General features: G+C 48.8%; 2 protein-coding genes and 1 long non-coding RNA gene across 6 annotated transcripts; 2 read left to right on the top strand and 1 right to left on the bottom strand.

Annotated features, from left to right (window-relative positions):
• Nucleotides 1-29,258: 29,258 nt before the first annotated feature.
• CSF2 (colony stimulating factor 2) lies at nt 29,259-31,339 on the bottom strand. Its single transcript, XM_058540791.1, has 4 exons — nt 31,181-31,339; nt 31,039-31,080; nt 30,175-30,300; nt 29,259-29,393 (listed from the first exon to the last, which is right to left on the bottom strand). Exons 1-4 carry the CDS (start codon nt 31,337-31,339, stop codon nt 29,286-29,288), a joined length of 435 nt encoding a protein of 144 aa, XP_058396774.1. The 3' UTR covers nt 29,259-29,285.
• A 19,798-nt stretch (nt 31,340-51,137) lies between these two features.
• LOC131405645 (uncharacterized) lies at nt 51,138-52,801 on the top strand. Its single transcript, XR_009220005.1, has 4 exons — nt 51,138-51,175; nt 51,770-51,880; nt 52,170-52,211; nt 52,320-52,801. It is a non-coding gene; the product is annotated as an uncharacterized LOC131405645 (long non-coding RNA).
• A 29,235-nt stretch (nt 52,802-82,036) lies between these two features.
• Nucleotides 82,037-140,793, top strand: ACSL6 (acyl-CoA synthetase long chain family member 6). 4 transcript variants are annotated; one of them, XM_058540036.1, is made up of 21 exons: nt 82,037-82,140; nt 99,562-99,782; nt 101,737-101,851; nt 102,525-102,589; nt 102,858-102,959; nt 103,446-103,545; nt 104,105-104,283; nt 105,315-105,347; nt 106,749-106,800; nt 115,205-115,278; nt 116,943-117,020; nt 118,345-118,479; nt 118,882-119,016; nt 120,061-120,156; nt 121,147-121,219; nt 123,282-123,370; nt 124,392-124,508; nt 127,526-127,669; nt 128,731-128,832; nt 129,739-129,810; nt 138,777-140,793. In XM_058540036.1, the coding sequence occupies exons 1-21, from the start codon at nt 82,092-82,094 to the stop codon at nt 138,912-138,914; spliced, it is 2,169 nt and encodes a 722-aa protein (XP_058396019.1). In that variant the 5' UTR covers nt 82,037-82,091; the 3' UTR covers nt 138,915-140,793. The 4 variants fall into 4 exon arrangements, with proteins under 4 accessions (XP_058396019.1, XP_058396026.1, XP_058396035.1 ...); XM_058540043.1 differs by lacking the exon at nt 82,037-82,140 and adding an exon at nt 91,370-91,475; XM_058540052.1 differs by lacking the exon at nt 82,037-82,140 and adding an exon at nt 94,196-94,248.
• The last annotated feature ends 1,312 nt before the right edge of the window (nt 140,794-142,105 follow it).

The following is a 142,105-nucleotide window of genomic DNA, read 5'->3' as shown; positions in this document are numbered from 1 at the left end:
TCTATAAAAAAAAAATATATATATATATATTTGATATAGATTTCTGGTATAATCCTTGATCTTTTTAAGGATGCTTCCTGGTAGTCTTAATATACAAAGAGTTGGCTGAAACAATGGCAAAGGCGAAGCTCTAAGCACTGGGCTAACCTTGCTCAGAACCCGTTAGGCATAACATAGCCAGGGCCACAAGAGAAGTGGACATAGAAACAGACAGGGCTGCCGGTGTTCCAAGCAGGCTAGACACCCACCCTCCTCTCTTGATGAGTCCATGCTCAGAACCGGCATGGCAGAGATGTGCTTGGGCTGTGCATGTGGTAGTCTCTCTGCAGCAATGGAGAAGGCTCTGGCTTGTGTGCACAAGCACATATGCAGGGGTGTGTACGGGTGTGCATGAGTGCACATGTGTGCTCATGCTGGTCCTGGTCCCTGCAGCAGCAGCCTTATGGGGCCCTGCTTAGCTATCCTTTCTGCAGTAGTGGGAGAGGGGCTCCTGACTGTTGTGTCTTTTGGATTGTCATAGCTTTCTGTGTGCAGCCCTCCTATATCTCTTGCCCCCACCCTCTAGAGGCAGGCAGGGTGATGACTGAAGCATCAGACCTGTGGTTTCCGTAACAGGAAGTGATTTAGATGCTGAAAGCTAATTTTAGATGAGTTGATATGGGGTTTTCAAAGAATGTTTCAGGGGTGGTTTCAGGCTCAAGTCTCAGCCCCTTGCTCCTCTCAAGTACAAGAGACTGCCAGTTTCCCACTGTCACTGTCACTGTCAAGCTGGGTGAGGTCATGCCCAGCTGGGTAGGGCTCTTCGGTGGAAAGCTAGGGCTAGTTTTCCATGGATTCCAGGCTGCCTGAGTCATTGTTTTTGGCCTCGAGCTCCAGGCAGACTCTTGTGACTCAGTACAGGCTGGCTCTAGGCCAGGCTGACACAGGGCCTCTTATCCCTGGTGAAGACTGCCTAGAGGCTCTGAGGGTCTGTCAGGACAGGGCCATCTATCCCCCGCAGGCTGAGGCCTGGGCCAGAGATAAGATGAGGCTTATGGGCCAAGAAAAGTCTCATCTTGGATGGCAGGCAGTTAGGTGAGCTGTCTTCTCCAGGTCAGCCCCTTTCTGAGCCTCTTAGAAGGGAAGGCACTCAAACCCACGATGGTCACATTGGGGATCCCATCACCACTTCAGTCCTGGAAGTTGGGACTCCTGGTAGTAGCAGACACAAAAGAAGCAGAAGAATAGGCACAGAACTTTCAGCAAGTCCTATCTCCTGGAGCTGAAGCCCCACTAGTTGGCACCCTCAGAGGTGAATGGTTCCTGTCGCTGCTAAAGCCTGAATACAGGAAACAGAAGACTGGGGCTCCCTGCTCCCCTCCATAAGGGTCTACAAAGCCCATTTTCATCTCTGTCCCATCCTGTAGGGCTTCCACAGCAACCCCTGCAACAGAGAATGCCTCCCCCATTCTCATAGAAGAAGCTCGGCCTCACCCTACTAAAGGAGATGGCCCAGGATTACACAGTTAGTGCAGGTGGCATCAGAGCCAGGCTAGGTGCTGGCCCCTGCACAGTACTGCCAGTGGGATGCCCAACGTTCAGGGAAGGAGCCCTGCAAGTGTGATCCAGGCAGCAGCCAGCCATCAGCCCCTGCCACAAGCCCAGGGCCTCTGGAAAGCTGGTAAAAGCATAACTGAAGTCTCCACCAGTACCTAGTCTACCCCTTGCCCTGCTTTTAGGTGAGGTATAGCCTGAGAGATGAGGTCAGGCCTCTAGGTCTTGGTGCAAAAGACGTAGTGCAAAAGACAATTCTGCCCTGGAGAGGCTGTAGACAGATGTTTGCAGAGGCAAATAGCAGGCAGCCTTCTCTTTGGCCTCTGTGGCCAATCAGTCCCCTGAGAAGGACCAAGCAGAGTAGGACTGATGACCAGTCCAGAGCCAAGGCTGGGGGGCTCAGACCCAGAGAGGAGGAGAGCATTCTCACAAAAGCTCCGGTGTTTGCAGCCTAATGACATCGAGTTAGATGGTTTGAGCTAAACCCTGCATTGAGAGTTCCATAGAAGATGTCTTTGACCTATTTTCAAGGGCTGTGGTGACAGGAGGAATTTTTGGCCACATCATAAAGAGTTTTGTGGCCACCTCTGATAGACCCAGCTCAGGAAGTTGTAATTTTCCACGATTAGGTTATTAGTCACGAAAATGATCCCTGCCCCCAGCTCCTGGCTCCTGTACTGCGGCAGGCTGACAGAGGTGGCACTCCTATGCGGCAGCCCTGCCTCCTCAGGTTGGGCCTCAGCGTCAGGCTAGAAGCCCTGGAGGCCTTGAGCACTGAGGTTGGGCCCTCCGTGTACCTGCCTTGTTTTTGGAACCTCACAGCCCCATTCCAAGATTTATCCGACTTCTTGAGCTTTTTGTCCTTCTCAGGAGATTTAGTTTGGGCAAGAAATCCCTTCAGATCTCAAGGAAGGGATGTGAGTAGCTCCCAGAAAATCCACTCAAGGAAAGACCCATGTACTCTGTGGTATCAATAACTGTGAGGGCCCAGTCTATGACCTTTCTGAGGCATTTTCATTTTAAGAAGAGAAAGTCTTAAACCAAAGGAATACATTAATGGAGGTATTTCATATAGTACTTTCAGGAAATCATGCAGGGCTTGGAGCTCCTTGCCCGTTAGAAAGATGGGGCTGTGTGATGTTCACACCTGAATCCCCAGCGTGGGCTTCACTCAGAGAGGGAGAATTGGGTGTGGCCCACTCCCTCTGTGGCGATTTTGCCTAGTTAGCCCCTTCTTCCAATCTCCTAGGTTGTCTCATCCCAGCTCCTGGGATCAACTGGCTGCCTCTGAGGAACATTTCTATTCCTGGAATTGGTGGAGCACTGCCAGGCTGAGGGCTGAGGAGAACTGGCCCCTTAGCCCTGCTCCCAAAGCTGTGGGGACAGTCATGCGTCTCAGTTGCAAGCTTGTGACATTTTCCTAAATGGAAAGAGCCAGAGTGGGGGTCCCCTCTGGCCTCAAAGCAGGCCTCTCCTCCCCAAGCCTGCAGCTGTCTCCAGCTTGGCCTCTGTGATGCTCTATCAGTCAGGGCATGTGTGTGGTAGACTAGAACGTAGGGAAGCAGGAGTTTCACCCCTTGAGATAGGCAGGAAGGGATGGGGCTGCAGGAATTGGGCTTTTCCTGGTCTTATTTCTATCACAGTCTTAATGTGGCCACAAGGGTTTGTTTGTTTGTTTGTTTGGAAATAGCCCCTCTTTTTCTGAAGTCCTGGATGCTGCCTTGTTCCTGGAGCGGCCAAGGACTGGCCCAGTGTCCCAGGTGTTTGGGAGCTTCCAAGGGCCATTTTCATGCCAGTGAGGTGACACGACCCACCACCCACCCTACTCAAGCCCCTGGTGCTAATGCGGGTCAGAGGAAGGGACTGAGAAATAACTTAACCTCCAAGCTTTGGACTGTCTTCTCAGGGTAGAGAATTCAGGAAGAGGATGGCTTGCTACATGTAGGGAAGAGAGAGTAGCAAACGAGCAGGTGCAGTAACCAGGGCAGGTTTAGAGGAGGCTTGTCAGGAGAATGGTGGCTCATGTTCAAAGTACAGACAAGAAATCGAGAGGACAACTGAGTAGGAGTGAGGTGGCCACTCTGCCCTCAGAAAAACAGGAGTCTGACTTCATAGGGAAGTGACTCTTTTAAATAACACAGGTGGGCAAGCCCCGGACATTACCGTAACCTTCTTTCACAGACATCTTTTTCACAGTGTTTCTCACACTTCTCCACCTTAATCAACAATGCTGACCACAATCGATGCCTTTCGAACTGACTCAGGGTCACTACTCAGGCTGGCCTTTGTTCGTTGAATCCAGGTGAGGATGCAGGTGCAGCTGGAGGTAGGACTAGCCCTGAATGGGCACCAACCCCTAAAGAGTACTCAGACTGTCGTTTAGATCAAAGTCTCACAAGTCAGTTTGCTTTTGGATCCTTTGCTTCACTCTTTCTGAGAGGCATTTGGTAGAAATAGCCTGATCTTTGGAGTCTGCGAGACCTGGCTCCACTTCCTGACTCTGCCACCTACTAGTTGCCAGACCTTAGACAGTTTCCTAACTCCTCATTTTACCCCTGTATTCATTCATTCATTCATTCATTCATGTATATTTCTTGAGCATCTTTTGTGTACCAGGTACTAGTTTAGGTATTTGGGAGTCATCAGTAGAGGAAATAGAGAAGTATTACTATCTTCAGAAACATGTATCATAGCGTGGGAGGCACAAAATAAACAAGCCTGATAACATGTTAGAAGGTGATAAGTTCTAAAGAAAATATAGAGCAAGATAAGGAGAATTTGGGGTGCTGGCAGTGGTGGTAGAAGGGGCTGCAATCTTAAATAGGGTGGGAAGGGCAGATATCTTTGAGAAAATAACATCTCAGCAAAGACTTGAAAGTGGTGAAGGAGTTAAGCTGTTGCAGACAGAGGGAAGAGCCAGTGCGAAGGCTCTGAGACTGGTGTATTCAAGGAATAGCAACGGGCCAGCATGGCTGGAGCGGAGTGAGTGAGAGGGGAGGGCCCAAGGGAAGAAGTCAGAGAGGTGATGGAAAGATGAAGAGGCAGATGACGTTGGGCTTTGTAGGCCATTGTGGGAACTTTGGCTTTTGCTCTGGCAAAACACAGAGCCACTGAAGAGTTTTGCACAGAGTTGCATGATCTGACCTAGATTGTAACAGGATCACTCTGGCTGCTGAGTTGAGAATAAACGATAGAGCAGGGCACAGGTAGGAGCAGGGAAATTAGCTAGGCATCCTCTGAGGTATACTCTAAGCAGAAGATAATAGTGGCTCGAACCATCATGGGTGCAGTGGAAGTGATGAGAAATATTGGATTCTGGATATATTTTGAAAGGAGAGCCATCAGGATTTGCTGATGGATTAGATGTGGAATATGAGAGAGAAAGCAGAGTCAATGATGACTCCAAGGGTTTTGCTCTGGGCAGCTGGGAAGAAGGACTTGATGTCACCTGAGATAAGGAGGGCTCCGGATGGGGCAGGTTTGAAGGGGAAGATCAGTTCACTTTTGAATATGTAAAATGGGATAATAATATCCGCTTCGCAGGGCTGTAGGGAGGATTAAGTAAGATAATATGTGAAAGGGCTCAGCACTAGCACATAGCTAGCTCTCAGTAAATGTCACTTTCCCTTTTCCTCCCTCATTCAGGTGGGCGTAGCATGAGCAACTGGGGGTCCTCCAAGCCACTTTGACTAATTGCTTTTCGGTAGAAATAATAAGCCAATCAGATGCCGAAGCAGTCTCCTCCCAGGTGGTTTTCTCACCCTTCAGAAAACTTTCACTGTTGCTAACAGGGTCTTTTGATTTGTCAAAGTTTTCTCAGCGATGTTGACATATCGGTGTGATGATGAACTTCTGCATTGGTGGCACCTCAGGGCCCAGGCAGCCCCTCATCTGTGAGCTCACCTTTTCCATGTTGGTCACTCTGCAAGTGTCCGATGAGCAGGAGGCAAGACCTTCTCATAACAGTGAACAGAGATTAAGGGAAGGAGTTTCTCCAGAAGCTACACTTTTTATGATCAAGAGGTAGTTAGCTGATATAGCATTAGGTCGCAACTTGCTCTTAGATCTTTGAATCATTTGACTCTGAATAAGATTGCTGTCGTGTGGCACATTACAATTGCTTAATGAACAAAACAAAAAAGGTGATACATACATAGTAAGAAACTTTTTCACAAAGGGTATACATGTATACTTGACTCTATGAATGGGAAAGAGAGGTGCCTGAAGGATGCTAACCAAAGGGCCGTCTCTGGATATGGGATGCTTTTTACTTTACTTGTTTGGATTTTTAACAATAAACTTATATCATTCTTAAGACAGTAGAGTAATTTTTAAAAAGTTTCTGAAACATTCAAGTAAGATTTGTGTTGTATCTGTCTGATGGATCGGCTTTCTCATGAGATGTTTTCAGTGGTTACATTGCTTCATCTGAGGGACAGCCTGACCCTGCTGTAACCACAGTGAAATAGGCCAGGCAGGGGCACGTGAGGTGGCAACAGCTTAGGAAAATAGATAACCTTCCTCAGAAGTGCCCAAACTTCCCTTTTCCGCTGAGGTTGGTGACTGCCCAGACCCAGAGCCGTGTTCACTCTCGTTTCCCTGCTCACTCTTGGAGAGAGCCTTTGCTCCAGGCAGAAATGTATGAACAACTCTAGGTTTTTACTATGCATCTATACATTGGTTGATGGTGTTTACTCCCAGGTAAACATGAGACGTCTTTGACAGCTCCAGGATGACAAAATCTTTGTGTCCAGATGTTCTACTTGAGGGCCACCCATAGGACTGTCATCTATGAGAACAGTGATCTCATCCTTATTCTGTTTAAATTCTGGAGATTTGGTTCATGGGCACCTGCCAGTGTGGGCATTAGCAAGTGAATCCTAAAGGTACAGGCTTCACTGGTCTGTAAAATAGTTCAAGAGACAGGCTAAGTTCCCACATGGTCTCTCAACAAAGCTATCAAATTGTTTAGAAGGAGAGTGTTTGAGCCTTTGAACCTTGGAGTCCTCTAGATTAGAAGCCCTAGTATTATCCTGATCCAACAATATTTCCCTGGGCTCATTCTTAGATCTCAGATCAGTCCAATTCTTGAAAAATGACACAATCCTTATACTCTCTGACTCTTGGGATCTCACAGCAGGGTGCCAAACTGGCCAGGGGGAGTATCACTGGATGGGTCACAGACACCCACCCTGCCCCCACAAGCCACTGAGGTCTACTGATGGGAGTGACTTCAAGGGACCACTTTTACCCCAATGGTGAATGCCCCACAGGGCCTCTACCTCATCCCTGATGTTGCCATTTATGCTGCACCTGACCTTGCCTCTGTTTCTGCTCCTTTCCTCTTGACACTCCAGCCCTCCTGCTTTGGTATCTTTGGTGCTTAGATGCCAAGTGGAGAGGAGAGCTCTCCTCAGTGGTAGGCAACAGTGTGAGCAGGTGGTGAGCAGTGAGCCTCTGCTGACCACTGAATGTTCCTCCTCCTGGCAGCTGCCCTCCACCTGCCCTGTGTTGCTTACCTCTGTCTAACACTTCCCTCTTCCCTCCCATGGCAAAGAGCTTAGAAGCTGTTCCAGATGGGGAGGATGCCAGCTTGGGCACCTGATGACCAACATGCTACAGCTTCAGTGAGCATCACCCTCTGGGTGTCAGACTGGATCATGGCCAGGTCAAGGTGCTGAATGGCAGACAGTTGATGGGCAGCAGCTGTGGCATCCACTCCTCCAAATTTGAGGTACAGGAGCATCAGGCAGAAGGGCACTTGCTGCATCTTGAGTCTAATTCCTCATATGACCAGAATCAGGGTGCCCTGAGGGTAAAGACAGAGCCCAGCTGGATCAGGCCCCAGGGCTCCCTCACCATCTGTTCCCACTTCCTTCCGGATACTTCAGGCTCTGTCCAAGGGCATTTGGTAGAGGCCTCCCAAAGCCCAGGCAGGCCAAGGAGCGGAGGCTGGGAAGGTTGAGGCAAGCAGCCTCCACCTGCCAGGGCCTTGAGTCCTGTGCCCTGCCTCCCTCCTGTTCTCCATCCTTTTTCCTCTGTTCCCTGTGACCCCTTTCCTGACCACTTCTCCCCTTCCTTCTCCCCGCTGTGCAGTTCAGGCCATCATCTCCGGCAGGGTAATTATAACAACCTCCTCACTGATCCCTCTACTGATGCTTTTGGCTGGCACAGTAGCCTGAGTGATCCTTTAAAAATGCAAATCCAGCTGCTTCTTGTCAGTCAGGGCTCAGCCAAATGTCACCTCCTCAGAAGGGCTCCCATTGATCACTCCAAAGTCTCCATGCCATCATCTGTTTTATTATCTTCATTGCTCTTGTCTCTGACATGGTCTGGGGAATTATTTGTTTACTGCTTTACTGTTTGTCTCCCCCCGAGAATGTAAGCACCAAGAGAGAAGAGACTCTGTCTTGCTTCCCACTTGTCCCTAGTACCCAGGACAGTGCCTGATACACAGTAAGTAGGCACTCAATAAGTATTTATTGAATGAATCAGTCAATCCATCCATCTATCCATCCTTCAGAAGAGCTCACATTCCAGTCGCTGGGCAGTTTGGCAGTCCTTAGAGTGACCTGCGTGCTGAGTGGAGAAGAGAGAGCCTCTCCTTGGCGGAAGCACAGCATGAGCCTGCTATGACCCCAGGAGATTGGACAAGGGCCTCTTGGCAGGGTGGCAGCCAGCCAGTAGGCCACGTGTCTCTTTAAAAGCAGCAGGAAGCCAGGCTCTGAGATTAGAAGCGTGACTGCCAGAGTGATAAATACAGGGAGAGAGGGCCAGAGGGTGGAGAGGTGGGGATGCCCAGGCCTCTGCAGCTGGCCAGCCGGCACCACATGCTTCCTGTGGGGAACAAGGAGAGGAGATCCCCTCTGAAGGCCCTGGAGCTGGGGTTGCCCCGGATGCCACGCTCTTGTCCTCACTGAGGTAGCCACAACACAGGGCTGCAGTCCTGCACATCTACCATTCATGGACACGTGGGGGCCTGCCCTAGGGCAGGTGTCTGACCCATGTGCTCTCTGCCCTGGCTCCCTGGGATCCTTTGTGTTTTAATCTGTCCATTGGTAAAATGGCTCCAACACACTGGTGGTTGTGAAGAGTCTGGGATGTCTGGGAGGAGGATCTGGGTGGGAACTGGGGGCTGGAGGCTCAAGGAAGAGTGAGACTCCAAAAGGCTGAGATGTGAGGTATGAGAGGCAGCCTGAGGGCAGTGGATGGGCCAGGTAAGGCTCATGCTGAGGGTCCTGAGGCAGGCATGGGGCAGACACTTAGAAGCCTCCAGGTCTAGCTAGTCTCCTGATGCTACATAACAAAGACCTGGCAAAACTCTTAGTATCCTATCCTGGCTGGTTCATGGTGAGTGGCAGGGAGGGTAATGGAAGAGCACCTGACAAGGAGTCTCAGAAACTGGGGTTCAAGTCCTATCTCTGCCACTCTCTGTCTATGTGACTCTGGACAAGTTATTTCTCTGCTCAGAGCTTTGGTTACGCCATCTGTGAAAGAGGGGTTTTTGGGCTCTCTCTCACATGATTGTGGTGAGCATTAAAGAAATTATGTAAGTCGTCCCAGCAACTCTTCAGCACCCCACTCCTACCAAGGTCATCTTCTGGGGTAGGGTGGTAGGGGATCTGTGGACATAAACTAAGGAAGCCAAAAAACCGCTGTCCTGACTCAGTGGCTTGCCCCACCCTGGCCTCTGGCCCAGATTCTGGAGGACTTAGTCAAGGGGTGGGGGTCAGAGTGGGGGTTTCCCTTCAGGTCCCATGAGACAGAAGCATTGTAGCTTGCTGGAAAGCCCTTGAAACAGCTGGATATAGCCCTGCCTGAGAAGAGCTCAGAACTGCCAGAACGGACGGGTGGACCAGTTGGACCTGCCCCCTGGGGAAACCCAGGCATGAGCTGGCCCTTGGACCTGAATACAGTTCCTGTCCATCCTGCTCCAGTGAGGCTCTGGGGAAAGCTCAGGAAGGGAGGCTGGGGTGACCTGCAGGCCGAGGGCTGCTCTCACCTGAATCCTGCTCCACATCCAGCCTATCCACGGGTCCCAGCCCCCACTGGCTGAACTATCCAGGCCTCCTCCACTCACATCATCTCCTCATTCCCTATCGTTCCCTCACCTCACCTGCCCCAAAGCCCCTGCCAGTAGATACCACCTCACCCCACGCAGACCTGCTCTTTCCAGGATCAGCAGTGTTTTCTGACCGCTTGCTGTTCCCTGCCTCCATGGCCACCATTCCTGGCTCCCTCTCTCCTCTGTAACTGATCCTTACCGGCCTCTGCAGCTGCCTCCTCCTCTGCCCACCGTCTAGGTTTGCAAGTGTCTTGAGGCTTGGTCCTTTCTCTTCTTGGCTACACTAGATATCTCAAACCTATGGTCTAAGGGCCAAATCAGGGCCTGCACTCTCCAACCAGGGTCGCTGCCTTTTCTTTTCTTTTTTTTTTTTTTTTGCGAGGAAGATCAGCCCTGAGCTAACATCCATGCCAATCCTCCTCCTTTCTTTTTCCCTTTTTCTCCCAAAGCCCCAGTAGATAGTTGTACGTCATAGTTGCACATCCTGCTAGTTTCTGTATGTGGGACGCGGCCTCAGCATGGCCTGACAAGTGGTACGTCGGTGCGCACCCGGGATCCAAACCCGGGCCGCCAGTAGCGGAGCGCACACACTTAACCACTAAGCCACGAGGCTGGCCCCCCGCCTTTTCTTAATATGTTACCCTACAAACAGCACCTCAGACTCGTGGTATTCCCCAGACAAGCTTCTGCATACCCTTCTTTGGGGAGAAATTTCACCATTATGGAGCCACCCTAACTGAGGCCCAGAATACTGGGCCCAGAATTCTCCCATCTGGCTTCAGCCCCCACCCCAGTATCAGCTCATCCCTACCATGCCTCTCACCAGGCCTCACTGTGAGTGAAGGGCTCTCTCTAAGGCATTCCACCACAGGCATGTTCTTCCCTACCCCTTTGCCACCTGCCAAATGACTCCTCCTCATCCCTTCAAAGACTGCCCTGGGACTACCTGCCCAAGGAACTATACCTAACTCCTCCACACCCCAACCCAGATGGGGCTGAATCTGCTCAATGCCTGACAGGTGTCCCTGGTACCTGGTGGCTGAGGCACAGTAAGTGCTCAATATTAGAGAGGGAGAGGGACCCTGAAGCCGTTTCTCCTGAGGGGTTGGGTACCTGAGAACAGCAGAGTGAGGCCCTTCCCTGGGCTTATATGTCCCCATAGGAAAGAGGCTTAAGCTAAAGCAATGGAATCTTAATGGGGGATTTCTAAGCATCAGGCTTCTGACCCATTTGCCCAGGGGCCGGTTATGTACATGGCATCTTGGAGGTGGTGTGGTGGATGCTGTGATATGCAGCCCAAACTCCCATTTATGAATGAAGGATTTATTCTACCATGTGCTAGGAGGGCTACCAGAAGAAAGCCTCAGCTGTCAGCCCTCTTAGGGGCTTGCGTCTGCTAAAGAAAATTGCCTTGTGTAAGGTCACACCTACTTCCAGGGGGAGCTCACATCTGGTGACTGATAAACCTGAGGTTATAAAGGCATGGCTTTCTTCTCTATCTTCAGAAAACTCTGAAGGATCATTCCAGGAGTGCTCCCTGGGCTCACCTGGAACCTTTGTTGGAACTGCGTAGCAGCTCAACCTCCCTCTGCCTAATCCTGCTTCCAGCCTCTCTTTTCCACAGGTTATTGATTCCAAGAACTCTCCCTAATAAAGGTTCTGCATGGTAATCTCTGACTCAGAGTCTGCTTCCCGAGGCACCTAATCTGTGGTGTTTGGTTCCAGGAGTGATGAAAAAAAAAAAGAAAACTCTAAGATGGGATTTTGGAGCTGGATCACCCACCATCTGGCTGCCAGTGAGGACCCACCCCTTCACAGTTGACAGGTGAAGTACAGACAGCATCTGGCACAAAGTAGCAGTGCAGGTGTTAAAGCTTTCACTCCTGTTGGAAGAGAATGCATTAGCTGGTGCAAATTATCAAGTATTTGAGAAATATGGGGGAATTAGTTACTCTAAGGGCAATGGAATTGGGTAACGATTGCTGAACTGGATTGACTCTCAGAAAAAGATAATGAAAAGCTTAGAGTGATTGATTGGCAATTAAAAGCTAAATGTGAAAGCCCTAGGCCTCCTTGGTGTATATAAAGAGCTCTCATCTCTTGCAGTGGAAGAGAATGAAAAAGCCAAGAATCAGGCCCAGGACTTAGTTGTCAAAATAGTTAACGTTCCAAAGAAAGTTCAACTCCCAACCAAGGCAGGTCTTCTATGCCAAGGTCAGAGCCTTCGGTGGGAAAGAATGAGACCCTCTGAGGTGGGGGCAACTGTTGTATCTGAAAATCTTGAATACTCAGATTCCTCTGTGCCCTCTGAACCTACATAAGTGGCCCATTCATCCCTACTAAGAGTTAGGTCCTCTAACTCTTGCCTAACTGAAGATGATGCAAAGGCCTCTGTCCCGCAAGACATGTTTTCTCATCCTCCCAGGACTTGCTCTCACCCCGACTCTTGGCCATTAGGCCAATAACTAGAATTAAGTCACAACATCACCTGGACGGAGATGTGCTGGACCTGCTAAGGGAGAAAAGGATCTATACCTCAAAGAAAATGAAGGAGCTATCCAGCAAGTACTAGCAGGAGTTGGGAGAGTATATATGGGACTGGATTCTGGATCAAGGGGATGGAATAGAAATTTGGATAAAGAGTTTATGGATATGAGATCACTCTCCAAGGATACAGTACTTAAAACTGTGGCAAGGACCCCAGGAGATGGTGCCAATACACCATTAGAATGATTCCTAAAAGCATGGAAAAATAAGTGAGATAGATATGCCAGATTGCTGTGGCAGATTGTGGAGGGAGCAGGTGTGCAGGAATGGATATACTAAGCAAGGTTGGAAAACCCACCCAGGGGCCCAGAAGATACCAAAATAATGAGTGTGCTGGAAAGAAGGGCCCCAGCATCACTAAGAAGTAAAGTGGTAGCTGTCTTCTGTAGGTCAAGACTGACAGTAGGAGATGTCACAGAACTGAGCTCACTGATGTCAATACTACTCATTCTGTACAATATAAATAAATGAATCAAGGTTGGTGAGTCCAGTCACCGCAATCAAAAATCCCTTGCCAAGTTTCCAGATCTGAACCAATTTTCAGATGCAGAGCACATTGATTGAAGAAGCAGCCGGATCCCCAAAAGGAAGGATCCCACAACATCACAGTAAGTGTGCATGATAATGATTTTCCCCAGCCCTTCCCCAAGGGGACGTGTTTTGGGTATTTATTTGGGTAACTGTAGATACTGGGAAAAAGAGAATTCCCAGATGTTTCAAGGACTATTGAACACAGGATTTGAGTTGAAATTGTTATCTGGAGACCTGAAGTAGCACAAAGACTCTCTTGTTAGAGTTGGGGGCATATGTAGTTCAGATGATAGATAGATTCTTGGCCTGAATCCTGCTCATAGCAGGCCCTCTAGGTCCACAAACCCACCCAGTGATATAATCGGATAAACGTACTTGATGATTAGCACAATCCCCTACATTGGGTCCTTGGCCTATGTGGTAAGAGCTATCACAGTGAGGAAAGCCAAGTGGAAGCCTCCAAACCTTCTCCCTACTCCAGCCAAAATAGTAAATCAAAAACAATATGACATTCAAGAGGTGATGGCAGAAATTACTGCCACCATTCAAGACCTAAAGGGGTCTATCATATCTTCATTTAATTCACCAGTAAAACGTAGATAGATCCTAGAAGATGGCAATGGGCTACTACCAATTCAATAAGTAGTAGCCACAGTTGCAGCCACTGTGCCTACCGGATTTGTCTTCACTACAGTAAATTAACATGGCCTCAGGCACACAGTGTGTGGCCACCAATCTGGTGACTCCATTCTTTTCCACTCCTGTCAGAATAGATTGCATTCACTTGGAACAAACAACAGTATACATTTCCAGGGCTAGATTATCTCTCCTTCCCTCTGTCATAATATAGTTCCAGGAAGTCTAGACTATCTGGACTTCCCACACAAGTTCACACTGGTCTACTTTATCAATAGTGTTATGCCAATCAGCCAAGATAATCAAGAAGTGACTAACACTTTGGTGGCCATGACAAGACACATGCGTTCCAGAAGATAAGCCCTACAGTAAAGCCTATCAGTAAAGTTTCACATCAGCAAAGTTTTTAGGGATCCAGTGGTCTAGAGCATGTCAGGAAATTTCCTGCAAAGTATGGGACAAATTATTACGTCTTGTACTTCTCACCATTAAGAAGGAAGCACAGGCGGCCGACCCGGTGGTGTAGCAGTTACGAGCGCTTGCTCCACTTTGGAGGCCCAGGGTTCACAGGTTCGGATCCCAGGTGCACACCAACCCACTGCTTGTAAAGCCATACTATGGCGGCGTCCCATATAAAGCAGAGGAAGATGGGCAAAGATGTTAGCCCAGGGCCAATCTTCCTCATAAAAAAAAGAGGAGGATTGCGTCGGATGTTAGCTCAAGGACTAATCTTCCTCACAAAAAAAATACAAAACAAAAAAACACACACACACACAGAAAAAGAAGGAAGTACAGTGTTTGGTAGGCCTCTTAAGGTTATGAACTCAACCTATTGCTTACCTGGGAATATTATTCTGACCCACACACCTGGTATTAACACAAAAGCCTGCCATCTTTGAGTGGGGCCCCAGGCAGGAAAGGGCTCTGCAGCAGTTTCAGGCTGTGATACAAGTAGCCTACCCTTTTGGCCACCTGAATCGTCAGACTCTGGGTTTTTTTAATTTTTTAATTTTAATTTTTTTTTTTTGCGAGGAAGATTAGCCCTGAGCTAACATCTGATGCCAATCCTCCTCTGTTTTCTGAGGAAGATTGGCCCTGGGCTAACATCCATGCCCATCTTCCTCTACTTTATATGGGACATCGCCATGGCATGGCTTGACAAGCAGTGCATCGGTGCGCACCCGGGATCTGAACCTGCAAACCCCAGGCCACAACAGCGAAGCATGCCGCTTAACCGCTATGCCACCAGGCCGGCCCCCAAACTCTGATTTTTAAAGGTATCAGTAGTGGGAAAATATGTAATGTGCCTAGGGTTCTGGAGACAGGCCATAGCATCTGCACTGGAGAATTATACACCTTTTGAAAAATAGCTCTTGTTATACTACTGAGCCCTAGTGGAGGTGGAGGGCCTGATCGAGTGACTACGCAGCTAGAACTACTTGTGATGAGTTGGTTTCTGTCAGACCTACTAAGCCATAAGGTCAGGCAGCCTAGCAACCACCCGTCATCAGATGGAAGTTATACATCTGGAAACAAGTATGAGCAGGATTGGAGGGCACAAGTAAGCTGCACAAACAGGTAACCCAGAACTCCATGTCGTCCTCTGTGGCACCAGAGCCTCTCCCCCTATGGCTACATGGGTGATCCCCAGCTAACGGAGGAAGTAAAAGTCCGAACTTGGTTCACAAATAGGTCAGATCAGTATTCGGGTCAAGCCAAAAATGGTTAATAACTACACTACATCCCCATTCAGGGGTTGACCTTGAAAGATAATAGTGAGGAAGAGTCCAATGGGCTAAGCTTCAAGTACACCTGGCCATTGACTTTGTGTAGAGAGGTAGTCTGAAGTTAAAATATATATAGGGACTCATGAGCAGTGGCAAATGGCTTGGCTGGCTGGTCAGGGACCTGAAACGAGAAAGACTAGAAGACCTGGGACAAGGAAGTCTAGGATAGAAGCATGTGATGGACAAATGTTAGTGACATGAAGTATGAAGAGCTTTACATTGCATGTTAATGCCCACATAGGGGCATGGCGGCCAGGATGGAGGCCATGCATAAACCCAATACCATGCACTCTTTTTTTTGGTGAGGAAGATTAGCCCTGAGCTAACATCTGTCACCAATCCTCCTCTTTTTGCTGAGGTAAGACTGGCCCTGGGCTAACATCTGTGCCCATCTTCCTCCATTTTTATGTGGGACACCACCACAGCATGGCTTGACAAGTGGTACGTCAGTGTGCGCCTGGGATTTGAACCCTGGCCTGCCTCAGCGGAGCGCATACACTTAACCGCTACACCACATGGGCCCCTACCATGTACTCTTATTTAACACAGTTGATCTAGCTACTGCCACTTTAAATGTCTAGCCTGCCAGCAACAGAGACCAACACTGAGCTCCAGATACAATACTGTGCCTCAAGGAGATCAACAGGCCACTTGGTTGCTAATTGACTACCTTGGCCCTCTTATACCCTGGAAGGGCCAGTGATTCATTTTGACAAAAAGAAATACACATTCCAAGTATGAGTTTGCCTTTCTTGTCTGCAGGGCCTTAGCCACACTGCTATCCAAGAACTTTCAGAGTTTTTTATCCACCAGCATGGGATCTCATATAATATCATCCCAAACCAAGGAATCCACTTTCAAAAAAAAAACGCAGAGGAATATGTCCGTGACCATAGGGTCCGCTGGTCATATCACATACTGCACCATCCAGGAGCTGCCAACCTGATAGAGTGTTGGGCAAAAGCTTGTTGAAGGCCAGGTAGGAAGTGGTACTTTACACGGATAATGAGCCATTCTCCAGGACACATTTCTCACTATGAGTCAAAGACCCTTATATGGAGCCATTCCCAAGAGGTATAATACAAAGCTCTGAGAACCAAGAGATAGAAACAGTAATGGCCCCTTTTACCATCATCCCCAGTGACCCACTTTGGGAAATTTGTTCTTCCCGTCCCTGCAACTCTGGGCTCTGTGGGTTTAGAGATCCTGGTTTGCCAGGAGGGAACACTTCCATCAGGGACCACAGTAAGAGTCTCATTCAACTATCAGCCAAAGCTGCTGCCAGGGCACCAATTTCCTTGTGTCTAAGGACCAGCAGAAAAGAAGAGTAGTCACCATCTTGGCAGGGGTACCTGTGACTGATCATCAGGAGGAGGTAAGGCTACTGCTACACAGTGCTACACAATGAGATCCACTTGGGTGCCTTTTTGAGATCCCTCCTCTAATTTTGTCAGTAAAGGGACACGTGCAGCAACCCCAGGCTAAAATGGAATCAGACTAGGAATCAGACCCCTCAAGGATGAGAGACTGGGTCATGCCACCAGGGAAGCCACCAGGATGAGCATATGTGCTAACTGAGGGTGAGGGGGTATCTGGAATAGATAGTAGAGGAGGATAACAATTGTGGGCCTGAGATCAGCTACAACAGCAGGGGCTATAGTTCATTTCACTAATTTTCCTCTTCCAAGTTTTCTTCCGGAGAAGTCCAACAGAATCATTAGTGTGCTGGAGCTGACTCAGCATCGCTTGTGAGAGCCCATTCCTAAATTTTTGCCAGCCAGTTTTTAAACAATTAGAAGCTTCAAATCAACCCTCGTGGGAGTATTTACACCATGACAATTTGCAAATGTTACCAAGCAAGGTTTGGCATTTTTTTTGGCGAGCCAGTTGTTAAACATGTAACAGCACAACACTGGAATCCTGGAGAACCTATGGGAAGTGGTTACATGAAGAAGTGGATCCAGACAGCTCAGGGGGTGGAGCGTGGTGGATGGGATGATGTGCTACCAGAACACCCTTCAGGAGTCAAGGGCTTATTCCCTCAGCTTAGAAGTGCTGTTAGAAGACAGCTCTTGGCAGGCATCTTCCCTTATAGGAGATTTCCTTGGCTGAAAACAATTGCCATGCCTAAAGTCATACCTCCTTCTAGGGACAGCCTACATCCAGTTAGTAATCAACATGAAGGAATAAAGACTCGATCTCTTCGCCCCAATTTAGGAGAACTCTGAAGGACCATCCGAGCTCTAGAACTCTCCTCTGGGTCAGCTGAGACTTTTGTTTTAACTGCATTGAATCCTGCTTCTCTCTGTATTCAGGCCTGCTTCCTTCCCTTCCCTTCCCTTCCACAAGCAGTCCTGCATGCTCTGAGACTCTGTCTCAGAGTCTCCAACCCAGGGATCAAACTTGAGGCAGGCAGCCTGGTCATGGTTTCAGCACAAAGGTCCCTTCAAGGTAGGAAAGTCTCATTCCTTTCTGGGGGGTTCTTGGATTCTATAGACTCAGAGCTGAGTATATCCAAGTCAGCCTCAGTCTCCCTACTTATGAAAGGGGCTGATTGCCCCTTCCTTGCCTGGCCTGGAATCTCTCTCCTTGGCCAGGACTTTTAGGCTCTCAGGTTTCTGGACCTTGGAGGGCATGGGGGTGAAGGAAGAAGCTGGCCAATTGGAGCTAAGCATCCTGTGATAACTACAAGAGCACTGGACTGCAGCCTCCACCTGGCACTGTCCACTGTGCCCGCAGAGTCTGGACTTAACGTGGTCCCTAAGAAGACATTTTCCAGGACAAGCAGGTCCACCATACTGTGAATGGGTGGCCCCAGGAGCAATATGGAGAGCCTTTCCCTGTCCCACAAGGCTGGGAAGGGGAGGCAGAGACAGGGGAATGGATTGATTGTTAAGTCTGGCTCCAGGGAACAGGGAGGTCCTGGGAATCACCAGGCAGGGGTAATTGTGGCCCTAGAAAGAATCCCTCAAAGCTTCTGATCACAGTGCCAAGAAGAAACTCCAGGAGGCTCTGGGGTTGAGCTCAGGACAGAACTTCCACCTTTCACCCTGAACACAGCAGCAACTATGTCTTTGTCTGTCCCTGCCAGAGACTCTAAGTCTGTCTATCCATCTGCCTCTATGTCTGTCAAACTGTCATTGCCACCGTCCCCAGCTGGTCTCTTCATCTGTCCCTTCCAAGCTCTGACTGAATTTATCTGTCAGTGCTAGGGACTCTGTCACTGTCTGTCCATTTGTTACTGTCAGGAGCCCCGAGCCATGTCTATCTGTCTGTCTGTCACTGTCACAGGCCTGGTCTTTCTGTCTGTCTGCCTGTGACTCCTGGATCTTCAGACTGCCAAATCTAAGGAAAGATGCTCCTTCCTACCACAGGGGTTCATGGTAACTACGGGATGCAGACCCATGGCCATGCCTGGGGTTTTTGTTTAGTCATGGAGCCCAATGCTGCGTCTCTCTATCCCTGGGCTTCATAGGCACAGGATCCTTTGGTGTGACTGTGGCCCAGGGCATGGCCTGAGGCTCTCACAGCTTCCTCTGATTTCTACCTGGGCTCAAACACTGGTCGGTGTGCATTTCCAGGGATTGGACTGGTGAGAGGGGGTGTTAGGGTCTATCTGAGTCATAGCCCTCTGTGCATCTGTGCTGGGTGCAGCCCTGCCCCCGGCCTGGGGAGGGCTAGAGCTTCTCTTTCAGTTGAGAGCCTGGGAGGGGCCCAAAGCAACTGCCCCAGAGAGATCCTGGTGGCAGAAGGGGCCTGAGGGGGTCAGTCAAGGAGAGCTTCCTGGAGCGTGGGGGCGAGGGGAGACTATGAGTTATTGTGTAGTTTCTGACTTGAAGCTATAGCTCCAGTAGCAGTTGCTGTTTCCCTGGCATCCCCTCCCAGCACTTGAAATGACCCCACCCTTGTCCAGCCCTGCTGGTGGGAGAGGCCTGGGCAGGAGCCAGGGCCTCCAAGGAGCGCTTGGGGCTGCCCCAGGCTCTGGGCAGAAGGAAGTGTGACACATTGCCAGAGAGCCGGGCTTCCCTCCCTTCGGCTTCCTTTGAGATAGTTCCCAAATCCGTTAAGTGGGAAAGGGAGCAGCCAGCTGTGCTAATGTTGGGTTCCCAGGTCCCCTGGCTCCTCAGTGGCCCGAGGTCATCCTCTTGGCTCACCTCTCAGATGCTGTTGTTGATAAGGATAATGATAACAACATTCCTGGCTGTGTATTGAGTACCTTATAGCCTGGTGCTGATCTTTGCCCCACAGAGCATTTTCTAAACTTTGGGAAATTCATGCTGCCTTTCCATCCTGACTTTCATAAAACCCATGTGCATTTCTTTTAATTGGTGAGAGGTGAGAAGAGGCTCACTTTCATTAGACCCTGGAACATAGCCACTGCTGGCACCTATGCAGTGAGGGGTCCTCTCCAGAGCAGGGGGATAGAGCAGTAGTTCAGAGCAAAGACCCCACAGTCTACTGAGGGGAAGATGATAGTATACTCCTGAGACCCAGCAGGTGGGCAGGCAACACTTACTCACCTAGAGTAAGTGTTGAGGAGGAGGATGCCCCAGTAGAGGACCTGCCCGCCATCCACTGGACACTAGCCTACCCCGTTGCAGGGGGAAATGTCAGCCACTTGGCCTGGGTGCATTCCAGTCACAGGGCCCGAGGATGGTAGGAAAGCTGTCGCTGGTTTGCATCCCTGGGACCCAGGGCTGCTGTGAGGGAGACAGACTGTGAGTAGTGAGGCTGGAGGGGTTTGCAGGGGCCATAGGGGCCATGGGGGCCAGAGTGGCAAGGCAGGGTCTTAGGCAAGACCAAAGGGCTTGGAGTTCACACTGAGCCAGCAGGCAGCACATGTGGGACACAGCCAGATTAATCCCCTAAAATGTAGCACCTCGAGGGTGGGGTTCCTCCAGAGCTTGGCACAGTTCCTGATACTTTGTAAGCACTCAGGAAATGTTTGTTGAATGAATTAGCGGGTGCATGAATCCATCCAGCTGCCACGGTGAAAGAAGCAGGAGGAACAAGTGCCCATGGGGCATTAGAGGTGGTCCTCTGTGTGGAGAGGTGGGCTGGGCCAGGGCAAGGCTGTAGGACAGGGAGAAGTGGGCAGATTTGAAAGGGGCCAGGGAAATGAAAGTCCCTGTACGTGGTGGGGGCCTGACTAGGGGCCTGAGACCCCAAGAGGAGCCTAGGACTCTACCCAGGCCTGAGCTCCTTGGCCTGGTCTCTCCACTAGGATGGTGGCACAACAGTTTCCTCAGGGCCTCCCAGAGGCTTTGGGACCAGAGACGTGTGGACAAAGGGCTACACTCCACAATGTGCTGGCAAGACATTAAAACCGTCCACACCCGTGTCAGACCGGGCCCTTCTGGAGCTAACTCCCCCAAAAAGGCAACACTGGAGGTGGAGGCAGCCCCTCTGCAGTCGTGGCAGTGCAGGGAACTGGTGAGAAATAAACTAAGTTCTGCTCTTATCCATGAGCGTGCTTCACTGCAGCCTGCCCAAGCCGAGCCCCCCAGAGCAGGCCCCATGGCCCTGTGAGCAAGGGCTGACCTCGGCCCAGGCTTAGTCAGATCTAGGTTTTATTTCCCCACAACTGGCTTGTCAGAAGGAGTACAGTTGGGCAAGACTGAACAATATAGAGAAGAATTTCCAATAGTCACGAGAACATTTGGGAAGCAGCTTCAGATCATGTGAAGGGAGGAAAAGATCTAGTATCTGATGGACAAGCAGCAACAGCAGTGTTGTTTATAAAAGAGTTTTCCTTGGAAAAATATTTGGCAGTACTTACTAAATCTAAAATACGTATATCCTATGACCCAGTGATTCTACACCATTCCGAGCATTTCCAACAACAATGCCTACATAGGGTCACCAAAATAACAGTATAAGAATGTCCATAGTAGCCTTATTAATATTAGCCAAAAAGCAGAAAGAGCTAAAATATCCATCAGCAGTAGAATGGGGGAATACCTTGTGGGACACAATGGAATACTACACAGGAACAAAAAAGGACAGACGACAACTACATGTAACAAATAGAAAGAATTGCACAGACATAGTGTTGAACAAAAGAAGTCAAACGTAGAAGAGAGCACAGTCTATGATTCCACTTAAATGAAGTTCAAGAATGGCCTAAACGAATTTATGGTGAGAAGTTGGAATGGTGGCTATACTTAGGGGGATGGATACTGACTAAGAGGGAGAAAGCATAGGAAGCCCTTGGGGGTGCCGGAAAATGTTCTATATCCAGCTCTGGGTGCTGGATATAAAAATTCACTGAACTGTACACTTAAGATTTGTGTACTTTATTGTACAATAACTCAACAAATAAAAATAAAATAATTTTTTAAAAGGTTTTTCCCCGCCTCCAGAAGAACCGCAGATCTTAAAGGAAATACCAACCTTCCCCTAGGGTGAGGGCCCAGGAGGTGTGTTTGAGGGTAGAACCTGGGGAGTTTGTGTGATCTTCCTTTGAAGTTGAGAAAAAGAAAAGGGAGAAAGGTTTTTCAATTAATCATCTCTCAGGTTGAAAGAGCTGGTCTGGGCCAGAGATAACATCAGTGGCAGCAACATAAAACTGTTTCGCTGCTCTTATCTCAAACCGCAATGAAAAATAACTTGTGAAGCTGCATCTTTCCTGGCAGCCATAGCTCAGGGTCTCCTCACAGGAGGGAAATTGGTCAGCCATGTCTGAGGGCGAGTCCGTGCCCAGCAGCCTTCTGAGAGCCAAGGAAGGGGCTTCTGCAGGGCCAGCCCTTAGGATTCTGTCGGGCTCACCTCCTGTGTTGTCCTGAGGAAGTCCCAGGCCTCTCTGGGCCTTGGTAGTGGGGAGCCTCCAGCCCTGACAGTAGGTGAGATGCCCCCTCCTCATCCCCAGCTCCCATCCTGGGGGCTGACCCTGCTCTGACCTGCTCTGCAGACCTGGATGCCATGAGCATTCTGGCCTCCTCTCTCCTCAGAGGAACAGGGCTGGCGTCAGGGCACTCTTGGCTCTGCCCCAGGCCTCAGGACAGCAGGGCTCTTCGTCTGTCTGGGCCTCCTTGTGTCAGGGCAGGCTGGTCTGGGACTGGGGTCTTTCTGTCCCTGCCACAACCCCACTTCACAGATAAGAAAAGCGAGGCCCGGGAGAGACCTATGTGCTGGATTTCTTATTTGTAAAGCCTGTGTAACAAGGCGGGAGGGTCCAGAGCGGGAGCTGCTGGATCCAGAATGACCAGCCGTGTTCCTTCAACACAGACAGCAGCTGCTCAGAAATCCAGGTTGACACAGTATGTGCCTGGTCCATGCAGCCCCTGCCCTCCACTTCCGATCATACCTTGAATTCCCAAGCGCATACATGCACAGGCAGCCAGGAAGCAAGAGGAGTAAGGACTCAGGAACACGGCACACCTGTTTTCCAGGGCCAGTTCTGCCCACTCGGGGCTGTGTAGCGCAGGTCAGATGTATAGCCCCCATCTGTGACTCCTTGCACAGGACAGTTGTGAGGTTAGTTGGGGATGCCCAGACAGCACCTTGCAACCTCCAGGCCCACACTGAGAGCTGTCGTGCCTGCCGAGGAAGAGCAGACAGGCCTCTTCTGCTGTCCATGCTATCTCAGAAAGAGGGTACCAGTGCTCTGGTCTTTGAGGGGAGCAGCCCCCACTGTAAGCTAATCACCAGCATTTTGGCTGAACAACTGACTTGGGGAATCAGTCAATGCAATGCAAGCCACCACCAAGGACCCCATTTAGCTGGGGACACTGAGGATGCAAATTTTCTATACGCAAGGGGGCCATCTGATGCCTGCTGACCTTGGCACTCAGCCTCTCTCCTCAGATCCAGCCATGGCCACATTTACAGCCATCACAGGGTAGAAAACCAAGGAGAAAACTCACCTGCCGCCCAAGCACCCAAGTCATCATCCTAATTCCCTTCCAGCCCTTGGCCCACATGGGGTCATCCCAACACTGGTGCCATTCTGGACCTTTCACAGGCGCTTTACCTCATATTTGCTTCATTTTATTTCATGGATTGACAGATTGGCTATTTCTGTGGATGATGCTTCCTTCCTCCTGTGTGATCTCCCTGAGCGTGAATGCTAAGTCAACAGATGTGGCCACACTAGGGCCTGTGACAGAGACTGCCATGTGGCTGCCAGCAGGGCTGTTCCAGTTCTCAAGGCCTAGCATATAAGAGCAGGCTGCACTGCTACTCTAGTGCATGTCTTAGATTCCTGGTTACAACCTCGATACTACTATTTCTGAGGGGGATGGGGCCCCTGGGAGGCAGAATGTGATAGAGAGTTGAGGGGGTCCCTGGAGGCCCCTGGGACCTGATGTATGGATGTATGTATGGATGAGCCTCTCCTCAGACCACCCAGCCCTGCTCACCCTCCTGATCTAGAGATGGGCCTAGCAAAGCCAAGAGTGTGTCCTCAGGGTCAAGACGGGCCTGCCCATGGTTATCTCCTAGGGAGGGATATGATTTGGACCTTTTTTCTAGCCTCCTAGGGAAAGGGGGTGCCCAGTGCCAGCCCTAGCCAATTAGGGGTCAGGGCCATGCCTCTTGTGCCCAGGTGTCTAGCCCAGAGCTCCGGCCTTCCAATGGGGTGCCAGCCTCCCTTTAGATCCCGAGGGAGTAGTGCCGGTTCAGACCCACATGGCCCTCCTACCTGGTTCCAGCCCCCAGCAGCCTCCCCAGGACCGCTGTCTCGATCTGAACCTAATTGGAGGGAAAACTAGGGCATGGGGAAAACCCAAGTGGCCCTCACTGTAGGGTCTTCTCATGGGTGGCTGTTTGGTGACCTTGGCCAGGGCTTAAGTCTGTCAGGGTGATAAGGGCAGCTACTCCCTGTGGTACAGCCACATTTCCACCTATATCCTTCCCAACTTTCCTGTTTCCCAGGAAAGGCACCAGAGTCTCTCTGTCACCTTCTTTCCCTAGAGTGGAGCCAGATGCTCTGAGGCCCTCTAGCTTGACTAAGACGCTGAACATAGGCTGTGGTTCGGCCCCTGGGGCTACAGTCCTTTGTGAACTCTGTGGCTGAGAGACTTAGGCACCTGTTCAAGGTCACACAGCAACTGGCAGGCCAGGCTCGTGCACACCCTGCTGTCCTGAACACGGCAATGAGATGACAAGAATGTACATGTAAGTACATCCGCAACCCTCTACCGTTAGCTGCCTCAGGCTAAGAAGAAGCTGGGGCAGTGAAGTGACAGGTCTTCCTGCCAGCGGTCTCAGCAACCCCATCCTGCCATGCACCCTGCAAACTCTACTGCTAGTCACGGAGGAGTGGCCTTGGAACCCTGAGCACCCGTGTGATGTGCCCAAGGGACAGGAGCTCACAGCCTCTGGGGACTGGACCGTAGGCTCTCAGGGCTGAAACCACCCATGGCCCTTGGCCCCACGCTAGCCTTGACACCCGAACCTGAGTCACAGGGCCACCTTCCATGTTCTGAGATAGTTTGGCAACTTCGCTCTGTCACATTTGCTGACCTCCACCCTAATGTGGCCCCTCAAGGTGGAGATGAGCAGGGAGTGGCCTGGGAATTCTAGGGCAAGGGATGAGGGTGGGCAGGGCTATGCTGGGTCTGTGTACTGGCTGCAGCGCAATCTGAAGCTTTACATCTGGGCAAGGTCTGTCAATGGGTAGAAGCTGCAGACTCCCTACAGGTCTGGCATCAGCCAATTTGAGGTTGCAGTTTGATACCTAATTATATTCCAGAACAATAGATCTTTATTTTTCCTGGTTTGGTGGAGGAGCTCAGGATTTGAGAGGTTTGGATTACAGGAGGCTGTTTAGATTGTGAGGTAATCCCAGTCACCTCCAATAAACTATTCAAATGATTAGAGTTAGGGTTAGAATTGAGGGTAGAGGGGTCAGAGCTTGGTAGCCCAGTCTGGCAGCACTTCAGGACCTGAGCGACTGGCAGATTCACTACAGACAGGGCCCCGTGGTCTGGGGGTGTGAGAGCATTAGTAGTTGGGGAGGGGGCTGTTATGCCAAGGAGACACTGGAGAGTGTTGTGAGGGGCTTTACAGGCCAGGTGAGGGCTTTACTTTGCAATTAGATAGCTCTTTGCTGGTCTAGAGGAAGCTGGAGGTTTGGAGATGTCCCTGGCCTCTGTGGGCCCCCCACCTGGTCCAGGTCCCCCACTGTGCCCAGTCCTCTGTGAGTAGCCTGAAAGCCCCCATTCCCTGAGCCATTTACTAGGGCTGACCCTTCCGTGGCCACACTGAGCCCTCGAGGGGTGAGGATGAATTAGACTTAGAGCTCTCTCGGAGCTGTAGTAGACACCAAGGGAGGGAGGGCCTCAAGTGGTGGCCCTTGATCTGGGGGTGGATGGGTGCTGACTGAGGCTGGGGAGGGGGGTCTGGGAAAGGATCTGATTTGAGTTCTGAAGGGAACAGGGAGAAGGGGGGACAGAAACATGCTGCACAGACATTGATGGAGCCTCTGCTGTGTGTCCAATGGCACTGGAGGTGCAGCAGAGGGTCAGATGAGGTGGGGTTCCCACTTGCCCTCCTGGGCCTCTTCTCCTGAGAGACCCCTGGCCCTCCAGGTCAGGAGCCCTGGTTATGGGGCCATCAACCCCATCCCGCTGCCCCTTCCAGTCTATCAAGTCCCCAGGGAGACTGGACGCTATCATGATTCACACTCACCAGTATTTCCATACCCCGGCTTTATTGAAGCGGCAGGTGCTGATGTATCAGTTACAGACATATTTCCTCAGGCTCACCCCTCCCCATGACCCCCCCACAGCCTCGTCTGCTGGCCCAGGGCCAGCAACTCCCACCCTCCCCACTGTAAATTGTTCCTGAGGCTCCTCCAATCCCATGTCCTGCAGCTCTAACCACGTGCACCAGGCTCCCGTGAGAGGACAGGGTCTCAGAGGCTGCCCTTGATCCTTTTACATGATTTCCATCCTTCTATGGATATGACAACACTCTGTAAGGCTTTCTTGAACTGCGAGAAATTACTTTTCTCAGTAGTACAGTTCTTGGGTGGTTCTGTTGGCTAAATAGGAAATACATGTTTAAATCATCTTCTTCGCAAAAAAAAAAAAAATTAAGGCAAACTCTGTTCTCCCAGCCACAAGGGTGCTGTAAGCCCCCATCCCCAAGGAGGTAACTCGGGCAGGCCCTCCGCATCTGTCTTAGGGAGGGCACTGGGGGCTGTCTGGTGATGGTGGAGCCCAGGGTCTGAGTACCATCCATAGCCTTGGGGAGACAGCCAGCAGGGTGTGGGCGGGTCCCCCGGCTGCCTAGGACAGGGACACGAGGACGAACAGGGAGGGAGCACATAGGCGACTGTGTAAGCAGTGGGCAGGGAGAGGAGCTCCTCCATCATTTCCCCACCACATGCCCCCTAAACCACTGCCCATCCCCACATCGTGGGCTCCCAATGGAGCTCATCAGTCCAGAAGGGGCCCCAAGGGCAGGGCAAACCAGAGCCAGCTTGGCCTGGCCACCCCACTAGGGTTGACACGGAGTGGTCTTCTCTCTCCCCAGGCTGAGTCCCTGACCCAGCCCCACTCTGACCTGTCTCAGACATGCTCCACGCTGACCTCTGTGCATGAGGGCTTGGCAGAGGGCACGACAGAAACCTCCAGAATGACCCCTGAATCCCCACTCCCCTAAGCCCCAACCCCTGTCAGTGAGTAGACTTTTTTTGGATCAGAAAGTAGTACCTCACATGCGGCAAGTGGGCGCCATAAGAAGCCTTTTGCCCCGCTGAGCCCCCGGCTGTGGTGGCAAGAGAAATGATGTTTCAGGTTCCCTTAAGACCAAACAGCAACTTACTTTCAGCTTTGGGCAGATTCTGGTGAGTACTTCCATGTCCTTATAAACCTTTTGAATATGAGGGTCATGCTTTTTATATTTCGTAAGGAGTTCCTTCAGGGTGGAGATGAAATCCTTTGTAAACTCTCCATAGCAAGGCTCCTGAAACAGGGTTGGGGGCACTGGGATGGTGGTGGTGCACAGCAGGGTGCCAGCTGACCCCCAACCTCATCCACCCCTGGTCACCCTGGCCAGATGGAGCCCTGGACTCAAATTCAGGCCCTACCCTGGTTTTCCCACAGGAGACCTGTGGGTCCTACGAGCCGTGCAGTGGGTGTCTGGTCTCTCCTCAGGTCCAAGGCTGCTCTGGAACGGCAATCAAAGAGCCTGGCAGAGCCTAGGACCTGGCCACTGGTTCGTCTGTTGGCTGAGCTGGAGGCTCCATCCTCAAACTCTCAGCTTTCTCCCCAGAATTCTCGCTACAATGTCTTTTGTTCTTATCTCTGCCCTGGGTGCCAACTGGGGTGATCCCTTTCAAACGTGGTCGGAAAGGTCCATGGGGTGACTGCTCCTTACCTCACTGGTGTTCTGGGGTCTTTTGAAGGAACCCTGGAAGCAGGAAAAGTTGGTCAGAAGCACAAAGGGCCACTGAGAGCAAAGTGATGTTTGATGAAGACCCAGACTTACGTTGTATATAATGTCGTCAGCCGAAAGTTCTTTCTGAATCTCAGCACAGACTGCTGTGTGATTGTCGTAGGGAGACACACCGGCTATCTTCATCGGGGTGGAGTGGCTTTCCAAGCCCCAGAGCACACAAGCCAGGAGCACGTACAGGTACATGGTATGACTTGAGGGTGGCTCCAAGCTGATCCGAGCCCTGGGCTTGGCAGCATTTCTGTGGAGGGGGTACCTATATATGTGAGTCTAAGGAAACGCTAAATCTCTTATCAGTCATCACTGGCTTACGTGGAAGAGAGAGAGGACCTTATCGCTGGGCAAGATGTGCTTTTCATGCATTTTCTATGACCACAGCACACTTCATGGATTCTTGTCTTTGCTGAAATTCAGGCTTGTCTAAGAATTTTTATTCATAATCACATCGTGAGTCATGACCCTTCTGCCTGTGTGTGGGCAGGTCTTTGGCCAGGACAGGCGCTGTCTTCAGGTGTTGCCCAGAGCGGAGAGAGCAGCTGGGGTGGAGAGAGAGCCAGGCAGGGGCTAAAGCTGCACCAAGCCAGCTTCCCCAAGCCCACCCGTCAAGGAGAAGTCTGGTCCCACTGCCCACCTGACACCTGGGGACACACCCACTTCCCTCACAGTCCTCAGGAGGGACACAGGGGAACAGGTTCCGGAATAAGGCCTCCAGGCCAGCTGGCTGAGCTAGAGGAGACAGGAGAGCTGCTATTTTCTTGGCCTGAAGTCCATGGATTTTAGGGGAAAGTGTCTGATTGGATGCAAAACTTCATGTAAAAACAAAAATCAGCTCAAGAAAATGCCACACTAGAGCCATGTACTAACAAACTATGAACTTACGTTCTGACTCTCAAAGATTAAGATCACCCATTTGGGGGAAAGTTTGGTAAATATGCTGAGCTCTGACCCCTGTGGTTTGGTTTCTTTTTCCCTGAACAGTTAGTCTATCTGCTGGTTCACTTTAGGAGTCGTTGAAGCCCTGAGTGTGAGGGACAGGGTGTGGCCACAGGATCCGCGCCTCTGAGGGGCACAGGTGTTTCGCCTGATGCTAGGGCGGGCCCCTTCAACAGGACCAGCCAACCCCCAGAAACCCCAGGCCTGCCCAGGAAGGATGATACCCCTCTTCTGGGGCAAGGTTCTTGCTGGCCAGGTCCCTTGGACTTTCAAGTGAACCTGAAAACCTCTCTCTGGAATGGAGCCCTTGAGCATCCAGTGAAGCACGTCCTGGTGTGCAGAATGCTGCACCCAGGGCACCTTTCACTTCCCCTCTGCTCTGACTGCCCCTTGGACAGTGCCCAACCTGCCACAGGCCCTCCCCTACCTCGAGGCTTCCTTCCCTCCCTGCCCTGTGGGGAGGAAAGAACCACCAGCATTTGCCCATGGTTGAAAACAAACTGGAAAACTGCACAAATAAGAACAGATTTTTAATAATTTATTATTATAGTAAAACATCTTGAATAAATATGGAGCATGAGCTTAAATAAATAAATAAATAAATATTAAAATACATAAATACATAAATAAATATGACTGATCCCTGCCAGTGTAAAATATCTCCTACTCCCCTACCACACCCATATCAAGGTCAGCATGGCCCAGAGCAAGTCCATGTCTTCCACAGCCCTGGCCCACCCTGTGGTCCCTCCAAGGTGAAGATCCTGAGTTTCGGCTCTTTGTGGGTGGGAGGGCAGCCATCTGTGAAGTAAGCTCCCAGGGCTAGCTCCTGTCTGGACCGGCCTGCCTCACTCCTGGACTGGCTCCCAGCAGTCAAAGGGGATGTCAAACAGAAATTTCTTCAGGTTCTCTTTGAAACTTTTGAAGGTGATAATCTGGGTTGCACAGGAAGTTTCCTTAAAAAAAAAGAAAAGAAAAAGAAAACTTGAGTCCAGACGTGAGTGGGTAACGTGAGGGAAGCACCAGCGTGTTTCTGCGCTGCCTCTTAGATCTCAGAGGCCAGAAGGCCCCTCTGGGGTCTGCCTGCTGACCTGGCTCAGGTAACATGTTGCCACCCATGTGCCACTCAAAGGGTACACAGCTCTGCCAGGGCCACAGACCTGACAAAGTGCCAATCTGAGGCTGGTCTGCTGGGCAGTTGGGGCAACTGCCTCTTTGGTCCCAGGCCAGGCTGAGGCTGGCTCCAGGATCCCAAAAGGGGCAGGCGTCAAGGCCACAGACCTCATTCCCTTCCCACAGGAAAGGAATGTTTGGGGCCTTTGTCCATTCCAGGTATGTCCCCATCCTTTCTCCCAAGTAGTCCAGCACCCACAAGGGGCAAGAGGAAAGTCCTGTCGGGAGGCAGCACTTGGGCCCAGGACTTCCTCTGGACCTTAGGCGGGCCCTGAGTTTCCTTGGGTTTGCCTCACCTCTGACCTCATTAATGACAACAAATAACAAAAGTGGTAGCAGCTCCCGCTAGGGAGCGCTGTAGGCTCCTGAGCTCCACAGCTTTAACTCCTAGAGATGAAAATGGGCTGGACTGCTCCCTCTCTGGAGGAGCTAATCATTACAAATCTGTTCAGACAGAAACCCTTTGGGATCCTGAACAGCCACAGCCACAGGTCTCTCCCTACCCAGTCCTCTACTCTCCCAGGCTGAGACCTTCCCGCTTGGGGCCCAAATGTGAGCACTCACCGGGGTGGGGGGGCAGTGTTGCTTGTAGTGGCTGGCCATCATGGTCAAGGAGCCCTTGAGCCTGGTGAGGCTGCCCCGCAAGCCCTGTTTGTACAGCTCCAGGCGAGTCTGCAGGCATGTCAGCTCCTGTGGGAAATGTCCGTTTCTCAGTGAGCAGTGGCCAAGTGCCCTTCTGTGGGCACAGGACACCTTCTGCATCATTCTTTTCTGTTCTCATCCCTGTCCTCCAACAGTAGGGCCTGGGAGGGGCACAGGATGATTCCTGACTCGTCTCAGGCCAGGTCCAGTCACACAGACTGCCCTGTCTCCCTATCCATTGCAGACACGAGTCTGACTCCTCCTCACTATTCAGCTCAGGCCACCCTCAGCCAGCACAGCCACATTCCCTTGGTCTGGCACCTCAAGAGGGTCCCAGCCCCCAGGAAATGAGGTCACTAACCCCTACCATTCAGGGAGAGAGGGGCGGAGCAGGACATCAGCTGGACCTGTTGTATGAGCAAGGCTTGTTCCTGAAACCACCCCCGTGCCCCTCTGTAGCCAGCACCCTGTCTCCACAGGGCTTGCTTTCAGCACACAGTGAGTACCCCATGCCCACAGCCCCTGTCTCACGAAGTAACTTCCGCTTACCCAACTGTCCCCTAGTCACCCCAGGCCCCTTGAATGCTAGGTCTGTACATGGCTGCTCAGCTAATAAAGGAGCTCACATGATTGCCACACGGGCAAGGCCGGTGGCCTCTTGAGTACCCCTCCTGGCAGCCAGCTGACTGGAGAGAAAGTGGACAACCCTGTGAGGGTCCATCTAAAATGGAGCCACCCCCTAAGGCAGAGACCTCTGGGAAGATGTGTCAGAGAGAAGCATCTTACCTGGGGGTCAAACATTTCAGAGACGACTTCTACTGTTTCATTCTGTAGAAAAGGAAAATGTCGTGTTATCAAGCTGATAGGCAGGGCCAATTGGGGCCAGCGAGGTGTCCCAGGCACAGCCCGTGCTCCCTCCCTCACTCACCATCATAGCAGCAGTGTCACTACTGTGGTTCAGAAGGCTCAGGGCCTCCTTGATGGCATCCACGTGCTGCCAGGGCCGGGTGACAAGGCTGGGTTGTCGGGTGGGTGCGGAGATGCTGCAGACCACAGTGCCCAGGAAAAGCAGGTTTTGCAGCCACATCCTCCTGAGGACTTTAGCCTTTCTCTCTGAGCACTGGGCTCACTGGCAAAGGAGCTCTTATATACACAGTTAGAGGAAATGATTAATGGTGACCACAAAACGCCAGGGAGGCGGGGGAACTACCTGAACTGTGGAATCTCCTGGCCCTTATCAGCTACACAAGGGAACGGTGAGCCTTTCCCCTAGGTGGTCAGGCTCGGGGGTTTTCATTAATGAGCCCTTCCAAGAATTGGCAGCCCACCGCCTGCCTACTTGAGCGTGCTCCAGCCCTCCTTGGGCAGTCTGACCTGCTGAGGCTGTCCCCTCCCCCTGAGGGGCCTCTGGGCACAGCTTGGACTTCCTGGCCTGGAGTGGCCGGGGCGGGGCCTGGGAGACACTGGATCAAGCTCATATTCCCAGGCTCCCCCGGATCCTGCTTGTTATCCCAAGAGGCCTTTGGGCTGGCTGTGTCCACCCTGCGGTCTGTTCCAACCCCAGACTCCCCTTCTCCTCCTAGAGCCCTCTCCTCTGGCCACAGTGAGAGATTTGAGTGTGAGGAGGACACTCACTCTCAGCCCACTGTCCACCTAGGCAGATTCCAGCCAAATGGCATAGACCTGCAACAGTTCCCACCAAGGATGCAGAGCAGTCGACAAGCTCAGCCCCTCCAGGGACCTCTGCCTTACAGCCCCTGTGAGCAGAGAATGGCAACCGTGCACACATCCAGCCAGCAGGATTGCAGTGCTCCTTCATGGTGAGGTTCCATCTGACAGCAGCAGTTCTGGTTTACACAGCCATATTCAACGCCCAAGCTGCAGAGGTGGGTTGGGGTTCCCAGCTGGGGTGCATTAGGGCCCTGAGTTCAAATCCTGATTCCAGCACCACCTTGCTGAGTGACTTTTCCCTCTGAGCTGTGTGAGCCTTGCCTCGCTCTGCAGGGCATGACAGCCCCCAGCAGGCGCCAGGAGCTTCAGAGGCTGGCTGAGGGCTTATGGCTGCATCCACACCAGGGGGACAACAGCGTCTCAGACAAGGTCTTCCAGGCTTAATTTCCTACATGGCCCCTGCCCCAGCCCACCTCCAGCTCCAGAGGCCTCTCTGTGGAACAGGAACTGCTTCTGGGAAAGCCACAGGCTCTTGAGAGTCTGAGAAGTGTTTGATTTTCACAATGGAGTTAGGAAAGGATAGCACGAGTTTGTGTTTGCTGCGAGTTTCAAGGCCACAGGGGTGTAGGTCCACATGTGTACATTTCTGAGTATCTATGTGCCAGTGTGGTTGGCTGTGTCTTACAGGCGTGTCAGGAAGGGGGAATGTTTTACATGAGGTACATCCATGTGAGCCCCCATGCCTCTGCAGGTACCCCTCTGATATGGGGAGGACAGGATGGGGGAGAGTGTTTGGGGCACAGAGAGGTGATCTGTTTCTGGGCCCCAGAGTCTGATTCAGCCTAGATAATGGGGTCAGACACAAGCGAGGACATTCTGCTGGGCTTAAGTGGACAGCCCTCGAGAGCAGGTAGAACTCATGTGTCCCGGGGTCCAAGCCTGCAGCCCTGGCAAGTTTCACTGCATGGCGGGAGGGTTGCTGCCCTTGCATGGAGAGGCCAGGCCTTAGTCCTTCAGACCCCACTGGGGTGCCTGCCAGGATCTGGGACCCACCATGAGGTCAGCCCTGCCCTTCTGAGCCTGATGGAACATTCTTAGGTGGCCAGGCTGGGGGTAAGAGTATGGCATGTCCAGGCCCTGGCGCTTCCTCCACCTTTTCCATAAGGCCTCTGCTCAACCCCTTCCAAGGAAGGGGTCAAGGAGGCTAAGATGCAGATGACACACAGAGTGAAGGTCTGTGTCAGACAGTGCCCTGGAGGCTGGGTGGTAGAGAGTGGAGGCCACAGGCAGTGGCTAAGTTGGTGGCCAGAGAGGCAGAGAGCTGGTATGGCCCCTCTGAGATGGAAGGTCACTTTCCTCCTGGAAATGAGTCATCACACTAAGACAATTAGTCAACAAACTTTTCCAATCTGCACCAGGCCCTGTGCTGGGGAGGAGGTGGATGGGACCCTCCCACTCACCCTCACATCTGGCCCTGGAGGCTCTCAGTCTGGTCTGTGAGACAGACAGCAGTGGACCCTCCCATTGTGTGGTCCAGGCTGGGATGAGGGAAGTTCAGAGCTGAGGGAACCACTTCTTCCAGTTTGGAGGTTCAAGGGGACCAGAGAGCTTCCTGGGAGATGCTGCCTCCCAGCACAGGCTGAAGGGGCAAGTAGAGTCAGGTAGGCAAGTCAGGTTGTGGGATGGAGAGGGAGGACAGGATAGGGGGAAGTATTTGGGGGCACAGAGAGGCAGAGGGTTTTAGGAGCAGGTGTGGTAAAGAGGAGGCAGTTTCCAAAGAGATCTAGGAGGTAGAATCTGGGTAGGACTTGGTAACATTCATTCAATATTTATTGAGAACCTACTAGGTTCCCTGCGCGGGAAGGGGAATACAAGGATGATGGAAAACAGACAAGGTCCTGCCTCTATGTAGCCTCATGGATGGAGAAGCAAGATTAATCTACTCACCGTCCTCCCCAAAGTATGCTTTTGTGTGTAAGAAGAGTTGGAACCACTGTCCAGGTGTCTAAGGTGGGGACCCAGGGGATGAAGGAGTGGGTCTGCAGGGTCTAAGGGCCCATGGGAAGGTTCTGTGGTTTGGAGGCTGCATGCACAGGAGACAGACATGGGAGTGGTCCATGTCTATGCAATCGCTAAGGCCACAAGGCTGAGGGCCAGAACAGTGGTGCTTAAGGGCCAGGCGCATGATAGCTGGGCAAGAGACTCTCCAGTAGCCAAGGGCACTAGGAGAGCAGGAAAGCAGGAGCCGCAGGGAGAGGGCCATGCCAGCGGTGTGGCTATGGGCACCAAAGGTAGCACACAAGGGACAGCAGTCCACGGGTTTGGCAATGAGTTTCGTGGTCAGCCACACATCTTACTTCTGGAAAGATGACATCAGGGCTGAGGCCATGACATGGGCAGGCATTCCTAGATTGCACCGCATGGAAAGTGGCAGCAACAGCATCCAGCAGCGTGCTGACTCAGGGGCCCCAGTGGGACTGTGGGAGGGCGGGGGTGAGGACCATGATGGGCAGTGTGACTCCTCTTTGGCCCCCTTCCCACATGGCCAGGAGAAAACCCTCTGGAAGAGGTTTCCTTTGAGTGTCCCTCCCACAGGTTCTGGAAGAAACAGGGGCTTGTGGCCACACCAGATCCTTATCACGGAGGAAGTCATCATGGGAGAAGGAAACGGGCCTCCGAGTGCCGCGCAGCCCATGTGACCTCTGCATGGGCGTCTCAGCTCATCTCACCCTTCCCTGGGCCTGCAACCCCTCGGTGGGGGGCGTCCTTGTCTTCCCTGGGGACCTGAGGCCCAGGAGACCAATGGCCCACCCAGTCCACATAATCAGTAATGGCAGAGGCAGGATTTGAACCCATAACCGTTCCTGCTCCCCTGATGTCTTCTACTATCTCAGTTGGAAAGCCAGGAAAAGCTGGTCACCTGGCTAGACCAGTGGGGGGATGTCCCCCTCAGGGCGGCTGTAAAGGGAGATGCCTCCAGGTGCTGGCAGGGAAGCTGGAGTGGCCTGTGACTATCCCAGGGAAGCCCTGGGGGCCGAAGGCAGAATTTCTCCAGCAGAGCCTACCATCCAGACATCTCTGTGTCTCCAGCTCAGGTCTGGGCTCTCCACCACTGATCCCTGGGTAGCCTGAGAAAGTCCCTCCTCCCTGGGCCTCAGCTCCTCCATCTGTTCAATGGGTTTAATTATCGTTGCCTCACAGAGGTAATTGTTGCCCGTCCCAGGAAACTTTGTAGGGGAATCCTCCCAGGGAGGAGGCAATGTTTCAACCTTTCCTCCACTCTCGCCACTACTTTGGGAGGTTTCTGAAGCCCAAACCTGGCAGAGGACTCAGCCTTGCTGGAATTTTCAGGGATAGCTGCCTCTTGCCCAGCCCCAGCCCCACATAGCATCTTTCTGGACAGCTGTTGGAAGGTGGAGCACCCAGCCTTCACCCAGATTCAGGGCTCCTGGGGTCCTGCATCACCCTTGGGAGACCCCGGTACAGGGACAGCACCATGAGTGGCTCATCCTTCCCTGAGAGGGGGTCCTGGTCATTCCAGGCCACACCAGACACATGAAGCAACATCTCTGGCCTTTGTGGTCACCGCTCCAGGCTGACCCCTCCTCCATCTCCTCTGTCTAGGTCCCCAGAGGTGTACCTCAAAAAGGTCAGGCTGTCCAGGCCAAACCCTAGTTCTAGTCCTGCTCACTGCCAGTCCCTGGCACTGGTGAGTCCTGACTGGTCTGGGAAGATCTGAAGGTGGTTGACCCCCAACTACGTGTGGACTCTGCATCCATCCAGCCAAGCTTCCAAGAGGGCCCACCACGTGTGCCGGACCTCACAGCCCCCTTCACTCAGAGCTCACATCTGGTGGTCACGTGGGCTGGGGGACAGGGAGGATGAGGCCCAGGCTCATAGGCACAGTGTTGAGGGTACCAACCAAGATGTGCACAGAGAATTAACAGCCAGGAGGGGGCAGTCATGAAATGAGAGTGAAACAAGTTAAGAGAAGGCCTTGAGGGCCCTCAGATGTGTGGGTTTGGGGCAGGAGGTGAGTGAGGAGTCTCTGACACTCGGAGTTCTGGCTCAGGCAGCTGGGCAGACAGCGGGCCATTTGCTGCGATGGGGGAGATCCAAAGTAGCAGAGAGGTTTGGGGGGTCAGTCCAGGCTGAACTGGATGTGGCAAGTTTGAGAGCCAGGGAACCTCCAGGAAGACAGTCAGTGTGGCCACACAGACCCAGAGGTCAGGGAGAGGTCAGGCCCTAAGACATTTGGAAGTCACTGGTGAAGAGGAAGTTCCCAACCTCAGAGGGCTGCACAGAGCCAACTGAGCCTTGGGGAGTGCTCAGGGATGCCAACTTTTAAGGCTGGTCCAAAGACGGTGAGATGTCCTGTTTTGCTTCATTCCTTGGCTCTTGGGGCTTCCTTGGTGTTTCCCCAGGACCCAGAAACTGCATACTCAGGCCGATGACACCCCATAGGGGGTGTACCAGGCTTGCCCACGATGATGCCCTCCCTCACCTATGCCTCCCACCACCCAGCGTACTCCCTCCAGGGCTGGACATGTATCCCTTATCCGTGAATCTCTGTCCCCTAGCCTTATCCCCAGCTCGAAGTGTCATCAGGCACCCACAGGGGGCCACTACCCTTATCTGCCTCCTTGGGAAAGAGCCATTGGGGGCTGCATTAAAAATTAAAAGGAGGAAAAATCATTAGACCAGAAGGCTTTACAACTTCCCAAAGTCCTCAGGGCAGTCCCCTCACTGCCTTCTGTGTTTGGGGCTGGAGTCCTGTTTTGGCTGACTGGGTATTGCCTCTGGGGCTGACAGGCCAGAATCAAGGTTGCAGACGCAGGCTTTCTGTTCTGGGCAGGACAGGGGCTTCTGGAATGAGCTTCCTTCAGGACTTTTCTGAAGTGCCAGGACTCTCTCAGACTCTTCCTGAGACCCTGTTTGGGCAGGCACATCTCTTGCTTCCGGTTCTTCAGGTCCCAGAGGGCTGTGGCCTTGAGCCTTGAGGCCACCTCTGCTCCCTGTTATGTACCTCTGCTTCTCGGCAGAGTCCCCTACCTCCTTCTAGCACCTCCCCCAGAAGCCCCCCAGCCCCTCACAAGGGTGAAAGTCGCCCCACCAATCAGGCTGAGGGCCCAGCAGGAGTTGTGATAAAGGCCACAATGAACTGGGGGGCTGGGGGAAGGTGGCCCACAAAGTGTCTCTGGGATGGCTGAAGGGGGTCCTTGGGGATCTCTCCTGCCAGCCCTAGGGCCACCAACTCATAACTCTCTCTCCCTAAGCACACACTCATTTCCCACCCCCTCAGGCCATATCCCAGTGAGGATTGTGCCAAATCCCCTGGGTAGCCTCCTGGGGGCGCAGCAGCTCCCTTTGTGTTGAATGCAGAGTTGGAGGCCGACAGGCCTGCCTTCAAGCTTGGCCACCTCTCGCTGTATGATAAGTAGCCAAGTGTATGTTGGGGAGTGCTGGGCTGCAAGGAGGGATGTTTTCTGTTTTGGCTGACTGGGTACCTCCCCTTCCAGCCTCAGTGTCCCTGTCTGCGAGAGAGGGGAGTGACTGCTGAAGTCTGGACCAGTCTCCAGAGCCTTCTTGTACCCTGGAGGTGGGGGTGAATTTAGGCTTCCCTGATGAGGGGTTTCCCTGTGCAGACCCCTCCTCAGTGTCTCAACAAGTCCCCACACCCAGCCCCAGGAGGCAAACCCTGTGGGGCAGCCTGGGTATGCGAGGTCAGCTGACCACGAAATGACTCAGGCACATGGATTTTCCTGGAAAGAGCCAACTGAGAACACCAGGACAGGGAACTGTCCTCCCCAATCCTGCCCCTGTCCTGCTCAGGAGGAGGTGGTCCCAGGCTGCCTTGTAGGAACAAGCAGCCATGAAGTCTGGCCTTCTACCTGAGGAGAGCCAAGAGTCACATTTATTGGATACCCACTGAGGTGGGGTGGGCATGGCCTGAGTGTTTCACTCCCCTCCCTGATTCAAAGCTCACAGCCCTCTGAGGGGTAGCAGTGGCTGTCCATTGTTTGTAGTACCCATGCTCAGGAGAGCTGGAGGTAGAAGTTGAGCCTGGGGTCTTTGAGGAGCCAGGTGGGTGGGAAGGAGGAGGCCTTGACTGCCAGCCAAGGCAGGAGATGGCTGTGACCCAGTGGCCTCTCTCTCAGAAGCTCCATTCGGTGGGGGTTGGGGGGACTCATGGACAGGAGCACAGAGGGCCAAGCTCTGGATCTAAGCCTCAGTGTGTGTATGGGGGTGGTGCTAGGTAGGAGGGGGACAGATGGGCATGCAGAAGATTTTGGTGATGAACGTGTGGTGGTTCAGTGAATGGAGGATGGAGCTGAGGTACTGTTGCTGTGCTGCTCACCCCTGGGGCTGGAACCAGGAGGCTGTGGAGCCAAGAGGTACCTCTGAAGTCTTGGGTCCACTCATCGGGGAGACCTCAGATGGTCCCTGGGCCAGACTCAAAAGGCTCCTGTGCCTCGGTGTGCATTGGCAAAAGCACTGTGGCTTAAGGGTTCAGAGATTCTGGAGTCAAACTCCCTTAATTTCTCTGACTGCGTTTCTTCGTGTGTAAAATGAGGGTAATCATAGACTTTATCCGGTTGTTGAGGGATTTCCTAAGTCCCTCCCCAGTCCAGGAAGGCAGCAGCAACTTTGCCTGATCCAACTCCCCCTCCACAAGCCTGCCCTGAGGTTTTCAAGGGGAAAATTGAGCTCCTTGCCCCAGGCGAGAACTCACAGGCCTGCACTCTGCCCCGCACAACCTCTGCCTCTCCCTCCCTCCCACTAGGGGCCCAGAGATCCTGCTCTGCTTGGCCAGTCCCTCTTTCCTCCAGCATCTTTCTCCCTCTACCCTGGCTCCTTCCTGTTGGTGTTAAACACAATGTCGGATGTGGTCCCATCCTATCCCTCCCCCTCTGTACACCCACCATCCTCAGGCCATGGTTGTCCAGTCTTGCTGTCTCCACAGTGGCCAGGCCAAGCTGGGTGGGCCTGAGATCAGGGAGGGCAGAATGGGGGGTGGGTACCAGACTGAGTCCCAGAGGTGCCTGGGGTCCAGGTTGGCTGGGCTCTAGGGGCAAAGGCACTGACTAAAGGAGCTCTGGGGGGGCCTGCTTCCCCCTGGCCACCTGGCACCCACACTCTGGCCCTATAAACTCCTTGGACGCTCCTGTGCCCCCAGCTTACCCTGCACTCTCAGACCTTCGTGCCCTTGCTCCCCAGCGCCATCTGCCTGACTTCCTTCTCTGCACCTCTCTGCCTGGCAAACTCCTACTCCTTTCTCAAGCTCCCCGTGCATTACCTCCTGTGGGAAGCTCCTCTGACGAGATCCACACCCGTCCATCCATTGCTCTGTCTGTAATAACCCCCACCACCCTGTGCTGGGCCAACTGGGCATGGCCAAGAGGCTCCCAAAGGCCGGACTCAATGTCTCCCCAGCCCCCTGCCCTAGCCTGGGTAAGCCGCGGGGGGTCCTCAGGGTGTTTGCTGAACGGAGTCAAACGCAGATTTGAGGCCAGGGTGGGAGGAGCAGAGCCCCTTCCTGGAGCAGGAGGATTCACATCGTGTAGTGAGGTGGGCGATGCCTGGCTGAGTTCTCTTCTTAGGCACTCGCTTTCCTGGCAATTTCTCTTTGCCTTATTTTTCTGTATTTCCAAGTTTATGAGGAAGGAGTATATATGCTCTCTTATATTTCCCTCCCAGTGAAAAACTATAATTTTTTAACTAAAATAAAAAATAAAATCCCTGGTTGAGATAATCTACTTCCCTGCTGAAGAGGCACCTTGGATTTGGGCAGACAGGAACATTGGCGGTCAGAGGGCCATCCTGGGTTGTACTATGGGACGTTGCTGCCCCCTGGTGGCAACTGGACTTATAGACCAGGCACTAAGGAGAGTCTGGGCAGGCTCAGAGAAAAGACTTGTCTGTAATGTGACAGAACTGCAGGGGAGGTGCAAGCACCTGGCCGGGGGTGGGGGTGGGGGGCAGGGGGGGCCTCCTATTGAGTGAGGGAGTCATCATCCTTCTCCGTGCAGGTGGCTGAGCATGACATAGAAATACCTAACCTGACTGGGAACTGACCACCACTTTGTTCTGGGCCCCAGCCCAGGGCTGTGCTTGGGCCAGATTGTGCCGCCCCAAGCAGGGTCTGAGGTTTGGGGCCAAGGGTGAGCCTGAGTGGGCCGGGCCCACATTCATTTTAGTCTAACCTGGAGCAGACTGGACGGCTCCATAAGAAGGACAATGATATCTGAAAAGACCCACCCCCCTCTCAAGCATGTCACCTCCACGGTCACTGCTCTTCCTGTTGTGGGTCCTGCCTTTGCTGACCTCCCTCCCTGAACCCTCCAGTCTTCCTGCACCAGGTCTGTGTCTGACCTGACCACTAATCCCTGCCTCTTGCAGTCATCAGTCACTAACAGAGGGCTTGGGCCTGAAGAGTGAAGGGAGAGAGATTGAGTGAGAGTTGTGGGCTCCCTACCAGAATTCACTCCTGTCACAGGTCTTCCTTCCTTCCTTCATTTCAGTCTCTAAATCTTTGCACTGGCTATTGTTCCCTCTGTCCAGAGCTCTTTCCTTCCTGATAGCCACATGGCTGGTACTTTCTCGTCATTCAGGTTTCAACCTATACGTCACCTCCTCAGAAAGGCCTACCCAGACCACTCAATCTAACGCAATCTCCCAGACCCGCTCCATCTGTCTAGTTCCCGGCCATATCCCCAGCGTCCAGTACAGGGCCTGACACCTAGGTGCTCAGCCAGTGTTTGCTGAATGTACGAACTCTACAGCACTGAAGGAATGTAGGGCCATCCAGCCTGGAGTGAGAATAGTGTGGCTCCAGGACAAAGGGCCAGGAGCTTCAAGAAGGGGCCCTGGAGGAGGACAGCCAAAAAAGAGCAAAATGGCGGGCTGCTGGCTACCTCCCCACACCTCAAGTGAGGGAAGTTCCAGCAGATAGTATAAATTTAACAACAGACTCATAAGGGAAATAGTCTGCTTTGTAGCATTTGCCGATTTTGATAGTGTAAATACTCTCACCGTGGCCAATTTCAAGCTACAGATGGTTTGATAACGGGCTGGCAACTTTTTAAAAGATGTAACAATTGGCTCTGTGAGCCAGTATGAGCTGGATCCAGCCGCCACCGGCTCTTGCCCCCTGAGGACAAGGTGTGAGAGAAGCATGGCAGGTCAGGCCACAGGACCCATTTCCTCCTCACCAGGGCAGAGGGCAGCAGGACTGGCAGAGGCGGACAGCTGCTGACCCACTCTCCAGGGAGTGAAGAGGAGGTGACAAGCGGTGACTCATCCTGGGAACAAGGGAGTGGGGTACAGATGCTTGCCTTAGCCCAGGATGAAAATAGGACCAGCCACCAAGTGTGGGTGGGAGGGCAAGTGGGGGCAGGGAAGCAGGAGAAATGGGAAACCCAGTCTAGTGTTAGGCCTCTCACTATGTGCTCTCAGGCTCACCTCCCCCCAGGGCCCTGGTGTGCTCTAACTCTGTGGCACGCCTCCCCCTAGTGGCTCCACTAGAAACTGCAGCAGCATCCTCAACTCCTTCCAGGGCCAACTCCAACAATGAATCTTCCCTGAGCAGCACAGAGCTGTCAGTGGGCAGGGGTGGGGAGCAGTGGGGCAGGGCAAGAAGAAAATTATTTTTGTGGGAACACAAAAATTTATTAGGAGGAGGAATGTGGAGGAATATCTTTCTGAGCAAGTAGCAGATGACTCTTTCATCTCCTCCAGTCCCATTCAAGTAGCTGGGCTATTCCCTACTCACAACCTCAGGCGAGGGGTGGATCAAAGTGGAAAACAGAAAAAAGGGGAGCAGGACCCCGGTATCCAGTGTCAGCACTCGGATCTTTTTGGGACTTGTGAGCAGTCAGAGAGGGTGACATTGCTCCTTATCGTCGTGACAGAGGAAGGCTCACTCTGCCCCTCCTCCCCACACCCGCAGACTGGAGGAGGTGCAGCCTGGTGGGATGCAGGGGAGCCAGAGAGGAAGGCACTCAGGGGCTAAAGGGTCAGTGGGGCCCCAAGGGTCAGGCGGCAGACTGAAGCCACACTCAGCGATGCCCCAGCCTCCACCATCCAGGTTGGTCTGTGCCACCTCAGGGCACACTGGCTGCCCTTCCAGTGGGTCCCTGCCTACCCACCTATTTCAGAGAAGAGCTCTGTCTGGAATGGTGTGGACAACCCAGAGGTAGGCAGCAGTTGAGTTGGTCTCTGAAGTAGGAACTCACCCTGCCGAGTCAGGATCAGGACATGCGAGGCTGAGGTCACAGTGTGGGTAAAGGTTTAGAGGTATGAAGAAAGGTGTGTGGTTCATCCAGGAAGTGACAGCACTTCTGTTGGCTGGAGTGTCGAGGAGGCTGGTTGCTATGGGAGTAAGAAAATAGAAGCAACAGGTGGACGTAGGGCTTTTATGCTGTCCTGAGGATATAGACAAGGTCCAGAAGACCCTGAGGACTGGGAAATTAAGTATCAGACCAACCTGGCCAGATCTGCATTTTCCAAAACTCAATCTGGCTCCCCAATAGACTGCAGATTGCCAAAGTGTCAGTTCCGGGGCCTATCTGGTGGCAGGGAGGCCTACAGGGGTGGGGTGGGGTTTGGGGGTGGGGAGGGCTGCTAAATTATCAGGCAAGAGAGTTACCAAGACCTGAGTCAAAATGAGACACTGGCGACAGAGCAGTTGTTCAGAGAGTTTGGTTTATTTTCACAGATGTGTAGAAACCAGTTTAAAAACCTGAGGTACAAATGAACATGCCCCTGAGTCCCCCTCCTGAGTCTTGTTCAGAAGGAGCAGGACATGGCTCGTCTGCTAAAATAAATACACTTCACATTGCACAAGGTAATAAATAAATACATACATAAATAAATAGCCTCAATAGGATAAAAATGAGAACATCATTGCAAAAGGCCAACTGGGGGCTGCACATTTCAAAAATTAAATTATTAATAATTCATCATTAATTATGGAGAAAATGAAATCCTTCCAGTCCTGGACTGTGTGAGAGGTGTCCCAGAATCTTCAGACATTCTGCTGTTTCTGACATCCTTAGGGTCTGTGGTGAGAAGGTCCAGAGAGAGCGCTGGACGTTGGGCTGAAAATTTTAGGGCTCAATGTCTATGGACTCAGAAAGTTATCAAGGGTTTCCAGATATTTCTCCAATTTCCTCTGGAAATCACCCCAGTTCCCCTCCTTGATTTGGATTGGGTCTCCCTGTGAAGAAACCAGGAAGATGGCATTAGATGAGGCCAGGTTGCAAGGCGCATGACAGACTGGGGGGGCAGGTCATGACTGAAGGTGCCATCTGCAGGGGCATCTTGGGGGGCGGCTTACCGTGGGCATGAGGGTGGGCAGGCATGACTGTAATTCCTATAGGGAGAGACCAAAGCAGACAGTCAGAAACTCCCCTGGGACAGGAGCAGGCCCTGCTACCCTCCTCCCCAAAGGCAGGGCAAGGCCAAGGCAGGGATCCCAAAAACCCTCGACAGCTGCACACACCTCAAGATTTTTCCCAATTCGTGATCCCTTCTCTTGGAAATTAGTGGCAGCTTTCAGGAATGCATCCAGGTTTGGCCTCAAAAGGGTCTCATCCTAAGAGGACAAAGAATACATGTTAAGGGGGAAGCTTGGGGAATGTCCTTCCCATGGCCATGCTGAAGTCATCCCCACAGTTTACCAAGCCTGCTTTCAGGGACATCCTTGGACAACCCCTGCTAGTCCCCTTCTTGCCCCAGGTGCGTGCCTGAGCTGCCCCAAAGGGCACAGGCCTAGAGGTGAGTGCACACTCCAGGAGAGGCCTCCTTCCCCCATGCCCACCCGAGCCCTGGCTCCATGTGAGCTGCATAAAGGGCCTGGGTGGATCTTTCTGCACTTGTGGAAAAAAACATTTCCCAAAAGAAGCTCTACAAAAGACAGAGGGCTGGTGAAGGGATGTATTTGCTGCTAAGAGGCCAGATAATAAGGTTAATGCCTCGACTGAATTCGGGGCTTCTAGAAACCAGGAAGAGAGTTCCAGAGACCCCAGCATGGAAATGGGTGCAGCACGTGAACCATAAGTGTCTGGAAGAGGTGAATACAGACGGCCAATACGCTCAGGGGAGACTCAACCTCTGCTTGACCAAGAAATGCCATGCAAACAAAGGTGAGATGACCACAGGAGCCCCCTGGACTAGGAAAAGAACTGTAGATGAGAGTGTCCAGGGCCGTCAGGGGGGAAACAACTCAACTTTTCAAAGAAAAGGAAGGAAGCAGGCATATTCATGGGGAAAATTTTAGTCTGCCATTCCAGAGGCTGCCCCTGTGAAAAGTTAGCTTAAGGCCTTTGGTATTGTTCATACAGAGCTGCCTTTTCATTTTGCAATTAAAAAATCATTTTCATATTATAGCCATGGCTGGGGAAATGCATTGAACCCCTGTTAAGCACCAGACACTGGTCTGGGAACTTTATGACTTTATTGTGCCATTTAATTCTCATAACAACCCCACTGAGATAGGTGCTCTTAACCCTATTTACAGATGAAAAAACTGAGGCTAGGCACGGTGGAGTGCCTAGGTCACCCAGGCAAGAGGAGGATTGGGATGCAGGTGTACCCAAGTGCGGGCTGAGCTCTTACCAGCAGTATCTGTCTCTCATTTAAGTCCAAGGAGTCCTGTGGGGGAAGAGGGAGAGAGAGCCCATGAGTCCTGTTGGTCTGAGGCACCCGCCAGCCCCTCCCTATCCCATGCCAACTTTATCTCAGCTACTCACTTGTGGAGGCGAAGGTGGCTTGTTTAGATCATCCATAATTTCTTCGATCAGTCTGTGCCAGGATGTTGGGGAGGGCCTCCCCTGCGCCTGAGGGGCGTAGAATGCGAACAGGAGCAGGAGAAGGCACAGGACAGGGAGGCTGCTCATGTTTGGGCTGGCGGGACACATTCGGTTCTTTCTTGGTCCTTCGTGGTGTTCTGAAGTGTCTGAGACAGGCTTCTGCCTTTTATGCGCAGCGGCAGCGGGCTCACACCCAGGGTGAGAGGGGCGGGCATCGGAAGAATCTTTATCTGACATGGAACCTCCATAGCAAACCACAGACTTATTCATCACTTTCTAGTACTTGAGATCAGTGAAACTTGGAAAAAAATTACTCAGAGGGTATCTCCTCATCTTGCCAAGGAGGATAAGAGATGGGCTGGCCTCTGGGCAGAGTGGGGGCAAGTGAGAGGACAACTCTGACAGGTGGCGGCTGCCTGACTGTGAGCTGTGGGGCTTCCTGCCTAGTGGAACCTGGTCCTGCCATCCCCTGGACAGCCCTGACCCTCTGGCACTGCCTGGTCCTACGTGGGTGGCCAGGTGAAGGCCCACTGGAACAGACAAGAGTTTGTCTGGCAGCCTGTCACACAGCTAACCATTCAAGTGTGGGCTCAGGCAGTGAGAAGCACATCACTTGACACCACCTCTCAAAGCTGAGTTACTGGTGTTAAAAGCCCCCAGCGGTTTGCCTCACGGGCTTTGGGCAGCTTCTCGTCGATACTTTCTGTTCCTGGTGGGTACCAGGTGCTCATTCTTTTATTGGTCTGATAACAGCACAGCCCAACTCTGTCCTGTGTTGTGGGATATTAGCCCCTGGTGGAGGCCTGGTTGTAGGCCCTGCGCAGTCCCTCTGGTAGCACAGAGGAGTTGGGCTTGGGGACCTGAAGATAGGGGCCCTTGAGGAAGCTGTCACTGGGAGACAGGGGAAGGGGGCGGGCCTGGGGAGGTTTAGGAGGCAGGATTGGCAAGGTCTGAGGGGTGAGGGAGGAGGAGACAAGAGGGTGACTCCCTGCTTTCAGGCTGGACCTCCGGTGATGGGGGCTGGTGACCAAAGGAGAGAGTTGTGTTGCAGGGTTCTGGAACCCAGTCTGCTGGAGCACAGATTCAGCAGGTGTGGGCCCAATGGGAAGGGTTTGCAGAGTGGGGAAGAGGGCAGGGACAGACCAGAGGAGAGTCCACAAAGGACTAGAGAAACAGCAATCAGAAAGGAAGCAGGAAGACCAGGAGGGTGGGGAGCCCAGAGGGCAGTCCCTGAAGGAAAAGATGGACCCCTGCCTTTTAGGGCATGTCAGGCCCAGGGCAGGGGGTTTTGGGTGAGTATGTCGGGGGCGTTGGGAAGAGTTATTTGAGATGACTGGGCCTGGGGTTGGGGAAAGACAAGAGGCAGGATGGAAAAGCCAGGGGTCGGGGTGCAATGTGATACGATCAGCGTGGGGAGATGAAGGATAGGAGGTTATGCCGAGGCAGGGGAATTTGGGTGTTTCGGGCTTCTGAGCAGGAACAGATCTGGTGAAGACAAGGACCAGGATGTGGCTACAGAGGAGGCAGGTGAAGAGGTTGTGACCGAAGGCAATGACGTGAGCATAGTGCCCAGAGCCAGTACACATGGTCCTGACTCCACCATGAGCCGGGCTCAGAGCATCCTCAGAAAGCAAGTGGAATGCCTCAGAGGCACAAGTGAAATGAGACAACATGTGGGGAGCCTTAGGAGTGGGTACCCACTAGGCACAATTCATTCAACAAACTTTTATTAAGCACTTGCTGTGTGCAGGCACTGTGAATAAAATAGACATGGTCCCTCTCCTTAAGAAACTCACAGTCTTGTAGGAGAGACAGATTGAAAGCCTTGTCACACTCCCTCAGCTGGGACTTGGACCTGCAGCTTCAGCATCACCTGGGAGCTTATTAGAAGTGCAGACCCTCAGGACCCACCCCAGACCTTCTGAATCAAAAATTGCATTTGAGGGGCCGGCCCGGTGGCGCAAGTGGTTAAGTGCGCACGCTCCACTGCGGCGGCCTGGGGTTCGCCGGTTCAGATCCCGGGTGCGCACCGACGCACTGCTTGTAGAGCCATGCTGTGGCAGCGTCCCATATAAAGTGGAGGAAGATGGGCATGGATGTTAGCCCAGGGCCAGTCTTCCCCAGAAAAAAAAGAGGAGGATTGGCATCAGATGTTAGCTCAGGGCTGATCTTCCTCACAAAAAAAAAAAAAATTGCATTTGACAAGGTCCTCAGGTGAATCAATGACATTTAAGAAATTCTGATTTAAAACACACCAGCAGTTCTGACTTGAAGTGCTCAGCTCAGGCAGGGGTGGGGTCCATGGAGACCCAGAGCTCCTTGACTACTTGACTGTGGCTTGGTGTTACCTCTTACATACAAGTTTTGGGGATCTGTGCACAAAAAAATGTGACTTCTTACAGAGAAAAACCTCTATTTTTTTTATGTAAATTGGCTTTTTGAGGGAATTTTAAAGCTCAGTGAATTTTAAAGCTATGGAGGCTAAACATTCCTTAAATATTCCAAACATTTCCTTAAAAGTCCTGACTTTGTGTTGCATTGTAGCAAAGAAAAATCCTGAGTAGAAAAATCCTATTGTAAATCTTGATGTTTGTAGTATTTGTCTCTTGTTTTAAAAATATTTATAAAGTCTATTAAAGGAGAAGGAGGTTTAGGCTTCACGCTAGGAGCATTAGAAGCATTGTGGGGTTTTCAGCTGGGGAGGGGTGTGGTAACTGGAAGGTTTGGGTCCCAGGAAGCCCAGTTTAGCTACCGTGGGGAGAAGGGCCAGGAAGAGTCAGGACAACAGAGTGGCCAGCGCAGGGGCAGCGGAGTCCTCTGGACCATAGTGGTGGGGAGGCTGGGGTAGGTTGATCCTGGTGGGGAGGGAGAGAACTGGGTGCAGGGAAAGACTCTAACAGCTAACTTCCACTAAGCGGCACTTACTAATTGCCAGGCACTAAGTTCTTTTCGTGGGATAACTCATTTAATCCTCACAATGAGACTATGAGGCAGAGACTATTATTATCCCCATTTTACAAATGAGGAAACTGAGGCTCAGAGAGGCTGAGTTCACACAGCTAGGAAATGACGCCAAGATGACTGAATGCAAGCAGGTCTGTCTGACCCTAGAGGCTGAGCACCCATCTCAACAGCACTGGAAAGTGACAGATTAGGGGGTGATGCAGGGTGGGTGGGAGGGGGACAGTAGGGTGAGGATAAGATGTGGCCATTGGGATTATTGACAAGGAGGCCACTGGGGCCTCTAGGGGAGCAGTTTCAGTGTGTGGTGGGGGCAGAAGCTGGTGGCAGTGGACTGAGGAGTGAGTGAGGGTGAGACAGAGAGGGTAGAAGACTCTAGAAGAAGTTTTATTCTGAAGGGAAGGAGAGAGATAGGGGCAGCTAGAGCAGTCAAGGGGTTAGAGAAGGATCTTTCCAGATGGAGAAGTTTGAGTGTCTCTCTGCTGGAGATGAGCTGGGTGTAATAGCTGGATGGTGGAGCCAGCAAGCGGGTACCTGAGGGGGGCACACACTGGGAGGGCTGCCACCGTCAGGTATCACATGCCCACCTGAGCAAAGAGATCAGGGAAAGGCTGCCTGGGTGGTCCCAGTTCATCCGGAGGGGAAGGGGCAGTGGGTTGGGTCCACGGGTGTGGTGGCAGGAGGGGACAATTGCTTCTGTGTTCCCTATGAAATAGGAAGCAAAGTCAGCCCCTGAGGGTTAGGGTAGGTGGGGTTGGAGGCAGGGAGGGTGGCATGGTTGGGTGTCTGTGAGCTGACTGCCTGGGGATGACCTTGAAGGTCTGGCAGCCTAGGGTCAGAGGGTGAGGAGTTTGGGAGAATCTAGGGCCTCGCTGGGCCAGAGTGTAGGATGGAAGTCCCCTGAGGCAGGGTGATGGGGCCATGGGAGGAGGCCATGAGAGGCAGGGAAGGGAGGAGGGGACAGCCAGAGCAAGTTAGGCAGGAGGAGGTATGGCCCGGCTCCCTGGAGAGGCCCACTGATTGCAACTCAACATCTATTCCTGTGTGAGCAACGGAGAGTCACATTCCACAGAGCACACGTGATTCAGAGGGGGCTGCTCAGCAGCCTCTGCAGAGGACAACTAGGTATCTCTACAGTGCTTCTGCGACCTCCCAGGGGAGCTAGATGGAGCCTGGGCCTCCTCCAGGAGTCTCCTTGGATGTTTGCCTTGACTCTAGAGAAGCGGCTTCAGGTGAAATCGCAGGACACTCCCTGCCCCCCCCCCCCCCCCCCCCCGCAGGCCACAGTCCTGCCTGACCGCATGGAAGAGGCCTGGCTCCCTGTAAGAAAGGGATTCCACCCTGGGCATTTGCGTCAGCCCAGCCCAGGGAGAGCCTCCTCTGCAGGCTGGACTGATTGTGATCAGGAAGGGAAATGAGCTGAGGGTGGCCAGCCCTGGGCAGGCATGAGGGAGGCCCTGCTAGGGCTGAGGCAGGAGAGCCAGCCCAGGACTGTTGCCTGGGGGTCTGTAAGAAAGAGATTCTGTGGGTTTCAGGTGGGTCTCTGGGCCCCATCCAAAGAATCCCTGTGGGCCTGGCTCTGTCCTGCCTGTGGCCCAATTCAATCAAAGTGGGGCAAAGTGTCCGGGGTTCTGGCCCTTGGGGTCCATGCATCCTGGGAGGTCCATTCCTGCTCCTTCCTGTCACTCACCCCACAGGCCTAGTGGAATTTTCTGGGTTGCCCACCACCAGCAGGGACCCAGGCCTCAGTCATGACGAGCTCCCCTGCCACCCTCTGCATGGCATCATGTGCCAGATTTAGTCTGCGCATGACCTCAGCCATGCTTTCGCTGGTGGCCCTGACCACACTGCCTGGTTTTGTCAATCAGAAGGCAGCTCAGGGCTTCCGGCCGGCCAATAGTGCCATCAGGTCTTACATACCCACCTGAGCAGAGAGCTCAGACAAAGCCACCTGGGCGGGCCCAAACAGAGAGGCCTGGCCTTTTGTCCCACCCAGCTCTGTACTCCTTCCCCGGGGCCTGCACAGCCTCAACCTGTGGACCCTTAGCTTTTCATCCCATGTTGCAGATGTGGCCTCCTTGAGGCCCATCTGTTCAGAGTGGACCTCCTCCCCAAGTCCAGTAATAGAGAAGACAGATGGAGAGTCGCAGTTTAGAATAATAAGCCTGGTGGGGATTGGCAGGGACGCCCAGAAATTGGGCGGCCCCACTCAGCCTGGACTATCAGGGAAAACTGGAGGAAGGGACGTCTAAGAGCTGAAGGATGGTCTGGAGCCAGGCATGTCACAGCGGAAGAGCTCCCAAGCAGAGTTGGGTTTGGGGATGTAGATGTTGTCTGTTGATCTCAAGTCTACTAGCCACAGCTCTGCTATCCGGGTAGCTGGACAGCCATGTCATTCTTGTTGTTATTAACAAATGGATAGGCATTCACTAACCGTCACTGTCTTGTTGCCCACCTGGAACACAAAGATTTGGGACATGCATCCTATCATATTCATAGTCTTTAACTCAGACTAAACCAAGAGCAGGGGTGGGGGAGGAGGGTGGGGAGCACAGGCATATAGAGCCCTGAACCCCACACTCCCCATTCTCAAAGAAGCTGCCCCAAAACTGTGAGGTGACAATGTCGGGACTTAAATGCTAGTAACACAGTGTTTCAGGCTCTTAAGAAATGCTCTTCTAAGTGGTTGAATCTTCGAACAGACTGTTAGCCATGTAGATGATGTACCCAGGCAAAATCTTGTGTGCCTCTCAGGCACAGACGGGGAGGCCAGTGAGATGGGTGGCAGAGGGTCAGACCTGTCCAGGGGACGGCAGGACCAGATCCCAGCTGGGCAGAGGCACAGACCAGCCCAGGTGAACTCAGAGCCAGGCTGCTCTTTCACCCGTGCCCACTCTGTCCGGTGTGCAGCGGCTCTTATCTTCGTTGGTGAGGTGAGGTGAAACCCTTTGAGAAAGTTTTTTCACGTTTTACTGATCTTGAGTTCCAGAAAATGATGAATAAGTTGATGTGTTTGTCATGGAGGTTCCATATCAGAAAAGGGTATCAGACCATCTGGGCTTCTCCCCACACCCCATCATCACCCCATTTTCCACCCTGCCCCCCGCACTGGGCCTATAAAAGGTGAGGCAGGCTAGGCCGTGTCAGATTCCCATAAGGTCGAGGGGACCACGGTAGCTCCCAGCAGCTCAAAGATGTGGAGATCTCTCTGCCTCCCACTTCTCCACATCATCCTTCTCCTCAGCCTTCTAACCTCCCTGCCATTAGGGATCCGTGGAACCCAGCCTCAGCCCTGCAGCTACTGGTACATCATCTCTGAAATCCATGATAACCTGGCCATCACCTCTGTGAGTAGCTGGAGCCACACTGGGCACGGAGCAGGGACAGCCCGGTTCAACCTCGGGCCAGCAGCACTCATGGGTTCTCTCTCTTTTCCCCTGCAGATATCTAAAGACTTGAATCAGTGGTACCTGCTGACGGTGAGAGCTCAGCCCTTGGGGCCCACTGCCTCCCTGCCGGTGACTGGTGACTGCCATCGTGTTGCTGGTCACTGCCCTGGGATTGGGTGCCTTTGTGTCAGGCACACCTTGATGGTTACACCTGAGTCTTAACCCTTTATCTGTCGTCTTAACTGCAAATTCTTCCATCAGCCTATTCTTTGCCTCATGTGGGGGGTGTGCAGTAGATGATTTTTCCCACACGTGGGAGTTCTAAAATTTTACGTTGGTGAAGCTGGCCTCCTTCCCTTTGGGTTCTTCTCTGGCAGCTGGTTCCGGAAGTTCCCCATTCACCCAGGCCCTTTCCCCAGCCCACCTGGAGCCAAGAGGTGGGGCGGAATCTGCCTTGACTGGGCTTTGCCAGAATGTGCTGTGACCACCTCAGGAGCTGTGCCGTTGAGGCAGCTGGGTTCTTCCTGGGTTCTGAGGCCGAACAGAGCTGGGGAGGCGGAGGGCTGGGGAGATGGTGGAGAGTGCTGGTGAAAGCCTTCCCACAAATGAGGCAGGAAGGATGACAAACAAGGCATGAGAAGGACAGCCCCTCAAAGCCCTACCTCATACACTCTGTCCCTGCAGAATGAGACCCTTCTGAAGTCTAACCTGGCTGCCTTCTGGAACACCTCAGAGAAGTTCGTCAATATCTCTAATGCATCTTTAACCATCAGTAAAAATCTGAAGCAGCTTGAGGTGTGTGAGGCTGGGGAGGGTCCCTCCAGCACTGGGGCCTCCATGTCCCCAGAAGAGCTCACTCCAGGTCAGAGTGCATGACCTTGTCTCGCCCTTTCCCCAAGAGCAGCAGCATTTCCGCCCCAGCCCCCAACTCCAACCCCCTCCCCTGCCACCAACCCATCCAGGGCTGGGGGCAGAGCTACCACCCAGTACCTTCTTAGTCACGGAGGCCCCTCCTAATGAGTCCCCCTTTGCCTTCCTGGCTTCCCCAAATGGCTGACTGGCTTCTCTTGTCTCTGGTTCACAGAAACTCCTGGAAACCTTCCCCCTACCCACGCCCACATCCGAGGTAAGCTGCCAACCGGGCTGGGACGCCCAGTGCCCAGACTGAGCATGGCACTTGCCACACCCCTTCCACCTTCCCCACACCTGACCTGAATTTCTGATTTCTTCAAAGGGAGAAGAGTACATCCCAGCAGGAGATTTTAATGAGTTCTCAGGGAAGTTGAGTATCTTCCTGAAAACCCTGGATGGTGTCCTGGAGCGCTCACTGAACTGTTCACGAACTCTCAAAACCTCACAGAGAGACGCTTAGTCCAGGCCTGTGCATGCCCAAGGCTCAGAGCGGGGCTTAGGTCCTGGGTCTTCAACACTCCTGATATCCCAGTTGATGCTCCACTCTGTCACACATCTCAGCTGTTGAACGTCTGGCTTCTGAGCTGGCCTGCTCGAGCTTGGTCACAGGGTTCCTGATGATTGCGTCTATTTGTATAGCAGTTTATTTATTTATTATCCACCCTATTGTGGAGTTATTTATTTTAATAATGGAGCCCTCTCAGGAGACTTTGAGCAGAGCTCAGAGGGGATGTGAAGCCGTTTTCATTTGTATCTCAAATTTCAAAAGGATTTCTCCTCCTCGGGGAAAAATAAATGCTTTATAAAGAGTCACTTTGTGCCCAGTGTTGCATTTCTAGAGGATTTCTCTATCTGACTGTGTCTGGGTCGCAATTTCCACGCTCTGCACTTAATTTCTTTAATGCTGTGGTTTTGATTCCTCTTGGGATTCTGTCTTTGAGTGTTTCCCTGAGCTATCCCCTGAGTGGGCTCACCCAGACCCTGCTCCTTCTCTCTGGCTCCATCACCACCGTCTGCCCCACCCCCGTATTCATCCTTCGCCCCACTGCCCACATCTGCCTCCTAGTACCTCTCTGCTCCATCCACTTATTATTCCCATGGGCACCCTCCATCTTGACCAAGGCTGGCTGTCTGAACTCCTACCACTGTCCCAGGCCTCTCCCATCCTATTTCCCACAGTGATCAGAGCGGCCTTTCTGGACCCCTGTCTGCTTACATCGCCACTGCTGTTGTCCCTCCAGTGACTTATGGTTGGCCCACTTGGACCAGGCCCCAGGAGAAACACAGCCTAGTTTTCTTCCTAAGGAAATCCCCACTGAGGATTCATTGGGCTCCTTCCAGTCCAGGGAACAAGTGGCCCTTGTTAGTGTGGAATCCTGGCCCCACAAAGTCCCCTCACTCCTATTAAGCCTTCAATTCTCTCTTGCCCCTCCTGACTTCCTCCACCTCCTAGAAGTCCTACCCAGGGGTCTACAGGATGAGAAGAGTATAGCCCAATGATATGAAATGTGCTCCCACTTTTTATATTCTAAAATCCTCCCATTAGACTCAATATGAAGCAACTCTAATGGCCAGACACTAAGCAACTGCAGAGTTACCTTCTTCCTAGTTTGCTGTCAACTAGAGGACATTGGCTTGTTCTAAACGACCCCCTCAAGGTTAGATGACAGTTTGACAGGATGCTGAGTAGAATTTTACCTATTTCCTTGGAAAACACAACCAGTATCCAGCCCTGTGCATCCCTGAGCCAAGAAGACACACATTGGGGCAGAGGGCCCTGGAGCCTTCTGTCCACCTACAGTTTTTAGGAGCAAGAATACGTGGTTTCCTACGGCCTAAGCATACACTGGGAAGTTAGAAAGGTTAAAACTCCCAATGAAGAAGGTCACTTGCCAAGCAAGGGACCCATCAGGATGAGATTGTAGGATGACCAGCGGGACTGGAGCAGGGGGCTCAGAGGAGGTCCAGCAAGAGATTTTCCCTTGATGGGGGACTGTGAAGTGGGCAGGTTCCTTCCTGTTCCTACAGCGAGTCTTGAAGGATGCATACACATGCCCCATGAGCACTCGTCTGCCACAGAGAGCCTCACAGCCAGACAAACCCAGTCTGAAAGGCAACAACAGATAAGAGGATGACAATAGTGCCTCTCATGTAAGAGACATGGGTCTCTTTCCATCCTCCCCACCACAATACACTCAGGAGGAAAGACCCCTGAAGAGGCAGAAGAGAAGAGAAAGATGAGAGCATGTCCTCCCCCACCCCCACCATTTCAGCTCTCTGTGGCTGGAGTTGGCCACAGAGGGGAAGAAATGGGTGTCAAATTGGCTCTAAACGGCACTAGATTTTCTTTTATACTGCAAGTGACTCACGAGTTGGGAATCCACCCAAGAGGTTGACCAGAGTAGCAATAAGTGGTAGGAAGGAACACAGTTGAAGGCAGTAGTCCAAAAAGATAGAAGTGGTGTTTTGTGTGTGTGCCCCACCACGTTTCAATCATTCCACAGCCACTTGTAGCTCTAGAGCATCCTCAGGCCAGCTGCTGAAGTTCCCTCCATGCCCTTCACTCAAAGCCAATTATTCCCACACGTTTGCCTCCCAATTCAAATGCCCTGGCTGACTTCTTCTGTAGGAGATCTGTCAGGTATGGATAAATTCCACTCCTGCAGAAGTGGGAGGAAGTTCCCTGGGACTCAGGGAGGAATTTTTGGAGGCATTTTCACCGCTCTGCCTCTGACTCACGCATATCTTCCTCTGGGGCACTTCTCTGGGGAGCTTAAGCTCTTTAGCTCCCGGACTGTCACCTCTCCATGCTGTGCCCTACTGGTCCTTCACCTCCTTCTCTCCTCCTCCCCTCTGCACACAGGACCCTGCATTTGGCCTCTTATGCAACTTATCTTAAATTTACAGGAGTTTAGTTGGAAACATTTGCTTGCCCACTGAGCACTAGCGTTTTCCAAATATTTCCTTGTGTACTGGGTCTCACGGGTTTGCAACAGACTTTTTCAACTCTGAAAACTTTTTCAGGTTTAGCTACTGAGTCACATTCTTGTCATTCCACTGAATGTGTCCAGTACTGCACGAGGCTGTAGTTTAGGAAGCCCGTGGCCTGGAATGTCACACTTCATTTCTGCCCAGATGTTTGTGTCAACAGGGCCATGAGGTCACTGACAGCAGGTGGGAAGTGGATTTGGAGCCTATGGGTCTCTCTGGTCTTGGTAGTTATAATTGTACTGGCCTCTCTAATGATTGTTTTCTTAACTGAAATTGCCTTAGTTCCTTACTTTGAAACATCTGTCTGTATTTGTACAACCATGTTTATAGCAGCTATCTTAGTCTATATGGGCTGCTTTAACAAAATACCATAGACTGGGTGGCTAATAAGCAAGAGAAATTTATTTCTCGCCGTTCTGGAGGCTGGAAGTCCAAGTCAAGATGCTGGCAAATCCAGTGTCTGATGAGGGACTGTTCCTGGTTCACAGACAGTCATCTTTTCGCTATAACCTCACATAGAAGAAGAGGCAAGTGATCTCTCTGGGGTCTCTTTCATAAGGGCACAAATCCCATTCATGAAGTTTCTGCCTTCATGGCCTAATCACCTCCCAAAGGCCCTACCTCCAAATACCATCATATTGGGGATTAGATTTCAACGTACGAGTTTTGGAGGGACAAAAACATTCAGTCTGTAGCAAGAGCATTATTCACGATAGCCAAAAAGTAGAAATAATCCAAATGTCTATCAACAGATGAATGGACAAATAAAATATGGTATATACATACAACGGAATATTATTCAGCCTTAAAAAGGAAGGAAATTCTGATACATGCTATAACATGGATGAACCTTGAAGTCATTGTGCTGTGTGAAATAAGCCATACACAAAGGGACAAATATTGCACTCCGCTTAGATGAGGTACTTAGAGTAATCAGATTCATAGAGACAGAAAGGAGAATGGTGGTTGCCAGGGGCTAGAGGGAGGGGAGATTGAAGAGCCAGTGTTTAATGGGTACAGAGTTTCAGATTGGGAAGATGAGAATGTTCTGGAGATGGATGGTGGTGGTGGTTGCACAACAAGATGAATGTACTTAATGCCACTGAAGTCTACACCTAAAAATGGTTAAAATGGTAAATTTTATGTTGTGTATATTTTACCACAATAAAAAACAGTCTAGCCTGAGTGTTTTCTCAATAGAGCCTGAGACTCTTTCTGAGGTTTCCCATCGCCCAGATCTCTCAGTGCAGCAACGGGGCCCTCAGAGCACCAATCCCTCAGTTCTTTCCACCCTGATCACTGGTCCTTCCTCAGCCTGGGAGTCCTTGGCCCCTTGCTGACCTGCTGAATGGCTCCTCATCTTGAGACTCAGTTCATAGTCCCTCCTTTGTGCAGCCCGTCCAGCCTCCTCACCCCTCTAGAGGTCAGTGCCTGCCCTCCTGTATGGGCAGCAGCACCTGCAGTCCTCTCTCTGTTTATGAGAGCATGTGACCAGGCCCAGAGGTTTCCATGGTGAGGTCATGGCAGGTTCCTCCCTGTGCCCTAGGAGCCTGGGTGAGGGATAGGGGACTAGTCTGGGAGTCCTGGGGGAATAGACATTCTGGGCTCAGACCTCAGGGAATCAGGACAGGAAGCAAGTGGAGGCACCACGTGAAGATGGCTCTAGTGGCTGGAAACATTGCTCACAGCAGGATCTGGCATAGCCTCAGGCTCTCCTCGCAAATTTGTACTCTATACATTTGACATTTGGGAATGTCAGCTAAACAGATTTAGATCTCCTGTGGAATGCCCTCAGGGTGGGAGGAAGAGAGGTTGGTGTAAAAGGCAATCTTTCTGCCATCTTGCAAAACTCTCTTCATTCTAAAAGATTTTCTAATTCTCTTTGGTTTTCCAGTATTTGAAGTGCGAAAAATTTCATTTTATTTTATTTTATTTTTTTACATTAAAAAAAGAGAAAATAGAACACACATATAGAAAAACGTGTACAACATGTATGTACAGTTTAACAAACAATTATAAGCAATCACCCATATAACCAGTGCTCATCAAAATATAGAACATTGTCGAAGTTCCAGAATTCTCCCCACTTTGCCTTCTGATCATGACCTCCTCCTCCTCAGAGGTAACCTATTAGCCTGTCTTTCATGATGATCACTTCCTTGGTTTTCTTTTAGCTTTATCACCTACATCTGCATTCCTAAACAATATAATTTAGCTTTGCCTGTTTTAAAATGTTAAATGAATGGATTTTAGTGGTTTCCAGTTCATATTGTGAACAAATCTGCTATGAACACTATCCTGGTGCACATGTACATGTATTTATTAGACAGACTAAATGCCCCCACCCCAAGATGTCCATGTCCAAATCCCTGGAACCTGTGAATATGTTCTTACTTTTGCAGGGGTGATTAAATTAAGGATTTTGAAATGGGAAGATGATTCTGGATTATCTGAGTGGGCCCAATGGAATCACAAGTGTCCTTATAAGAGGGAGTCAAATCCAGAGGGTCAGATCCAGAGGAGACAGAACAACGGAAGCAGAGGTCAGAGAGCGAGAGTGAGAGAGATTTGAAAAGGCTACACTGATGGCCTTGAATATGGAGGAAGGAGTCACTAAGCCAAGAAAGGCAGGAGGCTTCTAGAAGCTGAAAAAATCAAAGAAACAGATTCTTCCAGAAGAAATGCAGCCCTACAATAGCTTGATTTTAGGATTCTCACCTCTAGAACTGTACAATAACAAATTTGTTATTTTAAGTCACTAAGTTTGTGGTTATATGTGTATATACACACACATCTAGGAGTGGAATTGTTGGGTCATGGAATATATTCAATTTTACTAGATAATGCTAAGCAATTTCATAATGTTGTGCAATCTGTATTCCCACCAGCAGTATTTGAGAATTCCTGTTGCTCCACATCCTCACCAACATGTGAAATTGTCAGAAATTGTCAGACTTTTTTTATTTATACCAATCTGGTAGACATAAATGATATCTCATTGTGGTTTAAATTTGCCTTGTCCTAATTACCAATGAGTTTGAGAGCCTTTTCATAAGTTTATTGCCCATTTGGATTTCCTTTATTGTGAAGTGCCTGTTCAATCTTTAGCCCAATTTTCTCTGAGATTGTCTGCAATTTTCTTATTTGTAGGATTCTTTAAGTATTCTGGATACTAATGCTCCATGGATGATATATGTTGCAAATATCTTCTCCAACTCTGTTTCTTATCTTGTCACTCCACGATATCTTTTGAGGAACTAAAGTTCTTCATTTTAATGTAGTCAAATCTTTTCCTTATGGGCAGTGCTTTTTGTATCTTGTTAGGAATTCCTTCCTTCCCTACCTTGAGGCCGTGAGATTTTCTTGTATAGTATCTAATAACTTCATAGTTTTGCTTTTCACATTGATGTGTTTAATTGACCTGGGATTGTATGAGGTAGGGTTCTGATTTAATTGTTTCCATATTAATACTCATTTGTTCCAGCACCATTTTTTAAGAAAGCTGTTCTTTTCCCTGTTGGTTTGCATCACTATCCTTATCATATTTCAAGAGTTCATATATATGTGGTTGTGGTCTTTTTCTGGGTTCTCTATTCTGTTCCATTGGTCTATTTGTCTCTCCTTGAATCAATATCACACTGTCTTAAATATTATAATTTTATAATACAGCTTGGTATCTGGTAGAGCAAGTTCTCACACTTTGTCCTTTTTCTTCAAGAGTGTCTTGGCTATTCTTCATCCACACTAATTTTAAATCATCTTGTCAATCAATCAGCTTGTCAATTTCTTCCCCACACTCACCCAATCCCCCAAAATGCTAGGAATTTAGGATTGCATTGATTCTATAAATAAATGTAAGTAAAACGGTATCCTTAAAATATTGAGACTTATAATCCATGAATGTAATGTATCCACTTTTTATTTCTTTAATGTCTCTCAATAAAGTTTAAAATTTCCTCGGTAGAGAACTTATACATCTTTTGTTAGATTTATTCCTAGGAACTTGATATTTTGGTGTAATATTAGAAATGGTATCTTTTTAAAAAATTTATATTAATCAATGTCTTTTTCTGGTATAAGAAATATAATGATTTTTATAGATCGATTTTGTGTCCAGCAAACTTGTAAACTCTCTTATCAATATTAAAACTTTACCTATGTATCTTTTTGGATTTATACATATATAAGTACATCATCTCTGAATAGTGACATTTTGCTTCTACTTTTCATATTTTTACATCTTTTATTTCTTTTTCTTTCTTCACTGCACAGGCTAGGATGTTCTGTACAATGTTGAATGGAAGTAGTGATATCAGGCATCCTTGTCTTGTTATAGATCTCAGAGAGAAAGATTTCATTGTTTTACTACTAAGTATGATGTTTCCTCTAAATGTATTACAGATGTCTTTTATCAGATTAAGGAGTTCCCTTCTATTCCTGGGTTTGCTGAGAGTTTTTATCATGAATGGACATTGATTTTATCAAATTTTTTTCCCCACATATATTGAGATGATCATATGTGTTTACTTCTCTAATCTGTTAATGTGGTAAAACACTTTAATTCATTGTCTAATGTTAAAGTAATCTGTATTCCAGATAAACCCAACATGGTCATCATATATTATTACCATTTTTATGTACTGCTAGTTTGTGTAACCTAATTTTTTTAGGGAAATGTATGTCCTGATTTGTCTGAGACAACTCCAGTTTATACCTATTATCCTGGCACTTCATTCTCAACAGTGCCCTGGTTTGGATGAGAAAGTACATGATCCCTGTGGTGAGAATGGCTGTGATATTGCCTTCTCATGTTGTGTGTCCAGTTTTGGTATCACAGCAGTGTTTCCTCATTTTATATCTTCTGGAAGAGTTTGTTGATTGGAACTATGCCTTCCTTGAATGTTTGGTAGAAGTCACTGTTGAAGCCAGTTGAGGTCAGAGTTTTCTCACTGATTCCATTATTTTATAAGTTATAGGATTATTCATATTTTCTCTTTCTCTTTGAGTCAATTTTGAGGTTATAACTTTATACTAATTTTTCCATTTTTTCCTAAATTTTGTTAGCATATGGCTTTTCAAAAATATGCTCTTATCTTTTTAATGTCTGCAGTATCAGTAGTGATGGTCCTGATACTGGTTATTAATTCTTCTCTGTGTTATTTCACTAGAGGTTTGTCAATTGTTTTAGTCTCTTCAAAAAAACAACTTTGAGCTTTGTTGATGCTTTCTATTGTATGCTCATTTTCTATTTCATTACTATTTGCTTTCTATTATTTCCTTTCATACATTTTCTTTGAGGTATTTTGCTGTTCTTTGTCAAGGTTCTTGACAGGAATGCTTAACTTGTTACTTTTTACTCTTTATTCTTTTCTAATATATGTACTTAAGGCTCTAAACCAAAAACCATTTTTTCTGTAAAAGGTCAGAGAGTAAATATATTTGGTTGGGCAGTTCTCTCTCAGAACTACTCTATTCTGCTATTGTAGCACAAAAGCAGCAAAAGGCAATAAATAAACAAATGGAAGTGACTGTGTTCCAATAAAACTTTATTTACAAAATTAGTCATGGTTGGCCAACTTCTGCTCTAAACTTTGCTCTACATACTGCTTTAGCAGCATCTCACAAATTTTGATAAGTTGTATTTTGTTATTCAATTCAAATATTTTCTAATTTCCATTTTGAATTCTTCTTTGACATGTGGGTTATATTTGAAGTGTGTTTCTTAATGTCCATGTATTCAGAGATTTCTAGTTTTCTTTTCCTTTCTTTTTGTTTTGCTACTGATTTCTTCTTAATTGTGGTCAGAGAATATGCTCTATATCAGTACTAGTCAATAGAAATATGATGTAAACCACATATGTAATTTAAATTATTCTAGTAGCGCATTAAAAAAAGTAAAAAGAAGTAGGTGTAAATTAATTTTAGTAATGTATTTTATTTTATCTCATACACTCAAAACAGTATCATTTCAACATGTAATCAATATAAAAAATTATTAATGCCATACTTTAGATTCTTTTCTTTTTTTCACACTAAGTCTTCAAAATACAGTGTATATTTTATACACACAGCACATCGTAATTAGGACTAGCCACATTTCAAGTGCTCAGCATGTGCCTAGTGGCTACTGCATTAGACAGTGTAGCTCTAGATGGTGTCACCCTTGGAAATTTGTTAAGACTTACTTTATGATCTAGTATATCGTCAATTTTTATAAATGTTCCATGTATATTTGAAAAGAATCTGTATTCTTTAGTTATTAGATACAGCATTTTATACAAAATGCATTTATCAAAATGTCCATTTAGTCAGGTTTCCTCACTGTGTTGTTCGAATCCTTGTATCCTTATTAAATTTTTGGTATGTTATTCTCTCAGGCACAGAGTGGTATGTGAAAAGCTTCCACCATGGTTATGAAATTGTCTAATTATCCTTGTAGTTCTGTCAGTTTTCCTTTACGTATTTTGAAGTTACGCACACAATATTTAAATTGTATCTTCTTGAATTGAACAGTTCATTGTTATAAAGTGACAAGGAATGTTAAAAATCCTTTTGTTTCTACAAGGATGTTTGCCTTAAAGTGTATTTTGTCTTACTTTGCTTTCTTTTGGTTATTACTTGCACAGTATTCCTTTCTCCAGTCTTACTTTCAACTTCTCTTATGCTTTAGATGTGTCTCTCATTTTGCTTTTTAATGCAGTCTGACAATCTTTATCTTTTACCTGGAATGTTTAGTTGTTTTTAATTTGAATGTAATATGACTGTTATATTTTGGATAAATTTATCATCTTATAAAGTGACTTCTATTTTTCCTGCCTGTTCTATTTCTTTTTTTTCTTTTGTTCTTTTGGATTGGGTTTTTTTTTTTTTTTTTTAATCTTTTTTTCCCCCTCTTCTAGTTTGGAAGATCTCTAGCTAAACCAGACAAGGGAGTACACTCCTGCACTGAGATCCCTTAAATCATTCTGGCCAAACCCAAGGAAGGGTCAGGACTTTGGCTCCCCTTACCCGAAATACTCCCTCCTACCAGGCAAGAGACCTGGCCCTAAATCATCTTGCATTCATTTCCTGTGTCCTAGTCTCTTAAGAGTCTAGGCTCTTGAAAGTCAAAAGCCTTTTCTCTGTTTCTGAGGTAACATCCCTCCCAAAGTCCTGTATGCTTCATATTCCAGCTGCAGGAATTGGGGAAGCCTTGTGGGGCAACAGAATTTACCAGGGAAACACAACTGGGTTAATATTTCCAAACATTCCCCTTTTATGTAATTGCCATCATGTCTTCTTTTCTTGGCTTCTTTGGAAATAAGGAACGTTAATAAGGAAAGCAGGGTCCCAGGGACCACAAGTGACAAGGAGGGAATTGAGGTCTGGGCAGCAGTTCTGTTCTCTCCCCACCCTCAGCTCTCCTTTTTCTCTGCTCCAGTGTGGGCTGTTAGCCCACTATCCAAGGAGGCTACCCTGAGGCGGGTACTGCTTGAGGCTTTGCTTTTGTTGAAGCACATGGGCATCCAATTTTAGGAGGCACCTAGCCCAGGGGTCTCACTGAATGGTTTCAGAATCCTTACCTTGTTGAAGCAGCCACATTGCTGCTCATCAACTTCCTAGGGCCAAGGCCTTCCTGGTTATCTACCTGACAGCCCCTTCTAGTCTCTATAACTTGTTCCTCTGCATCCGCCTGCCCCCAAAACAGCCTTCCTTGGTCACAGTCTTGGAACCCTACTACTTAAACCAGGACAACCACCATCCACAGCTCCTTTTTCTTCCTCTAGGCTGTGTCCCCTTCTATGCTACATACAGACCTCAAAGTCACCTCATTGTAAAATGGATCATCCTCCTTCAGCTGAGCCTTTCTCATCCCAGTGACTGGCACTACCATCCACCCAGACACCCAGGCCAGGTGGTCATCCTCACCTCCACAGTCCCCACTCACCTCATTTCTGCCTCGAAGCACTCCCTCAGTCCTGTAAGGGAAGTTTCTCCTGGCTCTGTCCCCTATCCCCATCCCCACGGCCTCTCACCTGATGTCTGCTACAGCCTCTTCACTTGAGTCCTGTCCTCCAGTCCTGCCTTGCCAATCACTCCTTCACCCAGAAGCTAGATGGGATCTTTCTTAAATTTAAATCTAGTCATTTCACTCCCCTGCTCCTCAAAATCCTTCAGAGTTTCTCTGTTGCCTGCTGTTCAAGGCCATGGCTCCTCATTCCTCCATCCTCATCTCCTACCACTCCCCATGCCCCTGCACCCTGGGTGAATACGCTCCTTTCCCTCCCTTCCAGGCCTTTACAAATTTTTTCTTTCACTCTGGAATGCTGGCATCCTCCCCTCTCACTCCTGCACCTCCCTCCTCTTTCCCTTCAGGCTTCTGCTCAGACACTGCTTCCAGGAAACATCCACGGGTGTGTCAGACACCTGCTCTGGGCTCAGACAGCCCTTGTGCTTCCCCAGTGGATTGAGGACTTTACCCTCCTCTTTTAATTGCCCTTTGACCACCTTTCTCACTACACTGCGAGGACTGTCTTATTTCCTCTTGTGATCTCAGCACCTGGCTCAATGCCTAGATGATAGCAGTGCCATCATAAACGCTGGTTGATTGACTGACCAGTTGAGTGTCTTCTTCCCTTTCTCTCTCTCTCTTACTTTCCTTTTTTCCTCTTCCTTCCTTCATGACTTGTTCACTCATGTCTTTTACCCATTTTTCCATTGAGGTCTCAAGTGTTTTCCTTGTAAGAGTTTTCCATATATTGAGGTTAGTAACACTTAGTCATATCAGTGGAAAATATTTTCTCCAGCATGTTACTTACTTGTGAATATAATTCATGGTAATTTTCACACATAGAAGTTTTAAATTTGTATGCTAGAAAAGCTACTTGCCTTTTTCAGGTTACTTTTGGGGGAATATTGAGTAGGAGGGGATATGAGGGGGACTTCTGGAGTACTGGAAATGTTCCAGATCCTGATCTGAGTGTTGCATGCATAAGCGTATACATACGTAAAAATTCACTGAGTTGTACACATATTATCCATGCATATTATTATATACAAGATATACCTCAATACAAAAGTTTAAAAATTCATTTACCTTTTTATTTGTTATTTCTTTCATTGATTTTTAAGTGGTTTTATTGAGATTGAAGTGAAATACAACAAACTGCATTTTAAAATTGTACAATTTTATAAGTTTAACATAGGTAAACAAGCATAAAATCATCACCACAATCAAGATAATAAACATATGCATCACTCCCAAAAGTTTTCTCATACTCCTTTGTAATCCCTCCCTCTTACCCCTTCCCCAATATATGTTCTACATTTTCCAGAGTTTTCTATAAATGGAATCATACCGTATGTACTTTTTTTTTCTGCTTCTTTTAGTCAGCATAAGTATTTTGAGATTCATCTATGTTGTTGCAGGTGTCAATAGTGCATTCCTTTTCATTGCCGAGTAGTATTCCATTTTGTGGCTAGTCTACAATTTTTTTAACCATTTATCTATTGATCTAAGATGTTTGCAGTTTGGGGTTACAACAAATAAAGCTGCTATCATTCAAGTACATGTTTTTTATGGACATACACTTTTATTTCTCTTGGATAAATTCTTCCATTGACATTTACTCTTAGAAAATCCTCTCCCATCCAATGAAAGGATAAATATTTAAACTTTTCTTCTAGTTTTTTTTTAATTTAATTTTTATTTATTTATTTTTTTGTGAGGAGATAAGCCCTGAGCTAACATCTGCCAATCCTCCTCTTTTTTTTTGCTGAGGAAGACTGGCCCTGGGCTAACATCTGGGCCCATCTTCCTCCACTTTATATGGGACGCCGCCACAGCATGGTTTGCCAAGCAGTGCGTCGGTGCGCGTGCAGGATCCAAACCAGTGAACCCTGGGCCGCCGCACTGGAACGCGCGCACTTAACCACTTGTGCCACCGGGCTGGCCCCTTAAATTTAATTTTTAATCAGCTGGAATGAATTTTTTTGTATAGCATGAGGTAGGGATTTTAAGTGGTTTTTTTCCTCCCAAATACCCATTTTCCCCACCACCATTTAATGAAGAATTGGTCTCTTCCTCATCGATGTGTAATTTGGAATCCTCCTTCCCTGCTGTGGTTTCAGGAATTGGAACATTTGCAGGAATTGCCCTTTACTCACACACTTCCAGGTCCCTACCATATCCCTCAATTATTTCTGAGTGTCCCCAGAGCAGTATCCTGTGGTCACACACAACTCATGCTGATGCCCGCACACTTACTCAGATGTTAGAACCGCTCACACCCAAGTACAACTGTCCACTGAGGGTTGGCAGGAGATTTGGGCAGCATTCTGTCCAATTCATGCAGTGATCCAGGCGTTGACAGAAAGGGGAGCCAGGGCTGATTCACAGTGAGGAGGGCAAAATCAGCCTAGGTGGCCACCCTTTCAGCCAAAAACTCTTTCTGCTCTACTTTGTTCAGTGAGGCTGGCAAGAAAGCTTGGTTGTAGATGATGGGAACCTTGAATGCCAGGCCAAGGCCCTTAATTTATTGCTGCCTGCTCTGTGCACAATCCTACGCTGAGTGCTGGGTATATAGAGGTGACTTATCTTCAGGCCCTGCCCTTGAGGAGCTCACCAACAAGTAAACAGAAAACTATGGTTCATTCATTCCACTAATATTTATTAATCATCCACTAATTGCCAGACACTGTTCTAAGGGCTCAGCATACATAAATGAACAAAATAGTCTAAGATCCCTGCTCTTGAGAAGCTCAGCAGGGAGAGAGACACTATAACACTAAGGTCCCAACAAACAATTATATGGTACATTGGAAAGTGATAAATGCTTTGGAAAAAGTAGAGCAGAATAAGGGAGCCAGGAATGTTGAGAAGAGGAGGGAGGGATAGCGATTTTAAATACAATGGTCAAGGTGGCTCTCGGGTCGGGGAACTTGGTGGCAGCCTCCTTGAGAAATATAATGTAGAGCAGGGGCTGTGGGAACAGAGAGAAATGCCCCCCACCCAGATGGTGGGGGTTTACGGAGGGCTTCCAGGAGGAGAGCCCAGTGAACTGACTCTTGAAGGATAAGATGAGAATTCAACCAAGTGAAGACAGCAGGGAAAGATGTTCCAGGTAGAGGAAGCAGCATAGGCAACAGCCCAGAAGTGATGGAGTGGCTCTTTGGAGTGCTACAAACAGGTGACTTGGCAGGAGAGCGGGTGGGGTGTCCACCCTGGGACCAGGGAGAGCTTGGGTGACCCTTGGGTGCTCGGCCCAGGGATGTTAGACCACAGGTAGCCCCTCAGTACCTGCATCTGCACCCCCTGCCCAGAGGATCAGTGATATTTTCCAGAGCATGGAGCTGGAGTGGTGGGGTGCTCTGCCTGTGCTGAGTCCAGGTCTGCCCAGAGCTGTCTTGTCCATCCAGGGCCAGAGCTGCCCCTCCCCAAGACATAAAGCTGGCTGCCAGTGAGCATCCCCCTGGGTGATAGAGCACCCACCTTGGGAAAGGCTGGCAGTGGGGACAGTGTGCCTAGCCCTGTGTCTCCAAAGCCAAGACTAGTTTGGCAGGGCAGTCACTGAGACTGAGGCTGTGGCTTCTGATCTCAGAAGGAGGCAGGAAGCTGTGGCCAAGGCCCGGCAAAAACATTTGCTCATCTAAAAGGAGAAAGGAAGTGTGTTCCAGGAAATGTGTGCCAGGAAACATGTGCAGCAGCCCCTCCCTGGCCTGGGCCTGAGTGGCCTCAGTCCAGCAGAGTCCTGGATCTGACCTGAAGCCGGTGATAGCAGCAGTGCCCACTCCCTCCCAGATGTCATCGCTTGCCCTCAGAGCTGCAGTGGTCACAGTGGTCGCTGGCGTCAGGGACTCTGGGGCCCCAGCAGATGTGGAATCTGTGACCAAAGCCCACAAGGTGACTTGAGACTGCCCCACACACATCCCACCCCAGGACTCTCTGAGTTGGGGCTTCCCATGACTGCAGCCACAGAGGTTTCTCGGGCCCCTTTTCTCTGACGCTTTTTCCATAGAACAGCTGGGAACTGATGTGAACCATCACCTGGAGTCCCCGTCTCTGAAAGCCTCACGGATTCTCCGCTGTACCCTGTCATCTGCCTCCACACCCCCGCTCTGCCCAGGAGCCTAGCGGAGGACTCTGGGCTTCCATTGCAGTGGAGCAGAGCATCCCACATAGGCAAGGCCTCGGCCATCTTCTGCTTCTACGACGACCACAAACATTACTCGAATTCACACTCTGTCCAAACTCAATGAATGTTAGATCTTAGGATACAGCAGTGAACAAGATGGGGCCTGCCATCAAAGAGCACCCAGGAGAGGGAGAGAGACAGACAATAAAGATTTGAACACATACACAAACAAGATAATTTCAGACAGTGATAAGTGGTATTAATAAAATAAAACAAGGGACTATGATAGAGTTTGACTGGGTGGGCACCATGAGTTTGGGTCCTCAGGCAAGGCATCCCTAAGGAGGGGACAACTGAGCTCAGACCTGAATGACAAGAGAGAGGCAACCATAGGAAGAATGGGCATACAGAAGAGCAGTGCCAAGGCCTTTCATGGGAGTACAGGGAGACTTTGAGGAAGAGGAGGCCAGTGTAGTTGGGGAGAGGGTGGTGGAAAGGGATGAGTCAGAAGGGCAGGGAGAACTAGATCACATGCAGCTGCAGACCTCGTAAGGACTCTGGATTCTATTCCAAGTTGGAGGATTTTAAAGCAGGCTAACCATGTGGTCTAATTTAGGTTTTTCAAAGATTTGTCTGGCTGCTGTGACAGAGTAGACAGCAGTGGGACAAGACTAGGAGTGGATATATTTTGAAAGTAGTCCATATATTTTGAAAGTAGAGTTGAAAGAAGTTGCTGACAGACAGGATATGGGACGTGAGAGTATGAAAGTAGTGAGGGATGAGTTGAAGGATTTTGACTGAGCCACCGAATGGATAGGGGTGCCATGAACCGAAATGGGGAAGAATATAGAAAAGCACGTTGATGGGGTGGTGGTGATATGAGAGTTCTGTGATGCTCCAATTGGCAAGTAGCAGAAAGTACGAGTAAAACTGGTCTAAACATCAAGGGGAATGTATTGACTCTGATAACTGAAAAGTCCAGAATTCGGGCATGGTTTGATCAGAGCTTCTCCATGGGTCCTCAACCTGGCTTTTTCCTCAATCTGGCTTCCCTCAGTGGGGCAAAATGGCTGCATGGGTTTCAGTCCCAGCACCCCCCAGAAGAGGAAGCTCCTGCTGCCCAACCACTAAACAAAAGTTCTGAACTTTTTGTCGGTTTGATTGGACCAATTTAGATCACAATCATTGTGGCAAATGGGGATGAGGTTATACTAATTGTCTTCACCAGTCAGAGACTACCCCTGGAGCTGTGGGTAGGAGTGTCTGCTTACCAAAGGGGGATGAAAGGAATGGATGCTGGAAAAGCAGCCCTAACGTCCACATGGCCATGGTTCTTTGGAGATGCCACTTAGATGTACAATGGCAGCTGCCGAGAGAAAAGCTGGATGTGGGAGTCTGAAGCTCAGGAGAGAGGTCAGACTGGGAAATAAACATGTGTCTGTCATTGGTGTATACATAGTACATACAACAGGAGGCTAGAAGAAGGCATCTGAGAAGTGAGTGTAAATGGCGATCTGAAGACTCATCCCTGGGGCACTCCAACATTTCAGGGTAGAACTGCTCCTGAAGAGAAGCCAACAAATGAGAATACAAAGGAGCAGCCAGTGAGGTAGAAGGAAAGCCCAGGGACTGTGTTGTCACAGAAGTAAGAGAGGAAAATGTTTCCCTTCAGCTGAGTTGAAAGCCGTTGAGCAAAAAAAAAAAAATCAAGATAAGATCAAAGACGTGGATCCTGGATTCGGCAACATGGTGGTCATTAGTGTCCTTGACAAGTGACACCTCAGTGGACAGACTATGAGGTGAGGAAGTGGGAATAGTGAGTACAGATGATTCTTTCAGAGAATTTTGCTATGAATGGAGAAGAAAAACGTTGTGGCATCTGGAAAGGACATGGAGTCAAGTGAAGCTTAGTCCATCATGGCTGGAACCAGTGCCCATGTGGTCCACAGTGGTGATCCAAGAGGAGCAGCCAGGCAACAAGACAATCATTTTCTTCTCTGTTCTGGGATGAACTTGGACTTGGATCAGCTCTGGGCTAGGAGCTCCTCTTTGCCCCTCAGACCCCTTGGTTTCCCTCTGTCAGAGCATGCAGCCTACCACTCTGTGACTATCCACATCTGCCTCTTCTCAGCAGCCCAGGCTGTCATAGAGGACTGAGCCCCATTCACTGTGGTGTTGGCACAGAGGGAAAGTCCTGGGCACTGACAAAAGTACTTGATAGAGAGTTGGGAGGATGGGCAGCAGTGGGCTTGGGGCTGGGCAGGAATGGAGGTGAAGGATGAGGGACAGTAGAGGTCCAATGGCCAACATGATGGGATGAACAGCTTGAGTGTTGGAAAGTCATGAGACCGTGTGTTGTGTGATATCTGTGAGGGTAACAGCGATGGAAGGGGAGAACCGGCGTCACAGAAGCAATTGACCAGAAGGAGAGAGCAGGAACACAATCCTAAAGGTCTGGGTCATCCTTGGAGGCTGCCTTAGCATGATAGTGGTACCTGGGCTGGGAAAAGCCCTGTAAGCTGGTGCCAAGCCACCACATGTGTCATGATAATGTTTTGAAGTATTAACCTCCTTCTGAGCTGTGTTTTTCTTAGCTCATGCCTCAAAGAGAAAACACCAAACTCAGAGTTCCACCCACACCAGTAAAAGCAGCCATGTGAGGCATAGTCAGCAGGCACAGACCATCGCTCTGATTCCCAGGGGCAAGATCTATCCACGGCTGACTCTGGAAGAGAGACTTGGCTTGGACTTGGCTGGATTGATTGTTGTGCAGGTGGCAGAGGGGCAGTCTATAGCAGCTCAGGGTAAGGGAAAGGATCTTGGCCATCCATTGCCTGGACACTAGAAGGAGCCAAAAGTAACATTTGATGCATAAAAGTGAACAACAAGTGATGAAATAATGAGCGATCAATTCTGAAACTCAATTTCCAAAAAGGCGGCAGAGGTTAAGAAAAAAAGCCAGGTTCGGAAGGATTGAGTCAAGCCAGAGAGCAACCTGTCGTCCTGGCTGCTCAGGGGAGGCCTGGGCCTCAGTTGTGCCTGGGGATGAGAGTATACTGACTCATGGGAAAGACGCTGTAATCAATATGATTTTGTGGGGGAGGATATTAGAGAAAGACCTATAAGATGTTCCTTTGCCTGGACTTTTCTTTCCTCCCACTGCTCATCCTGTGTTATCTGGATCCCACACCCACTTCTGCTGATGGGGCCCTTCCCCAGCGCCCCCTCACCCCCATTCCCAGAGCAGCCAGCCACCCTCATCCAGCCTGTTCTCCACAGCAGTGGACAATGTGTTTACAAAAAACTAATCCCGTGATTTTGAAAAACCACCTATTACATGTTTCCAGTTGCATTCTTTGAAAAAAGATGACGTTTTTTGTTTTTCTTTCTGGCTACCAATATGATATATGTTCATTTCAAAAAGTTTGGAAAACTCAGAAAAGCACCAAAAAGAATACAAAAAGCACCCTCAATCCCAAACTCAGAGGCAATTACTTACTTTAACACATCAGTTTGTGCCTTTCCTGACTCCCTTTCAACCACATCTTCTTTTTTTAAGTTGGAACCGTGGCTTATGTTCCAGTTTATAAATGTTATAATGGAGTGTAAACTTCAGTGAGAGCAGGAGTTTTATCAACTTTGTTCACTGTTGTTTACCAACACATGGTAGTCACTCAATAATTATGTGTTAGAAGAATGGATTTCATAACCTGCTTGCACTTAATGTAATGTAGCCATTTTCTGGAATTATTACATATTCTTTTATGCTGTTATTTTTCATGGCTGCATAGTTTTTTATCCTACGTGTATATAATAATTTATTTACCTAATCTGCTATTGTTAGATATTGAAATTACTTCGAATTTTTTATACTATAGGTAACATCATGCTGAACATCTTTGAATATTCATATACAGCTATCTCTGCACATTATTTCCTGAAGATAAATTCCTAAAAGTAGAATTGCTGGATCAAATATGCTTACTTAAAATGTCTATACATTTTGCCAAATTGCCCTCCCGGCCATAAAAGGCTAATCCAAACTCACGTCCTAAACCCTTTCCAATGGAATCTATTACCGTACTTTAAACTTTGATAATTGATAAAAAAGATGTACCTTATTTTCATTGATTTTTTTCTTTGATTACTTGTGGGATTGACTAATTTTTATATGTTTACTAGTGATTTGAATTTTTTCTTTTCTGTATTTCTTAGTCATCTTCTTGCCCCTTATTCTTGTGGGGTGTGTTTTTTTCTAATTCATTTGTAAGAGCTCCTCATATAATAAATATTTTTGGGTTGCAAAATTTTAAAATTTCATGTAGTATTTTTATTTAGTATTTGAGCTTTCTAATCAATTGATCTATTTCTGTACTGGTACCACAGACAATTTTTGTGTTATTCATTATATTATTTATTTTGTCACTTTAATATTTAGTATTATTCTCCTTTCAAAAATGTCTCTTGGCAAGTATTGTACATGTACATTCTTCAAATTAAATTTAAATCCATTTTGTTAAGTTTAAAAATGAGATTGTATTAAATATAAAATAACTTTGGGGAAAATTGACATCTGTTTAATATTTAGTATTTTAATCCAGGAATATAGTTCATCTCTTCATCCTTTGAAGTCTTCTTTTATGTCCTTCTGTAGAGTTTTACAGTGTTCTTCCCCTATGTCCTGCACTAATCTTATTTATTCCAATTATTTTGTACTTTTTGTTGCTTTTGTGAATGGCATATTTTTTCCTGTATTTTTTTTATATTTATTTTCATACTAGTAAATATTCAGCCACCTAAAACATTCCTGTTTGGTACACAAGTTTTTAGTTGCTTCTCTTGGAGTTTCTATCCTCTAGGTGCTCACTTTGGGTCTTCCCTCTTTCTCTCTTCCATCCACATTTGGAGGTAGAACTAGTTGTGAGTACCCCAAAGCAGGGGTACAGATCAGCACGCGCTCCTGTCCTCAGAGGAATATCAGTGGTCTTCCCCCAATAGGGTCATTTGTGCTTGCCTTGGAAAGATGAGCCTGGTCTGGATGCACAGATGTCCGGGGTGAGACAGGAGGGACACAACCCTTCCAGCCAAGGAACCATGGGAACAGGAAAAAACCAGATGGAGCAGAGAGCACTTGGAGGGAGTTGTGATTAATATGGCAGGAAGAGGTTCAGCAGAACCAGACCTTGGGCACTTGGGGCTGTTGGAGGCCCTGAACTTCACACCCTGGCAGCGAGGGTCCACCCTTGAGGAATATGGTGATAGGAATGGAAGGCCCCAAGGAAGAAGAGGGGCTGAATGTGTGTCTGTCGTGGGGCAGGGTCGGGGGAAGGAAGCCAGAGATGCCTGGAAGGAGGATCTGTCTGCCCCTCACCACCTGAGGAAATCCTTCCCAATCCTTTCTAAGACCACAATTTGAAGGTCCGTCCTCCCTGATCCCAAAAGGCCCATGCCGACTGACTGAGGTAAATTATTTCTAATTCTCCACCAGAACAGGTCCCTTTGGTATTTACATCTGCTTAATGATTTCTCTTTCATTCTAAAATTCTACAACATTAAACTTTCATTGAGTGTGTCCTGAGTGCCAGATGGCTGAGCATGATACCAGCATGGGTACTGAGTGGAAGAGGTGAGGGGTGTCAGGCCTCTCCTGGATGGAGAGGGTGGCCCTGTGGGTTCCAGTCTGACTCTCCATGGGTATTGGTGGCGAAGTCACCTCCCTCACTCCTTACCCCACCGTCTCTGGGAATTCACCTTGTGAAACTGTCCCCTCTGCATCGCACACTTGGCCCAGCATGTCCATCCTGGGTGTTTTACATTCCATTACTGTTTCCTTGTTTGGGAGCTTTCATTCTACAGAGTATGTTTTTTTGAAATTATTTTGAGTGGGGTTGGAGTTGTACAGCACGCGTATGCAGGATGCTTTGGTATTTTGGGTGGATTCCCTGCTGCTGTGTCATCACTGAGAGTTTGTGGTTGGCCCTGGTGTTTCTACAAATGCAGGGGATAGCTTCTTTCCTTCCCTCTTGGTGTTGCCCCCACACAAACCACAGTGAGACTGTAATAGCTTCAGGGATGAGAGCAAAGACCCTGGTTACTGGGGTTACACTTGCCATCTTTTCCCACTAAGAAATAGATTGGCTCCTGAATTCAAATTTTCTCTTCCCAAGAAATTAACTCTTGCTTTTCCTTTTTTACATAAGGAATCTTCTATTCCTAATTTTAAGAGACTTTATTAGAGAAGATGTTGAATTGTTGGGGATTCCTCTTTATGTATATGACTTTTGCCAATTTTCCTGATAATAGGTATAATGGAAAAAACACAGGCTTGGGAGTTGGATGGCTTTGGGTCCAAATCTCAGGCCAGCTGTGAGATCTTGGGCAAGTTACTTCAGCTCTCTAAGCCTCAATATCCTCACCTGCAAAATCAGGTATATCAGTACAAGTGATGGCAAGTACAGTAACCTACTCAAGCCAGCTGAAGATTGATTAGAGGGTCACAGGGAAGCATCTCACATGCTCCGAATGAAGGAATGCAGCTTCCCCTCCGGGGCACACTGGGATCAGGAATGTGGGCAGTCAGAAACGAGGGCTGTTGAAAGTTCAGACTCCATCTTGGACTGGCTGAAAATCTTTACCTGGGATTTGTTTTGAGATGCAACATAGTTGGGCCTGAGCCCTCTTCTAGTCTGATTTTTTTGTACTAACTTTCTCCACCCCTCACTGGCCCTATAGAGAACTCAACAATGAATTTCTCTCTGTTTCTCCTCCCTGCTTCTCTGGGCACACTTGCTTCATTTATCATGTTCTCTGCAGATGTGCACTCTCTGCAGAAAAGAACTAAAATTCCAATTCCAAATTCCCAGGGAAGAACTACAGTGGGTCCAGGTATTGGACCAGTTATTGGTCATCTGGACCAATCATTGGAGACCAGGGGACAGAGTCACATTGTGTGAATATGGCAGCCCCTATTGCAAAGTTGTGGATGGCATGAAGGGCGTAGTGAGGGCAACTTTTTCTAAAGAAGCTGCTGCAGAGAAAATCCTAGCATCCCTATGTCTTAGAGTTGCTAGGGGTAGAATATGAGCTCATCATGTAATTGCACTTGGATGATACTCAACAAATTTTTAGGTACTGCCTCTGACTGCTTGTTCCATATCAGCCTGGCACCCTGGAGATAATTCTATTTTATTTTAGTGATAATTCAATTTACATATTTAATCTGTCTGTTACAATTTCACTTAGGACTTCTGTACCTATATTTATGTCTGATATTGGCCTGTCTATTTATTTTTAATTATTTTATTGAGGTCATATTGGCTTATAACACTATAAATTTTAGATGTACATTATTATATATCAATTTCTTATAGATTGCATCATGTTCACCACCAACAGTCTAGTTTTTATCCGTCACCTTACATATGTGCCCATTTACCCCTTTTGCCCACCCGCCACCCCCCCTCCCCTCTGGTAAACACTAATCTGTTCTCGTTATCTATGTGTTTATCTCCCACATAAGTGAAATCATACGGTGTTTGTCTTTCTCTGTCTGGCTTATTTCACTTAGCATAATACCGTCAAAGTCCATCCATGTTGTCACAAATGGCACAATGGTGGCCTATTTTTAGTTGTTTAAAAATTTGATGCCGCATTAAGTTTTGGAGTCTATATGTACCTCATAAATTGAATTGGATGACAAGCAATGTTTTATATAGTTTCAAATGATTTATATAATATAGGGATTATTTATGTTTTCAAATAAAAAAAAAAATTTCTCCCTAGGCGGTAACTGATGGTACACTAGGCTGGGAGTCAGAATGCCCAAGTTTTGGTTTGGTCTTCGTCTTAATTTTCTGTGTGACCTTGAGCAAGTCTCTGCCCCTCCCTGGGCATCTGTAGGATTAGGGGGAACAGGACAACTGGCTCAGTTGTCTCAGGCCCCACCTAGCTCTCAGGCCCCTACCTGGTTGGCCTTTCTGGGTGATTAGCCACTGGTCCTTGGGGTTGTTTCTTTTGGCAGGCCTCCTCTGCACCTTCCTGGTACCCTCTAGCAGATTTCTAGCCAGTGGTTTTTTCCTACCTTTAAAGTGCTTTGTGTTGTGTTCTTGTTTCTCTCCTGGCCCTGAGGGTGCCCTCCCAAATCACTGTTTCTGTTTTCCATGAGTCTGAGCACAAGTGAGCAGCATCTTAGGCATTGATTTCCTGGTTCCCTGTAATGAGCTCTAAGAATGAGAAGCATCCTGCCTGCCTCCAGGGGACACACCATCCTCTTCTGGAAATTCTCTTCTCCTTTGACTTCCTTGGCACCTAGCCCCTCCTAGAGAGCTCTTCCTTCCATCACCTTTAAAAGGGTCTGTCTCTGCCCCTGTCTCCTCCCTCTACAACATCTTCCCCAGCTGACATGACCCACTCTGAAGGTCCTCATGGCCACCTCCAGCCCCGAGCTCTCTCCCCAGCCCCAGCTCAGTGTGGACTTCTAATGGCCACCAGAGAAAGGGAAGCCTGGGCTAGAGGCCAAGAGACCCCAGGGTCGAGAGGTGAGGAGTCTGGTAGCAAGTGACCCTCTACTCATACCCTGCGGTTTGTGCCATGTGAGAGGGGACATCATTCTGATTTCTCTAATGATCTTCCCATGACCTGCTTCTCTCTCTCCAGCACCCTAACCTTTTTGTAACTGTGGGCCCTCCAGGAGCAGTTCAACTGGCACCATCTTATCAACAGCGTAATTAAGAGTGGTTTTTTCAGGAACTGAGACCCCTTGTCCAGTTCAGGCAGGTTGAGATCACCAACCCATCAACAAGGCCTGTGCAAAAGCTCGACAGTGACTTTTTTTTTTTTTTTTACAGGGAAAGATTCTCCCTGTGCCAACATCTGTTGCCGATCTTCCTTTTTTTGTATTTTTTCCTCCCCAAAGCCCCAGTACATGGTTGTATATCCTAGTTGTAAGTCATTCTAGTTCTTCCATGTGAGCCACCACCACAGCATGGCAACTGACAGACAGGTGGTGTGGTTCTGCAACCAGGAAGAGAACCTGGGCCACCCAAGCAGTGAGCGTCAGAACTTTAACCACTAGGCCATCAGGGCTGGCTCGACAAGTGATATTTTTGATGTCAAGGAACTAAAAACTCCTCCTTCAGATCATGGTAATGCTGCCATTTTGTGAACACGCATCCTATGAAGAGGCATGAAGCTTGACTACGCTTGCACAGATCATCAGTTACTTCACTTCTTATCTCCAATCATCTATTCCCACACTTCAGACCACCTTGCCCCCTACCCCATAAATATCCCTGAGTCCCCCTTTTCAGGGAGGCAGATCTGAGATTGATTCTCCTGCCTCCTTGCTTGCCTGCCTAGTGATTAAATCCTTTCTGTTTGCAAACTTGTTGTCTCAGTGATTGGCATAATCGTGGGGCGGGCAAAAAGAACCTGGTTCGGTAACACTTTCTAAACCAAGAGAAGGCTCTGGAAACGGGTTCTTCTTATGATAGACTTTGCCTTCTTACAAAAATGTCTATTCGTTGTAGGAAATTTGGCAAATACAAATAAATTCAAAGAAGAAAGAAAACTTATAATCCCACCACTCAGTGATAACCACTATTAACTTTTCTTTCATTTTTTTCTATGAATATATAAATGCTTTTAAACATGACTGAAATCATACTGAATATACTGTTTTATAAACTGCATTTTTCAATTTGCCACATGAACATCTTTCTGTGTCATTGTGCAGTCTTCTGCATCATCACTTTTATGGGCAGCAGAGCATACATCATCCTATAGATGTATAAAAATGAATTCAGCTTTGTGATTGGGCATTTGGGTAGTTTCCAGCTTGGTATTACTGTAAATAATATTGCAATGACAATCCTTGTTAACAAATAATGCCTGACTTTTTTCCCCTTTGTGTTAATTCCTAAGCAAACGCACAAGTGGCAGTCAAAGGTTAAGAATTTTTTGAGGTTTGTGACACACCTTGCTAAGCTGCCCTTCAAAAAGGGTTTGCAGGGTGTCAGACGCTCAGATGCCCACGCTTTCTCGTGATCTCTACCCTGCTTTATTGTTTGAGATCATCTGGCCTGGCCAGTGGGCTGAGCTGCCTAGGTGGCCACCAGGAAAAAGGATCTGGATTCCAGGTAGATGGGCATAGTGGTGGTGGGAGGGGCTTCTAGATGAGTGAGGTGGGGCTTATGGAATGCTGGTCCTCCCTCTTTGCACAGGGATCAGCACCCCTGTGACATGGCTGGGAGAGGGGACCCCACCACAGTCTTTGGAGGAAGGAGACGGAAAAACGAGTGATGATATTCAGGCAAACTTTCACCTAGGTGGGCAGCGAGGCAGAGAAGAGGAGCATTTCTTCTTTCTTGCAATGCCTGTTCATGTTCTTTGCTGATTTGTCTTTTTCTTCTTAATTTGGTCACATGTCAAACCCTTTTTCTGCTGCCTGTGGTATAAATATTCTTTGCAAGTTATCTATTTATCTTTTTAATGGTGGTTTTTAACATGCAGACAATTTAAATTTCCATGTAGTCAGATCTTCAAATCTACCGGTCTTTTCCTTTGGGGTTTCTGCCTTCTTCGTTGTGATTAATATATATATGTTTATACCTACCCCCAGATAGTATAAACATACATCGATATTTTCTTCCATTTTTTTTTTGTTTGCTTCATTTTCAAAGTCTTAAAAAATGTGCTTTATTTCCCATCAAATCCTGACCTTGTGTGACTGGGAGACAGATGTCTAGGTTTCTCCTCAGGGACTGGTGCTGAGGTGGCTTGATTGGCCGCAAATCCTAGCCCCGTGAACTCAGGACAATTTCCAAGGGCTTCATCTTTGTCTTTCTATGGCACTGGGAAAGGCCCTATCTCCAAATACAGTCATATTGGGAGTTAGGACTTCAACATACGAATTTAAGGAGGACATAGTTCAGTTCATAACACATATGTAAAATGCTTAGAAATAATGCCTGGCACACACTAAGCACTATATAAAAGTTTGATATTATTAGGAATTACATAAAATTGTACTGGTGATTATCCTTGGGGAATGAGATTACAAGTGATTTTAGTTTATACTTGTCTATATTTTCCAACATTTCTACATTGAACGACTTTATTAATCTGGGGGGAAGACCCTACTATTTAATAAAAGACATGGGTTGAACATTGTTTGCAGCTCTCGAAACTTTTTGTCACATATTCAAAGCCTTTGCTCCAGATAGGGTTTCAAGTTTTTGGCTCAGCTCTTCAGATTTGTGGTTGTCAGAATAAAGAGAAACAAAGATCTGGCTCAGCTCACCCAGCCCCACCTGCCAGAGCTTCCTTCTCCTAGAGTATGCAGTGATGGGGGTAGGGGTGCCTCATGCTATGTGCCCAGCCCCATATCCACACCCTCAAGGGGGCTGGAAAGACCTTTAGCAGTGGGACAGTGATTAGCTCAGTCTGAGTTCCTGGTTGCAAACAACAAAATCCATACTGACTATTTTAAGCAGAAAAGGAGCATATTAAAGAATGTTAGGTAACTCACAGCATTGTCAGGAGGGTTCAAGAAACAGGCTCGAACCTTAGCTTCCACGGACAACTCCCAAAGCCATCCACTATCCACTGCTTCTGCTACCAGCTTTGTGCCTGCAAGACGGAGGCCACGTGCAGGACTTTCTACCTCTCATTGCTGGCTTTTGAATGAAAGCCTCATGAGGGTGCATCTCATTGGCATGGTCTAAATCACTTATCTACCTATTCCTGCAAGGGAGGCTGGAAAAGAGAGTTTTCTGGATTCTACCTTGGGGAGGACATACTTACAATGTGGAAAACTATCAAAATATAGGAGAGTGTTAAGTGTTGGAGAGCTCAAATAACAGAGAAGCATGGCCCAGATGTCTTACATGCAGCAAAACCTGAGCCCAGAGTGGCTGAGCCCATCCTTGACTGGCACTTAGAACCACTAGCAGACTGGACACAGAGTGGACACTGGGCCTCACAGACCAGAGGGTGGCCACTTGTGATGATGACAAGGCAGCAGAGTCATGGCTAGTTAGTCCTGATGCCCAGAAGCCTCTAGATCAGCCCCTCTTTGTACCAATGAACACACAGAGGGGCAGAGGCTTACCCAGAGCAACACAGCATGACAGAATCTGAGCCAGGACTGGGAGTAGTGATCTTTGCCCCACTTTGATGCCTGGCAAGATTTAGGTCCCAACTAGAATATTTCCTTCTTCAGAAGGTCTCCCCTGGGTTAAGCTAGGATCAAATGTGTGCCATCATATTCACCACACTGGACTGCTGTTACTGCTGCCAGCTATTTGTCTTTTTTCCCCATCTAGTACCCAACAGGAGGCTGAGCATATATTAGTGAGCATTAGCTAAATGAGTGAATGAATGAATAAATGAATGGGAGTTTAGAGGCCAGAACTGCTATGTGACCTGAAGCAGATACTCTCCTCTCTAGGCGTCGGTCTCCTGCTCTGCTGAATGAGATAATTCTCTGCATTCTTTGGGCCAGATCCCATGCCAAGGCTGAAAACATGATCAGGATCTTGCCTGCCTGCCCTCTCAGAGGTGTTGATCTGGGAGGAGATAGCTATGAAGAGAACTGGTCCCCACTGTGACTGACCTTGCTGACTAAGAGAGAAGTCCAAGGGCCCTCCAGCTTGGCCTGGGTACCTCTGAGCCCTGGGTCCCTCCTGCTGGGTCCCATGGCTGCCACACCAACACAGTCTAGAGGTCTGAGAGTCACAACTGCCCAGACCCACAGATGGTCCGTAGATGGAGACTCACAGAGCAGGAAGGAGACCTCGGGAGCCCAAGACAGGAAAGAACAAGTCCCCTTACCCTTACCCAGTGGTGGGAATAGGCCTGGCCATGATCCCATAGCTATCTCACGGCCTTCCTCTCCCCATCCCTCAGGGGGACCAAGCCATGCTCAGAGGAAAACAGAAAAATACTCAGTTAAGCTGTAATCAGTCACAGCTCCAGCACAAGCTTTTGAATTAAAATATTCACAAGTGGCAGAGACATCTGTAGGAAGAGTAACTGAGTGCGACATCCTGCAGGAGGCCAGGCTAAATGTGTCCCATGACATCACTCTGGAGAGGAGGCTGCCAGGAGTCACACAAGGGCCTGGAGCACTTCTGTACCTGAGTGCCGCAGAGGAGGGCTGGGCCAGGGGCTTGCTGCCTGGCTCCTGGGCCTCCTGCTCTGCTAAGAAACGCTTTGTTGGCCCCTGGCCTATGGAGAAATTGTCTGCCCACCTCCTTTGGCCAGTCTGGTCTAGGAAGATACTTTCTTTCTGCCCAACCTTCTGGTTTCCCCTGGTCTCCTCCTGAGCACCAGCAGGTCTTCAGTTAATCTGCTGCCAGTGGGAGTAGAAGGGGGGATTCTGACTGACAGACCTGTGACACCTTCTTGGAGGAGCCCTGCCAAGCCTGGAGCATAAGAGATTCCATCAAAGTCCCTGCCAGGTTGTGCTTGAGTGCCAGCAGGAGCAGCTCTCCTGGGAGTCCAGATCCCACAACATGTAAAGGTGGAGGGTGTTGCTGTAAACACGGGAAGGGTCTCAGAGGCACACAGCTGCACACTTGCACCTACAGGTATACACAGACAGGCCTGGGCACACACATGCCATATACCGGTACTGCAGGCACAGGCCCCTACACCCCAGCTGCTGAGCTATGAGTGCACATGCACACAGGGTAGGTGGTCTCTGGTGAGAACTCTGGCTCTTCCACCCCCTGCCGCCTGACCTCTGCTCTCTGGTTTCCTACCCTCTTCTTGGGTCAGCTAGTGCCTGGCCCTGGAGGGCTGCATATAGGCAGGGTTGGGGGGGGGGAGGGGGAGGTGCCTGAGCGCTGTCCTCGGTGCTGGAGGCCTGGTGAGGCATCCACAGTTGAGAAAAAACAGGCATGTTAGGAGGATGTAAACTTTGAAATCCAGGTGTAGGGGGCCACCCAGGCCCACCAGAATATCTACACATTCTGTCAGAAGAATGTGCAACTGGGCTTCCTCCTTTTAATCCCAGAGAATGAAACAGAAGTTGTCCAATCCCTCACCCAGCATTGTGGTCATTTGTGGCTGTGGGTGGCTGTGTGGTCATTCACTTAGCTATGAGGGGCTTCTTGAGACCTGACGTGCCACATATGGTTTTGTATGAAGACCATGATTGCCTGTGGCCTCATGGGACACCTCTGATTCCATGTGGCTTCCTGTGACCTCATGTGACCCCACGTGGCAGCCTGTGACCACATGGAGCCTCCTGTGACCTTGGGTGGCCTCAGATCCAATTTTCTCAGAAGGGGAGAGCTGAAGTCTGGGGTACTGGGAGCCTTTGCCAGAGCCTAAATAGACCCTCACCGCCGTCTCTCCTCACTGGCTTGTGGACTTGGCACCCAGATGCTCCCGGTGTCTGCAAACTCGGGTCCTAGTGGGCGTCAGCGTCAGCAGGAACGGGCCCACAGGCATGTGTGTCTCCTAGGACAGGTGACCGCGACCCCTCTGCCACCCAAGTCTGCCCAGCCATAAATGCCAGGGTCGCGCGGGGTAAGGGTCGCGCAGTGGTGGGGTTGGCCTGGCGTCAGGCTCCCGTTCAGGTCGCCCGTGCGCCCCTCTCGCGCCGGTTTCCCCAGAACGCCGCCTGGTCCTGACGTTGGGAGGCGGGGGCGGAGAGGGCTGCTCAGCTCCGCGGCCCGGCCCCTCCCCCGCCGGGGGCCTCCGCGGTTCCCACGCGGCTGTGAGCGCGGGGGGGCGCTCCAGGCCCGAGCAGGCTGCGGGCTGGTAAGGGGCTCCTGAGCGAAGCGCGCGCCGCGCGCTCCGCCTGCTGCCAAGGCTCCGCAGCGGCTCGGGGAGGGGGGGCGCTGCGGAGCCGGGGGGCGGGGGCTAAAAATACCCGGCGGCGGCGGCGGCGGCGCGGTGGCGCGGCGGCTGCTGGGGCTGCGGGGCTGCGGGGCTGCGGCCGGGGAGGCCGTGCCGGGCCAGGCCGGGCCCCGCTGACCGACATGCTGACCTTCTTCCTCGTCTCGGGGGGCTCCATCTGGCTGTTCGTGGGTAAGTCCCCGTCCTGTCCTCGTCCCTGATTCCAGTCCCTGGCACACTGTGGGGTCTTGGCCCTGGGTGGGGTTGAGCCCCCAGCCCCGGCTGCCCAGCTGTCCATTCAAGGACCCCCCTGGCCGCCCAGGTCACCCCTCCTCAAATTCTGGCGGGCGCCGGACTGGGTTTGAGAAGGTGCTGGACCTACGGAAATAGGTGCTTTGCTCTCTGCGACCCCACAACAACCTCCCTCCAGTTCTCGCGCCCCTCACGCCTTATGGCGAAGACCATCCGCTGATCAGACTAGGCCCTGAGCCCACGGTCCCCCAAGGGCAAGTCCAGGCAGAGACCTAGTGCAGCCTTGTCCATCTCCAAGGTCCAGAAACCGACGGTGTTGACCGCCGAGGTCCCGCAGTGTGTCTGCGATGTAGCTAGGACTGACCTGGGGCTTTCTCATCCTGGTCAAGGGGTCTCCTCACGACCCCTCCTTGCCTAACCTTCAGCCAGAGTGCAGGATTTCTGTAACGCCAGGTTCATCTAGCTCCTCAGCTCCACCCAGGTCTTGTGTCCCCACTGCTGCCAGCCCCCTCCCTCCCCCTCACAGGAGTCAACCCCTCCCCCTGCATCCTCTCAGGAGGCTTTGAGGACCCTTTCTGCATCCCTGCTCAGCACTCTTCCCCCTCCCCACATACACACCTGAGGTCTCACTACAGGCCCATTCATCCGCCAGTTTTGATGCCTGCACGAACTGCTCCCTTGTGAGCCTGGGGTTTCTCCCGGGTGTAATACCACTCCACCGCCCCACCCCCACCCCCATGTGCAGATTCAGCCTGATAATGTGTGTGAAGTGTTGCAACCTTAAACTGGCTTTAAACCAGACCTAGCCCAGAGCTCTATGAATGTTAGTGTTTATTATTATTTCACGTTCAAACAGTAGCATCAGAGGAGGTAATAAGGTTGTTTCTGAGCCGAAGAAAGGAAGGAAGTCAACCCTTTTGAAATCCTTATCTGAAACTTTTCCTGTGTTATTTAATATTCACAGCAAATCCTAAGAGGTTGGTGGTGCTATCCCCTTTTTACTGAGGTTCAGAGGTTAATTAACTTGCCCAATGTCACAGGATAATATCTGGCAGACTGAGGTTCTATCTGAGATTTAACTGATCAATCATTGCTAAGTGCTTGGTGGTATTAGGCCTTAATCTAGAGGGTTGGTGGGCCAGGTAATCACTACGCCTCACCCATTGCCCTGAGTCTGGCCACAGGGACACCTCCCCTGAGCCAGGGAGCAGGTGAGCCCTCTCTAATCCCCTCAGCTCCCTAAGCTCCTTCTGTCTGCTGGTGTTAGAGGACAGGCCGTACAGGGCCACCCTGGGCCTGATGTACTCATCCAGCAGGCAAGGTTAGGGCTAGAGCTGGGGTCAGGTGTAAGGGGCAGGGGCTATCAAAATAGTGATGATGGTGATCATAGTAACTGCCACCATTTATTGTCTGGGTTATGGTCTCAGAGCATTTCCCCAGTGCCAGGACCCTTTGCCGTGCTCTGAGGAGGCCCCCACCCAGCCATAGGTCCACAGGCTCTCTGGAGGCTTGGTCTTCTGTGGTTGCAGGGAGATGTCTGGGGGTTACAGGGCTACACGTAGCAGGAGTCATCAGCAGCCTGTGGGAAAAAGGCCCTCAGTGCAGGGTCCTTGTCTGAAAGTGGGGTTTAGCAGGCACTGACTCAAACTGGCCTTCTGTTCTGCTTTATTGTGGAGCATTTCCCAAAGTGGTCAGGTGCCGCCCCAAATAGGGAAACTGCCTCACTGAGGCACTGTACAGAGGCCTCGGAGTGGTCAAGCAGGTGACTCTTGGTGTAGATAGCAGCTGCTTCCATAGAGGCAAAGCTTCTCGATGCAAACAGGAAATTCCTCAAAGATGCCACACACAGTGTAAGAGTGAGACTGAGACTGGTGTGTGGTGCTCACTGGATGCAACACCCTAGACACACATTGGGGCATTCCCAGATCATGTGTGCACCTTGCTTGGGACTTTGCCTGGATCCTAGCCTTTCTCTGGGGGCAGAGGGGACACCTAGGCTAAGACTGAGAACACATTCTGCCTTGTAATATCCAGGGCCCCATGGTAGGTGCCAGATCCCTTTGGCTCAGCCAGAAACAGGAGAGGACCCCCAAGATGATATCACTCTTTGTAGAGTTCTGTGCTTTTTGCCACCCAGTCTGGTCCTAGGGAGACAAGGGGTGCCCTCAAGGGGCTGCAGGGAGAGAATGATGTGAAGGGTAGGGAGGAGCCCCCTGGAAGAGGAACTGACTCTCTGGGGAGTCAGCCATGTGCTCTGAGCCCTAGGAGAGCAAGGGCTGCATCTGTCCTGTTCCTCGCTGGGCAGGCCAGCACTGATTCCTGGGCCAGCCGAGATCCCACTGTGTGTTGAGTAGTAAACAAGGAAGCAAATTAAAATAGACCTAGCATGAGTCAGATGCTGTGCCTGGCTCAGGAAAACATGGTCTCAGTGCTGTGAGTACTAAGAGGACTATGGGAGCAATGGATTGGTACTTCTGCCTGCCTATATGGTACCCTTGTGCAAAGTAGCAAGGGGAACCCCTCTTAGTGGATGAATTTCTAAGAGAGCAGCCCTTCTTCTAGGCTGATGCAGTCCCATACCCTGGTATAGTGTCCAGTCTGCTCAACCATGTACCTGACCATTGGTGACATCTTAGTAGGCTTCTGCAGCATACAGGGCCATTTGTCAGAGAAAGTTAGGTCAAACTCCAGGTGAAGAAATTTCAGGCCGGCAAAGGTGTGCTGGAAGAACTGTGGTGGGCGGTGGGTCTTCAGGGTCTTGTGCCTGGGGAGCCTAGGTTGTGGGAAGGTGAGGGAGTCTGGATAGGAAGGGATTCTGGAGGAAAGGGTTTTATTTAGGGGGCAGAGGAGCCCTCAATTTAGCTACAGTGGCCAGGCTGAGCCTGGAGGAGGAGAGAGGAGGCTGGGAGAGCATTGGGAGGCTGTTGTGATGTTATGGATGAGAACAGGTGTGGCCCAAGGATGGCCCAGTCGAGGCTGGGTTCCAGGAAGGGGAAGGTAGGAGGCCCCAGCTATGACCCTGGGGGAATGGGGACTGGCCCTGGTGGCAGAGATTGGTGTGGCTGCCATCTGGCTATAGGTGTCCAGGGCAGGCACAGACTTGCATACCCTGACTCAGCTCAGCCCCATCAGATCCTCCCCCCATTCTGGGCTCCCATTAGGGTGGAGGACTGGTGTGAGGTCTGGGGCTATCTCAGGGTGCCCAAAAAGGGAGCTAGGACCCCAACAGACAGTGAAGCTCAAGGCAGAACAGCTGGGGGCATGCCTCACAAAAGAAAGCCTGGACTCGCACATGGTGCACCACCTTGTGGCTTGTGGGAGAATTCTGACTTCAGCGCCTTCTCACCCTCCCCAGCCTGTGGTAGAATATAGGGGTGCTCCCAGTGAGAGTACACCAACACCAGGGGGCAGCAGAACCTGGCCAGTCTGCTTTCCAGCAGGCTTTCCGTCCCTCGTGATTATAAGGGCTCTCTGGTTGACCTTCAGAAGGCCAAATTTGGCTCAGCTACAGCCCCAGATGGGACCTGGGGCTGTCTCATACACACAGCAAGCAGGGTGAGTGAGCATGAGGCTGTGACTTGTTTGCAAAAAAAGGCACAAGTTACAGGCTTTTGTATAACAGAAGCCACACTGTGTATCTATGCAGTGCCTAGCACATAGTAGGCACTCACATATTTATTAAATGAAGTACTGTGTGTGTGTTGGGGGGGCTGTATTTATGGGAGGAAGTATTGTTGCAAGCATGCTGACTTGACTGCTGTTTCCCTGAGCACCTATCACATGTCGAGCATGTTCCACAAGTCCCTAAGTTTCCCTTTCATCTTCCCCACAATCCTGTGGTGCTTGTTTCCCCATGTCATCAACGAGGCACTGAGACACTGGGAGGTTCCACAGTGAAGCGACTCCTAAGAGCTGTGAGCCAGCCCACATGCTCAGACTTCCAATCCAGGGAGGGACTGCCAGGCACCATCAGCTGAGGCCTGAGCCCTCCAGCAGGCTCATCAATGGGCACAGGCAAGGGAGCAGTCCTTGGATGGAGGAGGGTTTAAAGAGAGGACACGTGTCCAGTGCGAAAAGCAGAAGCTGGCACACAGGAAAGGGCTCATTAAATGTTAGCTCAAGTTACAACAGCTTGAGCTAGGCTTTCCTTAAAGGAGGTACAGGATCCTGACATGCAGAAAGGGAATAGGGAAAGAAAAGGCAACCCAGGCAGAGGGACCTGTGTGAGGAAAGATTGGCAAAGGAATGAACAAGATCTAGGGACAAACCCTGCTTGGCCAGTGAGGTCATCAGGGCTGGGCTCTGCAGGCCCTAGAATGCCAGGCCAGGCAGCATAGACTTTATTCTGTGTGGTGGCTGCATCAAGGACTTATAGCCAAAACTGGGCATGTTGATGGCCAAGGTGACACTATCCCTGTGCTCCACAAGCCACATGCATCCCCTGGAGGCACACGTTCCATTGAACTACGGTCTTTGGCCTCCTCTACTAGGCCTATGATCTCCTTGAGGCAAGGCCAGGGTGTCTCCTCTCTGTGCCCCCAACCCAGGGTCGTGCACATGGTGTGCATCAGTGTTCATTGCGTAAATGAATGATATGAAGAATTTCCTGAGAATAATTTATTTTAATAATGATGTGTTTTATAAGCTGTTTTCTCACAAGTTGATTAGCAAACAACAGACCTTGAGTCTGCTCCTACTAGGTGCCAGACTCTGTGCCGAGCTGGGGGATGATGCCAATATGGTAGAAGCAGCAGGCGAAAGTAGGTGTGAACTCCTGGCAGGCAGGACCAGGTCAGCCCTCACTGGAGAACACTTAGTGCTGAGAACCTGGAACAGAAGGAGGTGCTCCAGAAGTGTTTGCTGAATGAATGAATGAAGGACCTAACCCACAGCTGCAGGTGACTGGTTTTGGAAGATATTTTTCTCTGAGGGTGAGATTCTGTTGTTTCATTAGGGTTCCAAGTTTCCAGTCTCCCAGTAGGGTGGAATCTCTGGACAAGCAGAACAGAGAGGAGGCCCCAGTCAAGGTCCTTAGCTCACTGAATGGTGTGGTATGATGGCCCCATTCCCTGCCTTGGCCTGGCTAGAGTCCCCACTAACCACCCATTGGGCCCCAGGATTGGCTGGGGGAGGGGAGCGCTGTGGGTGAGACACTACTTTGGGCCCTTAGGGTTGTCCTTCAGGATGCCCAGGGGCGGTCCCCCATCATGGCTTGGCTGTCCTGGGAGCTCATGTGGGTGTGGTCATTCCCAGGCCTAGCTCCTTTGTGTGGCTTGGGGTCTGTGACAGGCAGAAGTAGAAAGATGGTAAGTAGGTTGTGACAAATTCTAAGCCAAGCTGAGCTATCTATTCTGAGGCCCAACGTATAATCTCAAAGCCTGAAGGATTTCAAATCCCAAGAAGTCCCCCTGTGCCTATTCACCTGGTCTTCCCAGAGACACCTTTCCTCCTCTAGTCTAGGCATTTGTCTGGGGGGCGTCTGTGGAGAGTAGAGAGTAGCTAGCTTCTGATTTGCCATCTGCCCATTCAGCCCTGCATTTTGAGATAGCTGTCTCCTGGGGCTTGAGAGCAGAAAGGCAGGCCAGGGTGGTGCCAGGGAAGGAGCAATCATAATCTCAGTTTTCAGTACCAGGGATAAGCAAATCTGGGTTGGCACCTGTTGGGGCCAGAAACAGACCTAGTGATTGATGGCTACTGGAGGAATGAGAGACAGGACAGGCAGGCCCAGGTTGAGTGGGAAGCTCTGGGACAGAGCCCACTAACCAGCACTGGGAACCTTGCCCCACTCCCAGCACACTGCACGCAACCTGGCCCACCAGCGCAGGAGGTAGATCCCGAGGGACCGAGCAGAACTCTGTCCTGCTACAAAGCCCTGTTTTTCCCTCCTGTGTGTCGATTGTTGTTGGGGCTAAGATTCTCCAGCTGGGCTCCTCCTGACCACTATCCCCTGCACCAGCCTTGGCTATAGACCATTCTGGGCACTGACTGCAGATCCTGCTAAATAGGCAGAAGGGCCACTGGGAGGGACAATGAGATTGGACAGCAAGGCCACACAACAAGGGCAGTCAGAGATGGGGGGAAGGTAGTCAGAGCTGGGACGGAGAGAGCAGCAAAATGGGATATGGGCCAGCAAGTGAGATTGGACAGGGAGGTTGGCCAGAGCCTGGAAGGCGAGGCCCTAGAGGCCAATGAGAGGAAGGCAGTTATCAGCATGGAGAAGGTGACTTGGCTAGGACCCATCCAGGCCTGCAGTGACCCCTTGACTTTGGAAAGGGCAGTACTTCTGTCCCCTCTGCTATGCCCTCTAGAGCTGGGGCTGCATGAAGCTACCTAGACTCCAGGACCCTGCTTAGTGGCTGGAGAACTTCCATGTTAATGGTGACAGTACCTTCCAGCAGATGGGTTGGATGTGGTTCTCTGGGGGACACGCCAACTCACCCATACTCATCTCCCCACCTTGCCTGCAGGCTGCCTCCCCTCAAGCCTGGGGTGGTGGAGAGAAAGGGAGGGCGGGCCTTCCGCTGGCCAGTAGGCTGGTGGGAGATTTGGGTACATGTGTCCTTGACCTCCTTGCCACAGGTCAGACATCAGGGAAGGCTGTGACCTGTGGAGTCCTCTTTTCCATCTGGACTGTGGTGTCCTTTCTCCTCCTCCTCCTCCTCCTCTGCCTCCTGCTTCTCCTCCCCGGGGCAGCTCCGTGAACTCTCACAGAGGCATGCCTGGCCTCTTCGCTTCATGGGCCTACTGTGCGGCCCCAACGAATAGTAGGAAGACCGGAGGAGGGAGGCAGCAGTGGACTGTCATCACAGATGGGCGTTTTCTTTGGGCTGAGTGGCTGTCAAGGCCTGTTTCCCTTGGATTGCAGGAGATCTGCAGAGTATCCACCAACCCTCCTATTGGTTCAGAATCAGTTCCTAAGTGGTTTTGTCCTAGATTTCCTCTCGGGCTAAATGATCATATGTGTGTTTGAGATCGTGCTGTGTCATTGTCTCTTGTGAATGGGAGTCTGTAGCATCCATGCTCCATAGGGTACAAGATTTGTGCTGTGGTTAGTGGACAGCTCCTGGTGACCCTTGGGTGTCAGAAAAGCAGCATTTCTGGCCTCTGAGAGTCTGAACCAAATTGAAATGTGACTTTGTAGTGGTGCCTCTGTGAGGATGGAGTGCAAGCCCTGGAGGGTCCCAGAAGGTAGCGATCGTGCTCACTGGGCTCTGGGTTCCCACAAACACCACTCGCAGCTCGAGGGCACTGGCCAGCAGCACTGTGGGCAGCAGGAGGAGGATTCACTGGCCTCCATTCTTAAAAGTCCTCTCAGTGCACTGCAAGGTCTTCTGTTTACCATCATGTTTTTCTTCCCCTGTCTTTCTCTATGTTTACCATCAACACCATGAGAATTACCAAAGTTCCCTTATACAAAAAAGGTTGCTATCTCAGACCCAGCCATTACTATTTTTGTAAAGGACAATATCAACAGAGCCTCAGAATGGCCAGTCCCACTTCTTGGTCCCTGCCAACCCTAACCTGGCGCAGTGCTTTCCTCAGCGGCCACAGAGGCCTCCGACTTCCTTTGGAAAGTTCAGTGAGAATCCAAATGATGGGTGCTCTCGGTGGGTCGGCGCGAACAACGTCCAGCAACCTTCTCAGGCCAGCCAGGGCCTCGTTTTGCTTGGTCTGAAAGAGATTTTTGTTTTGCAGTGAGAACAGCCCCAGCCTAGCCAGCAGCAGGAATACAAACCCTTTCATATGACTGGGCCCAGAGTAGAGAGATACCGGCCTGCCAGCAGCAGGCCCTCCCCTGCTCCTCAGGAGGCAGTCATTTGCATGTCCCCCATTCATCCTGGCCTTGAAAAGGAGGCCCAAGTTCTCAGTGCTCCCCGCCCAGCTGAAGGCTGGGCTGCTTGAGCCTGGCGTTAACCCTGTGGACGCCATGGGCTCTCACTGGTGCCTGGAAGGCAGTGAGAGGCTACAGCTGCTGTGTGGCCCTGGCCTCCAGTGGGATGATTCAGGAGGTGGCAGTGTCCTGTTGACAGGTGCAGCCTTCTGCTGAACTGAGTGAAATTAGGATTTGTTTCTTCTTGTGGCATTCAGAAGAGGAACTTTGTCAGAGTGTGGGGAAGCCAGAAAATTAAGCTGTTTATCAAATCTTCCATAAAATTGACCTTTAGCCAAAGGCAAACTCTCTTTTCTCTGTTGATCGTCTGTTTTGTGAAAAAACAATGACACCTGGAATGGTGGGGAAAGGAACCATGTTGGCTCCTGGCTGTAGCATCAGTAGGGACTGAGGGGTACAGCTTGCCTGGGGCACTTCTGTATCCTAAAACCCCTGGGTACTGGTCACATGAGCTGGTGGGCACCATTAGCTTGTGGCTGTGACTACGAAGGTGTGAAAGACATGTATATAGTACCAACCACAATCTTTTCCCTTCTCCAGTTAAATGCTCTCCTCCCAGCCTCAGCTTCCTGCCCCAGTCCTCAGTGCAACCAGGCCCCTGCCTCCTTCCAAGAGCCCGACATCTTACAGGCTCTTCCTGTGACTTATAGACCCACTTCTGTCACTCTGTCCCCTTCTTGAAACACTCCTTGCCATCCTGCTCTGATCCTCTCCTTGCTCCCCCTCCCTGACTGAGGACATGTCTCAGCTTCTGTCTTTTGTGCATTTCTCCCTGAGCAGGGTGCCCCAGGGGATCCTGAGTGAACAAGTGGATGAGTGAATCCCTCTTTTGCACCCCTTGCCCCGATGACTCCAACCATATCTTAACAGGACCCTCCCTACTTCAAAGAGCTTCCCCCTAGCTGGAGCAGGTCACATTCTGTCCCATCTGTACCCTGGTCACCTGCAGTTGAGCTCTGAGAACGTGGCACTGCCAGGAGCAGCCCATGTTCCCTTTACTGAGCTTGAACCTGTAGGGTTTGCAGTATTGGGCCAGTGATGGAAATGGATCACTGCTCCTGAGCTAGGACACTGGCTGTCCTAACGTGGCTGGCTGGGAGGGGAAAGGATCATGTTGCAGCCACAGGATTTGGCTTCCTACACAGTGGGGCTTGGCCAGAAGTTGTCCCTCTGCTCATGTGGTGCTCCTGGCCCTCGCCAGTATCCCTAGGGTTCCGCCCACTCTGCCACGGCTTGGTGGGGAAGGAAGGACGATGACGCTGAGGCTCATCCACACCGTCAGTCCTGGTCATCGTACTCTGTAAATATGTCCAAAGGGACTGCTGCCAGTTTTAGCCTCTGCTGCCCCTCCTTGCTCTGAGAACTTTGTCGGGCCTGATTCATAGTAAGGACAATATTTATCTCAGAGCTTGTGAAAGATACTGTGTTTCAGTTTGCTCCTGTTCTCAAGCCTATTTGTATTTTTAAGTTCCTGAAAGTGTTGTTTGAGCCTGGCTTCCCGGTGCTATCGTCGGGAATGTGGGCCCATGTTCCATAACCAGGACTTAGGGTGAGTGAGATTCTTGAGAGGTGCTGGTGTGAGGATGGCGGGCAGAGGGCAGGGGAAGCTGCTTCCCACACTGAGTGAATTGCTAAAGGGAGGCATGTTCACAGTGAGTTTGGACTAGTTGGGACAGGTGGCCCTGCGCAGTGGTCAAGCACACCCAACCTTAGTTGGGCCTTTCCACATTCAAGAAGCTTAAATGAACCTTCAGAGCTATAATCGGGCTCCTCGGGGAGGCTCGGCGGGTGAGCCTTGTGTAACCGGGTAACCTAGCAACTCACATCACAGCCTGTCTCCCGTGGGGGATGTGCAGTGGGTCTCACCTGGCAATTCCTCAGACAGGGAGGCCCTGGGACCCATCTCTGCCCCAATTTTCTGTGGTTCTGTGACTCTAATTAAAACCCAAGAGGAAGATGGAGAGAAAGCCCCTCTCTCACAGCAGAGACAAGCCTGAATCCCTGTGTGGACAGGTGGATACCGGGCCAAATGTAGACTGCTGTGTTTGCATCTCTGGAGGTCAGGGTCACACAGGTATGATGGTGAGATTTATGCTTTTCTTAATGTAGTGACTGAGCCACACACTTCCTGGGGCAGAACTGCTGCCATGGCTCCATGCCCCTGGCACCCTGTGTGGTTTTCCATCAACCAGGACCTTGGTTGTGGCTTCTGGATTTCCTGCTCCAGAAGCTGCCCTGAGAATCATTAAAGGAGGCTTTTCATCTTATTTAAAGACATCTCTGAAGATATCTAGAGAAAAGTAGGATCTTGCCAAGGAGGAATAAGAAGGGGCTTTGTGGGCCGTAGGTGGGTCCTCAGGTATTTGTGCATTTTCAGGCTTCCTCCAGATGGATTAGGGGAGGTGGGGGCCTGGGGGCCAAGATAGGCTCCTGCCAAGTTCCAGGTGAGGGCTACTGAGGCAGGAAACTCTCCTCATGTCCCCCCGCCCCCGCCCCAGGTGATGGGGTGAGCAGTGGAGGCCATATCAGCCCCAGGGAAGGTGTTGCAAGGCCTGTGGGCTCTGGAGTCACCAGGCAGGTTGTGCAAACAGCGCTCAAGAGTAAGCTCAGAGCACTAGGCTGTGGCCTGGAACAGTCTTGCTGCTGAGGAGGTGGGATGGATTTGGATGGACAGCGCCCCCATCCTGGCAGAGTCGGAAGCCCCAGTTGTGGGTAGGGCCTGGGAGGTGGTGAGCTGGGTCCTGTGGCCTGGACTTGCCTTTTACTCTCTAGCAGTGGCCACCATGTGCCTACTGTGTACCCAGCTGCATGCTGGTCACGGAAGTAGGAATGAAAAAAGGCCGAACCTGATCCCCACCCCTACCCCTCACCCTGTGGAGACAGACATTGCAGGGGTGAGGCCCTGGGAAGCCCTGGGACCTCAGTGTCCCAGTCTGTCTGCCAGAAGTGCTGAGGGAGTTCAGAGATCAACTTTGATTTCAACAGGCCAGGGTGTGGATTCTGGCTCCAGGATGGCCATGCCCTGGCAAGCCAGAAAAATATCTCCCAGGGCAGGCATGAAGGAGAGGCTGGTGTGCTACCTTGGGATTTTGAGGAGGAGATAAGCCAGTATCTTCTACCTGCTGACCCTGATCCTAGTCCGGAGTGTCCCCACTACCCAGAGCACCTCTCAGCAGATGTTTTATCTGGGACTGTACCCAGTTTCCTTCCTCCTCCCAAGTAGACTGGTTGTGACCTTGTGGGGGTGGGGCATGGAGGCGGAATCTCCTGGACATGGATGTAGGCCTTTCTCAGCACCAGAGATCTGGCATCTCCACTACCCTCCCCAATACTTCCCACCACCCCCACCACTCACGCTGGCTGCAGGTCTCCAGCCAAAGGCTGAGGCCCTGGCCCCTAATCAGTGTCACAGATGGATGTGGCAAGAGGCTTTGTTCTTAGGGAATCCATTTGGCAAACTCCTCTCCAGGGCTAAAGACAGGGTAGGGGTTGGGGGAGAAGCAGAGGGGTATGAACTGAGGCTCTGGCAACCTGGCAGAATGAGGGTTAAGCCTGGGTTGCTTGACTCTGAGCTGATCTGAGCCAGCCCCGCCCAGTGTGCAGATTGGGGGAGGGGCAGCGGGGGCCTTGAGGGGCCAGCAGCTCCTCATAGAGCTGTTCTGCACTGGGGTCCTGCTAGACCTGCTCCCACAGCCACCAGGGAGCCTCTGCCACCACTGCTACTGCCTCCACCACCACCCGCTTCTCAGAGCAGGCTGCCGTTGCCATCGGCTATCCCCGGGAGGGCAGCCTTTGGGCAGGGCCTTCACCACTTTTGTGCTTTGATCACGATGTGGTAAGCTCTCTCCCTGAGCCTCACATGCTTTATAAAAGGAGGCTGGTACTAGTGGGACCAGCTCAGCTGCCTCCCCAGTGCCAAGAGCCCACTGGAAAGGTAGGGTGTGAATGCATGTACTTAGTTGTCTCTGAGCCCTGTGGTTGGCAAAGAGATAGAACAATCGCTTCAGCTAACTACTGTCTTCTGAGCGTTTCTCTTACTACCTGCGTGGCACCGCACACTCTCTCCACAAGCTTGTTTCAGATGAAGCCCAGAGGGGTGAAGTGACTTGTCCAAGGTCATACAGCTATCAAGAGTCTGAGTCAGGATTTGGACACAGGTCAGTCCAGCACCAGAACTCCCCTTCCAGCTTTTTCCCTAGCTTGTTTGTTGGGGACCTTGAGCACTGGCAGAAGTTGTGATTTTCTTTTTGAAGCTCTTTACTGGGAGTTGAGGACATTTTCTAATGATCTGGTGGCTTGTTTGTACTTCCCCATCATTTCTGAAGGCCTCAGGTTTGCAGAGACTCAGAACCCCATCACAAGAACCCCACCCCACTCCAGGCTGATACAGAGGGAAGCTGGGGTGATTCTAAGGGGAGGGAAGAATCTGAAGATCATGGAGGGCCTCAGTGCCAGCATGATGGGTTTGGACTTTTGTCCTAAGGTGGTAGGGAGCCAGATAAGGTTTTTGAGCAGTGGCATAATATGGTCACATCTGTATATCAGGAAAATAACTTGGGTATCAGTGTAAGCAGGGGTTAGAGCAAGGAGACCTGTGAGGAGGCTGGCGTTGGAGTCTGACTACACTTGGTGGTGGCTGGACCAGGCCAGGGGCTGTGGTTGGGGAGAGGAGTGGTGAGGTTTGAGAGATGTTTAGGAGGTAGTCCTGCAGAGCTATCTAGCTGGATTGTGAAGGTCTAGGGTACAAGGTTAGGAGGCTTGGAGGGTTCTTGGAGCCGAGCAATGGGCCCCAAGGCCATCTCCACAGGGACTGTGGCCTGGGGCTCTGCCTCTGCCACCCTGCCACCTTGGAGCCAATATTTTCCCACCAGGGCCCCCCTCCTCCCATTCTCTCCCTTCCTGGGTTTTGAGAGCTATGCCTCTCACCACCCACCTTCCAGCAGAGGAAGTGCCCTGAATCAGCAGAGGACATGGTGAGGTGAGGGACCAGTTCCCCTAGCCTGTGCCACCACTTGGTATTCTGAACTGATCTGTGCTGGAGGAGAAGAAGGCATAGGATATGCCAGAGGAGAAGAGGCTAGTTCATGCTGAGGGCTGGGTCTTCCTGCCAGGTGAATATTTACAAACATTCACAGCCATTCGCTTGGCAACATCAGCACCACTGATCCCCTTGTGTGCTGCTCCCCCACCTCGCCCTCCATGCCCCGTGCTGCTGCAACCAGAAGAGCCTCCTGGGGCGTGGAAGGAGGCAGCCATGGCTGGGACCCCAGGGACCACTGAGCCCCACCCTAGGTTGACAGAGAAGTAGTGGAGGTCAGAGGAGGCCAAGGCCCTGTGAAATAACGAGATGAGACCAAGCTCCAGGCCTAGGCTCTGCCCTGCCCCATGCCAAGGATTTGGTGGTGCAGGCTGACTCTGAGGCCCATGTCTTCAGAGGACCTGGATTTGCAGCTCTGCCCTGCAGTGGCTCCCAGGTCTGAAGGGAATCTCAGGGTAAAGGCGAGCAGTCCTGATTCTGTCTAAGAAGATGGGTGAGCCTGGAAGAATGACACCCTCTAGTCACTGCCCAACCAGGGTGGGGTGTAGTCCCAGCCTCAGGGCCAGAGGAGCTGTAGTCACTTCAGATGCCTCCTTAGGGGTGGGCACCTAAGTAGGAGCCTGAGGAGGAGGGGGCAGCCAAGCCCTTTTCCGCCACCCTCCATTGTCCTAGGCAAGTGGGCTTCCTGGAGGAGAAGGACCCAGCCGGGAGAAGATGGAGAGTCCTGGGTGTAAGGCCAGGAGGGAGCCCACCCATAGTGTATGCATGGCGAAGGAAAAGTGACTGGCCTGCCTGACTGATCACCACGTACAGGCCCTGTACTGTACTGCCCTCTGCCCATTGGAACCTGGGCCTGGGCTCCTCTGAGCAGGTCTGGAGCTGGTTTTCTGTGGGTTCAGCACTACTGGGAAGGAGAGCATGGGTTGTGGGTGTGGATGGTCCAGTGTTGGCAGGGGGTGGGTGATGATACAACACAAGGAATGTCATCTGGGACTTGAGTCCTGGCTTCCCCACTAGCTCACTGTATACCTGTACGTGGCAGGTAACTTCTTCAGTGGAGTCTCTATGTTCCCACCTTATAACAAGTACATAGAGCTGTTTGAGGATCAAACAGCGCAGTGTGTAGGTAAGGGCTTCCCAGGCACCAGGAATTCAGGAAGTTTAGACAAGTTCTGTTCTTCTCTCTCCTGGGGACTGTGATACTTTGGTGACTACTGATAGCTTGGCACATCTAGGGGGCCAGCCTCACAAACTGGTGGCATTGACCCTTAGACAAGATTTCATGGTCTCAAAACTTTATTTCCTAAATAAAATATTCAGTTCACTAAGCGTTCCATGGTCTCTCTCAACTCCAGCCTTTGCGTGTTTGCTTCCCTCTGCTTGGGTACCCTTTCCTCTTTATCCTTCAGTCTTAGCGTCAGTGCCACTTCCTGCCAGAAGCCTGCTCTGACTCTCCCTACCTGAGTTGGTCATCTCCTCTGGCTCCCCATGCCTAATCACAGACCAAACCACACTGCACAACACTACCTACTCCCTCATGTGTCTCTCCCATGGGACTGAGGGCAGGCCCACATCTGGCTTGTGTCAGTGCCCAACACTGAGCTAGGTGAGGGCAGAGTGTGAGGGTCTGCTAGGTGAATGGGTGGGAGGGTGGGTGGACGAATGTGTGGGTGGATAGATGAGTGGATAGATGTCTTGGCTATTCTGGGCTGTGCTCTGTGAAAACCCCAGAATTGCAGCAAATGCCTACTTTCTGCCTCAGCCTAGGACCCATGAGCAACTACCAAGGACCAGTCATTGGTGGTAGTGAGGTATTCTTCCAGGGTTCTTTCTAAATCTTTTGGGACTATATGGCTGAACTCTTAGGGGCTGGGCAGGAGATTCTTAGGCCTTGGCTTCTCAGCCCGTTGAGTCAGTTCAGCCCATTAGAGGAAACGTCAGTCAGCTCAGGGCCTACCCCAAGAGGTGGCTGTATCGGGATTTTCCACTATGTAGTGAGTCATTTATCTGTCTGTGACTTGGTGTCCCCATCTGCAGCTTAGGGAAGTAAATGTCTCAAGGAAGCCATCTGGCCGCTTCCTTGTGGTTTTCCTTTGGTGAATTCACTGGGGTCCATAGCTGGGCCTCTGCTTTGCTGATGCAGACCTTAATTTGATCAATGTGCCAGGAGCGGTTGGTTCCTGTGGGATGACCTCAAAACTGATCCAGCTCAAGGAGGCTGCCGGCAAAACTGGGATTCCGGCTCAGGAACTCAGTGAGAATGATCTGGCTGGCTGGGGGCTCACTTGCTCTGCTCCCCAGGGAGCACCCATAGCCTGTGGGTGGTTGATGAGTGTTCTCAGGACTCAGACAGCCTGTCATGCCATCTGTAGAGCATAAACTCCTGTGGGGCCACAGTGACTGGGCCCAGCCACCTCTGCCCAGTGTTTGGACCTGCCTGGGCTGAGCAGCTTCCTTGGTCTGACAAGCAGACCCCTTAGCCATCTCTTTAGTCCTGGCATGCCTCTAACTATGCTAGACACAGTGCAAGTACATGCCTGAGTGACACTGTCCCCATTTTAAAGATGGGAAAGTGGAGGTCCAGAGGGGTGGGTTATACTCAACCTTGTGTAACTTATAAGTGAAGGAGAAAGGATTTCAACCAAGGAGCGTCACTTGCTTTCTCTCCAATGACTTTGCACATCACTGACCTCATCTCTAGTGTGGTGATGTTATAATTTAGCACAAATACCACTTATTGGGATTTCAGCAGATCTCTACTCTCTCAAGGGTCAAGCAATTGCTGTCTGGCTCATATCCAGTGACTCCGGAGTGGCTGCTTTGGGTTTCTCATTGTTTTCCAAGAAGGGAAACCACAGCCATTTTTCCAAAGGTTGAGGGCTGGTGAAGAGGATCCTGTGAATGGCACATGGCAGCCTGGAGCCCACCCAGCCCTCATTAGGCTGGCAGACCTCTAGGTGTCATGTGGTGCTTCTAGCCTCAGGTCCTACTGGGCAGTGACATCAAGAAGGCCCCAGTGGGGGTAAAAGCATCCAACGCCTGGCCTGCCCTCGCTACCTTCCTCAGTCCTGGGCAAAGCAAAGACCCCTGAGCCCAGCTGGCTGTATGTCTGCCTCACCAAGACTGCTTCACGTAGTGGCCAGTGGGAGGACATGGTAGCCCCTGGGGTCTGCTCTCTTTGAACCAAGTCAGTCACAGTGCTTTTTATAGAAACAGTCCTACTGCCCCCCTGCCAGGACATCCTCTGTGTCCCCCTGATAGGCCCACTGTGTCCACTCAGGCTGCAGTGGGCAAGCATGGCACCCTGACCACCATACGTGATATCACAGGAGATGCTGGTTACCCCTAGGAGGGCACGCAGCACTTTTCTGAGCCCTTTCTCTCTGAGCCTTGGTTCCTTTCCCTTCCCACCCATTTAATACCTGCTCCCCTCCGCTACCTCCCTTTTCCCCTGGACATTAGCTGATGGGACCCCAGGGAGGACAGCATAGGGCTCAGTTAGTAGTGGGGCTGGCTGTGCCTTTTGGTGCTTGGTCTGTGGTGGTGCAAAGCCACAGTGCACTGTGGTCAGCAGTCGGGGGCCAGGGCAGCAGTGCCGGGACCCCACTCCAGCTACTCTTGGGAACTCTGCTATTCCTCAGAAAGTTGGCCCCAGCATCACCTCTGGCCCTGGCAGGCCTTTGGCTCCAACTTTTCTTCAAGGAGAGCCCATGGTGGGCCAGGATTTGGGCCAGGGAGGACCCTGCTGTGTGTCACTCACTGGGCCCTTGTCAGATAGGTCATTGCCCTCACATCATGAGGGCTGGAGGTGTCTATCAGGGCTGGTGTGTGGGCTCTGTCCCCTTTCCCTTCTCTGTCTCTCAGGGTCAGGGCCGCAGGTTGGGAGCTTTGAGGTAGAGTGGCAGGAGTCTGCATCCCTTTAGTCCCACTCATTTTGGGCACTGTGCTAGGCATCCTGCTGTCCCTCTGTCCTCTCCACACCCTAAGAGCAAAGATAAGCAAATGCTATGACCACACAGGAGAGGCAGAGCACCCAGGTTCTGGGGCTCAGGAGGCATTAACTCCAGAGCTGTCAGAGCATGCCCTGGCCCCTGGAAGATATGGAAGCAGCTGTCAGCTGTGGCCCAGGGCCTCAGCGTATGGTTCTCAGGAAAACTGGACCAGATGTCTCTCTGTCAGGTATGACTGCTAAGTGTTCTGGCCTGTCACTGGGAAAAGCGCTTCCAGGTAGCCAGCTTCTAAGATATGCTGTGTCGCACCAGAAGACGGTACACCCCGACTAGCTCAGGGCCTGCCCTCTAGTGTATTTGGCCAGGGCTTGGCCAATGTCAGTGTATCACTTGTGATCCAAGACAGGTGGGAGGACAGACCCAGGACTCCTCCCTAGCCTACCATCAGGTCTCCTTCCTCACCCCACTCTTGTTTCCTGCAGAGTTCATCCTCTCGCTTCTTGAGAAGATGCAGACACAGGAGATCCTGAAGATACTGAGGCTGCCTGAGCTGGGTGACTTGGGCCAGTTTTTCCGCAGTCTCTCGGCCACCACCCTCGTGAGTATGGGTGCACTGGCTGCCATCCTCGCCTACTGGTTCACTCACCGACCAAAGGCCTTGCAATCACCATGCAACCTCCTGATGCAGTCAGAGGAAGTGGAGGTGAGCAGAGTGGAAGCAGCCGGGCTGTGGAAAGGAGTGGGCAGAGGACAGGCATCTTGAAGGTAGAAGCCAAACTTGTGGCTTATTTGACCTCACATGGCCCAGAGAATCTCGGTTTCCCTGGTAGACAGCCAATAAGCCCTGCAGTGACCTTGGGCAGCATCTCCTACCAGATACTCCTTCTGCCTCTCCTAGGAACTGAACACTGGGCAGAGCCTGACCTTGGCCTTGCACTGGACCTCTAGTTTGCCTGCTTCTTGGGTGGGAGGCCTTGGCTCATTGGTGCCTCAGTAGGAGGCCTAAGCAGGTTCTCACGGGGCTGCCAGGTAAATTCCCTCCCATCCCCTCCCTGTGTCCAGCCCTGGTCTGGAGCTGGGACTCAGAACTGAGCCCATCCCAGGGCCCTGCCCTCTCAGAGCATGCAGACTCACAGATAGATCCACCAAGGGGAAGAAGGTGCAGTGGCCCAGCCTGGACAAGGGGGTTCCAGGCTAAGTCTAGAAGGACCAGTGAGATTTATTTCTTTATTAAGCTTATGGAATTTATTTTGCCTTTTAAAAAATTGCCTTTTTTCTAAACTTTAGTCTATTCATTTTGAATAGATAATATATTCACACAGTTCAAAAGCAACAAAAGGAAGTATACTGAAAAGCTTCCACCTTCTTCCCCTTGCCTTACAGTCCTTCCCAGAGAACCATGTTAACAACTGTCCATGAGCAAATGTGTGGATATCCACCCCCGCTTTTTAAATGATATCATGCTGCATACATGGTTCAGTGTCTTGCTTTTTGCTCTTGATGGTGCATCCTGGCGGTCGTAAGCATGGCAGAGTTTTGTCTGGTAGGAGAGGGTGCAGGTCGAGATAGGGCCAAGATCTTCAGGGTATTTTTCCAGCAGAAGGAATCATGTATGCAAAGGCACAGGTATGTGATAATGCACATGGTGGCTTTAGGACATGGTGATTTGTGTGGGGTGGCTGGGTGGTGGAGAGGGGCTGCAGATGGGCTAGCAGAGTGGTGACCAGAATGACCTTTGGTGACCGGCAGCCCTGGGTTTGAAGGATGGCTGTGCTTTTACTAGCCGTATGGTCCTCGTCAGTTTCTTAACTCTCTGAGCCTCAATTTCCTCAATTGCCAAGTGGGTAATAGAGTACCTGCTTCCTCGGGTTGTGGTAAGGATTTGGTGAGATGACGCAGAGAAAGCACTAAGACTAGTTTTTGGTAAGCTTATAATTACAGCTCACCTGGAGAGGCTAGCAAGGACAAAGCCCCATGAACTGGGCAGGGACCCTCGGGGTGGACAGCATGGATTTATTTTGGATTTTCAGTAGGACCAATTTGTGCTGTAGAAGGGTGGCTGTGGCAGGGGCAGGTATGTTCCTGGGAAGGACCTTCATCCAGTCTTCAAACTAATTCACACTATTATGTGAATGATGACTGGCAGCCAAATGATTCTTAACCAAGTGGCATAGCAGTAACAGATGATGGGATGGGGAACACTTGGGCAGGTGGATCCTGACGCCAGGGGGTAGCCTGACTCCAGCCAACACTCCTCACTCTGTTGTATGAGTGGGTGTGTATGAACTCGAACGGTGGGTGTGTATGAACAGTAACTGAAATTCTGGACATTTTATATATGCTGACCTGGTATGTTGGTGCTATGTGCATATATTGGGGGAGACCAGTATACTGGGCCTGTGTGTGTAAGCCAATTATGTTTGAGTGTGGATGCGTGCAGGTTGAGTGTGTACAAGCCATGGGTATGTGAACATGTGTAGAGGTTGTGTGTGTACACTCCAGGTGTGTATAGACCATGCGTGTGTGTGCAGACAGAGCACGTTCCAGCCCCACCTATGTGGCCTGGGTGTGCATCCAGGCTGTACACAGCCCTGGTGCCCTCTCCTGACACCCCTGCCTGCCTCAGCCAGCTTCTCTGGCCTGTACTTGGCTCATAGGACAGTGGTGGGGCCCGGCGATCCGTGATTGGGGATGGACCTCAGCTGCTCACCCATTACTATGATGACGCCAGGACCATGTACCAGGTGTTCCGCCGTGGGCTTAGCATCTCAGGTGAGAGGGGCCGTGGAGGTGTGGAGGGGCTGTGGCAGGAGTTGAGCAGGTACAAGGGTGGGGGTGGGCCAGCGTGGCACCAGAGTGGTGCCAGGTTCAGAGGAAAGAAGCCACTCTTGGCCCTCCTCCCACCCAATCAGAGAAGTAGCTGCATTATGTGGCCAAAGGCTGACCTCAGCTCTGTTCCAGCCTTTAGGACAGCCTGACCTGAAGCCCTCCCTTAGTGCATACTCTATAGCTCTCCTTGGCAGCCCCTGGTGAGCCTCCAGTTGCCAGGCCACTGGCTGCCATGGTCTGAACCTGGACCTCTGAGATGTCTAGGTGACCTAGGGTATGGGGCAAAGGGAGGTGGTCACAGAGAGACAACCTACCACCTCTGCCCAGTAGGCCCCAGGTCTCCATGTCCTCTTGGGGCTGATCACACTGGTCATGGTGGGAATTGGCACTGTATCGGTCTCTGTTCCTGGGCCTCCCTGATCTCTAAAGAGATGCCATGCTTGTGTACTTTAGCCCTTCTTGGGCCTCAGCATGTTAAGCAGCTGGGGGGCAGTTCACTTGGCCCATGGACCACCCCACAGTATAGAATGTCCATCCAGGTGTCCAGCAGGCAGGTGCAGGTGGCACCCCCACCCTGCCCTCCTCCCTGGCACAAGGCCTGCTTATCTCTCTGCAGGGAATGGACCCTGTCTTGGCTTCAGAAAGCCCAAGCAGCCTTATCAGTGGCTTTCCTACCAGGAGGTGAGTGACAGAGGACAGACCCCACCCTGTCTGCCCACGCAGACCTGGCACTTTGGGGGCTTGTGGGCACCCTGCTGGGTCTCAGAGGGTCATTTTTTCCTTGCCTGGCCTGCCTGCCAAACTCCTGGTAGCAACCTTGCAGGGCTTCCAGCATACCTGGGTAGGGAGTCGGGGAGGTCTCTCAGACCTGTAGGAATCCCACCTGGGGGCCTCCTGCTCCTGCTGAAGAGTCCTTGCTTTCCCATCACTTCCTCGTGTCTGTGTGCAGGTGGCCGACAGGGCTGAATTTCTAGGGTCCGGACTTCTCCAGCACAATTGTAAAGCATGTACAGATCAGTTTATCGGCGTTTTTGCACAAAATCGGCCAGAGGTGAGCATCTGCCTTGACTGGTTTTGGGTACCATAGAACAGCTCTGCTCCCACTTTGTAAGGCCTGGGACAAGAGGAAAAATGGAGGTCCTTGGTCCATGCCACCCCCTACTCCCTTGGCTTTGCCCCTAGTCGGGAATGGATATCCCAGCCAAGGTCCATCCACACCCCACCCAGCCCCACAAACAGCTGCTCCCTGAGCCGTGGGGAAGGAAAGACCTGAGAAAGAAGCCTATGCAAGCCCTGGAAGTGGGTATGGGGCTGTTTAGGGTCCCAGAATTCCCTGGGGCAAGCATGATCTAGAAGGCTGTGGGTGAACAGGCACAACTGGGTAGCCTCATGGATTCCTTGCCACATGCAGAGAGCCAGAACAGAGCCCTCTTAGCACAGGACCCAGAGCAAGGACCCTGGTTGCCTGGGCCTAAGGGCAGTACAGCCTTCCTAACTGCTCTGTGCTCCCCTTCCCCTGACCCGTGTATCTCCACAGTGGATCATCGCGGAGCTTGCCTGCTACACATATTCTATGGTGGTGGTCCCACTCTATGACACCCTGGGCCCTGGGGCTATCCGCTACATCATCAACACAGGTGAGCCCACCACTGCCTCCTCCTGCCACTGGCAGCCAACCCCCAGACCCCCACCTCTCAAGTTATGCTGATTATCTGACACTAATAAGCACTTTGCTTCCACTCTCAGAGAAGGCTAGGGGCTTCCACTTTGGCCTGAGTCTGGCTGTCCCCAGTTGGACTCCACCTAATGGCTCCTACCACAGGGCCTAGCTGCCAAGAAGGAGCCTCTGCACCAGCTCCCACACAGGCTTTCAACCCTCTGTGGTTTACTGCAGCTTGGGGCAGATGCTGGGGGTGGTAAATATCTCAAGCAGACCTGGGATGATGGGGGCTGAGCCTGGAACAAAGGAGTGCTTGGAATCTGCTCCAAGAGATTCCCTGACCTTCTGCCCTTGGCTCTACCGAGGCTCCATGCACTTTCCTCTGTACACAACACACAGCCCACATGGCCTGTCTTACATATTTATTTGCACACAAGATTTGGCACACCTAACCGATGGTTCCACTACCCAGCACATGCTGCCCATAGTCACAGCCTGTGCTTACACAGCCTGACTCTCCTTGATGGTCCCTGCAGCCGACATCAGCAGCGTGATCGTTGATAAACCTCAGAAGGCTGTGCTTCTGCTAGAGCATGTGGAGAGGCAGGAGACTCCAGGGCTCAAGCTGATCATCCTCATGGAACCGTTCCAGGAAGCTCTGAAAGACAGAGGGCAGGAGTGCGGGGTGGTCATTAAGTCCATGCAGACTGTGGAGGTGAGGATCTGCTTCTGGGCTATTTGCTGGGCCACAGCTGATTGGCCACTGAGCCAGAGCTGCTGGTTATCTCCCTTCTCGTACCCTAGGGTGGATGTCTTGGGCCGTCAGGATGTGTCAGGGTTAAGACAGGGCAGGCTTCACAAGGGCTAGTGGTGGGTGGTGGGGTTGGTGCCCACAGGCATCCTCTAGGTGACAGGCTCAGTTGGCTGGCACAGTTAGTGACATAGGCACCAAGAGGTAGATGGTGGTGCCAGCCTGCCCCAGAGCTCATCACATAGCCTTTGGAGCCTCCTCATTTCCAGCCAGCTGTCAGCCTGTCTGAGCCTAAGGACTGTAGACATGAGGTCCAGGAGTCTTAGAGAGGTTTGTGCCAATGTGTCCCAGACCTCCAACAGGCAGCAGAACCAATTTTTCTGTGCATGGTCTCCCCAGAGATGTCAGATTGGTGGCAGCTTGTGGCCTGCTGGAATGGCACAGAACAGCCTGGCCTCCAGGGCCTCAGGCCCTGCTCAATAGCAACTGAGCCCCACTATGCCTTACTGGATCTAGGCCCCTCCAGTTCTCCTCCTGCCTCCCTGTCTGCTCCTAACTGTAGCCATAATGCCTGTGCACTTGCACCCCTGCATGGATTTAGAGCCATACCTATGCTAGCAACCCTCATTGCCCCTCCAACCCTGACCACTTATTGGGAAGCCCAGGCTGCCCAGCCATTCCATCCTGAGCATGTGTCCAGGTGTACCATGGGCACCTCAAGCCATCTCCCCCATTGTGCATGTGCACAGTGCCTAGGCTCTCCCTGGGCCTCAGGCCCCCTGTCTGTAATGTGTGGGGTGGCCTAGGCCTGGATGTGTGTCTGAGGAGAGGCCACTGAGGTGGTGTCCCCACATGAGCCATGTCTGGGCAGGGAATCCTGAACTCTGGGCCTGGCAAAGGAGCAAGGTATACTGTGCTGAGTTTATTTTGATTTTTTTTTTTTTTTGATTGATGAGAACTTTTGAACATTTAAAAACAGTATTTTCCTCTTCCAGGACTGTGGCCAACGGAATCATCACATTCCTGTGGTAAGCTTATCTGCCAGCAGATCTTTATTGAGCAAGGTAGCATGCAGGGCCTGTCCTCACAGACCCCCTCACTGTGTGCAGGGGCTGGGTAGAGAGGCCAGGGCAGCATATCCATGTTAATGAGCAATTCAGGAAATGCCCACTCGGGGCACCCAGGATTTCTGTGGCATCTGGATCTAGAGAGGACCTGCGACAGGAATCAGACGTTTGGGAGGGAGAAAAAGGGGCACCCAATCCTGGCCACCCTTGGTTCTCCAGTAACTTTTTTTGGGGGAAATCTTATTTTTTCCCCTTGAACATAGTGAACTTTCCAGAGGGTGGGATGGACAGAACCAGAAGTAGACCCCAGGGCCAAGTGGCCTTGTGGCATCTGCTGTCTTTGTTCATCTTTGCTTTGTGAACCTTTCTGTGTGTCGTCCCCAAGTGATACTGCCTGGGGTCGAGTCACCAGTGAGGATCCCTTTCCCCCGGGGCAGGGCATGTGGGGGTTTTCAGCTTGCTAACAAGGCCTCTTGCCTCCAGCCTTTCCTCCAGCTCAGCCCTTCCCACTCCCCTCACCACCCCCATGGCTTTCTCATACACAGGCCCGAGCAGTCACATCCCTGCTTCACAGGGCCCTTCGTGGGTAGCCCTTGGTGTGTGCCCACCTCCCACACACTGTGCCCCAGCCTTAGATAACTGCTCTTTGATCCCTCAGCATGCCCTTGTCTCTTGTGCCTCTGCCTGTACCCGGGCTAATTCCTCTCCCAGAATGCGCACCCTCACTTCATCTGGAGACATCTTGCTTGTCCTTTGATCTCAACTCTTGTCATCTCCTCTGGGAAGCCATCTTTTACATGCAAGCAGACGTGGTTGGGCTCCTCCCGATGACTTAAGGACTATGTGCTCAGTGCCAGGGCAAGGACCTGATGCAGAACAATCTTGGTGACACAGTGGGCAGCTCAGTTCCTGAGCTATACCTTCTGTTCCCAAGCTTAACCCCAGACATTTGAGAGAAAGTGGGAAAGAAGGAGGGAACTGGGTCACATCCACTAGAAAGGTAAGGTCTTTGTTAGAGGCCTAGATGTGGCCACTGCAGCCCAATCCAATCTAGAATTCAACTCAGACTCCAGTGGGGGAGGCAGGAGGACTAGGTGTGAGGATGGTGGGACAGATTGATGTCCCTGCCCCCATTAGGTTTCCTCAGCTTCTTTTCCCCTTTCCTGGGGACTTGGCTGCCCATGTTGCTGACTGCAGCACACAGGGGCACACACATGTGCCGACACATACCCACACCCACATACAGTGCACACACATGGAGGGAGTGCACAGAGGGGCTGGCTGGTGGAGGGGCCCAGGGATCTTGGGGCCTGGCTGGCCACACCGGGTCTCTTTAACACACGCCTCTTCTCACCTCTGCAGCCCCCAAAGCCCAGTGACCTCTGCATTGTGTGTTTCACGAGTGGCACGACAGGTAAGCAGAGGCATCCAGATCACCAGCCAGGGCCACCTGCACCCTTCCTTGGCAACATTGGTGAGGTGACTGCAGGGGTCTCTGGTGCCCTCTGTGGGGTGGGCTGAGACTTGTCCTGTGCCTGACTCCAAATGTTGGGTCCCCCCTGCTGCTCCCAGTGCCTAGAACAAGGCAGCAGGGGTGGCTGGATGCAGATGGACAGTGTGGACTGGGAGGTCCAGAGTGGAGGCTTGCCACTTCCTGGAGCTGGGGCCGGAGGTGGGCTAGGCAGCTGGGTCACGTCATTCCTCTGTGAAAAGTCACTCTTACCCCTCTGCCTTCTGCCCCTGCCTGGCCTTTGTGTCAGGGACTGGGGAAGGAGTGTGGGGTTTGGCATCTGAGAGCCTGATTTCAGTCCCACCTCTAGCACTTGCTGGGGGGCTACAAGCCAGTCACTTAGCCTCTGTACCACCACTGTCTCAGATTTCTCACCTGTGGCGAGGGTGGTTAAGGGTGCCAAGTAGGAGATGGGTTGGAGTGTGAAAGGGCAGCACAGATGCTCTGCAGGCTGGGGCTGGTAAGCCATGGGCAAGACTGTCAGGAAGAGAACAAGCAGAAATAAGGCACTCCATGCCTGGTGCTGACAGAGGTGCACACGCATCAGCATTGGCAGGAACAGCCAAAGAAGGCTTCCTGGGGGAGGCAGAATGCACATGAGGACCGTGGCCACAGGCACAGCACTTCGCAGTCTGCAGTGCCCTGTTCACCCTCTCACTGCATCATGGGAGCCTTAGCACAGTCTGTGAGGCAGGCAGGCACGGGGACTGTCCAAGGGGATACCACCAGCAAGTGGAAGCAGAGGACTGTGCCCTGCTCTCCCAGCTCCCAGCCCAGTGCTCTTTCCATCGCTGCCTCTCCATCTCATCTGACGACTTGAGAAGTCACTTGCCCCGAATGGGCAAGAAGTTTCCAGCCTTCTTTTTCTAGACCGAGGACTGGGCCACCTTGAAGTTATCTCTTGGTGGGCAGTGAGCTGGGGCTCCACACACCTTCCACAGACGTAGCCTCTAAGGCATTTGGCAGATGCTTGACTAGCCTCACAGGAAGGACTATTCATGTGAGTGGATCATGGTAAACGGCTTTATTGAATTAAGGTGGATTTTTGCCATTAACTCAAGTGGGTTTAAGGACTTCCACCACACTCTGCTAAACACTATCAAAAAAGAAGTGACACAGGCCTCACTCTCCAGGAGCTGCCATCCAGAGCCAACCTAGAATTCAAAAATGCCCTTCAGATTGATGTTACTTTATGTCATGAGTTTCAAACTTGAAATTTTGGTGACATGTCCATCCACCCTGGGTTGGGGAGCAGGTCACTACTGTGGCCTTTAGCTTTGGACCCTCGCCGTCCAAGAGTACCCTCAGGCTTTTAACGAGTCACTTGGTCAGATGCTGACCCTCTATCTGGAAAAGAATTTCACAATGCAGAGATGTGCTGTTGCCCAGCTGGAGAGAGCAGGCCTCATGTCCAATGCTTTTCCAGACTATGGAATCACGATCGAAAGCGGAGCATTCCTGCCCAAGCTCTGTGTGGTGGAAGCGGGATGTATGGAGCCTGGGAAACAGATTGTGATTTAGTGCCCAAGCCTCCCACTCCAGAAGTATGGCTGGTGCCAGGGCAGAGCTGGGGGAGCGAGCAGGCCTCTTGCCGGATGTCACCCTGCCTGGTGACACACTTGGATTTCCTTGGTGTCAGCCTGTGCTATGCCTCTGGTAGTCAGCCTCTTGTCAAGTGCGTCAGCCATGTGTGTCCTCACCATCAACCTCAAATACAGCTTCCCTTCCATGCTGAGTGTCCTGGCTCCCAGCTTCATCAAGAGCCATGTTGTTCTTTCAATGGGGAAAGATGGAAAATATGCTCTGAACCTGACATTTTGCTTATGATTCTGGTGGAATCATTCTGGGAAGATTTTCTTCTTGGCATGTGATGGGAACATCTGTGGAGATTCCCAGAATAAGCCAATGCTTCAGAGCCCCTGGTCAGGCTAAGAAGGCCTAGGAGGAGGTGAGAACTTGGGGTTTGTCTGTACTCAGGGATGGCTAACGGGTGGGTATGTGGTTGGCTGTTCATTTCACAATAACTATTAGCTAAACTGGAATGTGAACTTCACCTGAAAAAAGATAATTTGTAGTTGTAATATAGTCCAATTTGGGAAATTGGGCCCCACGAATGACAGTTAAGATGTTCCCTAAGAGATGTACCTTCTCTTCCCAGAGAAGAAAATACAGTGGTTTTTTAAAACATATCCTTTTCAGTCTATGTGTTTTTAGCATTCTTCTTTCAATTTATGTAGCTGCATTAATTTAGCTCATTTATTGAGCATCCACTATGCATCAAACCTAGTGTTGGGGGCTGAGGACACAGGGGTGGACAAGACACAGCCCTGCCCTCATGAGCTCACAGCTCATGTCATCAGGCAATTCAAGACAATGCAGTCACTGCCTCGAGGGTCTGCATCCCAGGGTGCATGGAGCACTTGACCACCAAGAGGTCAGAACAGCAGGGCAGAAAGGATTCCCAGAGCATGTCATTTTGCAGAGTCCTGAAGGATTGGCAGCTGAAGGAGAAGGGGGGGAAGGGCATTCTCAGCAGAGGGAACAGCATGTGCAGAGGACTGGTGGCAGGAAAGAAATTGTTTCTTTAAGGGAGAGTTGAGTGAGGAAAAGAGAGGTCTGGGAGCATGGCCTGGGAACACTGGGAGAAGGGATGATAGGGGTAGGAGTTTCAAACGGAGGCTGAGCAGGAGCAGCCAAAGAGGCTGGAGGAGAATAGAATCTGTCAGCCTTGTCTGGTGGCTAAGTTTTACTCATAGGATGCCGCCAGAGAACACCTGCTGGTGCTCTTGGCAAAGGCTAAACATGGGGTGGGGACTGGAAGCAGAGGCTGATTGTGGTGGACTGAGGAGTGAATGGGAGGTGAGGATGTCAGTTCAGCAAGTGTGGACAATTCTTTCAAGAAGCTTGGCCATGACACCAAAAGGCACACTCCATAATTTTTTAGCAGCACTATTTGAATAGTCAAAATCTGGAAAGAGCTCAAATGCCTGTGCACAATAGAATGGTATGCCTACAATATATTATACCTCAATGTTGTGCGAAAGAAACCAGGCACAAAATATTGTATGAATTCTTTTATATAAAATTGCAAAACACAATAAACTATTCTATGGTTTTATTTTTTGTTGTTGAGGAAGATTGGTCCTGAGCTAACATCTGTTGCCAATCTTCCTCTTTTTGCTTGAGGAAGATTGTCCCTGAGCTAACATCTGTGCCCATCTTCCTCTGTTTTGTATATGGGATGCCACCACAGGATGGCTTGATGAGTGGTGTGTAATTCCACAACCGGTATCCGAACCCGCGAACCCCGGGCCGCCGAAGTAGAGTGCGCGAACTTAACCACTACACCACTACCCCTGTTCTATGGTTTTAAGAGTCAGGATAGTGGGGCCCTGGAATGCTGGTGATGTTCTATTTCTTGATCTGGGTGCTCGTTGCACGGGTAAATTCACTTTGAAAAAAAATCTATTGAGCTGTACACTTATTTGGACACTTTTCCATATGTATGTTGTGCTGCAAAGGAAAGTTTATTAAAAAAAAAGATCAGCTGTGAAGGAATGACAGCAAGAGTGGCTTGTAACTTGGGGTTGAGGGAGGGTGAAGTTTTTGTTGTTTTCCTGGAAATACCTGAAAGTGTTTCTTATAGTTGAGAAGGAGCCTCTAGAGATAGAGGAGAGGGAGGTGATGCTCAGTGGAGCAAGGCCCCCAAAGCTTTGATTTGAGAGAGGAGACTTCCAAGTACCAGGAAAGAGATGTGCCCTGCTAGGGAGAAGAAGGGAGGAAGAGAGGTTTCTGGGAGGCCAGGAAAATGTGGGGAGCCCTCTTCTGTGGAGGAAGAGTCAGGGTCCTGGCTTGAGAGTGAGAGGAGTCATGAGTAGACCGGAATCTAAGGGGGCACAGTGTGACAGTTTCTGTGAAGAGAAACCCTCTGGACTGGAGGCCGTTGAGCCTCAGGGGTCACAGTGTGGGAGGAGTGGAAAAGGTGAGCAGCTGGATTGGCTTGGTGGGGTTATCAGAGTTGTGTGCTCAACAGGAAGCCTGGGAGCTGAAGCACTTGGCAGGAGAGTGGCTGAAGTGGCTGAGGGACACCAGAGTCCAGGTTGGGAGGGAGGGATGAAAGGAAAGGTAGGCTGGAGAGGGTCACATGTCTGGAGTCCTATGAAAGGGTCTCAGCATGAGGGAGCTGGCCGGGTCAGTTCTTAGTGGTGGCAGTGGGGCTGGGAGGCTGAGGAGCATGTGGAGGCCACTGGAGTGGGGGCATCTCTTCTATTCCAATTGAGGGTGCCCAGGAAAGCCCAGTCATCTGCAGTCATTTAGCTGAGCATGTACATGCCCCATCAGCCCTACAGCTGTGGCTACTCAGAGGCAGGCTCTCTGGGGAAAATGCTTCCCTTGACCTATTCATTTTGCACCATTTGATTCAAGACTTGTGTGATCATAGGCGTAAAATTACATCTCGGCACTCCTGCTGTGCGGCTTTAGGAGAATTTCTTAACATCTCTTAAGCCTCAATTTCCTTGGATATTAAATGAATACATCTAATACCTGTATCATGGGGTTGTTTCAAGAAATAACTGAGCTATCATAGATGAAATACCTATCACAGTGCCCCCATTAGTGGGTGTTCAGTAATTGGCTGCTATTATAGTTATTATTTGTAGTCCTACTAGCCCTCAAGTCTGATTTTTTAAAAACTGGTGGATATGGGGTTGATGAAAGTAAGACTCAATCCTAAAGATGACAGGAGCCTTTAGCAGGGAGAGAACACTCTATCTGTGTTATAAAACTTCCAGAGCACTTATGTCACCAGTATCCTTTGTAACCCACCTTGTGTGAAAGTGGAAACAAGCAGCCAGAGGAGGCCCCAGCCAGAGGGCCCAGCACTGCTCCCAACCCCCGCTCCCACTCCTGCAGGAGAGACCTCAGGCGCAGCTTCACTCCACAGCTGCTCTCACTTGGAGTCAATGTCCATCCAGGGCAGGTCTTCACCCAGTGAAATACCTCTCATATCAGCCATGGGTGGCCTACCCAGGAACACCAGCTGAAGCCAAAATGCCATTTGCAGAACCTGAAACTAGGAGAATTTTTTCCTTCAGCAGATGGAAAGAAAATGAAATACAAGGATGACCAGCTTATGCGTAGAAGGTGGGAAATGGACAGTAGGTCTCATACTGCTGAGACGTTGGGGCCTGGGTGGGAGCACCTCCCACTGATGTGGCACCAGAAAAGGAGAGAACCAGAGGAAATGTCGATTCCGCAACACTGCACATAGATCTAGCTAGGAATGCTTTGCCTGTTCCTCCATGTGAGCAACTTGGAAAATTTTCCATATCATGTTTAAAAGAAGTGCTGCCAGAGGTAAGTGCTTGTCCTGAACCAGAGAAGCAAGCAGAGCCTTTCCAAAGGCTCGCCTCTCACCTCCCAAGTTGGACCTTGCAGTCTTCTCCTGGGATTTGTTGTCAACGTTCACTTCTCCTTTTCCTTTGGGACCATATCTAGACATGACTTGAGGAAACAATTTGAACATTTCTGGGAATATTTAAAAATTCTTTAACTCAGAAGTTTATAAAATTTCATTCATATACACAATTTGCTTTGTTTACACAAAACATTTGCTTCTAAAAGGTGTAAACTTTTCTTATCATGTTGGAAAGGGAGAGGGCTTGTCTAACTAAGCAGAATTGAATAACTACTACTGTTTTATGTGTTTGGGCCTGAACTGAATGGAGGCTTTAGAAATTTTTCATCAATGAAGACAACTTTCTCTTGAGATTATCAAACCATCCACCCTGAGGTTGTATTAGGCATGAGCAAGTTGGCCAGTCTAGCAGATCTAAAGCTCTGTAGCACAGGACCGTATTTTGTGACGGTTTTGATTTCATGCCTAGTATTTTGGGGATGTTCCTTAGAAACTTCCAAAACTTGAGAATCCACAGGTGAAAATTTCCAGGTGATGCTCTCAGAATGATTTGTTTGCCCAAGGACTCTGAGATTTGTATCTAGGAGACAACTCAGGGAAATTTCTTAATGTGGGCCTGGGTTTAAGGAAAGATGCTGGGATGAAAGAAGGATCAGCAGAGGTAAAAGAGATCCCATGGATCTTCTTCTTTTCAAAAGGAAGATATTTTAACATCTATCTATTAGAAACTGTAACTTTTAAAATCCTGTGTCCCCAAAATCACCTCTGTGATTTGCAATATGGGTGTAAGTGCTCTGGCACGTGGTTAAAACCCTGCCTGCCGCACATCTTGGTCAGACAAAGATTGTGCCATTACTGATGCTCTTGTCTCTGACAAATGGGTTACCAGTAAGTTGAGCAAACAGGCCTCATTGGATATAATTATGAGAGCAACTTTATTTTTGTCTCCATCTGTTCCTTTAAACTTGCTCAGTGGAGGTAGTTATTTTTTCTGCCCTGGCATAAAAAGTTAGGCATCTTATGCCTTTTCTGGTCACCCTCAGGTAATAAAAACTCCCATGGTTATTGTAAGTCACAAACACAGTCTTCATTCAGAATTACAAGTGTCAGTCTGTCTCATTGTGCCTTCTCCCCTCCCCAGCTTGGGCTGGCTGCAGGCTGGGTGGGGAAGATGTGGTCCGCCTTTCCTCTCTTCCTCTGTTGTTTCTCCTCCTCCTCCAGTCTGCTAATGAAAGTTTCTGCCCTCTCCCACCAGGCAGAAGTGGGGAGGGAGAGTAAGTAAGTGGGAAAGGGAAGTTGGGAGATGATTTGGGGCAAACATTTAAAACTCGCTCTTTGTTTCATGGACACTTTCAGGAGTTCTCTTGATGTAGGCCGAGCCCTTGCTTTGGTTGTCTGCTCCCTACTCCACTTCAGCTTCTGCCTCTGCTGTGCACTTTATAGCTTTCCCCTAATGGGGGGGAGGGGTCTCTTTGCTCTGGAAAACTGGCCTTTTGGGCAAGATTCCTTTTTAACCCACCATTCCCACCACCACCCCCTCAGACTGATGTTCCTTGTGCAGATTCCATATCCAGTCCCTGGGATTTATTATTTTTTGGCAGCTACAGGCTTCTTTACCTTTCTCATTGGGTCCCCTCACTGCAGTGAACACAATCAGGCTCTGAAGCAATCCCCTTAGGGTCTAGGTTAGCTTGGGTTTCAGGTTGGGGTTGAGAGGCCCCCTCATTCCTTCCCTTTTAATGGGCTATAGAACTCAGCGTAGCTCTCTCCAAAGAAATCCTTCTCACAAATTCTCAATCTCTCTTATTGAGGTGAAATTCACATAGCATAAAATTAACCATTTTAAAGTGCACAATTGGATGGCATTTAGTACAATACTCTGTTAATCTCTACTCACTTAGCCCTTTTATTACCTCTTTCTAGATGAGGGTTGCAAAGATAACATATTGGTTTATTTGATATTTTCTGGGTAAATTCTGCATGTGGTCTGGCCTCTCGCTTTTGGAGTTTCACAGCTATTGTATCTGCTGCCTCAGTGGAAACTTCTAATTTAACATCTTTTGTACATGGATTATATCCTTAGATCATATAGAAGCCCTATGAGGTTGGTATCATTGTCCCTATTTTATAGGTAAGGAAAATGAGAGAGGAGAAATGGCTTGCCCATGTTATACTAGCTATGAGAGGCAAGGTCAGGATTTGAGCCCAGTCAGATCTGCCCAGCAGCAGCAGCAGTGTTGCATCCACTCTGACATGAAATAGTGGCCAAGATGGCCTCTCTCTCTACCTGGTCTCTGGCCTCTGAGTCGTCCTGGCAGTCCCAGGCTTCCTCACAAGCAGTAGTGAAAGGTCGTGCCAAAACAAAGCAACATCGTCTGTGTCCCATCTCTGCCGATAAGCAGGCGGGAGGGGCTGCTTCAACTCTGTACCTCCACCCCGGCCTGAGCCTGGGGCCTTCCCACCTGCTAGATGCAGCAAGGAAGTCCTCTGCCAGCTTGGCTGCTGGATTCCAGACTCTAGACCTGCTCAGGCCCAGAGAACAGCACAGGGTACTGGGTGTATGGGAGGAGACTGGGGGCCCAAGAGCCTGTGCTCCCTGAGGAAGGCAGGAGAGGGTAAGGGGCAGGCCACAAGTAGTAAACCCCTCAGGTCTCGAGGCATTCCACCTGTGCAGCTGTGTCACCTGCCTTCCGATCCCAGGATGCGGGGAGCCTCATAGTGGGCTTCAAATGTCTACAGGATGAAGGTCCCGAATGTCTACAGGATGAAGGTCCCACCAGAGGCTTGGCTGGACAGCCCTGGATGTCTGGGACTGCCAACTCAGGTGCTGTTTTCAAGGAGTGACCCTTGAGCTTCCAATTAATTTGGCTTCTTGCTTTCTCTTTTCAGGGAACCCAAAAGGGGCAATGCTCACCCATGGAAACGTGGTGGCTGATTTCTCAGGCTTTCTGAAAGTGACAGAGGTGAATAAAGTAGACTCACTAATGCAGGTGTCTCTTGAGGACACCCTCCGGTCTCAGAGGCTTTTCGTGTTTGTTTTCTTTTTATTTTCCTGGTATAATCTGAACTGCCTTTCATAGGCAGGAGTTTCCATTCTCATTAAAGCAACCCTATTTTTACAGACCTTTTTAACCCCAAACACTGAAATGATCCATACCTGAAATATATTCAGTTGATTTCTGAATGCTCAGATCCCAGAAAGAAAAACCTGTAAACCTGGTTTTCCTTTTTCACTTCAAAAATTGAGATATCTGTGGTTTCGTGTGTACCTTTATTTAGAAAGTAGTCCTTAATAACTTACTTTTCAAGTATGTCAGGGTTTAATTCAGTTGTTTTGTGTTTAAGGACTACTAGAGTCTGAGAAACTGCGGCAACTGCTAATTTATAAGGCTGTAATTAAAAAGGTAAATCAGAAATCAAAAAAGCTTGATATATTGGCCTGACAAAAGCATGTTAGCATTTTATAACCAGCTAAAAAAGAAGGATCTTTTCCCACAAGTGGTGAGTATCCAAATGCCCTATAGTTTCCTTAAGGAGAAAGGCATGTACCTTTTCATATAAGTTATGCTTTTTCTCCACTGTGGAGAAAATCACTATCCACATTCATGCCAGAAGGCATTATGGAGCATGTGCCCCAAACAGTTATATATTTTGGTAGAAAATAGTGAAAGACTGTTGGTGAGCCCAGGTCAGGAGCCATAAGCCAGATTCCCAGGGCTTGTCCAAATGTGTCCAAAAGCCAGCCCAGGAGTATGACGGCCTCTGCAAAAAGGCTGAGAGCAGGGAAGTCCAGCAAAGGAGAGCTCTCGAAGGCACGGCCTGTCTTGTCCCTGAGCCCAGGCCTTGTGCAGGCGCCCCTGGCCGGAGTAGCCCCTGCCCTGAGGTCAGTCCCATCTGTGAGATGTGGGCTGGAGGGGCGCAGCAGTCCTGCCTCTCAGCCATGGCTTGTGAGACCTGGTTCAGCCATCTGGGACTTGGTCTTGCCCCCAGCTCTGTCCAGGGCTCGTACCTTAGCCACAGTTGGTGTAGATTTAGGGTTCTCTGGGTCCCTTTCTCTGTAAGAAGGACTAGGAAGTGCTGACAAGCCGAGACCCTCTGAATCGCAGCAGACTGACTGCAGTGAGGTGCAGGCCTCCCGAGAGGAGACTTCTCTGCGGAGCTGCGCTCTGCTGGTTTATGTGTGCTTCATTTGGCTCTTTGCTTCTGCAGATAACCTAGACCCACTGGCGCTGCGACCTAACACTCCGCTTCCTACGCTGCCTGTCTCTCTGTCTCTCTCTTTTCTTTCTGCACCTTTCTTCCTCCTCTCTCTCTTTTTTTTCTCTCTCTCATCTCACCTCTCTCTCTGTCCTCCCACCCACCTCCCCATTTCCCTTCCCCCTCTTCCTGTTTGCCCCTCCAGGACCATTTCTCTTTATTGTTTTATGACTCTCTTGTCGTCTTCCTGTCAGTGTTTTCTTTCCTTTCTGTCTCCCATGCCCGGCACCTGCAGAAAGTGATCTTTCCGAGACAGGACGATGTGCTCATCTCCTTCCTGCCTCTGGCTCACATGTTTGAGAGAGTAATCCAGGTAAGACGCCCGCCTGACTGACCGGGCCTTGCCTGGGCTCCTTCTGTTCTCTTACAGAGTCAGTGGGCTCCCACTCGTGCGGATGTGCACATTTCCTATTTGCCTTTAGCACACATGTTTGAGCGAATGGTGCAGGTAAGGCCCTGGCCCCAGGGAGGCAGAGTCTGTGCCCAGAACCCAGAACCCCAGAAGGCTGTCACTTGTCACTGGCATGAAGTAGCACTAAACTGCCCTGTCCTCTGAAGGTACCTCAGGGGTCAGAGGACCTTGACCACCCCGCCCTGTCCCTCCTGAGAGCATTGCTCCAGGGAAGATCCCAGGCCGGCCTTGTCTTACCCATGTACACGCCTCGGCTGAGAGAGGCCCCAGCTGATGCATCTGCTCAGAGCACTGCAGCTTTGCAGAAGTGCTTTACTCTTCTAGCTCTGGGCATTTTGGCTCCATATATGGCGAAATGCTTATATTCCATAACATCCATAACTCACGAACTCCTAAAAAAGAAAACAAGACACAAAAGTTGGGGAGTCAAACTGTCATGGCCCCTCAGGCTGTCAGTGGTACTGGCATCATGAATGGCCCTGAGACAGGCCTTGTAGGGGCACAGAGAGAACGGAGGGGGGTGTCCACATGAGGTCGTGGGCACAAAGAATTCTCCATGTGTGTCACTCAAGGGATCAGCCTGTGAATAAACTGGATCTTCTAAGCCTCTCCCATTTTGCCTGGGGGGAGATCTGGTATTTTAGGGTATGCTTTCCAGCTTTCCAGACCTGGATTAGAATGCCAGCAATTACTGTGAACTGGTTTTGTGACTCTGGGCAAGCCCCTTTACCTCTCTGGCCTTTGCATTCCTCACCTATAAAATGGAGACTAGAAGTACTATCTCTTCTATAGGGTTGCTATGAGCATTAAAGAAAGGAACATATATTAGGCCCCTGGCATACTCTTAGTCCCATTAGCAACCAGCCAGGCTCCCCCCTTAGCCTCCCAGAGCCAGCATTAGCAGCGTCTCCAGTACTCATGGGTATTGCACACCCTTCAGAGTTGGTGAACTGTCCCTGGGAAAATCCACAGACTCTCTGAGACCTGGAGCAGACCCAATGATAGGGTGTAGTATAGCTCAGAGACCTGAGTCCCCAGGGAGGCCCCTGTCCAGAGTTTGGGAGTGAGCATGAGGGGCAGGCACCAGTGAGACTGGCTGCTCTGGCATCTCCCAAAGGCTCAGGATTCCACCCTGTCTCCTGCTGCTTCAGTCCGTGCCTGAGTGCAAGTTAGTGGGAAGGTGGTGAGGTGGGGGGGGGGGGGGCGTTGTCACCTCAGATGGCATTCTTCAGTGTCCCGACAGACCTGGGTTAAGGGGTCATGGGTGCCCTCCATGTAAGGCAGAACTTTGGACAGCTCTGTACTGCAGCCAAGAATGACTGCCCTGAGGGACTCCTCCCTTCTTGTCCTTTCCCTCCAGTCTGTCGTCTACTGCCACGGAGGGCGCGTCGGCTTCTTCCAGGGAGACATCCGCCTCCTCTCGGATGACATGAAGGCTCTATGCCCCACCATCTTCCCTGTGGTCCCACGACTGCTGAATCGGATGTATGACAAGGTGAGCCCTGCAGGGAGTCTCTGGCCACTCTGAGGAGCTGCATATCTGCTTGTACGAGCAGGATCTGGAGCCCCATGAAGGCTTTCAACACCTCCAACCCTCAGGTCCTGGAAGTTGCCTCTTCTCTTGTATTCCCTAACTCTCATCCTTCCTTCTCTTGTTTTCTTCCTATTCTCCAAAACCCTGGTTGGGGAGATTTTTTTTCAGGAACTCCTATCCCCACAACGTGCCCGGACCTTGGTAGTGTTAACCTTTAGCTGGATGTCACACAATCAGTGACCTCCTACAGGAGCAAAATAGAGCATGGCTTCCCTGCTGGCCAGTCTGGGCCTTCTTCCTGAGGGATATGTCTAGAGTTGGGACATACAGACCCGACAGCTGTTTCCAACTTCTCTTCCTTAGATCTTCAGCCAGGCAGACACACCATTAAAGCGCTGGTTCCTGGAGTTTGCAGCAAAGCGTAAACAGGCTGAGGTCCGGAGTGGAATCATCAGGAATGACAGTATCTGGGATGAACTCTTCTTTAATAAGATTCAGGTAAGAAAATGAACAAGTGATTCAATGGGTGACCTTACAGAAGAATTAGAGAAGTTCATCCCAGTGGCCTGAATCTTATAAAATAATAACTCATTTGCTAATGAAATCAAAGCTTAAACTACCACTGAAATTTTAAAGGACTCGTTTTTGTTCTTTAGAGATGTGTTATATTTGCCAAAAGGCAGCCAGCAAGAAGGACTCCTGAAAAGTAGATCCCTTGACCTCCAGAGGCATCAGGGCAACTTTGCCCTTGAGTGGTCATGTCTACCAAGGAGCTCCTGGGGCCTGAAGATTCTCTTGCCCCTCCCTGTAGCCCTGGCCATAGTGGCTTTCCAGCAGCTCTAGGTTCTAGCCAGATGACCAAGAATCTTCTTTCCCGTTCATGTTTCCTGTCCCTTCAACTTCTCCCAAACCAGGACAGTCATAAATTACTCATTTCTGTATCCTCACTAAAGTTTTCAAGCTATGCATTTCTCAAGGAATTGGTAGTTAATTAGTAGCATTGCTCACTTTTTTCTTACTATTCTATTTTTAGCTATGAAAATTAATATTTAAACTCTCTTGGCTCAACTTACAGAAACAAAGTGTTTAAAGAATTCTTTGTCTTCTACAGTGCATAGTAAATAGAGCATAGTATTGATTTATAAATGAAAAAAGGCTATGCCATTAAGATGGAAGTGGGAAGAAATTGTCCTAAGTACTTGTTTTGGATGCTGGCAAGTGATGGGAGAGCCAGCTATGTATTTTAAGGAAGAAAGAACGAAAATTATAGAATACCACACAGGTTAATGGCACTCATCTCTAAAGACATAAAAGAGTTGACCATATGGTGCGTCGAGTTGCAAAGCTGATTGGATTGATTCATTTGGAAGAAGAAGGGACTTCCTTAGCTCATGTGTTATACAGCCTCAGGCCTTCTCTCTGATCCCTATCCTAGGGTCCAGGTAGGGGACAGTTGTTGAATGTTGAATGGATGAGGCCCAGATGGGCTAGATGCCCACTCTGGCAGCACAAAGTTCGGCAGGTTCTTCTCTCTTTCCACAGGCCAGTCTTGGTGGGTGTGTGCGGATGATTGTTACTGGAGCAGCCCCCGCATCACCAACAGTCCTAGGATTCCTCCGGGCGGCTCTGGGCTGCCAGGTATTGCCATTATGTGGCCTTCCCTGGGAGCAATGGGATGTGTGTTAGGGCAGGAAACCCATTATACTGTCTACTCTAAAGAAAAAGATCCTGGAGGCAAGATTTTAGTGGAATAAAAGCTCCCTCTTCTGAAGACGTAAAAAGCCCAGAGCCAATGAAAGCCAGGATGAAATTGTGACATTCTGGAAAGCCCAGGTGTATCCACTCTGGGAAAAAGGATCAGATAAACTATATATGAATCATCAATGTGCTGGAGAACCTGTACCACACCTGTAACAGCATGTCTGCATTTTCCAGCCTGCAAAATATCTCCCAACCCAGAAAAGGAGCACAAGGGAGGGGGATGAAAGTCCATTTGTGTGTTTTTATTTGATTCAGTAGGTTTTGTTATCTCTAAAACATCCATTCCTTACATTTATCCATTCAATTAATATTTAAGTTCCTACATATGCAGGGTATAGTAACATGATTGTGACTGATGGGTTTTAAGTAAAGTGAGCACATATATTTCATAAATGTGCATGCTTAAATTTCTATACTTTAGAAGGCCTGGGCTTCTTACACTGTCCTCTTATTCTACACCAACATGGTCTGACCACTCCTAAAGGCAGACTCTCCACATGGCGTATTCCTGCGAGCACACGGGGCTCTGGAGGAGAATATCTTACAGAGACAGAATAAAACGTATAGTAGATTTAAAAATATTTGTCTTTAATACATAGTCTCCAAATGAAAAATAGAGTTAGTGGTTGAAAATAGGTCATAAGTCTTTACCCCAAACCACATAACCTTATCTAACTGTCTGTGGTAACAGAGTAGCCACACCTGTTGTCTATGTTCGGCTTCATCGGGAATTACCTACCTCCAGAGCACCTCCCCTGCCACCATCCCCAGCATGGAGTGGCCTGATGCTCAGTGGGAGTTTAGCTGCCTGGAAAGGGCAGCAGGGGGGTATAAGCCTGCAGTGTGGTTTCCGTGTTTTGCTTGAAGGTTTATGAAGGTTATGGCCAAACTGAGTGCACAGCTGGATGTACCTTCACCACACCCGGGGATTGGACCTCAGGTAGGATGGACTGGAGATTGGGGAACGGTTCACAGGGCACTGCTGAGTTCAAACAGCAGGCTCTAAAACTTCCTCATGGAAAGTAAATTTACATGGGCGCTTAGGAAAAAAGCAACATAAATAGAAGTAAAACACTGATGGTGGTTATGTCTGGGTTGTGGCATCATGGATCTATTGTTCTCTTTGTTACATATTTTTGTATTTTCCTACTATTTTTTTAATTTTTCTATTTCTTTTAAAGATAAATAGAAGTCATGTTAGAAAAAAAAAAAAAAAAGCAGTAGATCACAAAATACAGCTCCAGGTGGAAAAATGCTTATAATATCAGTAAAAATCAATATATTGGATTTTATAGATCCTAATAGCACACAGCCTTGCTTATAGTCATTTTAGAATGAAAGAAGCAGGCTATGAATTGGATATGATTTAGGAAGGAAAGGCAAGTTCATAGTGGCCGGAGCACTTTTTCTTAAAGGGCCATTTCTGAGACCCTTTGGGAACTATGGTCTCCTGTGATGTTAATGCCTAGAAGGTAGCAGCAACCTCAGGAAGTAGCAACTCCTATCCACACCCTCATTCTGAAGAGACTCATCTTTTAGGGCAAGTAGGAAGCAGTGGGTAGCCTATGTATTGTCCATCACCAAATTTAGACCAGACACTGGAAGAATCTGAAAACCATTCAGCAAAAGAATTCTTCAGGATACCAACTTCCTCTGTGAGCCTAGGGCCACTCTTCCTGCTTAAGTTTGCTCAGCTACAAACTGGAAAACTTAGGGTGATGTGCAAGTAAAAGAAATATGCTCAGTAATGCAATACTGTTTTCAGAACACCTTGAGGTAGTCAGCAGAAACATGATAGGTGGATTCTAAATTGAAATCATATTTGGCCAAGGCAAGTTAAGAAGCCTTTTTTCCTGAGTTTTCTCTCTTTAAACTCTAAGTTAATAAAGCCTATTTTGTAACATTCTTTGATCTCTCTACCACTGGCAAATCTACTACAAGGACTGTCTTTTGAGGTTGTGGTTCACTAACTTTTTTCTTATTGCTGCCAACATATTTACTGATCATTCTCACATGTTCTTTTCCTTTTGGACAGTTTCTTCCCTCTTATGTCATCCTCTGCATTTTCTTACGTAAGACTTTTGAGGTTTTGCCTTTTAATTCATCCTTACCATAAAAACTTGCAAAGGCTATTGAGTATGAGAGGATAGATGTCTTTGTACAATATTATAAAGGATTTGGCAGCCTCTCATTTAAAAGAGAAACCAAAGAGTCACAGCTTCATTTATCATTTATGTGGTTCACTTTTCTTTCAGAACTTTGGCCAGCACCTGATTAAAAATCCTCCACCTTGCCAGTGAATTCTGTAACAACCACAAAAATTACTAGAAAATGACTTAGATGTAATTTCGTGTTTGAAGTATGTAAGACCAAGAAAATCTGACGTCTTATTTTTCAGGGGCAAGTTACCTTGTCCTTGTTTTCCATTCCTTTGTTACTCAAAGTGTAGTGTGTGGACCAGAAGCTTCAGCATCACCTGGGTGCCTATGAGAAATGTAGAATCTCAGGCCTCATCCCAGACCTACTGAATCAGAATCTACACTTTAACAAAGATTTGTAGATGATTACTATGCACATTAATCAATAGTCTGGTGACTAGAGGAAAAGCGATGATGACTATATTTTATGATCTCCAAACTGAACCATGTGATCTGACAATGGGGAAAATATTTTAATATGGGGACTATTATAAAAAATCCTGCCTGCATGGTTGGTGTGGGTATGAGCCCCTCCACGGACCCTGTGCAGGTTGGTGCTGGGCCAGGTGCACCTGTCTAGCTCTTAAATGTAGAACAAAGGCCCAGCAGAGGTTGGCCTCTCCTTTCCAGAACTTTGTTTTATTGTCAGCAGTTGCCTATGACAAATGCCCATGTTAGGGTGCATTGCTTTCTACCCATAATTCCCCACTTTGACCACTTGGGGGGTTTTACGTGGCATGGAGCATCTTCATTGCTGAAATTGATCTGAACACTGACAAATGCCATATTACTCCGGTGTTCTAGGGCACGTAGGGGCACCTCTGCCCTGCAATCATATCAAGCTCATCGATGTCGAGGAACTGAACTACTGGACGTGCAAAGGAGAGGGAGAGGTAATCTTAAGCATTTAGCCATTCATATCTGTGGATGCTGCATGTAGTGAGCAAAAGAAAAAAAAAACAATGGAAACGGAATTATTTTCCTTTTACCCTGTGTGTAAAATCACCTTAAATTACTGATTGATTTGATTCAACTGAATTCACATTCCCACTCCTGTTTATGAAGCAATCAACTGCCAACGCTGGGAGTGGGCTGCTCTAAGTCAAGATTTGGAATTCCCAAACTTTTATTTTTGTTTTGCAGGGGAAGACTCGCCCTAAGCTAATATCTGTTGCCAATCTTCATCCTTTTTCTTCCTTTTTCCCTCACAAAGCCCCAGTACATAGTTGTGTATAGTTATAAATTCTTCTAGTTCTTCTATGTGAGCCCACGCCACAGCATGGCTACTGAAAGACGCGTGGTATGATTCCACGCCCTGGAACCGAACCTGCACCGCCAAAGTGGAGTGCACCGAACTTTAACTGCTAGGCCATCATGGCTGGCTCCCAAACTTTTTTAAAAATCCATTTTTTTTTCTTGCCTAGTATGGCCTGCTACTGTGTATCTATCCCAGCAGAAACATGACCAGTTGTAAATAGGCCAGATGGCATAGATAGAGCTAGCCTATACTTGTTCATTTTGTGGGAGTGGGTAGGAAAGCTGACTGTCTGGTCATGAAGCAGGGGGCTCAAGCATCTCTGGTAGAACCAGCCAGCCATCAGTATCTGATGAGACCCCATCCAGTGTCACAAAGCAGTATATGCTAAAAGCAAGGGGGTTCCTAGGAAGGAGAGATGGCAGAGGGAGGTCTGGGGTAGCCAGGGCAGAGAGAAAGGATGGCCAGGACGCTGCTTGAGAGAAGGCAGGAGACAGTTCAGACAGCTGGTGGCTGTTCCTGTCCTTTATTTCCATCACTGCAATTTCCACAGTGGGTTTCCTGAGGGATAGCGTACGGTATTCTACACGTCTGATGACAGCCTCACATCAGGAGTCTTTATGCTGTGGGCTGACAGAAACCCATGTTTGTCCCTACAGATATGTGTGAGAGGACCAAATGTGTTCAAAGGTTACTTGAAAGATCCTGACAGGACAAAGGAGGCCCTGGACAGCGACGGCTGGCTTCACACTGGAGACATTGGGAAATGGCTGCCGGTGCGTATGTTTGGAACTGTGGAGCTCCAAACATTTTAGTGTTGGGAGGGGTATAATCTGATTCACGCCTGAGGCAGGGGTCTTCTCCATATCTTCCCTGACAATTAGTCGTTCAGGAACACCTCCAGGGATTGGAAGGTTATTCTTTGCCTTGCCCCCAAAGCTTCATCCTCCACATTCCTGATGAAGGTGATAGGGATCTTTGTGGGAGGGTAGGGCTGGAGTTTGAGACCCACTCCCTATACTTAATGGTTTCCAGAAAGAGATCTGACAGTGCTGTGGAGTCTAATGGGTGGAGTAGAAGGAGCAGGGGGTTCATGGATCTGAGAGATCTGAGAAAGGCAGGGCCTGGGAGCCCATGGATGCTAGCTCCCAGCTGAGGGATGGCACTGAGCAGTGGGAAAAGCTTGAAGCTGGATTAGAGGAGCCTCTGGCTCTGCCAGAGGTTGCGCTTGTGACCTTGAGCAAAGCCTCACCCATCTGGGGCTCCATAGTGACTCACTTGTAGAATAAGAGTGTGAGGCTATGTGGCATTCTTTGCCTCTGGCCCCCAACTTTTAGCCAAAACCAGTTATTGTACCTTATTCTCTCATCTGTAAAATGGGGACAATAACATTGCTTTACCTCTATGGTTATTGTTGTGAGGAATAAATGAGATTATATCTATAAAGCACTTAGCACAAAGCCTGGCCCATAGGAGATGCTTAGATGAAAGCTATGAACAGAAAAAGGCTCTGTCACTGAAACTGAGATCCCTCACCTGAAGCAGCCCACCCCAGGGACCTCTCCATGTCTCTGGGAAGTTGCTAAGGTTTTGAGCGGACGTTCTGAGATGCTGAGTTATCGGGCATGTGAATGACATTGAGCCCACCAGGGGTCTTCTGGGTGGGCGAGCTGATTTGCCCCTGCTTGGATCTGTGTGCTTCCCTTTGATAAACCCTTTTTCCTGCAGCAGACAAGTATGTATCCCTGGTGAGTGTCCTGGGCCAGGAACTCTGCTCAGGGGAGAGGTGTGTCTTTAGACAGTTCCCAACCCAATGTGATGGGGATGAGCTGAGGGCCATGCTCACCTGGAGAGAGGCAGAGGAGGACTGACGCCTTCTGGATCTGAGTCTCAGGATATGAGTCATGTTCCAAGGGAAGAGGAGAGAGTGGGAAGGATAGTCAGGGCAGGAGTCATAGCACATGCTGAGTGAGAGACACTAGAGGTGTGAGGCAAGCAGCTCCATCTGAGGCCCACAGGTGTGGAGAAGGGAGGCTGGAGAAGCAGCAGGGCCCTGGACACCAGCAGAGGGTGGATTGTCCCATCAGCTAAGGAAGTTTAGACTTCAGGGCCCCTCACTTGTATAGACCCCTTCCAAGGCACTTCCTTTTATATTATTTTTCCTAAAGAGGGCCCTCAAAATTGGAAAAAGCTTGAAGCCCCACAAAACCTTAAATCTGCTGCTGATGCCCTGTAACTTGGGTGAAACCACTCACCTTTCAGAGTGTTGGAATTAATTCATGTGAAGCACCTAGTATTGTGCTTGAACTCAGAGCCCAAGAGAGCAGGCAGGCAGTCTGTGGGAGTTCTTTTTTTTTTTTAACTTTTATTATTTTGAAATAGTATTATATAGATCACAGAAAAGGTATAAGCTTCTGATCCAGAAAGACCTGATTCAAATCCCAGTTCTCCTACCTCCTAGCTGTGTGGCTTTGGAGGAGTTACTAACTTCTCACTTTTATCATCTATGAAATGGAGGTAATGATACCCAGCTCATGATGCTTTGCCATGAGGACCAAAGAAGCCAGTGTACAGAAAGTATGTGATGTCCAGCCTGGGTTTTGAGTAAAATGGGGCCTGCTTGTTTTTCTCTTCTAGAGAAATTGCTCTGGTTCTGCTGGATCGAACAGATGGAGCAGGGACAGAGTGTATGCAGAAGTCCAGTCAGGAAGTGATTTTGATGGGAGGAGGAGGTGGATGTGAGAGGGATTTATGACTGAGGATGGATGAGCCTGACTGCTAGAAGTCCCAGAAGAGGCAATTAGCAAGGCCATCTCCAGATCTGGGGCTTGGGCACTGGGACGGGCTTGGGCACTGTGACAGGCTTGAGAAGGACAGTGATGAGCTTCTTTGGGGGCACGCTGCATCCTGCTGGGCAAACCGCCTGGTTTCTGAAGCATTCAGAGGACAGTTAAGTTCTGGGTCTGGAGCTCAGTGAAGAGGTCTGGCTGGAAGCTCAGACAGATGTGGGAGTGGCCAATGAAGAGGTAAATGGCGTTTACCTCAAGGAGCATTGTCAGCGTAGGTGAGGAAAGTGCAACATTCAAAGGTTGAGCCAAAGGAGAGAGACCCACCTAAACATCTCAGAAACAAAAAGGTCGAGGTGAGTCAGGGAGGCGAGTGGAGGTCCTGGAGGCCAGGGACACAGGCACTCACTGACCAAGGGGTGACCTGCCTGCTGCAGCGGTCCTGGAGGGGTGAGGACTCCTAATGCCATCTAGCTCGTCAGGTAGCAGTCACTGAAGGCCTCTGCCAGAGCTGTGCTATATGCTGGGAGATGGAGAGACCACTCTTTGGGAGTGGAGACAGTAGCTGGAGCGAGAGGCCTAATCATGATTTAAGGAGCAAATCTGAAGATGCTGGTGAAAAAAGGGACGGCAGCTAGAGCAAGGGCCTGGGGGAGAAGGGAGCCCTGATGGGAAGGCAGGTGGGCCTTCTGAGGCAGAGGGCACCTGTTGCTGGGCACAAGGGTGGCAGGGGTGGGTGGGGGGTGTGCGTGGGGTAAATGCTGAGGGGAAAGGACAGTGGGCACTCAGGGCCCACCAGAGCTTGGGAGCTATCAACCTGTGGTGCACGGTTGTTCCCTCCAGCCACACAGTGGCTCCATAAGAGCAGAGACGTCAGAGTGAGGAGCAGATCCAGGTGGGGTCTGCAGGGTGGGACAGGGCAGGAGTGAGGGGCTGTGGCACTAAGGAGTAGGGGTTCAGGCTTGGGAATGCTACCTTTTTATGAAGCTGTTTGTCTAACTCCACAGGCAGGAACTCTTAAAATTATTGATCGGAAAAAGCACATATTTAAACTTGCTCAGGGAGAATACGTTGCACCCGAGAAGATTGAGAACATCTACATCCGGAGTGAGCCTGTGGCGCAAATCTATGTCCATGGGGACAGCTTAAAGGTGATGCCTCTATGCTTCAGTCTTCCCAAGCATACTAGGCCTGCTGAAAAATCTAGAGTTATCTTGGAATAATTTCCTAAGTATTTGATATTTGATTAAAGTGGTAAACATTAATTTCCAATCAGACACCGGTATTCTCCTACATATTAGATCATGAGAGAAAATTCCTTTTTAAAGGAGAAATCTTAATTGCTTATAGTTAGGTAAATTGCAATTAGGTAAATAAGTTGCTTGAAATAGTAGTAATGAACATTCCCACTGCTTTTAACTTATATTCGACCTACTTCCAAGAGGAGTTTTGAGGTAAGATGCAAGATCTAGGGTTTCTACTGTTTTGATTTTAAAATATTCAAATGAACATTACAGATAAATGGGGACAGTATTGCAAATAATGGTACTGATGATAATATAGCTTATTAGGATTAAATTATTTGGAGAGAATTTATATTTATTCTTTCAACATCATTTAGATTTGAAGTCAGAAAGATCACTGTGAATATATTCTATGCTGTTATTGGACTTATAAATTAAATATTAAATTATTTCTGAAAAAATCCTTTAAAAAATTAAAATAGAGTTCTTCACGAATGAGGACCATATTAATGAAACAATTTCAAAATGGTCTGGAAATCCTGAGGAACATATGTCGTTTGGGTCACAGAGTTGTTTGATTAGCATCCTAAAGAGGTACTTAAGATTGGCATGAGAATCAACCGTACATATCGGCCCAACTTTACTGATTCTTAATCTCCTTAAGCTTATTCTTTATTAATCTTTTTACAAAGATTATATCTTTGTAAAGATATATATATCTTTACATATATATATGTAATATATCAGAAAATATATAATATATCAGGAATATATTATATATCAGAAAATAAACAATCAAGAATGTGTAATACATTAGTAGGAATGTTTCATAACATCAACATGAACTTATTTTTAGGAAAGGGTGGAGTCTGAGAATACCAAGAGATTATTTTTAATCCTGGGCCACAAATAACCACTCTAAAAGCTTTGTCATTCATGACTGTGTTTTTCTTTGGTGGGAAATACAGGCCTTTTTGGTGGGCATTGTTGTGCCCGACCCTGAAGTCATGCCCTTCTGGGCCCAGAAGAGAGGAATTGAAGGGACGTATGTAGAGCTCTGCACAAATAAGGTCAGTACCTTGGAGCTGTTCCCTGAAAGGTTGCTGGGCCTTTTATGACACTGCATAATGAGAGGAGAGAAAAACAGTAGACCTGAGAAATTTGAACATATAGGGAAATTTCTAACATTATTTTATAGATGGTGGGAATCATAAGCCAAAGGTTTGTCTTTTTTGTAGTTGTTGAAGGAACTCATATTTCTTCTTAGAAAGTTTGATAAACTATTGAATTTTAGAGCCAGGAGACATAACAGAAAGCTTGTCCAGCCCTGTTGTTTTACAGCTTGGAGGAGAGTCCAGAGAGAGAGGTGATTTGCCCCGGGCCCCACAACTGGTTAACAGCAGTGTCAGATGTGAGCACAGGCCTTCTGACTCATTGACCATGCTCTTTCCAAATGTGAGGTGGATTTTGTATCTACCGGGCTTAGGGAGACAGTCATAGAATTGAAAAAGTAACAGTTTTTCCCACTTAGAGCATTAGCCACTCACACCTTCCAGAAACCTTCTCATGGCACATGTAGGGTTTTATGGAGGAGGATGTGGCTCAACATCAGCTCCTTCCAATCCATGGTCCATTCTCGGCAGCAGCCCTGGACCCTAGCACTCCCACTGGGCCTTGGGCTCTTCTGAGGGTGACAGGACCCCCAAGACTCACTAGGCTGACTAGAGGGTCACTTAAAAAAAATCAAATGGTCCCTTAGCCTATTCATGGTCACTCCTTTGGCCATGCCCAGCATTTACTTGCTTGAGGAGAGGTGGTGACTGGCATGCTGCCAGGGAGTGTCAGCCCCATTTGGGGGGCAAGGAGATGTGTCAGCACAATCGCCAATTGCACTTTGCTCAAAACTCATTGTTTCCTCTACCTCCATTTCAAAATGTGTTTTTGCTTTGTAATTTTACCTGTATGGTTCAATTCAGGAGCTGAAGAAAGCCATTTTGGAAGATATGGTGAAGTTGGGAAAAGAAAGTGGACTCTATTCTTTTGAACAGGTAACTATTATCTTCCCATACTTGTTACAGCCCTTTACGCAGTGATGAAAATTAAATCACCCCACAGTAACTCTGACCTAGATTCTCCACCCTCCATGCTGTGGCCCACAGGCAGGCTGTGTACCAACGGACCCCTGAAGGGGCTGTTCCAAGCTGACTTTGCAACAGCCTGTGTTCTGAACTAAAATAGGTCGTATGTCAAGTGTGACTGGGCTCTTTGTCCTCATAGTCACAAGCTGAAATATTACCCTAGCCATCACTAGTAGATCATGTGTACATGGTCTGTCTCCAAGCTGCCCGCAATAATCAAGCCAGAGTCCTGTCTTATTTTTATTTTTATGGGGACTGTCTTCTTGGCTGCAGTAGGCAAGCTGACTTGCTAGGACACTGGAAAGATTGGGCTCCTCGGGCCAGTGATCTGTCAGCCCAGCATGCCCTCTACAAAGAGAAGGGAACAGAATATGTTGGGAGAGGGGACACAGCAGTCCTCTAAGACTTTTGTCTTTGCAAGTTTGGGGTTCTTACTGTAACTGAATTCATAAGCATACTTGTTCCTACTTACATATACCATTTATACATCCTCTTTAGTCAAAAATTCAAACAGAAAAATTCTTCAAGCAGAAAAATATACTGATTTTTTCAGTTTCCTTGTACGTATTTAATATAAATGTTTTTCATAAAATTTTGTTGCTCCAATAGGGTCCACAAATAATAGTATTAGGGATCTGCAAGTTTATGAGAATTTTAAATTTTATATGTTCATGTTGATGATAACCTAACAACATTTTAAACCAGTTTTAAATATAAACCTCTTGTATAAAAAACATTTCTACAGATTAAGATTTAATTTTTTGAGTTTCAAACTGAAGAAATCTAAACGTAGTTTCAGGGTCTGAGAAAACTGTTTTTCTTTTGAAATTGATCTTTACATTAATCCAGTTTGAGAAACATTGCTTTACCCTCATCTCTCAGCACGTTTTAGGCCAAAGAAGGCCTAGATAAATACATTCTTATATTAAAAAGTTATAAAATCTGAGGCATTCAGGCAATTTATATTTATCTTTCTGAATGAAAGGTCAATTCTGGCACAATAATTATTTAAATTTCTAAATTTGCTGGAACTGGCTTCATTGCCCTTTCATTAAGAGGAGCTGTGTGACTGGATCATATGTGATCATGTAGAGCAGGGGCCACAAATGGGTGGGCCGAGACCTGACTGGTCTGGCCTATATGCTGATCTGGATGGCTAGCAGTAAGGGCGCTGGGGATGCCTGGGCCTAGAGACGCAATTGCCTAAGCCAATTAGTTTCTTTGTGCATTCACAAGGCCTGCACGCCCCCTGCTGGTGTTGGGATGCATGACCTTTAGTGCTCCACAGGGCATGTGGAAAAGCATACCATCTAGATTCCTCTTCACAGAAAAGACTACCAACTCTTAAGATTGTGCTTAAAAGGGACATTTGGTTAGGTTTCTAGTGTTAACCATTGCTCTAATTGGAGCTTTTACTGAGAGAAGATGTATTCTTGACTTTCCACGTGCCTTAAGCAGAGTTTCTGCTCTAATAATCTGCCCTCACCATAGTAACCTCAAATACAGAGAAGTCATGTGGCAGCCCAAAGGCCTGAGTTTTATTGCCAAGGCTGTCACCTCTTCATTTTCTCTGTTCTCATTCTCCTCTTTATTAGTCTGTGGCATCCTCCCCGTCACCACCAGTGTGTGCCCTCAGCTGACCAGAGAGCAAAAACCAGGCCTTGTGCCTGGGGAGGGTGTGTGCTGCTTCCAGTTGTGTTCCAAAGCTCAACATAAATTATTTGAATTAATCCATAATCCAGTGTCAGCTTGTCCTTTTCCCTTTTCCTCAAAATTGAATAATCAATTAAGGCTTAACTCTAATTTTTAAAAAACCACATACACACAAATAAATCTCCAAGCCCAAGGCTTGACTCATTCAATAAAAGCTTTAGGAGTTCAGGCTTACTGGGGTGGGTTGATCTGAATTAAACTTTGAATTAGATTAAAATTTAATGTAATTTAGTTTCCAGAAACAGGCAATTCCTAGAACTGTTATTAATTTATGGAGCTCTTTGGATAAAATATATCTTTGGAAGATATATTTTAATGAGTAGATAGGAATCATTTAAAATAACTGTATCAATAATTAAAATATGTAAGTACCTGGGAAGTATTTGAGCATACTTAACTGTGATTTGACAATTTTCTTGACACTTAGATGCCTCATTAGTTTGCATAGGCAATACAAAGTAAACTTGGACACTTGATAGATTTTTTTCAAATTCTGACCAGTGAAGCCCTCACTAAAATATTTTATTGTATTTCTTGTCATTGAAATGAATACTTACCTACCCAATTTGCCTTTAAATCAGAAATGAATTGAGTATTTCCCTAATTAAATTTTTTTCCCTTTATCTCTTCTGTCCTAATTATTCAGTTTATTATCTACAAGCAATATTGTGTTAAAGTGTTTCATTGAGTAATACCATTGAAAAACTTAAAATACTATGTTTCTTCAAAATTATGAAAAGTGTGCTGTGCTTGAGTTGGCATAAATTGACACTTTTGAGGTATTTTATTCCAATACAATATTTAAATGTTATAGTATTTATAAATTAACAACAAAAAAAACCTAGCATCACTTTTTAGTGACAAGAATGTAGTTTCAAGAAAGGAAGCTAACATTAAGCATCTCCTTCCTTCTTTCCTCAACACAAACCTTGCTTATTAACAATTGGAAAACAGATTTCATGGTGTGTTGGCATAACGGGAGAATAAAGATTCTCATTCCCTTTTTTCACAATTCAACAGTTTTGTTTTATGAGAAAATATATCATTATTTATAGAAAATGAAAATTGGTTTTATCATTGTCTCACTTCTGAAAAAACTATGGGTTTGGGACCCACAGTTAAGGTTAGTGTTAGTTAAACAACTGGTTTGACCCATTTTTTTTCCACTTACTGACTAGACTTTTAGTCACTCCAGCAGTTTGTATAGGTATTTTCATAGAGGAATTTAAATAGACCCAGGGCTGTAGGTCAGACCGGAGCAGGGACCGGCAAGCCTGGCAGCAGAGCCGCTCTGATGCTCTCACCAAGGGGCTGAAAGGTAAGCTGAGTGCCATATTGCTTGGCTTCCTGCAGGGCTATCTTTCATGATATTTCCTCTCCTCAGGCAGAGACTATGTTGTAGAGAGCCACACTGAACTACAGATGCCCCAGTCAGCCCTTTAGGCTTGCTGCAGCTAGTTAGTAGATGTAGTCCTTTCTTCCTCAGATCATGTTTTCTTTTACGTTCAACTTACCATCTAAATAGCCTTATGTAGCTCTTCCTATGAAATTCATCTTCCCTGTACTGTATCGTTTGTAGCTTCTGCTTGTCAGTGCTGGATTTTCAAAGGTGTTCGCCCCAAGTCCCTGTACTGAACATAGACTCTTGTCCCAAGTATACAGTGTTCTCCACATGCTGTTAGGAATGCAGATGAGCTTAAAGCCAGGCTGCAACGACACTGTAGAAACTATATCTTGGCGTTTGCATCTCCTTTTAAAATTATATTATTAATTTCATTTATAAAAGAAGGTGGATAGATGGTTTGCACTTACTAAAAGTCTTTATGTGATACTGTTTCTATCAGAAGAGAACTTTTTAAAAAAACATTAAGGTTATCAGCACTGTCAATTTTTCAGTTTTTCATTTCATGACAGTAAACATGAATTACTAAGTTAAATCTCTGTATCTAGGATTACGTTTGATTTACATTGTGTTCATGTTTTCTTCAAATTAACTAGTTTTGTCAAATGGTGATTTCCAAACTTGTTTAAGCAGCAGAACTTAGATGACATCTTATATGAAAATCGATTGTGCACAAAACATAAGAACAGTGCTGCTCTGCTGGGTTTGGGGCTTGGGCCAGAGCCTGCCTCTCTTCCACCCCACCCTCCTTCCCCCATCAACCAACCACCTCACTTCATCCCTCCCCCACTCCACCTCCACACACCTCTACCTCTCCCCACCTCATCCCACCCCTAGCTATCCACAGCCCACCTCTGCACCATCTCCACCTCCACACCACCCCCAGCAGTGGTCTCTGCAGAACCCCTAGTTCTCAGTGCACTAGGGTCTGAAAACGTCTCCCTTGGGGCTTGTTTCGAGTGAATTTTGGGGTTCCATAGGATGGTTTATGTTTGATAAAAACAAATTAGGAAAAAAGTATATTCCAGAGGTACAAAAAATGGCAGCCCTATTCCTTACCAAATCCTTGCTTCTTTGAATATCAAGAATACTGAGTTTTCAAAGAAAATACTTTTTATAAGAACCTTAACTAATTTTTGATAATTAGTTAACCTTAACATTTGATAATACCCCTTTTTAGCTAAGAGCCTCAGATTTCCAGCTATTTATATTAGATACCCAAGTAGAAATCTTTCAATATGTGAAGTAAAGTTGACACAGCTATCTATAATCCTAGCTCTAGTTTTAGCCTAAAGTCCCCTCCTGCTCTCCCCACAACATGAATCCTTTAAAATGCTATTCTTTTAATAGAAAAAGTGAACTCTTCATTTGAACAAATTTCTAAGAGACAAAGATGAATCTGATTTATTAATGCTGTGCTCCTTTGAAAATTTTCACATTTTTAAATTACAAGCATAGGTTTAAAAAATGCTAGAATTTGTTAGACTTGTTCTTGGAAGCTTTTTAAGAAGTTGGAAGTATATCTGTTTTAGGAGTCTTCTTTGTATATGCCTTTGATCTGAAAAATTGGTGAATGTAATGGAGAGTATTCTGAGCAAAGAATTCTTTGCCATCTCAAAATACCCACCAGCCAGGACACTAGACTGTTAGCATCAGCGATTTTGAAAACAATCATTGATATATTGAATTTTTGCAACTATTCGCATACAGTGATTTTTTTCTAATTTTTTTATTGTGGTAAAATACATATAACATAAAATTTACCATCTTAACCATTTTTAAGTGAACAGTTAGTGGTATTAGATACATCTGTAATGTTGTATAACCATCACCACCATCCATCTCCATAACTCTTTTCCTCTTGTAAAACTGAAACTCTGTACCCATTAAACAATAACTCCCAATTTCTCCCCTCCCCCTAGCCTCTGGCAACCACCATTTTACTTTCTGTCTATGACTCTGACTAAGTACTTCATATAAGTAGAATCATACAGTATTTGTCTTTTTGTGACTGGCTTATTTCACTTAGCATAATGTCCTCAAGGTTCATCATCCATGTTGCAGCATGTGTCAGAATTTCCTTCCTTTTGAAGGCTGAATAATATTCCATTGTATATATATATACCACATTATGTTTATCCATTCATCTGTCAATGGACATGTGAGTTGCTTCCATGTTTTAGCTATTGTAAGTAATGCTGCTATGAACATGGACAAATATCTATTCAAGATCCTGCTTTCAATTCTTTTGGATATATACCCAGAAGCGTAATTGCCTGGTCATATGGTAATTCTATTTTTAATTTTTTGAGGAACTGCCATACTGTTTTCCACAGTGGCTGTACCATTTTACATTCCTACCAACAGTGCACAAAGGTTCCAATTTCTCTATATCTTCACCAACACTTGTTATTTTCTGTTTTTTGGTTAATAGCCATCCTAATGAGTCTGAGGTGGTACACACACTGATTTTTTAAATAAGTCATTTCCTGATTGTGTCTATTGATTTTATTAACAGTTCTCATATGACAATAGCGTCTGACACAGTGACCTCTCACTCTTGTTCTCCTGGCTTTTGTAACCCATACTCCAGTTTGTTTCTACTCAAGTCACTCCTTCTGTGTCTCAAGCCCATGCTGCATCTCTACAGCTATATACTACATACTAATATGTACTACATACTAATACTGATATATCCAATGTCCAAAGACCACTTGGGTGTCTTAGAAGCATTTCAAACTTAACATGAATACTTGATTTTCCCACCTCCAAAGAATCTTTCTGTTCCTTCTGCAGTTTTTCTGCTCAAGCAGAGACCTTGTTAACTTATCATCTCTCTTTCTTTACCATTTACCCAAACCAATTGTAAGTCCTGTCCTCAAATCCATTTCTACTCCACAGCCAACTTTATAGCCCAAATCACCATCAATCTTGCATTCTGGCTAGGCTTCCAGCTTCCACTTTTACCTTACTTCAATCCATTATTAACAGAGTAATCTTTCCAAAGAGCCATTCTGGTTCTGTCTCTCACTGCTTAAAAACTGTTTAAAGAATCATGTCCAAACTCCCTACCTTGGCATATTCATCCTTTATAGTTTGGTTCTGGTCTATCTCTCTGGCCCCATCTCTTTCTTCTTCTTTTGTACCATATGCTTCAGCCTATACTTGTAATGCCCTAAATGTGCTTTGGCACATGTAGCCTCTGCGTAGAGCACCCTTCTCTCCTCAGACCATATAACAGCCACAGCCCCTTCCCCTTGCTATCTTCATCTGGCTAAAGCCTACTTATCCTTCAGAATTCAACTTGGGCATCTTTTTTCAATGAATCCTGCCCAAGCCTGGGTTAGGTGCTATATCAGAAATGCATTCAGCTCTAACAGAAAACCTACAGTGTCTTAAACACATAGGGTGTTTTTTGTGTTGTTTCTCACATAAGAAGTCCAAAGATATCCAGTCCAAGGCAGGTACAGGTCCTCAAAGACCTAAGCTCTGCTCTGCTTCTTTCTCCATTCTTAGTATGTTAGCTTATCACCTAATGGTCACAAGGTAGCTGCTACAGCTTTGGACATTGTCCATATTCAAGGAAGGAAAAAAGGAGAGTGGGTTGGGGGGCCAGCCTAGTGGCGTGGTGGTTAAGTTCACCTGCTCCGCTTCAGTGGCCTGGGGTTCACGGGTTCGGATCCCAGGTGCGGACCTACACACCGTTCATCAAGCCATGCTGTGGCGGTGTCCCATATACAAAATAGAGGAAGACTGGCACAGATGTTAGCTTAGGGCCAATCTTCCTCACCAAAAACAAACAAAAAAAAGGAATGTGGGTAGAGATAGCTATATCTGAACTTTTTATTAGGAAAGCAAAAACTTACTCTTCTCACTAGCCAAAAATGGATCTCATGGCTAGCTCTTAGTTGCGAGGAAAGCTGGAAAATCAGGAAACAGGATTGTCATGACTGGCATAGACCGTTTTGGCCCAAAACCAAATCAGGGTTCTGTTAGCATGGAAGAAGTAGGGAGTGGGCACTGGGAAAGCAACTGACTCTGCCTGCCAAAGGTGACCCTCCCTGTGCTTGTCCCTATAGTAGCAGTATCATACTGTAGCACCTCTTATTAGATTGTAAGCTCCACGTGGGCAGGGACTATCTTGTTCTTATTTATATCCCTGGTGCCTAACACAATTCCTGACACATAGTAGTTGCTCAATAAATATCAATTACACAAAACAACAAATGAATGTATATGTGTATTTAACATATATATTTTGAATTAATTTTTTAAAGTCTATATTATAGCAATTCTATTATATTTTATATATATCTAATATATATATTTCAGCAAAAAAGTCTATACACAGCTATTATAACCCTGTTTGCTATTTAATGATATGGGTCTATTATCTCAACAAAATCACTGAATTTAGACCCAGTTGTTAGTCAGGATACAATTTCTTAGAGACAGTGTCACTCCAGGATTCAGCTCAAGCCCAGATCATAAAATTCTTATAGAACTGACAGTGACCCTTTCAGCTGGAGCCCGATGTGGGAAGGGCCTCCCTGGGCCCTCGTAGATTTGTTCATCTATCTCTCTGGCTCCCCATTCAGCCTTGCAAAGAGACTTTGTATGAGGAGGCCTGGTATCTCCTTCATGAAACTAGATAATGTGAACACTAAGTCTGATCCCTCCATGCCTCCTTCCAATAGATGTGATAAAATTCCATGGCAGACCATTTTTTTTAATGTAGACTCATCATGTCCCCCCCTAGACTTTATGTTCCTCCTGTGAATGGCACCACCACCCATGCAGCCATCCAAGCTAGAAACCTAAGAGTCCTTAAGGCTGCCTCCCTTTTTACTACATCTTGCCTATTTATCTCTGAATCGTTCTTAGAACCGCTTACTTGTCTCTGTCTCTGCCACTGCCCTATGTGTAGGCCCTTATCTTCTCTCCCATGGACTGGCCAGATCCTTCTGACTGGTGTCTCTGCTTCCAATCTTAATGTTCTTAAAAACCATTTTCAAATTTCTCTTGGAAAGATCGTTCTAACATGTGTATTCAGCTATGTCACTGCCCTGTATAAAAACCTTCAGTGCCTTCCTATTGTCTTCAGCATAAAGTTTGAACTCCTCTGTAAACTGTCCCATCTACCACTTCAGCTTCCTCTCTCACCCCCTTTACCTCCTACTTTATGTAACTACGACAAGAAACCACTTGGATTTCCTTTCTCACACTGCCATTTCTCACTCCCATAGCTTTGTTCTTGGAGTTGCCTCTTCCTAGAATGCCCTTTTCCATCCACCTCTCCTCCTTTGCTGGTTAACTGTTATTCATTCTTTAACACTCACCTGATTTGGGGAGTCGTCCCTGACTGCTCCTCCCTTCCCCTACCGTAGCTGAGTTAGGTGAGCTTTATCCTATGCATACCATACTAACAACTGCCCAGTGTGTCTGCTCTACTGGATGCAAACATGCACTCCCTGATGGCAGAGGCACTCATGATTCCCATTTGTATCCTTAGTGCCTGACACAGAGTAAGCAACCAGTTCATTTCTGTTGACTGACTAAATGAAGGAGTGGGAAGGAAACAAGGTGGCTTTCAGATATATCAAATAGGCTGAAATGTTATTAACATAATTTTGACTTTTAAATAGGCATAGTGTTTTTATATCAATATATCTATTCCCATATGCCCATTTACTTTTATCATGTATGCTATAAATGCTGTGTTATATTCCTGATAAAGATGTATTCTGCATTTGGTTTTTAGGTTAAAGCCATTCACATCCACTCTGACATGTTCTCAGTTCAAAATGGCTTGCTGACACCAACACTAAAGGCTAAGAGACCTGAGCTGAGAGAATACTTCAGAAAACAAATAGAAGAGCTTTACTCAATCTCCATGTGAAGTTCAAGGAAAGTCCTTCTCAGTACAATGGACTGGATAGCAATATTATAGTTACTTTTGCAAGTAATGAGCCAGAATGGTGTAAATGAAAATAAGCTTGTGACGTTATGACTGAGCCTTTTCCTGTTCCAAGAGGTCTTTAACAATATTTTCTCTATCATCACTGAGTACACTTTATTTTTATTGAAGTGATATTGTAGCGAGCTGCTAAAAATATCGCCAAACGGCAATGTAAAAATCAAGACTTTTCTCAAGAACTGTGTACCACTAAAAGTAATATATTCTCAATGTTCACAGAACTCCTATTAAACATAAAGGAAAACATAACTGATATATTGTACTTAATTATTTGTTGAATAGTAACCAGATACAGCAAATATCTAGGCAATGTGGACTACCTCATTCAATAACTGATTGTCAAAATCACAATTAAATCAGACTTAAAAAATCAATACTAGGTGTACAGAATCATGCTAAAACAAAACATAACTCACATTCTACGTAACTTCAGATTCTTTAAACATGACCATCCTTATTGATGTGAAAAGTTTTCTCATGAATTTTTACTTTGTTCATGAAAAATGCAAAATCAGATATTCTTAAAACAAATGTTATATTTATATAACATTTTACAAAGATTTTTCAATACATTTTCTCATTTATTAAGCTCATTAAAATATTCAGGAACTACAAAAAAAAGTGTATGTAAAACTACTTCAAGGAGAGTATGTGTATATTCATGGACTTCTTACCACAATGAATTCTATAAGATGTCTGTTGACTCCACAATGACTGGACCTTTGGGGAAGACTTCGGAGAAGAAACCCAGAATTATTTCTCAGAGTGGCAGCAATTAATGTACCGAATGTTCCTTGCTGGGTTCTTCCAGTCTTCCATTCTCAACATGTCCATCCCGGGCCTGGGAAACCCAATGTGGCTATAATTCTGAACAATTTCACTTTCTTTCAGTAAGACAGGATGTGGGGAGGTGGGGATGTTATTTCCAAATGAAATAATTTTTCAACAACATAATTTTGAAGAACCTCTTCAAAATGCCCCTAGAAAACTTTTTAAGTCCATCATAGATACATATCTCCTTAGGGCATAATTCCATTCATAAAATTTTTAAATGCTTCTATGCTCAACCATGAAAACCTCCTCTCTCGCATTATATTTAGACATTTCTTACACTTGGGTGCCAGTTTTTTCATATAATTAAAGCCTAGCTTAGACAGCAATTAAGTTCCAAGCTACAGACTGTGTATCTGTAGAAGGAACTTCTGTAGAGACAGGACTCCAAAAAGCAGAGATGGGGGCAGTGTTCACAGTTCAGAAGCCCCTTTCCCCTGGGGCAAATCTAAACTATAAATAAATGCTATTGGATAAAAACTGCATAATCACACAGGCCTACTCGATGAGTCTGCATCAGTGATTATGCATTTATATTTCAGTCTTGGCGCAAGTGGACCACAGCTCATTTGATGTACTTATCCAATCTTTTACAAATTCCTTTGGTGTATTTTCTCTGCAGACCCACTATTTGCACTTATAAATTTGACTTCTAGTGACTGAGCTAGTTCTATGCACATTAATTTTTAAAGGCATCTCTGAATAAACAAATACTAAAAATGTCCAAGGCCACACCTATATAGCATTATTTTTTATATTTAATATATATTTGACTAATTAAAAGAGAAAATCATTACCTGAATTGGATATTCATACTGTTTTAAAGGCAAGTAGCTTCACATCTCGAAGAAAATGAAGCTGTTTCCCATTGTCCTTCCATTCAACTAAAATTTCGTAGTTGGCTTTGTTTCCAAAAGGATTTTGGACAATGTAATATAAGCAAATAATTTAAAACTTATTTTGATCTATTTATACCTCATAGTAGTTAGATATGATTGATTATGGACAACTTAAGATTTCTTTTTCTCACTTTAAAGATCTTATGTTTCTACTAGCCTTCCTTATCTGTGTGAAAATCATCACACTTGGGTCAAAAAATAGGTTATTGCAGATGTGCCGAGAAAAGTAAACAGTGGGCCCTAAATATATTGCATGTATATTTATCTATTCTTCTGTTTAATTCCACTAAATTTTTTAATAAAGGAGAAATGAAACAATATGTGTTAACAGAAAAATTCTCCTTGCTTCAGATTTCCCAACTTTATTTCAGGGGGAAAAAGTCTGTATTTCTCTTCAACCAATACAGAAAAAGGCTATGTACTTAAGACGTTCACATTCATAGTGGACATCAAATACGATTTAAGTCTAGAGGTGTAACAGAGATCAATTCCTTAAGCATAAACATGTTCTTAAGTGTTTGGCCTTTTATCTGTTTCTCATTTAAATGTGTTAGTAATTCTCACATTTTACAAACTAATCTTGTTGTGAATATTATAAACTAGAATATGCGCCAATTTTTTTTCCTTTGCCATAAAAAACATCTATATTGTATTCTGATTCCCCTCCCGGTAAGAGAGGAAACTCGGACAAGGTGTGGCATGTAGGCCTAGCGCCACGTATTAGGAACTCACAGACTTAGAAGTCCAAGGAATAAACATACCATGTCTCTCTCACATGAGCAAGCCAACCTTTCATTCTAAATTTAGGTAAAACTGCAAGCATGAGAAAAATAGAACTTTCTATTGCAATTTTTATAGTCAGATAATGTTTTAGCAACTTGAAGTCAGCCAGCACTTAATTTGATTGTATTACCCATCAAAGAACCAATAATCTTTTATTTTTATGCAGGGAAGAAAATGAATTATTCTTTATTTTCCAAATGCATAAAGCACAAATGTGATATAGTTATTTAGAATACAAAATACTATGAAATGAATGTAAAGAATGGGAAAATATATTTTTGCATGAAAACAGACTACTTACAAACTTGCTTAATATCTCGGGAAAAAAAGAATGAATAATCATACATAAAATTGATTATATGTTGAGTTAAGTTGCTATATTTTATTGCTTGTTTTTATTTTAAGGAAACATAGAGATGAAAAGAAAACAACGATCTTGGTAGTCTGAATTTTTCCTCCAGTAGGCTGCACAGTCCTTTCTGTGAGTCTCTAATTAACTACAGTAAGAATGGGATTAGCATTCAAGTGAGGACAAAGCCCTAAGTGAGCAACTCTTCAGTTAGCACACTGGCATGGTTATAACGCAGAGGCAATAGACAA

Source organism: Diceros bicornis, chromosome 1 (assembly GCF_020826845.1).
Source record: "Diceros bicornis minor isolate mBicDic1 chromosome 1, mDicBic1.mat.cur, whole genome shotgun sequence".
Lineage (NCBI taxonomy): Eukaryota > Metazoa > Chordata > Mammalia > Perissodactyla > Rhinocerotidae > Diceros > Diceros bicornis.
Note: the sequence above shows the minus strand (reverse complement) of the source record. Positions and strands in the feature narration are given on the sequence as shown.

What these genes read in the sequence shown, in the direction of transcription:
- CSF2 (XM_058540791.1), bottom strand. Translation starts at nt 31,339, where the DNA reads ATGTGGCTGCAAAACCTGCTTTTCCTGGGCACTGTGGTCTGCAGCATC. An exon ending in GTGACACTGCTGCTATGATG is followed by an intron (nt 31,081 to 31,180) that starts GTGAGTGAGGGA and finishes CCTTTTCTACAG; the next exon opens with AATGAAACAGTAGAAGTCGT. An exon ending in AACACTGCCCCCCCACCCCG is followed by an intron (nt 29,394 to 30,174) that starts GTGAGTGCTCAC and finishes TTTTTTTTTAAG; the next exon opens with GAAACTTCCTGTGCAACCCA.
- ACSL6 (XM_058540036.1), top strand. Translation starts at nt 82,092, where the DNA reads ATGCTGACCTTCTTCCTCGTCTCGGGGGGCTCCATCTGGCTGTTCGTG. An exon ending in CTCCATCTGGCTGTTCGTGG is followed by an intron (nt 82,141 to 99,561) that starts GTAAGTCCCCGT and finishes TGTTTCCTGCAG; the next exon opens with AGTTCATCCTCTCGCTTCTT. An exon ending in GCTTTCTGAAAGTGACAGAG is followed by an intron (nt 115,279 to 116,942) that starts GTGAATAAAGTA and finishes GTTCTCTTACAG; the next exon opens with AGTCAGTGGGCTCCCACTCG.